A 140,729-nucleotide genomic window follows, 5' to 3' on the forward strand; every position below is an offset into this window, starting at 1 on the left:
ATACAAAAAGAACCTATCGTAGAACGGCCCGGATACTAGAACATTCACAATGAGGCAAATGTCAAACTTATAAATTAAATTAGACATTTATTATCCAAAACATAAATGATCCAGACGATCAATGATCTATACAAACAGGAGATCACTACACGCTATGCAAGTATCACAAACCCGTACAAGTCATATCTATCCCCATAAGTTTTATTATGCCTCTGCTGTCTGCAGGTGAAGGTCACTTCCATTCACTGACAGTAAACAGGAATCAGATAGGCCTCTACTGTCCCTTTGTCAGAAGACACCATACTAATAAAGCTGGGAAGACAAGGAAGTGGACATGGACAAGGACCCAGTCACTATAAAATCAGTGGGGGTGAATAATGCTCATTGTTAGGTTTTTATTTTATTTATTTATTTTTACTCAGATGTGCCCCCACTTTAGAGGAAAAAAAAACATACCCACCAGACAACCCCTTTAAATGGTGTTTGTGACTTTTACATTGATGGCTTTTTCTTAATATTGTTTGAAGGGAGGTGTAACCCCCGGCCCGCCCCTGTACACTGCTCGCTGACTGATTGACTGACTACATACAGTCAGTTAATCCGTCATAATCCTTTGAAAGGGCGGCGAGCACCCCACACACGCTGGGCCGGCCCTACCATGGAACCCGGTGCACATATGAAGGGGCAACCAGTCTTGCCCCGTCACTAAACTGCTACTTACATCTGCCTGCGAGGACTTTCTGGCAGAGGCGCGTGCTATAAGTAACGTCATCGCAAGCACCGTGCCGGGACACCGACCTCCTGAGCGGCGCATGCGATGAGGTCACTTATAGCACGTGCCTCTGCCAGAAAGTCCTCGCAGGCAGATGTAAGTAGAGCAAGCCAGGTAAGAGTGTAAGAGTGCGAGTGAGTAAAAGTGTGAGTGTGTTGGGGGGTGCTACCTAATGTGGGGAATCTATGCTACGCTACCTAATGTGGGAAATTTATGCTACCTAATGTGGGGAATCTATGCTACGCTACCTAATGTGGGGAAACTATTCTACACTACCTAATGTGGGGAATCTATGCTACGCTACCTAATGTGGGGGAAACTATGCTACCTAATGTGGGGAATCTATGCTACGCTACCTAATGTGGGGAAACTATGCTACCTAATGTGGGGAAACTATTCTACGCTACCTAATGTGGGGAAACTATTCTACGCTACCTAATGTGGGGAATCTGTGCTACGCTACTTAATGTGGGGAAACTATGCTATGCCATGCTACCTAATGTGGGGAAGCTATGCTACGCTACCTAATGTGGGGAAACTATGCTATGCTACCTAATGTGGGGAACTATGCTATGCCATGCTACCTAATGTGGGGAAGCTATGCTACCTAATGTGGGGAAATTATTCTATGCTACCTAATGTGGGGAAACTGCTACGCTACCTAATGTGGGGAAACTATGCTACGCTACCTAATGTGGGGAAACTATGCTACGCTACCTAATGTGGGAAAACTATGCTACGCTACCTAATGTGGGGAAACTATGCTACGCTACCTAATGTGGGGAAACTATGCTACGCTACCTAATGTGGGGAAACTATGCTACGCTACCTAATGTGGGGAAACTATGCTACGCTACCTGATGTGGGGAAACTATGCTACCTAATGTGAGGAAACTATGCTACCTAATGTGGGAAAACTGTGCTATGCTACCTAATGTGGGGAAACTATGCTATGCTACCTAATGTGGGGGAACTGCTGTCTACCTAATGCAGATTAATGTGAGTTGCAGTGCAATTTTAGGCATAGTACTTTTTTTTGTGGGGGGGGGGGTTGTTTAGGCACATTCTTTGCACATGGGCCCTCTGCTGCCTGTGTCCGCCCTGGCATCAGGCCTCGGCTGCATCCCTCTATATGGGGGTGCAGCTCTGTCCCCTGAAAGAAGTCTGAGCAGCATAATATACAATGAGGACAAAATGAGAGGGATAATATACAATGGGGGTAAATTAAGGGGCATAAGATACAATAAAAGGGCAATGTAAGGGGCATAATATACTATTGGGGTAATGTAAGGGGCATAATATACTATGGGGGTAATGTGAGGGGCATAATATACTATGGGGGTAATGTAAGGGGCATAATATACTATGGGGGTAATGTAAGGGGCATAATATACTATGGGGGTAATGTAAGGGGCATAATATACTATGGGGGTAATGTGAGGGACAAAATATACTATGGGGGTAATGTTTCTGGCAAAATAACCTATTGGGGCAATGTTTGGGCCTGCTAATCTATAGAGACAATGTTGGGGCCTAATACTATACAGCTGCACAGAGGGATCTAATACTATCTGGGGCAGTGTAATACATACAGGGGGTTTGTACAGAGTTGAGGACTTTGCTGTAGCGGGAAGCCTAAAATGTTTATCTTGCAGATACGGTGAAGACGAGTTGTGATCAGGAGAAATCTCCATGATGACCCAGGACAGATGGAGAAGAAAGAGAAAAGTGAATGACTCTGATCAGAGAAGACTGTAACTATAATGACTTATATGGTCTACAACACCTGTGTACATCTCAAATCTACTCCTATATAGGGGTTATTGATCTTTTGTATAGTGGTTTTTATTCAATAACTATATAGCAGTGTTAGGCAGGTAATGGTAGTAGTCATGGTGTGGCAGAATTATATGTCCCTTGTATTGGTATTGTATTGTAGTGGTGTTATTAGTTAAACTGGTCTGTGTATAGTGGCTTTTATTTCCTTACAGTATGATGGTATTATTTAGTCACTCTAGAAATAATATGGAGTGGCAATATTATTTTATGTTTCTAAGCCCGATACTAAGATAAAATCCAGAGTGTGCCACAGTGAGGAGGGGTGGGGGCAGACTTCAAACCGTGTAAGGGGCCCCAAAATTTCTGATGGCAGCCCTGGCAGTGGTTGTTTCATTCTGCTGATCTGTGGCAGTGGGACCTCCAGCAATCGAACATTTATGGCTTATTGAAATGCCAGAATAAATCTACTATAATACTGCCTGCTATGTACAAGAATATGACTACTATAATACTGCCCCCTTTGTACAAAAGTATAAATATCATAATACTACTTCTATGTACAAAAATATAACTACTATAATACTGCTCCCTATATACAAGAATATAACTACTATAATACTGCTCCTATATACAAGAATATAACTACTATAATACTGCCTCCTATATACAAGAATATAACTTCTATAATACTGCTTCTAAATACAAGATTATAACTACTATAATACTGCCTCCTATGTACAAGAATATAACTACTATAATACTGTTCATATAAACAAGAATATAACTACTACAATACTGCCTCCTATATACAAGAATATAACTAGTATAATACTGCTCCTATATACAAGAATATAACTACTATAATACTGCTCCTATATACAAGAATATAACTAGTATAATACTGCTTCTATATACAAGAATATAACTACTATAATACTGCTCCTATATACAAGAATATAACTACTATAATACTGTCCCCTATTTACTAAAATATAAGTGCTATAATACTGCTCCTATATACAAGAATATAACTACTATAATACTGCTCCTATATAAAAGAATATAACTACTATAATACTGTCCCCTATTTACTAAAATATAAGTGCTATAATACTGCCCCTTACTTACAAAAATATGTAGGGGATGGGCTACAGCAAAAAAAAAAAAAAAGAAACAACAATGTTGATCTCGATGATCAGCGAATTCCAGAGCTTTCATAAGGCTCACATCATCGGTTTACCTGGGTGATGTGCACCTGATAACAATGATTTTATTGGCCGCACAGATGCCATCAGCTGACAAACCAGTGTGCGCCCATTCACATTTATCATTACTAGAAACACCCATTCGCCAGACAATCGGCCCATGTAAAAGGGCCGGAAGTCTTTACACGATGGAAGGGGTTATTTGTAAGATGACACGATACTCTAAGTCCGTCCGCGTACATCAGTATTTAAGTTCGTGTTTAGTTTTGTCTATTTCCTAATTTTCTGAGTGGCTTTGTGTTGGGGGTGTTTTACTGGGATCAGTTGTTGGTCTTGTTTCCATTTTGTTTGGACTTTTGATTTTGTCCTTTTCCCCATTTTTGTTTTTGACATTTGCTACAACTTGAGGCTTGTTTCTCGGAGAGGCAGCTGGTTTTGAGATTTTATCTGTTTTGGGTTTTTTTGTGGGCTTGACCTTCTTGGGGATCTTGGTCAGTAAAGGTTTTATGAAACCAGACAGCATAGTATGTTCTGAAGTATCCTGAGTGTGCGTAGGTTCAGTCACCAGTTCCTCAGGAGGCGTCATCATCCACCCAGTCGGCGATGGCTCGCTTGCATCAATTTTTTTATTAGTGTTTCTTTTATTTGCTTTCTTTCTCGGGGAAAATGCCAAGTTGCTTTCTTCTAAAGACGGGACGATAGGTTTAGTGGTTGGTTTCATTTTCTTTTTGTGTTGTTTTTTGGACTTGTCCTTCGAGAAGAATTCATCCTTTATCTTGTCAAGTTTAGATTTTTTGGGCTTCGACTTAGGTTGTTTAGATTTCTTATCGTGTATTTTACGCTTTGGAACTTTGGTAGGCTTGACTTTCTTGGAGCTCTTGGTGGGGGAAGGTTTTTTGGGCTGTTTAACAGTGTCGCTAGTGGACTGCTGGTGCTCAACAGATGGAGCTTGAGTCAACATGTCCTCAGTTGGTCTCATTGGTTGACTAGTTGGAGATGTTTCCTTGATCACATCCTTTGCAGTTTCATTATCCTCACCTGGAGATAATTCAACATTGGAAGCCTTTATGGTCTTGTCATTGGTGGACACAGGGTGTGAAGTGATCACAGATGAAATCTCTGTTTCTTGAGTCGGTTCCATCTTATTGACAGTCAGTTCTGTAGGCCCCTTTGTTACCTTGGTAGGTAAAGGAGGAGTTGTAATGGTTTTTATAGTAGTCGTAACCTTAACAGGAGCTTTAGTCATGATTTTCTGTATTTTCGGCATTACTTTTATAGGTTTCTTGACTAGTGGTTTAAGTTCTTCGCTGAGTAATTCAAGAACAGTTCCTGGGAAATAATAAAAGGTCGATATAAAATGGCGGATTGCAAAGTAATAATATTGTAGTATTTCTCATGCTGCACAGCTATTTCTCATGACAGTACTGCACAATATACTACTCTTTACTATTCCATGATATAGTGCTGGTGAAAGTGCACTGAACATGCTTGTACTCTGCTGGGCTGATAATTTACATAGTACATTACTTTAGATGGTATATGAAAGGAAAAGGGATTACTGATGCAGTGGGTTTTTGCAAGGTGCTATGTGAGCAGACATAAAACAAAACAGCAGGGCATCAAGGAAAGGGTTATCCTAAGCATTGATCAGCCTGGCATTGTACTGTCATTTACACAGTACACTACAACAGATGCTAAATGGAGGCAGGAGTTACTAATGCGCCACGTATTTGCAAGGTGCTCTGTGAGCAGACATGGAAGAAGCAGCAGGGACATGGAAAAAGGTTACCCTGGGCACTGAACAGACTGGCACTGTCCTGGAGGATAATTTACACAGTACACTACTATAGATGCTATAGAGAGAGAGAGAAAGGGTTATTAAGGCACTGGGTTTTACAAGGTGCTATGTGAACAGACATGAAAGTAACAGCAGGACAGCAATAAAATGTTAACCCTAAGCAATGAACAGTGGGGAATGATTTACACAGTGCACTACTATAGATGGCATATGAAGGGAGAATAGGGTTACTGATGCATGTGTTTTTACAAGATGCTATGTAAGCAGACATGAAAATACCAACGGGACAGCAATAAAAGGGTTACAGAAAGCATTGAACAGAGTAGCACTGTGCTGTGGGATGATATACACAGTACACTTCTACAGATGCTACATGGAGGAAGAAGGGGTTACTCATGCACTGTGGTTTTACAAGGTGTTATGTGAGCAGACCTGAAAGTAACAACAGGACAGCAAGGAAAGGATTATCCTTAGCACTAAACAGACTGTCACTTTGCTGGAGAATGATGTATACTACCAAAGACTGATCTGATGAAGGGGGTGGCTCCCCCGAAAAGCATCATCTCTGCATGTTTTATTATTTTCTTTTACTACAATAAACCACTACAGTGTTTTACAATACCCCTGGCTTGGAGCCACTCCTTATTTGAACCAGCAGCGCCGTCATAAGGGTCGTTTTTTTTCTACTCCAAACAGTGATTCTAATCAGGATCATTCCTTTTTCCTGTGACCTGGGCTCTGCAGCTGGCTCTCCACTCCCTGAGAAACCCCTGTGTGGGTTGATATGCCAATGTCCTATTCTCTTCGGGTAAGTGGCCACTACCTAAGGGCACTCCGTGCCTCCCGACACATAATTACTGATTGTTATTGTGGTAACGCTCAAGGTTGGTCTTTTTTTTTTTGTTTATTTTCAGGTACTACCATAGATGGCATGTGTGGAGAGAAGGGATTACTGATGAAGTAGGTTCGCAAAGTGCTATAAGCAAAAAGGAAATAAAAAGCAGCAGCAAAGCAAGGAATGGGTTACACTAAGCCATGTTTAACAGGGGGGGTTATGGCTTGAAATGCGGCAATGTGTTCCAAAATGTTGCCAACATTTCTGCACAAAATCAAACAAAATGGCGGAAGCACCAATGACTACAACCATCTCCCTTAAGAGTCGCTTACTTTCACGTGGTTCAAATGGAATGACTTTGCCCCTTGTCCGCACTGGCACAGGTTTGTATGTACATTTTCCAGGTGGCGCTCTCCTAGGAAAAAAAAAATAAAGCAATAGCTTTAGGATTTTGAGAAGCGTTTTCATAATAAATGAAAAACACAAGTACAATAAACAGAACCACTCTGAATATCCCAACCGTCCTCCTGTGACGTGGCCTCTCAGCTGTCCGGGCATGCTGGAAGTTGTAGTTTTGCAACAGCTGGAGGCACTCTGGTTGGAAAACACTGTCTTAACCCCTTAAGGACCAATACAAATAAACCTGTACGCCCCTGAAAGACGGGGCCTGTTTTTTCAAATCGGGGATGTCTGTCTTTATTAGAGAATAACTCTGGTAACGTTTTGCCAATCACGATAATTCTGACATTGTTTTTTTGTCACAAGTTGTCCTTCATGTACATAGTAAAAGTAAGCCGATATCATTTGTAGTTTTTTTTTAACAATGTAAAAAATCATGACATTTTTACAAAAAATTACGATTTTTTGCTATTTTAACACTAACAAGTTGCATATATTTATACATACTGACCAAATAGTTTATGAAACTTAGACTTTCAGATGTCTACTTTATTGTGGCGTTATTTTTTTGTTTTTAATTAACATTTTAAATTAGTTAGAAGCCTAACAATTTAACTTGAAATTTTGAAAATTTGAAAAGTACATCTTTTTTTGTGTGCTATGCAAGGTTTGCAGAAATTAAAAGGTAGTAGAACATAGGAACACCCCCCCCCCCCCCCCCAAATGACCCCATTTTAAAAACTAGACCCCTCAAGGTATTCGCTAGGGGGTACAGTGAGTATTTTAACACCATAGTTTTTTGGCAGGAATTATTACAAAGTCAGTGTTAAAAATTCAAAATTTGCAATTTTTCACAAATGCATCATTTGGGGGGCATATTTTTTGTACATCACTTCTGATATTGAAAGAAATGCACCCTTTATTTTATTTAGCTGCTTGTCCCATGTTCGGAAATACCCCCGCTTTGGCCATATATGGTTCCTTGGCCGCGTGATAGGACTCAGAAGGAGAGGAGCGCCATTTGGCTTTCAGGGCAGAACAGTACCCCCACCCCCACAAGTGACCCCATTTATATACCGCACCCCTACAAGTTATTGGCTGCACCAGGGACCACTCTGATTGGTTCTTGGTCGGCTGGCAGTATAACGCGTCTGTCTGTGACAGTTAAGGCTCCTGATGGATATATCCGCCATGTTGTGGGAATAAGCACCCGCTCATGGCGAATATATCCATCACTGCTGCGGCTGGGTAGCTCAGTGTGTCCGCTCATGACTGCTGGCGGGAAATCCGCCGCTATGAGTGGACACACAAAGCTACCCAGCCGCAGCAGGGAGCTCATTACCGTGACTGCTGCATAATGTGTAGGATCACATGGCGGACATCCGCAGCATATTACATGCTGGGGATGTCCGCCAATGCGATCCTACACATTATGCTTTTTATTTTTTATTAGATTCATTTAATAAATGTATTTTATTTTTTTTTTACACTTTTATTACATTTTTAATTATTTTTACACTTTTATTTTATTAATTTATTTATTTTGACACTTTTTAATGCTTTGGAATACTTAGTGAAAACTGGCAAGCAGCATATAACTGCAATGCTTTGGAATACTAGCAGGCAGCATATTAGGACGGGCCTTTGGCACGTCCTACAGGCAATACCCAGGGCAGACCTGGGGGTCTTTGTAGGACTCCCGGCTGCCCAGGTATGCAGCAGCACCCTGCGATGCTCCGGGGTGCTGCAGAGGAGACAGAGGGAGCCCCCTCCCTCTGTCAGAACTCCTTACAGTGTGCGGTCACTTCTGACCGCGGCTGTAAGAGTTAAACTGTCGGGAGTGAAGTGAACTTCACTCCCGGCAGTGCGGCAGGTCCCGGCCAGCCGCGGCCACACACAGCACCCCGCGATCGCGATGCGGGGTGCTGCAGAGGAGACAGAGGGAGCTCCCTCCCTCTGTCATAACGCTTACAGCCCGTAAGGGTTAAAACTGCCGGGACCGAAGTTTACTTCGGTCCTGGCAGTGCAGCAGGGTCCCGGCTGTGTGATACAGCCGTGTCCCTGCCACGATCTCGTGGGTGCACTGGGCAGCACCCACGAGAAGAATGGACGAGTATAGACGTCCAGGTGCGGGAACGGCCGCCAACCTGGACGTCTATACTCGTCCGTGGTCGTTATCGGGTTAAAGGGGTATTTCTGTTTTTTTTTTTTTTATATTCAGCCTTTGAGCCCATGATGCCAAGTTAGAATACTGTGAAATATGCTTCTATTACTTCCATATGGCGCTTTGTTCCATTTTTATAATGCACGGGACCCACACCCGGAAGTTTTATTTTACGGTTGTCTCTGACCTTTCCCAGCATTCCGTGCGACAATAACTGGGGGAGATTTATGATAACCTGTGTAGGGGAAGAGTGGTGCAGTTGCCCATAGCAACCAATCAGATCGCTTTTTTCATTTTTCAGAGGCCTTGTGGTGGCCTAGTATGGGAGGTGTTACTCCATACCCTTGCTGTCCTGTCAGGCAGCCTCCTGCAGTGTCCCCCGCCCCCACCCCTGCATCTGTTTATTGTAATTGTATATAATCCCTATGTTATATATGTAAGAGTGGTAGAGTGTTAACCATGTGAGTTGTCATGTGATTGTTACCCAGGAGGTATCAGTGACCAGGTGACTTAAGGGTGACCAATGGGACCCACCAGAGCCTCCCCCATATAAGCCCTGGGTGGAGCCTCTGCTCTCTTAGTCTTTGCTGAGGTCCAGTCAAGTCGAGCCTAAGTGTCCAGAGTCTTAGGAGCCTCAAGTCCAGTCTGCAGCCACAAGCTACAAACCTGCAAGTAAGGGCTCGTTCACACGGCCGCCGGCTCCCGTCAAAAATTGCCGGTTATGCAACCCGTTTGCTAATTTTGCAAACGGGTTGTAAAGGGCTGTAAACGTATCCCATTGATCTCAATGCGATTTTTTTACAGTCCTTTATCACCCGTTTGCACCCGTTATGTTTCTAACCCATTATTTTTGACGGCCAAAAGACGTTCCATGCACAATTTTTTTGCCCGTCAAAAATAATGGGTGAAAAACGGGTCTTTTAAATTTAACATTGAAGTCTATGGGAAACGGGTTACAAAGGGGTTACCCTTTAATGTACCCGTTTGTCCCCGTTCATTTCAATCCATTTTTCACCTCTATTTTCTTCTGAGCATGCTCAGAAGAGGTGGCCTGAACTAGGAATTAATGGATTAAAACAGGTTTAAAAACGGGTGCAATCGGATATAATATGGGAGTTTTCAACCCTAAAAAAAAAAAAAAACACAGGTTACTAGACCCGTTTGCACCCGTTGGTAATCCGTTTTTTTCATGTTCCGTTATTTTACGGGTGAATATCGGGACGAGAACCAACGGATGTGTGAATTTAGCCTAAGCCACAGTCACAGTCTTGTCGGTCACAAGTCAGTCAAGTCAAAGTCATCTGTCTAGTCAACGTGGCCTGCACTAAATTGTCCACCTCTACTACAAGTCCCAGCAAGCCCTTAAGGTCTTTGTAGTCATTGGTCACCTCCTTGGGCCCTGGCTGGACTGCTGCCACCTCTGTCCGTGTCAGGAACAGTCCAGAGCAGGAACAAATCCCCATAGCAAACATATCCTGCTCTGGACAGTTCCTGACATTGACAGAGGTGTCAGCAGAGAGCACTGTGGTCAAACTGGAAAGAACGATTTCTTTAAATATCCTGCGGGTTAAAGGGGTACTCCGATGGAAAACTTTTTATTTTTAAATCAACTGGTGCCAGAAAGTTAAACAGATTTGTAAATTACAATACAGAAATGTGGGTGCACTACTGTGGTAGATGTATACAATGACATTGGCTAATCCCTCAACACTGATGTTAAAATTGAGACATTCGCCAGTGTATCCTTATATTAAGGACACACCAGAGCCCGCACACCAACGCCAAGGTTTCTCAAATGGCGCGGGACCTAACGCTAACCTACCTGTGCGTAATAAGCAAAAACCAGGGGCCAGTGGGCAATTACAGCAGCACTAGGTCGACATGTAGCCTGCTCCCAGTTCCCTCCAGCGTGACTGAGCACACATACAATGGGAGGAGGGAGAGACAGGCTACAAGCCCCACCCAAGTTGGCTGATATAGGTGCATGGCCTCACAGGTGCTACCCTAATGCTGCCTGGAAAATGCTCAAGGCGCATTAACATATGGAGTTTACACACCTCCACGTATAAATTTACAAACAACAACAAAAAACGTGGTCTCAAATGGCAGGAGGTGCTCAACCCCAAATGCAGTTGTGCATATATACTGGGGGAGCAGATTTGTAAATTACTTCTATTAAAAATCTTAATCCTTCCAGTACTGATTAGCTGCTGAATACTACAGAGGAAATTCTTTTCTTTTTGGAACACAGAGCTCTCTGCTGACATCATGACCACAGTGCTCTCTGCTGACATCTCTGTCCATTTTAAGAATTGTCCAGAGTAGGAGAAAATCCCCATAGCAAACATATGCTGCTCTGGACAGTTCCTAAAATGGACAGCAGAGGTCAGCAGAGAGCACTGTGGTCATGATGTGGTCATGATCTTAATCCTTCCAGTACTTATTAGCTGCTGAATACTACATGGGAAATTATTTTCTTTTTGGAACACAGAGCTCTCTGCTGACATCATGACCACAGTGCTCTCTGCTGACATCTCTGTCCATTTTAAGAATTGTCCAGAGTAGGAGAAAATCCCCATAGCAAACATATGCTGCTCTGGACAGTTCCTAAAATGGACAGCAGAGGTCAGCAGAGAGCACTGTGGTCATGATGTCAGCAGAGAGCTCTGTGTTCCAAAAAGAAAAGAATATCCCATGTAGTATTCAGCAGCTAATAAGTACTGGAAGGATTAAGATTTTTAATAGAAGTAATTTACAAATCTGTTTAACTTTCTGGCACCAGTTGATTTAAAAAAATATATAATAATTTCCACCGGAGTACCCCTTTAACTTCTGTGTGGAAATTCTCCACTTGGTATAGATGAGATTTGTATAATCGCCACCCGCATGTATAGTACTGTATAGAGATGAGCGAACTTACAGTAAATTTGATTCGTCACGAACTTCTCGGCTCGGCAGTTGATGACTTATCCTGCATAAATTAGTTCAGCTTTCCGGTGCTCCGGTGGGCTGGAAAAGGTGGATACAGTCCTAGGAGACTCTGTCCTAGGACTGTATCCACCTTTTCCAGCCATCCGGAGCACCTGAAAGCTGAACTAATTTATGCAGAAAAAGTCATCAACTGCCGAGCCGAGAAGTTCGTGACGAATCGAATTTACTGTAAATTCGCTCATCTCTAGTACTGTAATCTGCTGCAGATTTTCTGTTTCAATTTTTCTACAGATTTTCCCGTAAGTGCTGTCCCATAGAAAATGCACACTACACTAATTTGCTGCAGATTTTCCATGCGGAAATTCAAAAAGAAAATGTCCACCGGATTACCCCTTTAAATCCACAGCAAGACACTTTCTGCTGCAGATTTCCCCCCCCCCCCCACAATGTGAAAGAAGAAATCTGCAAATAAATCCCATTGTTGCAGATTAATGGCAGCAAAGAGTGGAGGAAAGTTTAGAATTAAAAAATAAATAAATAAATAAAATGGAAGAGAAAAAAATATAATACAAAAATAAATGCTGGCGCACACACAAATCTGTACAAACCTAGACGGGTCCACGAGTCGATATAATGTTCCGTACGGAGATAAAGATGTCGGGTCCGATGTAGAGAGAAAATACAGTTCTCCTATTAAAAGTAGAGAAAATGTAATAATTCTATATGTATTTTTACATTGGAAGGTTTTAGGTTACAATTTGAATGGATTCTCCAGGATTTAAAGGGGTACTCCGGTGAAAAACTTTTTTTTTTTTTTTTTTTTTTTTTTTAAATCAACTGGTGCCAGAAAGTTAAACAGATTTGTAAATTATTTCTATTAAAAAATCTTAATCCTTCCTGTACTTATTAGCTGCTGAATACTACAGCCGAAATTATTTTATTTTACATTGGAAGGTTTTAGGTTACAATTTGAATGGATTCTCCAGGATTTAAAGGGGTACTCCGGTGAAAAACTTTTTTTTTTTTTTAAATCAACTGGTGCCAGAAAGTTAAACAGATTTGTAAATTATTTCTATTAAAAAATCTTAATCCTTCCTGTACTTATTAGCTGCTGAATACTACAGCCGAAATTATTTTCTTTTTGAAACACAGAGCTCTCTGCTGACATCACGAGCACAGTGCTCTCTGCTGACATCTCTGTCCATTTTAGGAACTGACAGCGTAAAAGGAAATCCCCATAGCAAACATATGCGGTTCTGGGCAGTTCCTAAAACGGACAGAGATGTCAGCAGAGAGCGCTGTGTTGGTGATGTCAGCAGAGAGCTCTGCGTTTCAAAAAGAAAATAATTTCCGCTGTAGTATTCAGCAGCTAATAAGTACAGGAAGGATTAAAAAAAAATTTAATAGAAGTCATTTACAAATCTGTTTAACTTTCTGGCACCAGTTGATTTAAAAAAAAAAAAAAGGTTTCCACCGGAGTACCCCTTTAAAGGGGTACTCCTCTGCTAGACATCTTATCCCCTAGCCAAAGGATAGGGGATAAGATGTCTGATCGAGGGGGTCCCACGCCTCCTAGTGATGTCACACCACGCCCCCACCATTCATGTCTATGGGAGGGGGCGTGTCTGCCGACACGCCCCCTCCCATAGACATGAATAGAGGGGCGTGGCGTGATGTCACGAGGGGGCGTGGCCGTGACATCAGGATTACAGCCTCCAGCTTCGAACGTTTTGAACAAAATATTCAGTATGCTGGAGCACCGGAGTACCCCTTTAAACGCTGACTGCCTATCCTTACCATAAATCAGTGTCTGATCCCACCGGACCGACCTCCATAATGAAGGGGTCCTGGCGCAGCTCGACCAAATCAACTTGAGGGGGGTACAGGACACATTACAACCTTTATGGACAGGCCACTGTTTGTGGGCAATGAGGGGCCCTTCATTGTGCCGATTGGAAGGGGCCCCACTCCTTGTATCCTAAGGACCATCCCTGTTTATACCTGGAAAAACACTTTCCATCTGCAAACAACCTGCATCTCAAATTAGTATTTTGTAGCTATATTTGAATAATAGAAGGTAAAATGTTTTGGTTTTTTTGGGCCTGGGCCCCCATATATCTGCAGCCATGTAATGAACACTGGCTGCATGAGGTGGCAAACTGGGCATCTGCCCACAGGCCTTAAATACCACATAGACTAGATACCCAGGAGCAGCCTAACACCTTCACTGCCCCCATACCACCAGGGACAATACTATTAACACCTTCACTGCCCCCATACCACCAGGGACAATACTATTAACACCTTCACTGCCCCCATACCACCAGGGACAATACTATTAACACCTTCACTGCCCCCATACCACCAGGGACTCTACTATTAACACCTTCACTGCCCCCATACCACCAGGGACTCTACTATTAACACCTTCACTGCCCCATACCACCAGGGACTCTACTATTAACACCTTCACTGCCCCATATGACCAGGGACTCTACTATTAACACCTTCACTGCCCCATACCACCAGGGACTCTACTATTAACACCTTCACTGCCCCATACCACCAGGGACTCTACTATTAACACCTTCACTGCCCCCATACCACCAGGGACTCTACTATTAACACCTTCACTGCCCCATACCACCAGGGACTCTACTATTAACACCTTCACTGCCCCATACCACCAGGGACTCTACTATTAACACCTTCACTGCCCCATACCACCAGGGACTCTACTATTAACACCTTCACTGCCCCATATCACCAGGGACTCTACTATTAACACCTTCACTGCCCCATACCACCAGGGACTCTACTATTAACACCTTCACTGCCCCATACCACCAGGGACTCTACTATTAACACCTTCACTGCCCCCATACCACCAGGGACAATACTATTAACACCTTAACTGCCCCATACCCCCAGGGACTCTACTATTAACACCTTCACTGCCCCATACCACCAGGGACTCTACTATTAACACCTTCACTGCCCCATACCACCAAGGACTCTACTATTAACACCTTCACTGCCCCATACCACCAGAGACTCTACTATTAACACCTTCACTGCCCCATACCACCAGGGACTCTACTATTAACACCTTCACTGCCCCTTATGACCAGGGACTCTACTATTAACACCTTCACTGCCCCCATACCACCAGGGACTCTACTATTAACACCTTCACTGCCCCCATACCACCAGGGACTCTACTATTAACACCTTCACTGCCCCCATACCACCAGGGACAATACTATTAACACCTTCACTTCCCCCATACCACCAGGGACTCTACTATCAACACCTTCACTGCCCCATACCACCAGGGACTCTACTATTAACACCTTCACTGCCCCATACCACCAGGGACTCTACTATTAACACATTCACTGCCCCATACCACCAGAGACTCTACTATTAACACCTTCACTGCCCCATACCACCAGGGACTCTACTATTAACACCTTCACTGCCCCATACCATCAGGGACTCTACTATTAACACCTTCACTGCCCCTTATGACCAGGGACTCTACTATTAACACCTTCACTGCCCCCATACCACCAGGGACTCTACTATTAACACCTTCACTGCCCCCATACCACCAGGGACTCTACTATTAACACCTTCACTGCCCCATATGACCAGGGACTCTACTATTAACACCTTCACTGCCCCATACCACCAGGGACTCTACTATTAACACCTTCACTGCCCTAGACCACCAGGGACTCTACTATTAACATCTTCACTGCCCCATATCACCAGGGAATCTACTATTAACACCTTCACTGCCCCATACCACCAGGGACTCTACTATTAACACCTTCACTGCCCCCATACCACCAGGGACTCTACTATTAACACCTTCACTGCCCCCATACCACCAGGGACTCTACTATTAACACCTTCACTGCCCCATACCACCAGGGACTCTACTATTAACACCTTCACTGCCCCAATACCACCAGGGACAATACTATTAACACCTTCACTGCCCCCATACCACCAGGGACTCTACTATTAACACCTTCACTGCCCCATACCACCAGGGACTCTACTATTAACACCTTCACTGCCCCATACCACCAGGGACTCTACTATTAACACCTTCACTGCCCCATACCACCAGGGACTCTACTATTAACACCTTCACTGCCCCATATGACCAGGGACTCTACTATTAACACCTTCACTGCCCCATACCACCAGGGACTCTACTATTAACACCTTCACTGCCCCATACCACCAGGGACTCTACTATTAACACCTTCACTGCCCTAGACCACCAGGGACTCTACTATTAACACCTTCACTGCCCCATATCACCAGGGAATCTACTATTAACACCTTCACTGCCCCCATACCACCAGGGACTCTACTATTAACACCTTCACTGCCCCATATGACCAGGGACTCTACTATTAACACCTTCACTGCCCCATACAACCAGGGACTCTACTATTAACACCTTCACTGCCCTAGACCACCAGGGACTCTACTATTAACATCTGCACTGCCCCATACCACCAGGGACTCTACTATTAACACCTTCACTACTGTCCTAGACCACCAGGGACTCCAACATAAACACATTCATTGCCCTAGACCACCAGGGACTCTACTATTAACTCCTTCACTGCCCTATACCACCAGGGACTCTACTATTAACTCCTTCACTGCCCTATATCACCAGGGACTCTGCTATTGATCCCTTTACTTTAGCTCCTACCCCATTACTATTTTGGCATTGAATGGCAGTAATGTGTGGAAAAGATATGGCAATGTTTTGTGGGTAATACGTGGTAGTATTATTTGAAAACAGTATTGGAGTACTATTTTGATAATGAATGGCAGTAATATCTGGCATTAGCCAAACAAACATGAAGATTAGCCAGTTCACCACCGGAGGATCTGCTGGAGCCGCTTAGACAGAGAACAGATAGTCATATATGAGATTCAGAAGAGGTCATGGATGATTCTCACATTATTTGACACTGTATGACTGTATTCCTCTAACATTTGTGTAGTAACTATATATATATATATATATATATATATATATATATATGTATCTGTGCTGTCTAAAAATGCAAATAAAGGGGCTCTACTTTACTTGTTGCCCAATTTTCTACACAATCAGCCATACATGGAATTACCAGCTTCATCCTCTGCAAAGGAAATGATGAATTTGCTGTATTTGTTGATCAGCTTAGGAAATGCGCAGAAGGATAAGTCTCCCATACAGATATCCTGCCTGGTCCATTGTTTGGTTGTTTCATCCTCATGCAGAGCCATAAGACGTCTACAGGAAGAATACAAGACTCCATGTAACAATACTGAGAAGAATATAACCCCTTCCCCAATGGTCAATGAACTCCTAGAACCATGGGATAGATGGGTCCCCTTTCATCTTATATCTACCTATCATCTACAGTATTTATCTATCTATCTCATATCTATCTATCTCATATCTATCTATCTATCTCATATCTATCTATCTCATATCTATCTATCTATCTCATATCTATCTATCTATCTCATATCTATCTATCTCATATCTATCTATCTATCTCATATCTATCTATCTCATATCTATCTATCTCATATCTATCTATCTATCTCATATCTATCTATCTCATATCTATCTATCTCATATCTATCTATCTCATATCTATCTATCTATCTATCTCATATCTATCTCATATCTATCTTTCATATCTACAGTAACCCCCCCGACCTGCGATGGCCCCGACATATGATAAAATCGACATACGATGCTTTTATATGTCGGGGCCATCACATTAACTGCTATCCGACAGCGCAAAATGCTTAAGCTGCTGTCGGATAGCAATTTAAGCATCCCGGACAGGTTCACTTACCTATCCCCGCTGCTCCGGGTCCACTTTGCGATCCTCCAGCGTCTTCTGCATCTTCTGCAGGGTCCGGGCCTCGCTTTCCGGCATCATTATTACGTCACTACGCACGCCGCGCCGGCGCAGCAGCGTAATAACGTCACCAGAAAGCGAGGCCCCGACACCGGAGAAGATGTGGAAGAAGCCGGAGGATCACGAAGAAGATACAGGAGCAGCGGGACAGCATCGGGAGCCCCTTGGACAGCATCGGGAGAGGTGAGGACCTTGTCCGGAGCGGCGGGGACAGGTGAGTACAGCTTCCTATACTTTACATTGCACGGATCCCTCAACATACGATGGATTCGATAAACGATGGGTCGTTTGGAACGAATTACCATTGTATGTTGAGGGATCACTGTATCTATCCCATATCTATCTATCTATCCATCTCATATCTATCTATCTATCCATCTCATATCTATCTATCTATCCATCTCATATCTATATCTATCCATCTCATATCTATCTATCTATCTCATATCTATCTCATATCTATCCATCTCATATCTATCTATCTATCTCATATCTATCTCATATCTATCTATCTCATATCTATCTATCTATCTCATATCTATCTCATATCTATCTGAAACTCCAGGAGAGCAGCACATCAAAGAAGGAATGCAGTATGCAGGCTGATGAAATCCAGCAGCAACATTTCAGTTGCCTCACGCAACGATGGCTTAAAGATGGTTGCGTAAGACAAACGTCACTGCTGTAAACTCATGTGCTGAATAAAACCACCATTTTTACCAATCCATGGAAGTGCTGCTTAATCCTTTCTATCTATTTCATATCTATCACATATCTATCTATCTATCTCATATCTATCTATCTATCTCATATCTATCACATATCTATCTATCTATCTATCTATCTATCTCATATCTATCTATCTCATATCTATCTATCTATCTATCTCATATCTATCTATCTATCTATCTCTCATATCTATCTATCTATCTCATATCTATCTATCTATCTCATATCTATCTATCTCATATCTATCTATCTCATATCTATCTATCTCATATCTATCTATCTCATGTCTATCTATCTCATATCTATCTATCTCATATCTATCTATCTATCTCATATCTATCTATCTATCTCATATCTATCTATCTATCTATCTCATATCTATCTATCTATCTCATATCTATCTATCTATCTCATATCTATCTCATATCTATCTATCTATCTCATATCTATCTCTCATATCAATCTATCTATCTATCTATCTCATATCTATCTATCTCATATATATCTATTTCATATCTATCTATCTCATATCTATCTATCTCATATCTATCTATCTCATATCTATCTATCTATCTATCTATCTCATATCTATCTATCTATCTATCTATCTCATATCTATATTTAAACTCACCCATTCATGAAATCCCCAAAGATGTACAGTCCATTTAAATTCGGAGAATCACAACCTCGATATACATAACCACCGGTGACCGATTTTCCAACGTTGTGCCCATAAGCAAAAATCGGTAGAATATCATCTGTTAAAGACAAATAATTAAAATATGATTTATTATTAATAATAATAATAAAAAAGCACAAGTTACACCAGATGACGCAGCCCCTAATATATTCTTGTTCTCTATCATTAGTGAGATGGTGCTTTGGCAGGTATAGTATCTATCTCATATCTATTTATTTATTTATCTCTCTCATGTCTATGTGTCAAACCACGGTAGAAGCAGCACAACAGTAAAAATCGTACGTACTTACCTTTGTCTAAACATTGTTTAGGTGGGACATACAGAGGATGACCTACGTTTTATGCTGTTGGATCACATCCTTCAAAACGTGGGGAGAATAGGTCAAATTTATTAAAAAAGAGAGAGTTATGGGGCCTTAAAAGGGTATTCCAGGCAAAACCTCTCTTTATATATATATATATATATATATATATATATATATATATACATATATATATATATATATATCAACTGGCTCCGGAAAGTTAAACAGATTTGTAAATTACTTCTATTAAAAAATCTTAATCCTTCCAATAGTTATTAGCTACTGAAGTTTTCTGTCTAACTGCTCAACGATGATGTCTCGTCCCGGGAGCTGTGCATGATGGGAGAATATCCCCATAAGAATTGCACAGCTCCCGGGACGTGAGTCATCAGAGAGCAGTTAGACAGAAAATAACAACTCAACTTCAGAAGCTAATAACTATTGGAAGGATTAAGATTTTTTAATAGAAGTAATTTACAAATCTGTTTAACTATCCGGAGCCAGTTGATATATAAAAAAAAGTTTTGGCCTGGAATACCCCTTTAATGTAGATTTTACTGTAACTCCTGCCATATATTGGGCCTGAGAAGAGCTATGATAAGCTCATAAAAATACATATATGATATAGATATTATGGTCTAGTCTTCTCTAAAGTATGTAAAAGGAAGGAAAGTGATCATTTTGATATACTTAAAATACTAAAAAGATTTTTGCTTATATATTTTTTTTTTTGTTACATATTCTGAAGCTTTTGGTGATTTGGGGCTAGGAATGGAGAACTGAGCTAGCGTTCATAGCTATTAATGTGTTAATATTAAAATACTCATTGTGAGTTTGATACAATAATAAAAATGTATGAATTCAATATACCTGAATACACTTGTTTAATTTTTATCACATATGACTTGACTACACAATAGAGATATTTACTTAGTTGACAAATTAATTCATATACTTTTTACAATTCATATACTTTTTAATTTCTTGATTTGAATTTTTTTATCAATTTTTTTAAACATCTTTTCATTGGTTCTTCAATCAACTTAAAGGGGTATCAACTGGCTCCGGAAAGTTAAACAGATTTGTAAATTACTTCTATTAAAAAATCTTAATCCTTCCAATAGTTATTAGCTTCTGAAGTTTTCTGTCTAACTGCTCAATGATGATGTGACGTCATGGGAGCTGTGCATGATGAGAAAATATCCCCATAGGAACTGCACAGCTCCCGGGACGTGAGTCATCAGAAAGCAGTTAGACAGAAAATAGCAACTCAACTTCAGAAGCTAATAACTATTGGAAGGATTAAGATTTTTTTAATAGAAGTCATTTACAACTATCCCTTTAGAAAGAAACCAACTCGGAGAAGCCGAAAGAAAAGATCTCAAAGACCCAAAGAAAAGAAAGACTTTAACAGAATAGAACCATCAGTCGATATACCCTGTGCCACTTCCAATGTAGTTAATCTCACTACAGAAGACAGCCTTCTTTCTAAAGGATTAAGTTTCGGCCTTATAGAACAGTTCAACCCAGTCACGTTCGAAATTGATCTGGCTCGATCATTAAGGGACATAAATTTATTTTAGTTTTTCATTAATAAAAATGTGTATGAGCAGAATCTATGTGAGGCTGATACCCCTGTTGAGGCTTCTAGTCTCGGTTTCTTTCATAAAGAGTGTACGCTATTGGAATCGGAGTGCATAGAAATGCTAGCCAACGATTTTGGTGACCCCTCTGACCAATTGTCCTCGAAAGAAGTACGGTTCTCCAAAGGAAAGAAATCGAGATTCAATCCTCCTATCTTCCCAGGGAGTAGTCTAGACTCATTCCAGAATGCAGTTCTTAATGATGTTAAATCTATATTGTATCATCAAACACCTTCTAATTTGTCTAAAAGTGAGTCAGAGGCTCTTAGCAATCTGAAGAAGAGAGAAGATATAATGATAGTTAGGGCTGACAAAGGAGGGAGTGTGGTATATATGTACAAAGAAATGTACTTGTCAGAAGCCGAAAGGCAGTTAGGAGACAGAACCACTTATTCCCCCCTTACAACAGACCCTACTAAAAAGATCCTATCTGGATTAACTACTTTTCTTCACACTTCTGTCAGTAAAGGAGTAATATATAAAAAGAATGCCGAACGACTCATCCCAGATGCCCCCCGTGCAGCTACATGGTATTATTTACCCAAGGTGCACAAGGGACAGATCCCACCCCCCGGACGACCGATCGTCTCGGGGGTGGGATCTGTCACTGAGCACCTGTCACATTATTTAGAATGGTTTTTGTCACCTATGTTACCTGCTATACCAGCGTACATTAAAGATACACTGCACCTACTTCAAATGATGAAAGAACTCAACTGGGAAGAAGATTGGAAATTATGTTCTATTGATGTTGTTAGCCTGTACACCCATATCCCACATGATACGGGTGTACAGGCTATTCGAGCGAGTTTAATCCGCTCGAATAAAAAGACTCAATTCATTGACTTCGTCACCGAGGCACTCAGCTTCGTGTTGACGAACAGCACATTTAAGTTTGGAGAACAGTGGTATAGGCAGGACACCGGGACCCCTATGGGGACCCCGGTGTCCTGTGCCTATGCTAATTTGTTCTTAGCAGAATTTGAGAGCCAATACATTTATTCATCAGCCAACCCCTTTATTGGTCAGTTAAAGTTTTATGCAAGATATGTTGACGACGTTCTAATAGCATGGGCACAGAAAATCAGTTTAGCGACCTAGTCACCTACCTGACCGATGTAAATAATATGAACTTATCTTTCACTTCCCAATTCGGAGGATCCTCAATAGAGTTTCTAGATGTGAGACTTATAGTAGAACAGAGTAGAGTTGTTAGTGAGGGATACAGAAAAGAGATGGCTAGGAACACCCTTCTTCACTATGGGAGCTCCCACCCCCAGTCAGTGAAGAGGGGTGTCCCTTATGGCCAGTTTATACGTCTTAGAAGAAACAATGTATCAAGTACGACTTTTGAAAGTCAGGCTGATGAACTTCAAAAGCGGTTGATGGATAGAAAGTATCCGTTGCAACTAATTAAAGAAGGAAGAGAAAAAGCGAGTAGCGTTGTAAGACATACTTTATTGAAAAACGAAAAGAAAAAAGGTATTTCAGGAGAGACCAAACGTTTTACTTTCACCTTTCAAATTTCTCCGAATAATCCAATGATAGAGAGAGCTATTAGGAAAAACTGGTTTTTATTAGAAAGCGACTCCGAATTAAAAGAAGTCGCGATGAGGAAACCTCTTATTTCTTATAGGAGAAATAAAACGTTAGGTGACACTCTAAAAAAGAAAGATGAAGACCCTAGAAAAACCACTTGGTTAGAAAGTAGTACCCCGAAAGGGAATTATTCTTGTAAGTCCTGTAATTTTTGCAAATTTAATGCTGAGCTCAAAACAATGCGTCTAGGTGCAGTTACACATACCGTCACTGATATTATTACGTGCCGGACTAAGTATGTAGTATACGTGATCTTCTGCCCCTGTGGGTTCTTCTACATAGGGAAAACTATCAGACAAATAAGTGCGCGAATAAGAGAACATTTTTATTCGTTTCATACTTTAAAAGGAGCGCCTCGCCTGATTTCCCATGTAGTTGAATTCCACGGGGGGCGGACTGATCACTTAACTTTTTCTGGTATAGAGAGAATTAGACCAAAATCTGGTAGAAATTTAGATACATTTTTATTACAACGAGAAACACATTGGATCATACGTGCTGCCGCAGCGGGCCCGTTAGGTCTGAACGAGAAAGTGGATTATGCTCCTTGTTTTTAAATACCTATTTATCATGTTGTATTTATATGTTTGTACTGGGTTCTTCTGATGGTGTGAACCAGTGAGTTCACACCTATCACATCAGAGCAGGTGGGCGGGTTGGATCAGTTCTGGTCCACCTCTCACCTGTATAAGAATCAGTTCAGTCTCCAGACTTGCATGGCCAGAAGAAGCTCGCCAGCCGAGTGAAACAGAGTCTGTCGCCTGTTTGTGTACCCCCCCTCGCTGATCCCTCTCCCCCATCTACGTTTTTACCTGTGAGTATATTGCAATAAAGAAAGAAAATTAAAGAGAAGAAGGGTGAGTGCCGGTTTTTCTTAATTATCCTTGGATTGAGAAGTTTGGATTATTTGCTGCATACTTTAAACCAGAGCACAACCCTGCACCTGTATTCAGTTCTCACACAAGTTGCCCATTGTATCCTGCATCCAAATATAGTACCCTAGCAGTGCCGGACATTGGCTCCTCTCCTTTTGCATAATTTACAAATCTGTTTAACTTTCCGGAGCCAGTTGATATATAAAAAAAAAAGGTTTTGCCTGGATAACCCCTTTAAACACCAGACAAATAAAAACCAGCAGACTCTCCCCCACCGCTCCCAACATTCTCATGCCCAAGGAACAGTTATACAAGAACTGGAACAAGGTGATCCATCAAGCGAGGGGAGGCCCACCCAAAACAACTATACATGAAGACCACACATAGACAATATCATTCACACACACACACACATCCAAACATACCCTAGGAGCTCCTAGATTCCTGTTCAATCAGTCTACTACTGAGAGGATTCCCAAACCGGAGGATTAGTAGAGACATCCGAAAACAACCATGGAACCCAGATTTTGATCCATTTTTTTTTATTTATTTTATTATCTAGATTAACCGTGTTCATTGGGGTATACCATGCACCGGCCTATAACACGCACCCTCATTTTACCAAGGATATTTGGGTAAAAAAAAGTTTTTCACCCAAATATCCTTGGTAAAATGAGGGTGCGTGTGTGTGCATGTGTATACCCCGATACACTGTTTCTGACCCCGCAGAAGCCCCCAGGAAAGGCAGGGGGAGAGAGGCCGTCGCTGCCCGCTTCTCTCCCCCTGCCTTTCCTGGGGTCTAGAGCCCTGCTGCCGCCACTTCTCTACCCCTGGTTATCGGTGCCGCTGCCCCATTGCCTCCCCCATCCCCGGTTTTATGATTTCCTTTGCCGGGGTCGGGTACGCGCTGCTTCTGGCTCAGGTCCGTGCTGCTTCTGGCTCCGGTGGGTCGTCTATGCGTCGTTGCTATGCGTTGCACAATGATGAGTGACGCTCATTGCACCTCGCACCGCATAGCAACGACGCATAGACGCCACACCGGAGCCAGAAGAACCGCGGACCGGAGCCAGAATCAGCGCCCCGGCAACAGGTAATCATAAAACCGGGGATGGGGGAGGCAATGGGACCTTCCGTCAGGTCCAGAGTTGGCAGACCTCAATGTCTTGGGAGAAAATTTCGGTACAGCACAGCAACAGGACCCGGCCCTATCTCGGGCCTGGGAAAATGTCTTAATTGTAGAAGGTGCACCACAACAACCGGGGCCAAGACTGTATACCCCCGCTTTGTGGTCCACCAGGGGATGCTGTACAGGGTAAATCAGGTATGGGGTGAGAGTGTGGAACAATTGATGGTGTCTAAAGCATATCGGAGGCTTGTGTTAGAGTTAGCCCATCAACATGTTCTAGGAGGGCACCTGGGCCAGCAAAAGACACAGGACCGAATTTTGCAGCGTTTTTACTGGCCCAGCGTGTATAAGGAGGTTGAAGGGCATTGTGAGTCCTGCCCAACATGCCAAATAACTAGCCCCGAGCCACATTACCGTAGTCCCCTGGTGCCCCTCCCGATTATCGAGGTCCCGTTTGAATGGATCGCTTTGGATCTTGTAGGCCCATTGCCGAAATCTGCTAGGGGGCACCAACACATCCTGGTAGTCCTGGACTATGCGACTCGGTATCCCGAGGCGCTACCCTGCGACATACAAAAGTGTGGTTAAGTATGTCACTCAGTTGCAGGAACGGATGGAAACAGTGTTGCCCTTAGTGAGGGAACATATGGAGGCAGCTCTGCGAGCTCAGAGTAGAGTTTATAATCGCCAGGCTCGGGTTCGGAATTTTAACCCGGGAGATCGGATTCTGGTACCAACGGTCGACAAAAAATTTCTGGCTAGGTGGTAGGGTCCCTACGAAGTGATCGAAAAGGTAGAGGAGGTAACATACAGGGTCCCGAGCAACGGAAGCCAGAGAAAGTGTACCATGTCAACTTGTTGAAACCTTGGAAAGATAGGGAGACTAGTGTGGATGACAGCCCCCGGCCAGGTTTGTTAGGGGTCGAGTTTCCCGTCCCTCAGTTTGGTGCAAGGGAAGCAGTTGCCACAGTGAAAATTGCTGACAGCCTTTCCTCTGCACAGACTCAGGAGGCCAGGGAATTCGTCAGTAGGAACACCGATGTGTTCTCAGACCTTCCTGGACGTACTTCTGTCATCCGCCATGACATTGTCACTGAACCCCAGGTAAAAATATTGTTGAAACCCTACCGGGTACCCGAGTCGCGGCGACAAGCCATCTCGGAAGAAGTACAACAGATGTTAAAATTGGATGTCATCGAGGAATTAAAGAGTGAGTGGGCCAGTCCAATAGTCTTAATACCCAAGCCAGACGGTACGTTGCGGTTCTGTTACGAATGAGGTTTCCAAGTTTGATGCCTATCCCATGCCCCAAGTTGATGAGCTTATTGAAAGGCTAGGACAGGCTCAATATTTTTCTGTTTTGGACCTCACAAAAGGGTACTGGCAGGTGCCCTTGACGGAGGCTACCAAAGAGAAAACAGCCTTTGTCACACCAGAAGGTTTATTTCAGTACAAGATGTTACCCATTGGTTTACATGGCGCTCCCGCTACGTTTCAAAGGCTAATGGATATTGTACTTCGGCCACATTAACGGTATGCCTCAGCCTATCTGGACGATATCATCATCCACAGTACAGACTGGGAAAGTCACCTTCCAAAAGTACAGGCAGTGGTAGACTCCCTTAGGAAGGCTGGGTTAACTGCTAACCCCAAAAAATGTGCCATAGGGTTGGAAGAGACCAAATACCTGGGGTATGTCATTGGGCGTGGAGTTGTCAAACCCCAGGTCAACAAAATAGAGGCCATCTGGAATTGGCCCCGACCTGTCACTACCCAACAGGTGAAGTCGTTTCTAGGAATGGTGGGTTACTATACGAGATTCATCCCCCATTTTGCTACGGTTGCTGCGCCCTTAAGAGGCAGAACAGGCCCTTAACGAACAGGAGGAGCAGGCATTTTACGCTTTGAAGTCGGCGCTATGTGGGTCTCCGGTGTTGGTGACACCCGACTTCAAAAGGGAATTTGTGGTACAGACCAATGCCTCTGAGGTAGGTCTCGGTGCTGTACTCTCCCAGGAAGTCAACGGGGAAAGAGAATCCCGTTGTCTTTCTCAGCCACAAACTGACCCCGGCCGAGACCAGGTATAGTATAGTGGAGAGAAAGTGCCTGGCCATTAAGTGGGCACTCGAATCTCTCCGTTATTATCTGTTGGGGAGGAAGTTTTCTCTCATTACGGATCATACCCCCCTTAAGTGGATGTGCCAAGCCAAGGACAAAAATGCCAGTGTCAACAGGTGGTTTTTGTCATTACAGAATTTCAAGTTTAGCGTTGAACACAGAGCGGGTTGTTTGCTAGGCAACGCCGATGCCCTATAACGAGTCCACTGTTGTACAAGTGTTCACCCCCTCAGGTTTGAACAAAGGGGGAGGGGGGTATGTGAGAAGGTGAAGGCCAATCTGCGACGGCTCTTACTGGGAATGTGTAGGTGTAGGGTGGGGGCCATTCCCCACAATCCAGGCCGTCTTTTGTTGGCCTTTGTTACTTTTTCTTTGAACTGCATCTAAGACTGTTGTTGCTGTTTGCCAAGTGTGAATAAAACACTGAACTTTCATTTGAAAAGTACTGTTTCCGTGCCTCTATATACGGCAACCGCACCTATCTGCAAGAGCGAGTCATCACACTATCTATCTATCTCATATCTATCTCATCTCATATCTATCTCATCTCATATCTATCTATTATCTATCTATTATCTATCTATCTCATATCTATCTCATATCTATCTCATATCTATCTCATATCTATCTGTCTATCTCTCTCATATCTATCTATCTCATATCCCTCTCATATCTATCTATCTCATATCTATCTCATATCTATCTATCTCTCATATCTATCTCATATCTCTCTCATATCTATCTATCTCATATCTATCTATCTCTCTCATATCTATCTCATATCTATCTATCTCTCTCATATCTATCTATCTATCTATCTATCGATTTTTTTTTCATTCAGTTTGAGGCTATGTTCACACGGCAGAATTTCCTTGCAGAATTCCACCGAAAAAATCTGCTCGGAAATTCTGCTAAATTTATGGCACATTGAACTAAATGGGGATTCCGCTGTCCTATTCACAGTAGATATTCTGTTTTCCGTATTCTGCAAAAAATATAAGACCTGTTTTCAAACTTAGCAGAATTCCGGGTGTTATCCCATTGAACTCAATGGTGCTGTGAATTTTGGCAGAATTTTGGCAGAATTCCACTGAAATTCTGCTCAAATTACTCAAAACTGCAAAAATTCCACAGCCAGCTTTTCAGAACAAAATTTGGGCGGAATAGCAGAATGTTCAGCCATGTGAACATGGCCTAAGGGTCTACAGATCAATAGGACTGGACTTTCTATTCGGGATATTTGCACTCCTGGAGGGTAGGAATTTTCGGGGAGATTTATCCAAACCTGTGTAGAGGAAACGTTGACCAGCTGCCCATAACAACCAATGAGGTCGATTCTTTCATTTTTGAGAGGACCGTTTTAAAAATGAAAGAAGCAATCTGATAGGTTGCTATGGGCAACTGGTCAATCTCCTCTGCACAGGTTTGGATAAATCTCCCCCATTAAATCCGGAATGTTTCACAGTCAACATATTTCTAATAATAATGTCTAATGGAGTCCTGTGGTTAGATGTTCTGAATACTAGGATTCATACAAATGTGATGTCCCAGTACAGGACATGGTCCTGTACTACCCTTAGGCCCTGTCAGGTTGAGTCCCTCAGTGATCTGGGGGTCTCCTGCAAGGTCTCCCCCCTGTTGGTTTTATAAAGGTGTGTATATCACTTTAATGCCTAGACAGGATCCCTATGTATAGATATATAGAGGACCTGTGGGAGGTCTCAAGGACCTGTGTAAGCTGTCACATGTTATGTTGTCACATGATTTGTTGTCACATGTTCTCCCAGAGAGCACCATCTTAACCTTTGACCCACAGCTTGACCAATGGGCTTTAGTCCAGCCCACCACTATATAAAGGGGCGGCCATTACAATTCACTCTCTTAGCTCTTACCACCTGCTACCTGACTGAGCACAGCCACCACCAGAGATCTCAGTGCAAGTGATCAGTATCTGGAAGACCCCAAAAGCTACCGGCATTACAGTAAGTCTCAAGTCTTTGTCTGCTGTCACTGAAACGAGTCAAGTCCTGCACATAGTCAAGTCAAGTCCAATCTCGAGTCAAGTTAATTACAAGTATATTGGTCCAGCAAGCTGCGAGGTCCTCTGGGTCCTGGCCACCTCTCTGGGAAATCTGACCTTAGCTGTGAAGATAATTCCATCTGTCTTATACTTTGTAAAGCCTCCGTTTGACCATAACTGGTTGTGGACTCTCATTTCACTTCTAGCAATTGGGATAGCGGAGAATCCGGGCGTGTGGTGTTCCGGAACGCGAAAACCACACTGGCGTCATGAACATTAGGGATTAATACCATCCAGCCCCCGGGGTTAATACCATCTGACCCCACCACTCACACCGCTACACCCGTGGTCCTGCCATTTCAACCAGTGGTCCACCACACAAATTTCTGGTGAAGGCAACTGTATACGTGGAAAATGATTAAAAGGAGTATTCCTACAAAAAATAACTTATCCCCTATCCACAGGGTAGTTGCTGATCGTGGGGGATCCCAGCTTTACTGAGGGTAGACAGGTGGCACAGTCTTTGCAGTACAGCCAATATCCCAAGGAAGTGACCGGTGACACAGGGGGACCTCGCAGGCTTGCTGGGACTTGCAGTAGGTAGACTGACTATAATGCAGGCCACGGTGACTAAACAGTAGACTTGACTGGACTGACTTGATGACTGACAATTAGACAGGTGGCTGCAGACTTTAGGCTTGAGGTCTCCAATGCTCCGGACACAGACACTGAGATGACTGCACTGGACCTCAGGAACTAAGAGAGAGATTGCAGCCCCTCCCCTGGTTATATAGGGGGGCTGTGCAAGGAACCCATAGGTCACTTGGGGGGTCACCTGGTCACTAGAGCCTCCTGGGTAACAATCACATGGTATAACAATTAAAGAAACAGTACATTATTAATATCACAACTTATATACACAGGGGATAATACATAAAGGGGGCCCTGGGGATATGGAGAGACTCTGCCTGACAGGGCAGGAGAAGAACGGGGAAACACCATGCTGTACTGGGCCACCACAAAAACACTTTTTTTTTTTTTTTTTTTTTAATAACTTGGTGCCAGAAAGTTAAACAGATTTGTAACTTTTATTTGAAAATCTTAATCCTTCCAGTACTTATGAGCTGCTGTATGCTCCACAGGAAGTTCTTTTCTTTTTGGATTTCCTTTCTGTCCGACCACAGTGCTCTCTGCTGACACCTCTGTTCATGTCAGGAACTTTCCAGTTTGCTATGGGGATTTTCTCCTACTCTGGACAGTTCCTGACATGGACAGAGGTGTCAGCAGAGAGCACTGTGGTCAGACCGGACGGAACTACGCAACTTCCTCTGGAGCACACAGCAGCTGATAAGTACTGGAAGGGTAAAAAATGTGAAACTTTCTGGGGCCAGTTGATTAAAAAGAAAAATAAATTCCACCGGAGTACCCCTTTAAGCTACTATGAATACAACAATGGTCACTTACGTAAAGAAGAGTTGAGGCAAAGCATTATGTCGAAGCATTCAAACCCCTCCTTGGCTCTCCAGCCATAGTTTCCACCTTTAGTAATGATGTCCACTTCTTCATATCGGCTTTGGCCAACATCGCCACAGAAGATTCTGCCTCTTCCTTTCCCGGTCACTCGGTCTCCTTGGTCTACAGAACATCTCCACATATTCCGAACTCCATAGGCGTAGACCTCCGGAGCAGCGGAACGCTCTGAGACGAATGGATTATCCGGTGGGATTCCATAGGCCTTTCCAGGAGCTCTCTCACCATCTACGTCTATCCGGAGAACTTTACCCAACAAGGCGCTTCTGGGAACACAAAGCAAGATGAACGTAGAATTGGGTTAGGTGCATACTAAGGTTGGGCCTAAATTATTTAGCTAAGGTGGTCATCTCTAGTGTTGAGCGGCATAGGCCGTATTCGAATTCGCGAATATTCGCGAATATATGGACGAATATTCGTCATATTCGCATATTCGAAATGTTCTCGTTTTATTTTCACATATGCAAATATTCACGTGCGCGAAAATTTGTATAAACAAAATTAACGCACGCGAAAATGCGCATATGCGAAAATTATCGTGTGCAAATTTTCGCATATGCGAAAAGTCGAGCACCAGTCTCACACAGTAGTATTAGAGCCTTCTTACACCACACAAGCTGGAAGCAGAGAGGGGTGATCACTGTGATGTGTACTGTGAAAAAAGAAATAAATAAAAAAAAACAAAAAACGAATATTCGTAATTACGAATATATAGCGCTATATTCGCGAATATTCGCGAATTCGCGAATATGCGATATTCGCGAATAAAATTCGAATTGCGAATATTCGCGAGCAACACTAGTCATCTCTTATCTGGGACCCAGATCTCTTCCCTTCTACATGTAGGGGTGATGGCCGTACATGCACATGGCTCTCTCTACTAAGGTCTACAGTAGTGGTCTCAAACTGTGGCCCTCCAGATGTTTTAAAACTTCAACTCCTAGCATGCCCTGACAGCCAACGGCTGTCAGGGCATGCTAGGAGTTGAAGTTTTAAAACATCTGGAGGGCCGCAGTTTGAGCCCACTAGTCTACAGGCTGAAAGGAGACAGCCAAGTCAACGTCTTCCTTAGACGTCCCAAATTGTCACCTTGTTCTTTGTAGTATTGAATTACAAAATGGTCAGGGAGAGGGCGGTGGTGGAAGTATCTTAGGTCCTGAAGGTTAAAGGTGTACTGTGCTGGAAAACATTTATTTTATTTATTTTTTTAAATCAACTGGTGCCAGAAAGTTAAACAGATTTGTAAATGACTTCTATTAAAAATCTTAATCCTTCCAGTACTTATCAGATGCTGTATGCTCCACAGGAAGTTCTTTTTGAATTTCCTTTCTGTCTGACTACAGTGCTCTCTGCTGACACCTCTGTCCATTTTAGCAACTGTCCAGAGAAGGAGCAAATCCCCATAGCAAACCTCTCCTGCTCCGGACAGTTCCTAAAATGGACAGAGGTGTCAGCAGAGAGCACTGTGGTCAGACAGAAAGGAAATACAAAAAGAAAAGAACTTCCTGTGGAGCATACAGCAGCTGATAAGTACGGGAAGGATTAAGATTTTTTTAATAGAAGTAATGTACTAATCTGTTTATCTTTCTGGCACCAGTTGATTTAAAAAAAAAATGTTTTCCAGGAGAGTACCCCTCTAAAAATCAACACTAACACTATTTTTAAAGAAGAACTCACATTGGAGCTTTTAATAAATAAACCCTGGCAGGAAATACTCCAGACTAGTCATGTTTTTGTACCGCCCTTTCAAAATTGAAGACAATTGGACTTTTGGGGGTCATAAGCCCCTAGAAGTGTTCTTAAAGGAGTAGTCCAGTGGTGAACCCAGTGGTGAACAACTTATCCCCTATCCTAAGGATAGGGGATAAGTTTGAGATCACGGGGGGGGTCGGACCGCTGGGGCCCCCTGCGATCTCTCTGTACGGAGCCCCAACAGCCCGCGGGAAGGGGGCGTGTCGACCTCCGCACGAAGCGGCGGCCGAAACGCCCCCTCAATACAACTCTATGGCAGAGCCGAAGTGCTGCCTTCGGCAATCTCCGGATCTGCCATAGAGATGTATTGAGGGGGCGTGTCGGCCGCCGCTTCGTGCGGGGGTCGACACCTGCTATCTGGCCGGAGAGCCTGGCCCCCGTATAGAGAGATCGCAGGGGGCCCCAGCGGTCGGACCCCCCGCGATCTCAAACTTATCCCCTATCCTTATGATAGGGGATATGTTTTTCACCACTGGACTACCCCTTTAAGCTTGACCTTCGCCAAAAGATTTAAAGGGGGTAATCGAGGAATAGAAAAACAGAGCCAATTTCTTTTTTTTCTTTTTTTAAACGCTCCCTGTCTGTCTCCAGGTTGGGTGTGGTTGTGTGGCTCACTTCCATTGAAGTGAAGTTTTCGTTTTTTCTATTCCTGGATAACCCCTCTAAAGCAGTTTTGGATGCCCCCTTACATTGATTATCCTAACCTAAAACTTCTCCTGCTGCTTTATTTGGGAATTCTAGGTTCACATTGACATTGGGATTTTTTGGGGGCATCACTAGACCAGCAGGACTCTGGACCATTGAGTGTTGCCCAAAGGAAACCATTTCACATCTTTATACTTCAGAAGAAAGAATCCATCTCTCTTACTTGTTCTGTCCATTTCCAAATTCTCCATGTGGATCTCCAAGCTCCCCTCCATCTCCTGTAAATATGTACAGGTATCCATCCACACCAAAAAGTATTTGCCCCCCATTGTGGTTCCGGTATGGTTCCACAACATCCAAAAGGACTCTGTTGGCAAAATGGGAATTCAGAAAGAAAATTTAATTGCAGAATATAACACGTCTCACACGTTTATTCAGAAATATTGTTGTATGAGCTAAAGATTATGATACATATTAAAGGGGCTGTACACTACAAAGTGGTGGTCATGACCCTTAAAGGGGTACTCCGGTGCTTCAGAGTTCTGAACACTTTTGTTCCGAATGCTCAGAGCCAGACGCTGTGATCATGATGTCATGGGCACGCTCCCTGTGACGTCACTCTACGCCCCTCCATTCATGTCTATGGGAGGGGGCGTGTCGGACGACACGCCCCCTCCCATAGACATGAATGGAGGGGGCGTGGCATGACACCATGAGGGGGCGTGGCTGTGACATCACGACCACTGCCACAGGAACCCAGCATTTGTTTAGAGTGCTGGATGCTGTGGGAGATCGCGGGAGTCGTTGGAAGACCATTTCAGGTGACTACCTCTTGAAGCTCATCAAGAGAATGAGTGTGCAAAGCAGTAATCAAAGCAAAAGGTGGCTAGAACCTAGAATATGACATATTTCCACACTTTTTTGTTATCTCTATAATTCCACATGTGTTAATTCATAGTTTTGATGCCTTCAATGTGAATCTACAATTTTCATAGTCATGAATATAAAGAAAACTCTGAATGAGGTGTGTCCAAACTTTTAAATAAATATAAAAAAAATAATATATATATATATATATATATATATACACACACAGTATATATATTTATCTATATTTATTTAAAAATATAGTTATTTAATAGATAGATACATTGCATCTCTCTTTACCTTTCAGATTGTCGATCCGCCTTATTAATGTCATAGCGTGACACTCGGAATTCACTAATCCGGATTTTCTCCACATAATCATCATCAAATATAGAATAGTAAATATAAAATTTTCCATTCCACCGGAACTTTGGATGTATTGCCATTCCAAGAAGTCCCCGCTCATCTCCATGCCATGGACTTGACACCACGCTGTCCTGCAGATACAGGAAAGGTTCTTCTAACCGTCCACCATTGGGTAAATATACCCAGACTATACCAACCTGCTCAGCCACAAACATTCTATGGGTACCATCATTGGCATGGACCATCAGGACTGGGTTCCTCAACCCATTGGCCACCTCCATTAAGCACATTTTGAGGCAGCCTTCTGGGTCTTCAACTGGGGCCCCAAGGTTGTTATTCAGGTCCATGTTTTGTATTACATCTGGGAAACAATAGTCCGGATCTGGTAATTCAAGGAGATTGCAAAACTGATCTCTGTCTTTTGCAGCTTCTAATAAGTCCTTGTCCTCCGTCATTAGAGAGATGGTGCTTTGACAGGTATAGTAGAAGTCTGAGCAATATGGAAAACAGAGGCCTGGAAGAGACATGACTGGTGTTCTGAAGTCTTCAGCATCGTATAAATGGGCAGCATATGGCGAACATTCCTGGAAGACAAACCAAATGTAATGTCATTCTAATCAACAACATATAGTATTAAAGGAAAGTCCACAGTCTGTGCCGTCTGGTCGTCTTCCAACCTTTCGTTGAAGTCTTACACTTTCAGGAGTCTTGATCATAGCTTAGACAGATCAGTTTTACAGTCCAATAACAGAGTGAAAAGACTCACGGCACTCGGTAGCTGATGATATCCAAACTTTACTCCCAGTCTTTAAGGGGTACTCCGGTGGAAACAATTTTTTTTTAATCAACTGGTGCCAGAAAGTTAAACAGATTTGTAAATTACTTCTATTAAAAAAATATTTATCCTTCCAGTACTTATTAGCAGCTATTTACAGGAGAAAGTGCTTTACTTTTTGGATTTCTTTTTTTTTCTGTCCACAGTGCTCTCTGCTGACACCTCTGTCCATGTCAGGAACTGTCCAGAACAGGAGCAAATCTCCATAGCAAACCTATGTTGCTCTGGACAGTTCCTGATACAGCAGAGAGCACTGTGGACAGAAATAAAAATCCAAAAACAAAATAACTTCCCCTGTAATATACAGCCGCTAATAAGTACTGGAATGATAAAGATTTTTTTAATAGAAGTAATTTACAAATCTGTTTAACTTTCTGGCACCAGTTGATTAAATAAAAAATGTTTCCCACCGGCATACCCCTTTAAGGCATAAAAACAGGGACTAATCGAAGCAGCAGGCGCTGCGAAACGGACGTTGTCCTGTCACTTTACCCCCTCCCGACGTTGTTTTTATGCCTTACGACTGGGAATAAAGTTTGGATATCATCAGCTACCGAGGGCCTTTAGTCTTTTCACTCTTTTATTGGACTGTATCCGATGGTGCTTTACACTATCAACCAGGGCCAGACAGGGCGTGAAAACCAGCCCTGGAAAAAATTACATACCAGCCTCATAGTGTTGCGTCATTATACCAGCGCGTCGTCATTTTCTTGTTCATAAAAGGTAAAATCTAGTGCACACTAGGTGCAGCATAGTTCCCCCACAATAGGTGCAGTATAGTCCCTCACATTAGGTGCAGTCACTGAGGACAAGCGGGGCTCTGTACACTGAGGACAAGCGGGGCTCCGTACACTGAGGACAAGCAGGGCTCCGTGCACTGAGGACAAGCAGGGCTCCGTGCACTGAGGACAAGCAGGGCTCCGTGCACTGAGGACAAGCAGGGCTTCGTACACTGAGGACAAGCAGGGCTCCGTACACTGAGGACAAGCAGGGCTCCGTACACTGAGGACAAGCAGGGCTCCGTACACTGAGGACAAGCAGGGCTCCGTACACGGAGGACAAGCAGGGCTCCGTACATGGAGGACAAGCAGGGCTCCGTACATGGAGGACAACAGGGCTCCGTATATGGAGGACAAGCAGGGCTCCGTACATGGAGGACAACCAGGGCTCTGTACATGGAGGACAACCAGGGCTCTGTACATGGAGGACAACCAGGGCTCTGTACATGGAGGACAACCAGGGCTCTGTACATGGAAGACAAGCAGGGCTCTTTACATGGATGACAAGCAGGGCTCTGTACACTGACGACAAGCAGGGCTCTTTACATGGAGGACAAGCAGGGCTCTGTACCTGAGGACAAGCAGGGCCTGTACGAGACAGAGCAGGGCGGCGGGAGCACTGCTCGGTGGCACAGTGAACTCCGACATGGTGGGCTGCTGCACTTAGACTTGAGGTCACGTCACCCCCACGGTGACGTGACCTCACGTCTGAACACAGCAGCGTGCCACGCCGGAGTTCACTGTGCCTCTCCCAGGCAGCCACACTGACAACCCAGGGCTGTAAGTAAGAAGCAGGGCCAACCTGGGACAGTGCAGGGTCGGCCCTCTTCTTCTGTTAAGATATGTATTGTGGGTGCCGGGCGGCCTATGCGGGCCGTCTGTGCAGGCCGCTGGGCCTATTATCATGTAGGGGCCTGCCTGGTGCCCGTACGTTAATCCCTGCAAAGCGGCCCCAGGGCCGGCGGCCCACCGGGAAAATTCCCGATATCCCGCTAGGCCAATCCGGGCCTGCCATCAACCACAGAGCACCGATGTGGCCTAGACCCATTTTACAAGGTTGGAGTTAAAGGGGTATTCCAGGAAAAAACTTTTTTTTATATCAACTGGCTCCGGAAAGTTAAACAGATTGGTAAATTACTTCTATCAAAAATCTTAATCCTTCCAGTAGTTATCAGCTGCTGAAGTTGAGTTGTTCTTTTCTTTCTGGCAACAGTGCTCTCTGCTGACACCTCTGCTTGTCTCAGGAACTGTCCAGAATAGGAGCAAATCCCCATAGCAAACCTCTAATGCTTCGGACAGTTCCTGAGACAAGCAGAGGTGTCAGCAGAGAGCACTGTTGTCAGAAAGAAAATAACTCAACTTCAGCAGCTGATTAGTACTGGTAGGATTAATATTTTTAAATAGAAGTAATTTACAAATCTGTTTAACTTTCTGGAGCCAGTTGATATAAAAAAGAAAAGAAAAAGTTTTTTCCTGGAATACCCCTTTAAGCTGGACGTGCCATTACCACACCAGGTATGTTCATTATAACCCCGGCAGTGCCGATTCAAACTCTACCTTTCACCTCAGTATTACAAGCACTAGGTTTTCTGAATATTCCCAGTATAATGCCTTTACTATGTTGACTTTATAATGAGCACAGAATAGAAGAAGGACATTGTCTGCAACTGAGTCCATATGCTATTAAAATTTACAGTTCTTATAAAGCCTGGACAACTCATTTAACCCTGACCACAACCCAAAATCTTTCCAGACTTCAAAATTCAGATCCCAAAATGCCATAATTTACCATAATTCAGACCCCAAACCAGTCCCCAATATCCAGACCTCCGATCATACCCTGACCAGACCCCAATATTCAGATCTCAGGTCACACCCAGACCCTGAAATTCAGACCTCAGACCATACACATCTACCTACCTGACTACCTTTATAGCTAGCTTTCTGGCTACATACTTGGCTATCAATCTGCCCACATAGCTAGCTGCCTGGATACCTACCTACCGAGCTACCCACCAGGCTACCAACCTACCTACACAGCTACCTAACTGACTACCATCCTACCTACACAGCTATCTACTTGACTACCAACCTACCTACATATCTACTAACCTACCGACATAGCAATCCTACCTGGCTACCTACCTACTCTATGTACCTATTCACCTAGCTACCTGGCTACCTACCTACTAAGCTAGCTACCTACCTTCTTACCTATATTGCTACTTACCTAGCTACCTACCTGAAGAGCTACCTACCTGACTTACCTACCTACCTACTAATTTACCTACCTACCTGCTAACCTACCTACTTACGTACCTGGCTACTTACCTATATAGCTACCTACTTATTTACCTAGCTACTTGACTACCTACCTACCTGCCTACCTAGCTATCTCCCTACCAACATATGTATCTACTTTGGGTGGGGGGGATCAATCTACCTACCTAAGGCTGTATGTTGCCTGTATACCTGCCTAAGGAGAGACTACCTAATAAGGGAAATAACTAGGGAACTAACAGCTCTAATTTATTAATTTTAAATCTGAAAAATGAAAGTTGCGTTTTCATTGGTTGCTATAGGCAACAAATACAGCTTTTTTTTTTTTTTTACAATATTCATAAACAGGTCACATTTATCAAAACTGCCTTTTTGATCAAAAAGTGCGCTGAGAGCCTCCATTTTCTGACCTAGAGTGCTGTTGCAACTTTCTTTTTTGTACATTGTGTATTTGCTACAGCAGCGGGCACCTGTGTATTAGGTTGTTGTGCTGGCTATTTTTCCTTTTGTTTTTGCCTTAAAGTTAAACTTTGTTGCCCATAGCAACCGATCAAAACGCAGCTTTCATTTGACCAATGAGGTTAAACCTCTTAAGGTTACGTTCACACGTACGCAGATTTGATGCGCAGGATTTTCTGCTGCAGATTTCAATGTAAACTAAATGACTGAGCGCAGCTTCTAATCTGCAGTTACAAATCCTGCGCATCAAATCTGCGCAGGATCCTGTATGTGTGAACGCACCCTAACAAAGAATGGCGTACATGTAAGTCCCAGTATGCAGTCCCTTAATGCATCACCACATACATGTAAAACAGTCTGTAAGGTTGGGTTCACACCACGATTTTGCTATACGGCTATACTGTATCAGGTTTTTGATGAAAAAACGGATCCCTCAAAACCGGACTAAACTGTATCAAAACGTGTGTAAAAATTTTATCTGTATACGGTTTGAAAAATGATGTCCGGTTGCATCAGTTTTTTAAGAAAAAAAAGTATACGTTTTGAACTTTTCACTCCATTATGAATAAAGTTTCACTTGTTTGATTGAAATTCCAAGGGAAAAAAAATGTGGAAAGTCAAAAACCGTATGGTGAAAACCGGATGGAACCGTACGCCCATACAGGTCTGTATGGTTCCCATTGACTCCCATGTTTAAAAAAAAACGTATACGGGTCAATACGCTTTTTCACCCGGACCAAAAACCGTTGTAGGCCACAGTTTTCTGTCCAGAAAAAGTAAAAAACCATGTGGTTTGAAAAACGTAGACAACCGCATACAATATGGTGCATACGGTTTTGAATGGAAAGTCTATGACCACGGTTTGCTGTACGGTTGCATACGGTTTAAAAAAACCAAAAAACGTATCCAAAAACTGTATAGAAAATCGTGGTGTGAACCCAGCCGAACACAGACACCGGCTCCTGTGCTGGTGTCACCTGCGGCGGGAGGCAGCTGCCATGTATTGCTGGGCTCCGGCCGCAACTCAGGAGTAGAACAAGGCTCAGATCATGGCAGTTAACCCTTTACGTGCTTTAGTCAGTGCGACCACAGCATCTACCGGGGAGGGAAGCTCCCTCTGTTCCTCATCGGCACCCTGCAAGAAAAAAAAAGCGATTGCGAGGGTGCCGATTGTTACTATTGCCCCCTCAGGGTCCCTGGTCCCTAAATATTTCTGAATTAGAAATTTTCTTGGAAATTTGGAAAAATTGCTGCTAAACTTATGAACCTTCTAACATCTCTTAAAAAGTAAATGAGCATCTAACAAATAATGGCAACATGAAGGAGACATATTGTAGACCTATTACAGATTTGAATCGAGAATATATGCGGCATCACTATTTCTTTTACCTGTAGAAAACGTATGCAACTTTGCTAAATTTTTATTGAAATTTTTGAGTTTTCCCACAAAAACAGCTGAACGTAACAACAAAAATTTACCACTAATATAAAAGTACAACATGTCCCAAAAAATTACTTGCATCACTTTAATTATCCCAAAATAATTACCACATACCGTATGGAACCGTATTGAAAATCGTATGCATTGACTCTCCATTGAAAACCGTATGACAAACAATGCATCAGGTTGTGTCCGTTTTGTATCCTGTACGGTTTTGTTTCTCGTACCCAAAACCGTAGCCTACCACAGTTTTTGGTCCGGGTGAAAAAACTTTTTTTTTTTTAACATGGGAGTCAACGGGAACCGTACAGAATCGTATGTGCGTACGGTTCCATCCGGTTTGCACCATACAGTTTTTGACTTTGCACCATTTTTTTTCTTGGAATTTCAATTAAACAAGTGAAACTTTATTCATAATAGAGTGAAAAGTTAAAAACGGATGCAACCGGACATTATTTTTCAAACCGTATACGGGTTAAAATTTGTACATACGTCTTGATACAGTTTAGTCCGGTTTTGAGGAATCCGTTTTTCATCCAAAAACCTGATACAGGAACTGTATTGCAAAAACGTGGTGTGAACCCAGCCTAAGGCAGGTGCTTTCTATGATATGGCTGGTGGGTGTAAGAACAACTAAAAGACACATAAATAACATAAACAACATGACAGACCATTTACCTGGCACAAAATATCCTTGACGTAATCCCCGCACAGCTCCTGCTCCTTGTAGTCATAGTGGTCCATGACAGACCAATACCTCTCGGCTATCATGTTGTCCTTCTCTTGGTCGCAGCATCCGAAATCTTGATACTGGGAGCAAAATTCCAAGTGCATGGAGGGCTTGAAAGGGGGTCCGAAGTCCAGGCATTGGGGGTGAGCAGCGACACCTGTCTGGAATATTAGGAAGACATGGATTGTGAGGAAAGTTCTGAGGAAAGCTTCTTCCTTCCAGTCCACAGGCATCAGCCTGGACCATTCTGAGACCGGGACCGACGTAGTCATCTCCACCCAGATGAGATGTCGTCTCCTGTCTAGTAGATTGTGTCGGTAGATATATCCCGGCTCCATACACTCCCACCCCTACATCTTTATTACCTTTATGTCCGTCCGTGCCCAGCCCCCTCCTACCTCCAAGTCAACCTTCACCACCTACTTCAGTGTTTCCCAACCAGGGTGCCTCCAGCCTTTCCCAACCAGGGTGCCTCCAGCCTTTCCCAACCAAGGTGCCTCCAGCCTTTCCCAACCAAGGTGCCTCCAGCCTTTCCCAACCAGGGTGCCTCCAGCCTTTCCCAACCAGGGTGCCTCCAGCCTTTCCCAACCAGGGTGCCTCCAGCCTTTCCCAACCCGGGTGCCTCCAGCCTTTCCCAACCCGGGTGCCTCCAGCCTTTCCCAACCAGGGTACCTCCAGCCTTTCCCAACCAGGGTGCCTCCAGCCTTCGGCAGTCCGGGCATGCTGAGAGTTGTAGTTTTGCAACAGCTGGAGGCACACTAGTTGAAAAACAGTGACCTACTTGGTCGAGTCACCGTACTCCTTGACGTTCCTTCTAATCTAACTCTATGAAAGATTCAAAGGGACAAATTCACAGAAGCCGTCGCCTCCAGGGAATGCAGAGAATTGTGAAATTAAGTGAGAACAGACACATTACGGTTCCCTATATTGGACAGTTCACAAACAGGCAGCTGGGGGGAGCTCTAGACTTATGCTTTTGTTTACTACTTTCATGTGACCCTGATAGTTTGTATAGACCAGTGGTCTCTAACCTGCGGTTAATCTCAGAGGGGGATATGAGACAAGTACATTTATTAGGCATAAGCACATTTTATTTTATATCTTTTGTAAGGTAATTCACTTTTTAACTTTCACTAACTTTTTATTTAATTTTTAATTTTTTGCAGTTTTGTTCCTGTTTTCATTCACTTTCTTTATTCTCTCTCTCTCTCTCTCTCTCTCTCTCTCTCTCTCTCTCTCTTTGTCCGTGCATGCTGGAAGTTGTAGTTTTGCAACAGCTTTAGGCACCCTGGTTAGGAAACACTGACCAATTACTTTACTATATAAAAATTACTATATAAAAAATCTTAATCCTTCCAGTACTTATCAGCTGCTGTATGCTCCAGAGGAAGTTGTGTAGTTCTTTTCAGTCTGACCACAGCTCTGGCCGGGTTCTTACATGACAGTGGGCTTAGCCTATCACCAGCCTTGGCGGGACATTGCTGCGGCCGGTGAAACGCTGACGGCTCTGCGGCGTCCCCATCCCCAGGAAGTTGAATGAGGTTCGCACCGCTGGACCGTGAGGCCTGTGCCGGACCAACGGGGGCACGTAGGAAGGTATGTTAAAGTTTATTTTGTTTATTTTTGCGGCCCGGGCACGGGAATATAGAAAAGTCTTGCACTACAGTCGTCCTTTAAGGACAATTTTCATTTTTGCATTAACATTTTTCCTCTTCCTTGCCCTCCAGGAGCCATAACTCGATTTATTTTTCCATCCACAGACCTATAGGAATGTTGCTTTTTAGGCATCCAATTGTACTATGCAATGGCACCTTTTTTTTTCCCATACAATGTACAGCAAAGCTAAAAAAAATCTTTATTTATTATTATTATTATTTTTTTTTTTTTTTTGGGGGGGGGGCAGCTTTTTCTGTAGACGGGGCTGTTTGAGTGCTCATTTTGCGCTGTGATCTGTGTTTTTTTTTTTTTTGTAACATTTTTGTTTTTGATGGAAGTTTTTAATCACTTTTATACCTTTACATTTCATTTTTTTAGTTTTATTTTTTATATATGGAGTCACCAAAAATCAGCAATTCTGGAGTTTGCGATTCACCATAGGGGATTTATCCTGTGGATGCTGCTGCGAGATGGGACGGTCCTGAGGCACACCTGGGGACTAGAGATGTTGCGAATTGTTCGCCGGCGTACAGTTCCCGGCGAACTTAGCATGTTCGCGTTTGCATCGCCGGGCGAACATATGTGAAGTTCGATTCGCCCCCTACACTTTAACATTGCGGTAAACTTTGACCCTGTGAGTCAGAGTCAGCAGACACATTACAGCCAATCAGCAGCAGTCCCTCCCTTCCAGACCCTCCTACGTCTTGCACGGACGCCATTTTACCTTCATTCGGCATGCTGCAGGCTTAGGAAGTGGAGGGACAGAGAAGCTGCTCCTGCTGTATAGGGAAAGCAATAGCTAGGTTGCTGCTAGGTGGTGTATTCAGGGTCCAGTTTACTCCTAAAACACTAGTCTAACATCTGCTTTAAAGGGTACCTCTCATCAAATAAACTTTTGATATATTTTAGATTAATGAATGTTGAATAACTTTCCAATAGCATGTTAATGAAAAATATGCTTCTTTCTATTGTATTTTTCCCGATCAGTCCTGTCAGCAAGCATTTCTTACTCATGCTGGAGTCCTAAACACTCAGAGCTGCCAGCCTGCTTTGTTCACAGCCAAACAGGCTGTGAACAAAGCAGGCTGGCAGCTCTGAGTGTTCTCCTTTGTGAACAAAGCAGACTGGCAGCTCGTAGTGTTTAGGACTCCAGCATGAGTCTGAAATGCTTGCTGCCAGGACTGGTAGGGAGACCCCTAGTGGTCATTTCTTCAAAGTGGAAAATTAAATAGAAAAAAGCATATTTTTTTTAATAACATGCAATTGTAAAGTTATTCTGCATACATTAATCTATAATATATCAAAAGTTTTTTTGATGAGAGGTAACCTTTAAGGACAGCACCCAAAAAAGCCCTTTTTTAGGGCTGAAATATATCAGTCCGTGTGTCTTGCAACAGCTGGAGGCACCCTGGTTGGGAGGGAACCACTGGTTAAAAGGGGTACTCCAGTGTAAAACTTAATTTCCTTCAAGCAACTTGCTACAGTATTAAAAGAGCTATAAGTTCAGTCCGTGTGTCTTGCAACTGCTGGAGGCACCCTGGTTGGGGACCTCTGCTTAAAAGGGGAACTCCGCTGGCAACCTTTTTTGCTCATTGTCACACTAGTGAAAATCACATTTGGTGTGACAGTTGTTGAAATAAAAAATTAAAAAAAACTTTTTGGGCTGTGAAATAAAACCAGTGCTGCCTAAAGGGGGGCTCTAACTATGTGCTGCCTAATATGGGGGAATCTATGGGCTGCCTAAAGGGGGGATCTAAATATGTGCTGCCTAAAGGGGGCTCTATGTGCTGCCTAAAGGGAGGCTCTAACTATGTGCTGCCTAATATGGGGGAATCTATGTGCTGCCTAAAGGGGGGCTCTATTTGCTGCCTAAAGGGGGGCTCTAACTATGTGCTGCCTAACATGGGGGAATCTATGTGCTGCCTAAAGGGGGGATCTAACTATGTGCTGCCTAAAGGGGGATCTAACTATGTGCTGCCTAAAGGGGGGCTCTAACTATGTGCTGCCTAAAGGGGGATCTAACTATGTGCTGCCTAAAGGGAGGCTCTAACTATGTGCTGCCTAATATGGGGGAATCTATGTGCTGCCTAAAGGGGGGGGATCTATGTGCTGCCTAAAGGGGGGCTCTAACTATGTGCTGCCTAACATGGGGGAATCTATATGCTGCCTAAAGGGGATCTAACTATGTGCTGCCTAAAGGGGGGCTCTAACTATGTGCTGCCTAACATGGGGGAATCTATGTGCTGCCTAAAGGGGGATCTAACTATGTGCTGCCTAGGGGGATCTAACTATGTGTTGCCTAAAGGGGGCCTCTAACTATGTGCTGCCTAATATGGGGGAAATCTATGTGCTGCCTAAAGGGGGGATCTAACTATGTGCTGCCTAAAGGGGGATCTAACTATGTGCTGCCTAAAGGGGGGCTCTAACTATGTGCTGCCTAATATGGGGGAAATCTATGTGCTGCCTAAAGGGGAGCTCTATGTGCTGCCTAAAGGAGGCTAAAGCACGTTATTCCAAAGAATTTAGGAATAATAGCCGATTTATGCCCTTTATGGATTAAAACCAGACTGTGCATCAACTATATAATTTCCCATGGGAGTTTTGCCATGGATCCCGCTCCGGCACGCCACAGTCCAGGTATTAGTCCCCTTGAAACAACTTTTAAATCACTATTGTGGCCAGAAAGAGTCCCTGTGGGTTTTAAAATTCGCCTGCCCATTGAAGTCAATGGCGGTTCGCGAACATAAAATTTTATGTTCGCGACATCACTACTGGGGACTGTCGCAGACACACTTATGCATTGCGGCACCCAGTTTGGAAAGCCCTGATCTAAACTCTTAATGGGGTACTCCGGCAGAAAACTTTTTTGTTTTTGTTTTTTTAAATCAACTGCTGCCAGAAAGTTATACAAATTTGTAAATAACTTCTATTTAAAAATCTTAATCCTTCCAGTATTTATCAGCTGCTGTATGCTACACAAGAAGTTGTGTAGTTCTTTTCTGTCTGACCACAGTGCTCTCTGCTGACACCTCTGTCCACGTCAGGAACTGTCCGTAGCAGGATAGGTTTGCTATGGGGATTTGCTCCTGCTCTGGACAGTTCCTGACATGGAAAGAGGCGTCAGCAGAGAGCACTGTGGTCAGACTGGAAAGAACTACACAACTTCCTCTGGAGCATACAGCAGCTGATAAGTACTGGAAGGATTAAGATTTTTAAATAGAAGTCATTTACAAACCAGTTGATTTAAAAAAAAAGTTGTTGTTTGAAAATAATACAGTTAGGCAATGTTCACACGGCGGAGTGTCCGTGCGGAATTCTGCGGGAATATTCCGCTCGAAAATTCTGCTGCAGCAGAGTCCCATTGATTTCAATAGGCTTCTTCTGCACTGTGCACACGGCGGAAATCCCGATTCCAGCGTCCGCAGAAAGAATAGACATGTTTACCAGACGGTGCATTTCCGAGCGGTCCTAGCACCCGCCGGAACATTCAAATGTGTGGTATGTCAGCCCGTGTTTTCCATGTGGACATTTGGCATGGAATCAAGACAAATAATGACTCCGGGGTCTGTTTTACCAAATTCTATCACAGTGGTAACCGGCAACTAATTTGTTACATACAAAAAGATCACAAGAACACTTTAAAGCGACAAAGTTCATTGAAAACCCCTGGGTTCTAATGTCACAGCTGTTCACCCCCCTCATCCATAACCGTAATGTATTCCGTATCCTAAAGGGAATGTATCACCTAGATTCTCTTTTCTACTGATTAGACCCAGATTCTAAAAAATTTCTAATCTGTCTGTATTTTTTATTGTTATATATATATATATATATATATATATGTGTAAAAAAAAAAATTGTCCATTATTATGGGGGCAGCCATCTTGCCTGAGCTGCTTTTTACAGCATTTAGAGATATGCTTTACAGCAATCCCCACAGACAAAAGACAACAATAGACAGAAGCTGTCCCATTGACATAGGTGTCTGGGCATGCTAAGAGGTCATTCTAGAAGGAGGGGGAGGCTGAGCTGTGAGCAACAGCTATCTTGTGTACCTCTATACACAGATGTCACCTTTCACTGTAATCCTATATGTGACGATAAGGAGGAGACTGCTGGGAAGTGATCTGTACAAAACAGAAAGTCTTAAATAGGTACTCAATCAAATCAACTGGTGCCAGAAAGTTAAACAGATTTGTAAATGACTTCTATTAAAAAATCTTAATCCTTCCTGTACTTATTAGCTGCTGAATACTACAGTGGAAATTCATTTCCGTTTGAAACACAGAGCTCTCTGCTGACATCACGAGCACAGCGCTCTCTGCTGACATCTCTGTCCATTTTAGGAACTGTCCAGAGTAAAAGGAAACCCCCATAGCAAACATATTCTGTTCTGGACAGTTCCTAAAATGGACAGAGATGTCAGCAGAGAGCACTGTGCTCATGATGTCAGCAGACAGCTCTGTGTTTCAAACGGAAATGAATTTCCACTGTAGTATTCAGCAGCTAATAAGTACAGGAAGGATTAAGATTTTTTTAATAGAAGTAATTTACAAATCTGTTTCACTTTCTGGCACCAGTTGATTTAAAAAATAATAAATAAATAAAAGTTTTTCACCGGAGTACCCCTTTAACTTAGTTTTGGCCCTAGTGGCCAGAATGTGAACTGCAAGAATTTCAGGATTATTTTACAATAATCCCAAGAAGCGTGCCTGCAGCTGGGGCAAAACTACAACTCCCAGCATGCCCGGACAGCCTGTGGCTGTCCGGGCATGCTGGGAGTTGTAGTTTTACAACAACTATAGGCACCCTGGTTGGGAGGTGCTGGTATCAATAGTAAATTGAAAATGAGAAAAACTCACCAATAATTCTAAAAAAAAAAAAAAAAAAAAAAATTTTAAATAAAAAACTTGATTTAAACAATAGGTCACTTTTCTGTCCATATTAAACTCCTTTTCTTTATTGTTCTTTTTCTTTACTTCCTCCTGATCCGTTTCCTTTTTTCGTTTTGTTTCTAATACATTTCAGACGTTGCCTTTATGTTGATTTGAACATATTTTACTCCTTTTGGAAGTTTTCCCTGACAGATGTTGTTCCTCAAAAGGAATTTTAATAACTAAATCCAGTTCTTGTTACAAGTTAAAGAGAATTTCACTGGGATTTTAAAAGGCACCTGTCATATCACAGGAAAAAAAAACCTCACTAGGTTAGATGCAGATACTTTACATGTCTTTAGTGTCTGTATTTGGCTCACAAATCCCTCTGTTCCGCTGCTTACTCATTCTGACATCCCCTACTCAGGAAGCGGCGTGTCCGAGGCAAGCACTGAGCCCTCCCTCACTCACCACGCATTCACTTCCTCCCTGAGTCTGCTGTGCTGGATCTCTTCATCCAACCATTGCAGGCTGCTCTGTAACCCCCTCCTCTCTGTTTTCCAGCTGCAGTCTGAGTGAGCACAGAGGAGTACTAGTCCCGCCCTCACTTCCTGGACTTTGTCCCTGCCTGTGCTTCAGCTGGGACAAGAATGATGCTACAGCCAGACAAGATTATGTTCTGGATGGTATGCGGACCCCTAGTGGTCTTATTTTTTTTATTTTTTTTTTATAAGCCATGATTTCTATAAAAACCTGAACCTCCGACCCCTTCCTCAGTAGAAATGTGTATATACACATTTCAACTGAGGAAGGGGTCGGAGGTTCATGTTTCCCAGCACCCCGAAACGCGTTTAGGACTCTTGCCACTGTTCACAGTCAGTACTAGTGTCCATCTGCAAACTTATATGTTTTGGCAACAGAGGAGTTAAATCAGCTTCATTCTGCCCTGCCTGGCCGCAACCACATATTTAACCGCTACTTCCCGCTACTCAAGCTTCCACGTGGGACGCCATCCCCTGACCATCTACCGCTCCCGTACGTACCATCACCGCCAGACCCATTGTCGCTCTCGAGCCGACTGACACTCTTGCCGGAGGGTCAGAACAGTGCCAGCTGCAGCAAGCCGGTCAGCGAGCGTGGTCTCCAGCGCTGAATACTGCTGCACGCTCCTCCAACATCGGAGCCAACGGGACTTAACATCTGTTTGCGTCCCCCTGCCATCGGGGCTGCTAGGGAGACGTCAGAACCAGTGCCCCCCCCCCCCCATCTCCATATTGGGGCATGCGAGGAACACTAGGCTGCGATTCATTGTAAAAAATCCATCAAGCCAGAAGCAGTGGTGAGAGATACTTTGCATCATTCATTTTTTTGATTATTGACTTTATGTTACAAGCATATTCCGCCACAAAACCGAATATTCATTCATCTTATTTTTTTGCGGATTCCATTTTTATTTTTTGCAGATTTATGGACTTATTGGAATACTAACACATCATTTTTATATTTTATATTTTGGATATCCCACTAGGGCCCAGTGGGATTTTTCACTAGACAGTGCCAGTTTAATGTGTCACTTTGTCATTGTTTTATATATTTATATTTTATAATCTGAATTCAAAATAATTTTTGACTAACGCTGCCATAATTTATTATTACCCACACCATTATGCACCATTGGTGAGGTCCTAGAGCTATATAAGCTATATCTTCTATTTGAGATTTGTAAATTACTTCTATTAAAAAATCTTAATCCTTCCAGTACTTATTAGCTGCTGAATACTACAGAGGAAATTATTTTCTTTTTGAAACACAGTGCTCTCTGCTGACATCACAAGCACAGTGCTCTCTGCTGACATCTCTGTCTATTTTAGGAACTGTCCAGAGCAGCATATGTTTGCTATGGGGATTTTCTCCTACCCTGGACAGTTCCTAAAATGGAGAGAGATGTCAGCAGAGAGCACTGTGCTCGTGATTACTCTGTGTTCCAAAAAGAAAATAATTTCCTCTGTAGTATTCAGCAGCTAATAAGTACTGGAAGGATTAAGATTTTTTAATAGAAGTAATTTACAAATCTCTTTAACTTTCTGGCACCAGTTGATTTAAAAAAAAAAAAAGTTTTCCACAGGAGTATCCCTTTAAGTCATTTGAGGTGGTGCTGGTAGAGTACATTTAGGCAGACTGGTTTAGGTTTTTCCCATTTTAAAGACAACACACCAAGCTTGTGAGGACATCTCCATGTTGGATTGTGGTGAGTCCAGATGGATGAAGTAGTGGATGGTTGATGGCGGCCACCCTGTTCCAACAAGGCTGCGATATCAGCAAGGCGGTGGTGGAGTCATGTTTTTGTCCGGAATCATGGGAAGAGAGCTGGCCAGCCCCTTAAGGGTCCCACGAAGGTGTAAAGATGACCTCTGCAAAGTATGTGGAGTTTCTGACTGACCACTTTCTTCCCTGATACAGAAGGAATCTTCATGTATGACAATGCACCATCTCATGCTGCAAAGAATACCTCTGCATCAATGGCTGCTATGGGGCTAAAAGGAGAGAAAGTCATGGTGTGGCCTCCATCCTCTCCTGACCTTAATCTTACTGAGAACCTTTGGGGCATCCTCAAGCAAAAGATCTATGAGAATGGGAGGCAGTTTACATCCAAACAGCAGCTCTGGGTGGCTATTCTGACATCTTGCAAACAAATTCAAGCAGTAACTGTCCAAAAACTCACACGTTCAATGGATGCAAGACTAGTGAAGCTGCTATCAAATGAGGGGTCCTATGTTAAAATGTAACATGACCTGTTAAAATGTTTAACCCCTTAACGACGCAGGACATATATTTACATCCTGCGCCGGCCCCCGCGATATGAAGCGGGGTCGCGCTGCGACCCCGCATCACATCGCATCAGTCCCAGCGCTCATCAACGGCCGGAACCCGCGGCTAATACCACACATCGCCGATCGCGGCAATGTGCGGTATTAACCCATTAGAAGCGGCGGTCAAAGCTGACCGCCGCTTCTAAAGTGAAAGTGAAACTATCACGGCTAGTCAGTCGGGCTGTTCGGTGAAATTGCGGCGTCCCGAACAGCTTACAGGACACCGGGAGGGACCTTACCTGCCTCCTCGGTGTCCGATCGACGAATGACTGCTCCGCGCCTGAGATCCAGGCAGGAGCAGTCAAGCGCCGATAACACTGATCACAGGCGTGTTAATACACGCCAGTGATCAGCATGAGAGATCAGTGTGTGCAGTGTTATAGGTCCCTATGGGAGCTATAACACTGCAAAAAAAAAAAAGTAAAAAAAAAGTGTTAATAAAGGTCACTTAACCCCTTCCCCAATAAAAGTTTGAATCAACCCCCTTGTCCCATAAAAAAAATAAAACAGTGTAAATAAAAATAAACATATGTGGTATCGCCGCGTGCGTAAATGTCCGAACTATAAAAATATATCATTAATTAAACCGCACGGTCAATGGCGTACACGTAAAAAAATTCCAAAGTCCAAAAAACCTTATTTTGGTCACTTTTTATACCATTAAAAAATGAATAAAAAGTGATCAAAAAGTTCGATCAAAACAAAAATTGTACCGATAAAAACTTCAGATCACGGCGCAAAAAATGAGTCCTCATTCCGCCCTGTACGTTATAGGGCGGGGTCAGAAGAAGATGACATTTTTAAACGTATACATTTTCCTGCACGTAGTAATGATTTTTTCCAGAAGTGAGACAAAATCAAACCTATATAAGTAGGGGATCATTTTAACCGTATGGACCTACAGAATAATGATAAGGTGTCATTTTTACCGAAATATGCACTGCGTAGAAACGGAAGCCCCCAAAAGTTACAAAATTGTGTTTTTTCTTCGATTTTGTCGCACAATGATTTTTTTTTCCGTTTCGCCGTGAATTTTTGGGTAAAATGACTAAGGTCACTGCAAATTAGAATTGGTGACGCAAAAAATAAGCCATAATATGGATTTTTAGGTGGAAAAATGAAAGGGTTATTGTCACGATTCGGCTGGCTGGAGGTGGATCCTCTGTGCCAGAGAGGGATTGGCGTGGACCGTGTCGGTGGACCGGTTCTAAGTTGCTACTGGTTTTCACCAGAGCCCGCCGCAAAGCGGGATGGTCTTGCAGCGGCGGTAGCAACCAGGTCGTATCCACCGGCAACGGCTCAACCTCTCTGACTGCTGAGATAGGCGCGGTACAAGGGAGTAGACAAGAGCAAGGTCAGACGAAGCAGAAGGTCGGGACAGGCGGCAAGGTTCGTAGTCAAGGTGGGATAGCAGGAGGTCTGGAACACAGTATAGGTAACACAGTAAAGCTTTCACAAGGCACAAGGCAACAAGATCCGGCAAGGGAGTGCAGGGGAAGTGAGCATAAGTAGGGCAAGGAACAGGTGCAGCTAATCAGGGTGATTGGACCAGGCACCATCGTTGGTGCACTGGCCCTTTAAATCTCAGAGCGCTGGCGCGCGCGCGCCCTAGAGAGCGGAGCCGCGCGCGCCAGAGCATGACAGCCGGGGACCGGGACAGGTAAGTGACCTGGGGTGCGATTCGCGGGCGGGCGCGACCCGCTATGCGAATCGCATCCCCGCCGGCCATGTTAGTGCAGCGCTCCCGGTCAGCAGGTCTGACCGGGGCGCTGCAGGGAGAGAAACACCGCGAGCGCTTCGGGGAGGAGCAGGGACCCGAAGCGCTCGGCGTAACAGTACCCCCCCCTTAGGTCTCCCCCTCTTTTTGTCGGGATGTCGCTCCACAGAGGACGAGGACATCGGGAGTGATTGTAGAGTCTCCTTCTGGGGGACAGTGAAGTCCTGGGTTTTAACAAGAATGGCAGACCGGTCAGAAGGAGTGGTAATGGGGAGGGGGGGCAGAGGGTGAGGCTTGGCACGGGGCAGAGTGTCACCAGGACGGGGACTATGAGGGGGCACGGCACAGTCCTGACAGGCCTTGGGGAGACCAGGCACAGGAGGAGACACTGAGGACCGACAGACGGGGCTGGGAGCAGACGTGAGGCACTCTTTGCGGCAAGCAGGACCCCAATTCTTGATCTCCCCGGTGGTCCAGTCAAGGGTGGGAGAATGGTGCTGGAGCCATGGCAGACCGAGGAGGATTTCAGAGGTACAGCCGGGCAAACCCAAAAATTCAATTTCCTCGAGATGCGGTCCAATGTTCATAAGCAGGGGCACTGTGCAATAACGCACAGTGCAGTGCAGCTTGACTCCGTTGACCGAAGAAATATAGAGCGGCTTGATGAGACAGGTCACCGGGATGCAGTACGTATCAAGCAAAGAGGCCAGAATAAAATTTCCAGAAGAACCAGAGTCCAAGACGGCCACAGCAGAGAAGGAGGAGTTGACAGAAGGAGAAATCCGTACGGGCACAGAGAGACATGGAGAAGCAGACTCCGTACCCAGAGACACCAGGCCCACATGAGCAGGTTGCGTGCGTGCATTTTCCAGACGTGGAGGACGAATAGGGCAATTCACCAAGAAATGTTCGGTACTAGCGCAGTACAGACATAGATTTTTATCCCTACGGCGAGACCTCTCTTCAATAGTCAGGCGAGACCGATCTACTTGCATAGGCTCCTCGGCGGGAGGCACAGGGGTAGATTGCAAGGGATACCGAGAGAGAGGTGCCCAGGGATTAAGGTCTTTTTCCTGGCGGAGTTCCTGGTGTCTTTCCGAAAAACGCATGTCAATGCGGGTGGCCAAATGGATAAGTTCATGCAGGTTGGCAGGAATCTCTCGTGCGGCCAGCACATCTTTGATGTTACTGGATAGGCCTTTTTTAAAGGTCGCGCAGAGAGCCTCGTTGTTCCAAGATAATTCGGAAGCGAGAGTACGAAATCGGATGGCGTACTCGCCTACTGAAGAATTACCCTTTACCAGGTTCAGCAGGGCAGTCTCGGCAGAAGAAGCTCGGGCTGGTTCCTCGAAGACACTGCGAACCTCAGAGAAGAAGGAGTGTACAGAGGCGGTGACAGGGTCATCGCAGTCCCAGAGCGGTGTGGCCCAAGACAAAGCCTTCCCAGACAGGAGACTGACCACGAAAGCCACCTTCGACCGTTCTGTAGGAAATTGGTCCGACAACATCTCCAAATGAAGGGAACATTGTGACAGAAAACCACGGCAGAGTCTAGAGTCCCCATCAAATTTGTCCGGCAGGGACAAGCGGAGGTTAGGAGCGGCCACTCGCTGCGGAGGAGGTGCAGGAGCAGGTGGAGGAGATGGTAGCTGCTGTTGCAGATGCTGTAGCTGCGACTGAAGTTGCTGTACCATGGTGGACACTTCCGACAGCTGGTGACTTAGATGGGCGATCTGTCGGGATTGCTGGGCGACCACCGTGGTGAGGTCAGAGACAGCTGGCAGGGGAACCTCAGCGGGATCCATGGCCGGATCTACTGTCACGATTCGGCTGGCTGGAGGTGGATCCTCTGTGCCAGAGAGGGATTGGCGTGGACCGTGTCGGTGGACCGGTTCTAAGTTGCTACTGGTATTCACCAGAGCCCGCCGCAAAGAGGGATGGTCTTGCAGCGGCGGTAGCAACCAGGTCGTATCCACCGGCAACGGCTCAACCTCTCTGACTGCTGAGATAGGCGCGGTACAAGGGAGTAGACAAGAGCAAGGTCAGACGAAGCAGAAGGTCGGGACAGGCGGCAAGGTTCGTAGTCAAGGTGGGATAGCAGGAGGTCTGGAACACAGTATAGGTAACACAGTAAAGCTTTCACAAGGCACAAGGCAACAAGATCCGGCAAGGGAGTGCAGGGGAAGTGAGCATAAGTAGGGCAAGGAACAGGTGCAGCTAATCAGGGTGATTGGACCAGGCACCATCATTGGTGCACTGGCCCGTTAAGTCTCAGAGCGCTGGCGCGCGCGTGCCCTAGAGAGCGGAGCCGCGCGCGCCAGAGCATGACAGCCGGGGACCGGGACAGGTAAGTGACCTGGGGTGCGATTCGCGGGCGGGCGCGACCCGCTATGCGAATCGCATCCCCGCCGGCCATGTTAGTGCAGCGCTCCCGGTCAGCGGGTCTGACCGGGGCGCTGCAGGGAGAGAAACACCGCGAGCGCTTCGGGGAGGAGCAGGGACCCGAAGCGCTCGGCGTAACAGTTATGATTTTTAAAAGGTAAGGAGGAAAAAACGAAAGTGCAAAAACTGAAAAACCCTGAGTCCTTAAGGGGTTAAAGAGTTAAAATGTTGTTAAAAGTTTGATTGAAATAATAGCTTTTGATTTCAGTAAATATGCTGCAAACACAACAAATGACAATTTTCAGTTCTTTACAACCTATAAAGTGTTTTGAAACTTACTGTGCGTAATAATTTGGAACAACGCATTGTAAGTTTTTTATGTTTAAAAATCCTGTTGTCATTAGGAGGTTTGTTCAATAAAATTTGAAATTGTTCGATAACAGGAGAATTATGCTGACTGTTATTTACATCAATTATTTAGGTAAATGAGAAAACATGTAATTTCCATAATAATTTGGAACAGGGTGTATACGTATTTATCCCCGTTTATGACTAGAATGGTGAAGACTGATGCATAGACTGGCAAAGGTGGAGAATGAAGGGAACAGATGGAGCATTTATGTGTAATTCAGCATTGATAGTATGTCTAGTGCCCTATGAGTGATGTAACAGCTTCCTATAGAGGGTGTCACTCATCACATACCATGTAAAGGACCAAAATAACTCACAAGGTCCAAATTTAAGATTAAAGGGGTACTCTGCCCCTAGACATCTTATCCCCTTGCTCTGTGCAGTGATGACAACGGGTGCTGCAGCCGAGATCACGGGGGTCCCCAGTGGTGGGACCCCTGCGATCAGACATCTTATCCCCTATTCTTTGGATAGGGGATAAGTTGTCTAGGGGCGGATTACCCCTTTAAAAGCCTTGAATCAAGTGCCCTGACACATACGTGGTCCTCATCCAACATATACATTTTAGGACACATAAGAAAATGAAAGATTAATCCATTATAATCCACGCATCTATCATCATACCGAATACCTAAACACAGAGCACTTAGTCCTGGCTTCTTACCAAAAATGATGGATGTTTTTAGAGGCTTAAAGCATCGCCCACCGGTGAGGGCCCATATCCCACACGGAGGTCCCCACCCTAGACAAAGAACACCCAAAGTTGAAATATCTTCATCATATAAACTATAAACATAGTTGGAATTGTTGTGTCCAGAAAATGCAAAATGAGGTATAAGGGGTATTCGTGTTTTGGCAAGTTATTGCCTGTCCACTGGATAGGGGACACTTAAAGGTGGTCCAACCGCTGGCAACCAAGCCGATGCCGAGAATTTCCTTAAAGGGGTACTCCACTGGCCAGGGTTCCGGCTGCGTTCGGAACGTTTAGTTTGAATGTTGTGCATTCGCTGCTGGGGTCGGCAACACCCCTCATGCTATCAGGTCACGCCCCTCAATGCAAATGAAATGAATGGAATCGGCCGCACATGTTTGGAAGTCCCATAGACAGTGAATGGAGCAGAGGGTGAAGGATAATTGACCTCTGTTCTGGTAGTCAAACCCGCACCAATCAGCTAGTTATTACCTATATTAGGGGTATATATATTTGAATGCAAATTTAAAGAAGTCCAGTTAGAGAAGATATCCTCAAGAAAAGGTCCAGAAAACCAAATTGACTAACTTATCATTCAGTGCCATGGCCTACACCTCCAGGGAACCCCCCCCCCCTGTAGGTACATTGTCCTTTGTATGTAAGACCCTCTGTAGGTTGCTTGCTCACTGTATGTAGGACCCCAAGAAAGTGAGGCACTTATTTATACCCTGCACCCCGTATGTGGCCCCATTCTCTGTAAAAATGTTGCTCCGCCCCCTTTCACCCTTGCTCATGAGGTGGCTAGATGTAATAGGGAGGAGCATGTGACGACATCACTCTGCCTCCTCCACTGAGCACTTCTTGCTTAAAGAGTACCTGTCCAGATCTCCCCTCCCCCTAAAAAAAACAACAACAACAAAAAAGTGTTATATGTTGCTCAACACCTCATCCTGATTATGTACATGTAATTTTTATGTGTCTACGACCTATATTTCTCTCAAAATCACCTTTATTTACTTGCCCTCATTTGCTCAGTGAAGTTTCTGTCCATGCAGAGGCACGCCCCGTGTTCCTCTCTTCTCCTCACTGTGATGACTCCTCCCCTCCTTCACTCTGCTCTGATTCAGAGGGCCCTGGAACTGCCCGCAGCCCTGTCAATTGCACATGGTGTCCATGATGTGTCGATGACCACTGGACACTGCAGGACTGATCTGTATCCCAGTAGGCAGGAGAAGCCCTGGTGGCCACTTTTTTGACTGGCTTTTTCAGCATGAAATACTGAAAATGTTCTGATGACAGCAATTGCAAAACATATTGTTTGTGCATGCTTTATAACATATCAAAAGTAATTGTATCTGACAGTGCCCATTTAAGTGCGGTGTAACGCTATGGAGGAAGCAAAGTATGTCACATGATCCTTTATAAACAGGGCCGAAGTTAAATTTTTTACATTATAGATGCAGGTCTGGAGAGCATAGCGGCTTGGTTTAGACCCAAATGGCAGTCCACCTGTTAGTTGCTTCAACCCTATATTGTGTATAGGCAATAACTGGTTATTTTGGGATATATCATTTTTAAAGGGGGGGGGAAGTATCAACTAGTATTATCATCGATCTAATTGATAAGAATCATTATCTGGATTTTTGGTCATTTTGACAAATATAAATTGCTCAAAAAATTTCATAAAATGTCTCTATGGTAAAATGTAATAACTATTGAAGATGCAATAAGATCTAAAATCTCTACGATAGAAACAACAGAAATCATTCATAAGGGAGAGGTGGTTTACATTAACCCCGTCCCTAACGAAAACCTCATGTGGCCTCAAGTTTTGTGTGCTAAAGGAGGTTAAACAACTGGTAAGCAAACAACAAAAATACTTGGTTAAAAAAAGTACTTGGTGATCAAAAGGCAGAGACATGATGTTAATGGACTGTACATATGCACAGAGTTAGGAGATTATAAAGGCAGGGACGAGACTTGGGCAAAATATCAGAAATGGAAATACATTTGTTGATTTAAAAAAATATATATTTATTTTGCCCACTCACTTCCCTCATGATGGGAGGAGAAAGGAACCATTGGATAAAGTCGGGCAACACACCGGCTCATGTAGAGACAGCCTGAGTTACTTCTGAGCTCCGTAGTAAAATTCAAAGCTGATTTCTTAAAGGGGTATTCGAGGTAAACTAACTTTTAACTATCAAAATGAAGCAAAAAATCAGGGAGAGCACTCAGGGAGCAATATCACCTCCTACAAACAACGAAGAGATCCTTGGTGATCTGTTTCAGTGTCTCCTGCGGGGTGCACATACACAAGTATAAAGCATCCAAAATAGACAAAACCAAGAGCATGTACGTGCACTCACCGTTGGGCAGAGACAGTTAGGTCTAGAAGTCCGGTAATGGGGTGCCGGGTCACGGATTAGGCGCTGGTGTGCGACGTGCGAAACTGCTGGCATAGCCTCCGAGCGCCACACACCAGCGCCTATGCCGTGACCCGGCACCCCCCGTTACCGGACTTCTAGACCCAACTGTCTCTGCCCAGCGGTGAGTGCACGTACGTGCTCTTTGTTTTGTCATAACTTTTAACTATCCTTCCCATTATGAAAAGATATGTTATTTCTACATTTACTTGCTGTACAGTCAGGTCTTGAGAGGTCAGGGTATGTACTTAGAATAGATCCCCTAAATAAATACAGACCTCAGATCAGACCTCTAAGGTCTGGATTTAGTTAGGCGTCTTGGTCTGTAGTCATGTTGCAATGTGATGAAAGGGGCCATATGTACTACCTGCAACTAACTTGTCAGTTCTCTACGGGGGCAAGGATGACTATGAGTGACATGTTATAGGTGGGAGAGGGACTAGTACTGATTGTCCCAGGGGCTTCAAGATTGAGAAATTAAAGGGGTATTCCGGAGTAAACTAACTTAACTATCCTGCCCTTTATGAAAAGTTATGTTATTACTTAATTCACTTGCTGTACGGCTCTGCCACGGATCGTCCACTTTTTGTTCTTTATATGGTCCCCCTAGGTTCAGCGTTCTGTTTAGGAATTGATGACGTCAGTCTTGAGCTTATTCTGCAATCCTTTGCGGCTCGAGACAGCAACTGGTGTCAGCGGGCTTGGTTTCTTCTTGTCTTTCCGAACAAGTCAGCCCCTTGATGACATTTGCAGTCCATCTGTACGTCCCGACATGCATCACGTGATTTCGGCCATCTGCAGAATGCAGGGATGCAGTGAACGCTCCGGCACGTCGGGACGTACAGGTGGACCGCAAACGTCATCAGGGGACTGACTTGTTCGGAAAGACAAGAAGAAGCCAAGCTCCCTGACACCAGCTGCTGTCTCGAGCCGCAAAGGATCGCGGAATAAGCTCGAGAAAGACGTCATCAATACCTGAATGGAACGCTGAACCTGGGGGGGGACAATATAAAGAAGAAAAAGTGGACCATCCGCGGCAGAGCCATACAGCAAGTGAATGTAGAATTAACTTTTCATAATGGGCAGGATAGTTGAAAGTTTGTTTACTCCGGGATACCCCGTTATTTCTCAATCCTGAAGCCCCTGTGCACAACCAGTAATATGTGGTAGCCCTTGGGGGGTGTATAGTAGTGGGGATGTTGTATCGGTATATGAGGGGTTAATGTTAACCCTATGGTTCGTGACACCAGGCTGAGGGCTAGTATGCTGAGGTAATTCTCCGGCCTATCGCCGCCCTTCCCAGTAACGATCGGTGCATGAAATGACTGAAGGTACACAAGGAGATTTAACTTGAACAACTTTACTTAAGTGCTTACGGTACATCCAAGGCACAGTAACAGTCCTTATATTGCTCAGTGACTGACAGTTGTTGCGGACTTTGAGGTATTTAGAAAGTCTCTGAATTTAGGGTAGATATTGCAGATTTGTCCGGATTTAGGGGTTAGATTAGGTCCGGTGATGCTGCAGAGTGTCTGGGGATTGATACACTCTCGATTTAGCATTGATCAGCCGTCACCGCAAGGCTCAGGCCTAACTCACTGCAAGTCCTGGTACCTTATGGGTAGTTTGCCCTGTGTAGTCCTTTGAGACCGCCGCAACACCACCTCCGAGTCATCAGGAGTTCCTTCACTTGAGGATTCTTCAAGAACTTCAGTCCCCGAGGGACCAGCTGGAGGGCTGGAAACGGAAGCAACATCTTCGGTTGAACTGAGGGGTTCTCTTAAGACAGATGGAGTAGTGGCATCAATATCTGGAGCAGTCACTGCAGCAGGAATGAGGTTGGGTGTAGCAACCAATGGTGGTTGACAGGGGGCAACAGTTACTGGCAACTGACTGGGTGGTGCAACCAGTGGCGGCTGACTGGATGGAGCTGGGAACGGTATGCCCCAATACATGGTAGGCTGCTGAGATGGGAACAAAGGAACGTCCATAGTGGGCTGAATTCCTTCTCCCGGCACATATTCTCTCATTGGCCTTGGTGGAGGTGGAGTAGAAGTAGCAGGGGGATCTGAAGGAGTAGGAGGAGATGGGCCAAGCATATCTTCTTTCAGGCACACTTACCCTATTCCGGTGAACCACCTGTGGCTCGAACCCGTTATTTTGTATCTCGTACACGTCTGTTTCAGGATAAGGAACCTCAGTAATGGTGTATGGCTCAGTTTCCCACAGGGAGTCCAATTTATGGGTTCTAGGAAATTTTCTGAGCCACACTTTATCTCCAAGCTGCAAGGGCTGAGCCGAAGCGTGTCGATTATAATCTTTCTGCTGGCGTTCATGAATTCACCCATTTTCTTCTCAAGGATGTCCTTGGCTTCCTCAATTTTTCGTTGATGCTCCGACACCCAACCTTGGGAAGCCTGGGGAGAATTGTTGAAAGGTGCTGTTACGCCGAGCGCTCCGGGTTCCCGCTCCTCCCCGGAGCGCTCGCTTCACCTCCTCCGCTGCAGCGCCCCGGTCACGTCCTCTGACCCGGGGCGCTGCGATCCTGCTGCTAGCCGGGATGCGATTCGCGATGCGGGTAGCGCCCGCTCGCGATGCGCACCCCGGCTCTCCTACCTGACTCGCTCCCCGTCTGTTCTGTCCCGGCGCGCGCGGCCCCGCTCCCTAGGGCGCGCGCGCGCCGGGTCTCTGCGATTTAAAGGGCCACTGCGCCGCTGATTGGCGCAGTGGTTCCAATTAGAGTTATCACCTGTGCACTCCCTATATTACCTCACTTCCCTTGCACTCCCTTGCCGGATCTTGTTGCCTTAGTGCCAGTGAAAGCGTTCCTTGTGTGTCCCTTGCCAGTGTTTCCAGACCTTCTGCCGTTGCCCCTGACTACGATCCTTGCTGCCTGCCCCGACCTTCTGCTACGTCCGACCTTGCTTCTGCCTACTCCCTTGTACCGCGCCTATCTTCAGCAGCCAGAGAGGTGAGCCGTTGCTAGTGGATACGACCTGGTCACTACCGCCGCAGCAAGACCATCCCGCTTTGCGGCGGGCTCTGGTGAAAACCAGTAGTGGCTTAGAACCGGTCCACTAGCACGGTCCACGCCAATCCCTCTCTGGCACAGAGGGTCCACTACCTGCCAGCCGGCATCGTGACAGTAGATCCGGCCATGGATCCCGCTGAAGTTCCTCTGCCAGTTGTCGCTGACCTCACCACGGTGGTCGCCCAGCAGTCACAACAGATTGCGCAACAAGGCCAACAGCTGTCTCAACTGACCGTTATGCTACAACAGTTGCTACCACAGCTTCAGCAGTCATCTCCTCCGCCAGCTCCTGCACCTCCTCCGCAGCGAGTGGCCGCTCCTGGGATACGCTTATCCTTGCCGGATAAGTTTGATGGGGACTCTAAGTTTTGCCGTGGCTTCCTTTCCCAATGTTCCCTGCATCTGGAGATGATGTCGGACCTGTTTCCCACTGAAAGGTCTAAGGTGGCGTTCGTAGTCAGTCTTCTGTCCGGAAAAGCCCTGTCATGGGCCACACCGCTCTGGGACCGCAATGACCCCGTCACTGCCTCAGTACACTCCTTCTTCTCGGAAATCCGAAGTGTCTTTGAGGAACCTGCCCGAGCCTCTTCTGCTGAGACTGCCCTGTTGAACCTGGTCCAGGGTAATTCTTCCGTTGGCGAGTATGCCGTACAATTCCGTACACTTGCTTCAGAATTGTCCTGGAATAATGAGGCCCTCTGCGCGACCTTCAAAAAAGGCCTATCCAGCAACATTAAAGATGTTCTGGCCGCACGAGAAATTCCTGCTAATCTACATGAACTTATTCACCTAGCCACTCGCATTGACATGCGTTTTTCTGAAAGGCGTCAGGAACTCCGCCAAGATATGGACTCTGTTCGCACGAGGCGTTTCGTCTCCTCGGCTCCTCTCTCCTCTGGTCCCCTGCAATCTGTTCCTGTGCCTCCCGCCGTGGAGGCTATGCAGGTCGACCGGTCTCGCCTGACACCTCAAGAGAGGACACGACGCCGTATGGAGAACCTCTGCCTGTACTGTGCTAGTACCGAACACTTCCTGAGGGATTGTCCTATCCGTCCTCCCCGCCTGGAAAGACGTACGCTGACTCCGCACAAAGCTGAGACAGTCCTTGATGTCTACTCTGCTTCTCCACGTCTTACTGTGCCTGTGCGGATGTCTGCTTCTGCCTTCTCCTTCTCTACAGTGGCCTTCTTGGACTCTGGTTCTGCAGGAAATTTTATTTTGGCCTCTCTCGTCAACAGGTTCAACATCCCAGTGACCAGTCTCGCCAGACCCCTCTACATCAATTGTGTAAATAATGAAAGATTGGACTGTACCATACGTTTCCGCACGGAGCCCCTTCTTATGAGCATCGGATCTCATCATGAGAGGATTGAACTTTTGGTCCTCCCCAATTGCACCTCGGAGATTCTCCTTGGACTTCCCTGGCTTCAACTTCATTCCCCAACCCTGGATTGGTCCACTGGGGAGATCAAGAGTTGGGGGTCCTCTTGTTCCAAGAACTGTCTAAAACCGGTTCCCAGTAACCCTTGCCGTAACTCTGTGGTTCCTCCAGTAACCGGTCTCCCCAAGGCCTATATGGACTTCGCGGATGTTTTCTGCAAAAAACAAGCTGAGACTCTACCTCCTCACAGGCCTTATGATTGCCCTATCGACCTCCTCCCGGGTACTACTCCACCCCGGGGCAGAATTTATCCTCTCTCTGCCCCAGAGACTCTTGCCATGTCCGAATACGTCCAGGAGAATCTAAAAAGGGGCTTTATCCGTAAATCCTCCTCTCCTGCCGGAGCCGGATTTTTCTTTGTCTCCAAAAAAGATGGCTCCCTACGTCCTTGCATTGACTACCGCGGTCTTAATAAAATCACGGTTAAGAACCGCTACCCCTTACCCCTCATCTCTGAACTCTTTGATCGCCTCCAAGGTGCCCACATCTTCACTAAATTGGACTTAAGAGGCGCCTATAACCTCATCCGCATCAGAGAGGGGGACGAGTGGAAAACGGCATTTAACACCAGAGATGGACACTTTGAGTATCTGGTCATGCCCTTTGGACTGTGCAATGCCCCTGCCGTCTTCCAAGACTTTGTCAATGAAATTTTTCGTGATCTATTATACTCCTGTGTTGTGGTATATCTGGACGATATCCTAATTTTTTCTGCCAATCTAGAGGAACACCGCCGGCATGTCCGTATGGTTCTTCAGAGACTTCGTGACAACCAACTCTATGCCAAAATTGAGAAATGTCTGTTTGAATGCCAATCTCTTCCTTTTCTAGGATATTTGGTCTCTGGCCAGGGACTACAGATGGATCCAGACAAACTCTCTGCCGTCTTAAATTGGCCACGCCCCTCCGGACTCCGTGCTATCCAACGCTTTTTGGGGTTCGCCAATTATTACAGGCAATTTATTCCACATTTTTCTACCATTGTGGCTCCTATCGTGGCTTTAACCAAGAAAAATGCTGATCCCAAGTCCTGGCCTCCTCAAGCAGAAGACTCCTTTAAACAACTCAAGTCTGCCTTTTCTTCGGCTCCCGTGCTCTCCAGACCTGACCCTTCCAAACCCTTCCTATTGGAGGTTGATGCCTCCTCAGTAGGAGCTGGAGCTGTTCTTCTACAAAAAAATCCTTCCGGGCATGCTGTCACTTGTGGTTTTTTCTCTAGGACCTTCTCTCCAGCGGAGAGGAACTACTCCATCGGGGATCGAGAACTTCTAGCCATTAAATTAGCACTTGAGGAATGGAGGCATCTGCTGGAGGGATCAAGATTTCCTGTTATTATCTACACCGACCACAAGAACCTCTCCTACCTCCAGTCGGCCCAACGGCTGAATCCTCGCCAGGCCCGGTGGTCTCTGTTCTTTGCCCGATTTAATTTTGAGATCCACTTTCGTCCTGCCGATAAGAACATTAGAGCCGATGCTCTCTCTCGTTCCTCGGATGCCTCAGAAGTTGATCTCCCTCCGCAACACATCATTCCACCTGACTGCCTGATCTCCACTTCTCCTGCCTCCATCAGACAGACTCCTCCAGGAAAGACCTTTGTTTCTCCACGCCAACGCCTCGGAATCCTCAAATGGGGTCACTCCTCCCATCTCGCAGGTCATGCGGGCATCAAGAAATCTGTGCAACTCATCTCCCGCTTCTATTGGTGGCCAACTCTGGAGACGGATGTTGGGGACTTTGTGCGAGCCTGCACTATCTGTGCCCGGGATAAGACTCCTCGCCAGAAGCCCGCTGGTTTTCTTCATCCTCTGCCTGTCCCCGAACAGCCTTGGTCTCTGATTGGTATGGATTTTATTACTGATTTACCCCCTTCCCGTGGCAACACCGTTATTTGGGTGGTCGTTGATCGATTCTCCAAAATGGCACATTTCATTCCTCTTCCTGGTCTTCCTTCTGCGCCTCAGTTGGCTAAACAATTTTTTGTACACATTTTTCGTCTTCACGGGTTGCCTACGCAGATTGTCTCGGATAGAGGGGTCCAATTCGTGTCTAAATTCTGGAGAGCTCTCTGTAAACAACTCAAGATTAAATTAAATTTTTCCTCTGCATATCATCCCCAGTCCAATGGACAAGTAGAAAGAATTAACCAGATCCTGGGTGATTATTTGCGACATTTTGTTTCCTCCCGCCAGGATGACTGGGCAGATCTCCTTCCATGGGCCGAATTCTCGTATAACTTCAGGGTCTCTGAATCTTCCTCCAAATCCCCATTTTTCGTGGTGTACGGCCGTCACCCTCTTCCCCCCCTCCCTACCCCCTTGCCCTCTGGTCTGCCCGCTGTGGATGAAATTTCTCGTGACCTTTCCATTATATGGAGAGAGACCCAAAATTCTCTCTTACAGGCTTCTTCACGCATGAAGAGGTTCGCGGATAAGAAAAGAAGAGCTCCCCCCGTTTTTTCCCCTGGAGACAAGGTATGGCTCTCCGCTAAATATGTCCGCTTCCGTGTCCCTAGCTACAAGTTGGGACCACGCTATCTTGGTCCTTTCAAAATTCTGTGTCAAATTAATCCTGTCTCTTATAAACTTCTTCTTCCTCCTTCTCTTCGTATCCCTAATGCCTTTCACGTCTCTCTTCTCAAACCACTCATCCTCAACCGTTTTTCTCCCAAATCTGTTCCTCCCACTCCTGTTTCCGGCTCCTCGGACGTCTTCTCGGTCAAGGAGATTTTGGCTGCCAAAAAGGTCAGAGGAAAAAATTTTTTTTTAGTAGACTGGGAGGGTTGTGGTCCTGAAGAGAGATCCTGGGAACCTGAGGACAACATCCTTGACAAAAGTCTGCTCCTCAGGTTCTCAGGCTCCAAGAAGAGGGGGAGACCCAAGGGGGGGGGTACTGTTACGCCGAGCGCTCCGGGTTCCCGCTCCTCCCCGGAGCGCTCGCTTCACCTCCTCCGCTGCAGCGCCCCGGTCACGTCCTCTGACCCGGGGCGCTGCGATCCTGCTGCTAGCCGGGATGCGATTCGCGATGCGGGTAGCGCCCGCTCGCGATGCGCACCCCGGCTCTCCTACCTGACTCGCTCCCCGTCTGTTCTGTCCCGGCGCGCGCGGCCCCGCTCCCTAGGGCGCGCGCGCGCCGGGTCTCTGCGATTTAAAGGGCCACTGCGCCGCTGATTGGCGCAGTGGTTCCAATTAGAGTTATCACCTGTGCACTCCCTATATTACCTCACTTCCCTTGCACTCCCTTGCCGGATCTTGTTGCCTTAGTGCCAGTGAAAGCGTTCCTTGTGTGTCCCTTGCCAGTGTTTCCAGACCTTCTGCCGTTGCCCCTGACTACGATCCTTGCTGCCTGCCCCGACCTTCTGCTACGTCCGACCTTGCTTCTGCCTACTCCCTTGTACCGCGCCTATCTTCAGCAGCCAGAGAGGTGAGCCGTTGCTAGTGGATACGACCTGGTCACTACCGCCGCAGCAAGACCATCCCGCTTTGCGGCGGGCTCTGGTGAAAACCAGTAGTGGCTTAGAACCGGTCCACTAGCACGGTCCACGCCAATCCCTCTCTGGCACAGAGGGTCCACTACCTGCCAGCCGGCATCGTGACAGGTGCCTGTAGTCCGAAGGTGCGATCCTTTGGCAATTGGCCGTGTCGGCCCATCATCAGGAAAAAGGGGGTATACCCCGTAGAGCAGTGAACAGTGTTGTAAATTTCCAGGAGTTCAGGCAACAGCTGAGGCCACTCTTCGTGCTTTGAGACAGAGGCTGCTCTGAGCATCTGGATGAACACTTGATTGATCCTCTGGCAGAGCCCATTCCCTTAGGGATGGTAGGCCGTTGTCCGGAGCTTCTTGCAATCATGCAACCGGCAGAGTTCCTGGAACAACTGGGCTTCAAAAGGCGGTTCCCCGATCTGTGAGGACCGATTCGGGACACCCCAGAGGTTGGATCCAATGTCGATAGAAGAGTTGAGCAGCAGTCTTGGCAGTAAGATCCTTGACGGGGACCACGACCACCCACTTGGAATAATGATCCACCATAGTTAGAGCATGACAATAGCCAGATCAAGTGGGGGCCAACTTCACATGGTCCAAGGCAAGTGTCCGGATTGATCATGATAGGCATTCATAACCATGGCTGCATCCCTCCTGGGAACCACAATCTGGTGTATGCGGTCTCCTGAGACTGGGCCCAGGGAATTTCGGTAGACCAACCCCTTGTGCAGGAGCAGGCGATTCCTCTGCCGCCACAGCCGCTTCAATTCAAAGTCTCCGTGGGCCTTGCACACCCGAGTAGGCACTTTCTTGTGGAGGCAATAATCGAGGAGGTCCCCGATAACCCTGCTTTCATCCTGAAGTGTCTTCCAGGTGGACAGATCTTCAGAGACTTTGAGAGATTCAGGTCCGTCACCCGCCTGGGCAGTTAGAGCATTCTGGCTCACGAACCTTCGGTAGAAGGGAGGCATTTCTACATCTTCCCACACATCTTCAGTAGAAGGTGCTTCTCCCGGGGCTATGTGGGAAAGTACATCCGCATTAACATTGGTTTTTCCGCTGCGGTACTTAATGTTGAAATCATAGTTGGCCAACCGAGAGCCCAACGCTGTTCAAGAGCTCCCAACTTAGCAGTGTTCAAATGGACCAAGGGGTTGTTATCTGTGTAGACCGTGGAGGGAGTAGCAGCCAGATAGTCCTTAAACTTCTCAGTAATAGCCCAAACCAGGGCTAGGAGCTCCAGCTTGAAGGAGCTATAGTTAGCATCATTCTTCTCAGCACCTCGAAGATGCCAGCAGGCATAGGCAATCACCCTCTCCTTGCCATCTTGCACTTGAGATAAGACCGCCCCCAGACCTTCAAAGCTAGCGTCTGTGTATAAACGGAACGGCAGGCTGTAGTCAGGATATGCCAATATGGGGGGTTCCGTGAGGAGATACTTCAGGGCTCAAAAGGCATCTTCTTGTTCTTCGGCCCACTGGATGGGAAGCCTTCCATTATAATTATCCTGGGCAGTCCCTCTCAGTAAATCGGTCAAGGGGCCAGCAATTTGAGCAAAATGGGGGATGAAGCGCCGGTAATATCCAGAAAACCCCAGGAAACTTCGGACGTCTCGCACCGTCCTGGGTGTAGGCCACTCTTTCACAGCACTCACTTTGTCTAGCTCAGTCTGTACTCCTTGAGCACTGACTACATGTCCCAGGTAGTGCACTTGTGGCTTTAGCAAGTGACATTTGGAAGGTTTAACCTTGAATCCATGTCGGATAAGGACTTGGAAAACTTCTTTCAGGTGATCCAGGTGTTCCTGATATGTTCGAGAATAGACAATAACGTCATCTAAATATAACAGAACACTCTGGAAGTTAAAATGCCCCAAGCATCGCTCCATTAGGCGTTGGAAAGTAGCTGGTGCATTGCACAGTCCAAAGGGCATACTTTTGAACTCGAAGAGACCCATAGGGGTCACAAATGCGGTCTTCTCTCTATCCTCTTCTGCCATTGGTACCTGCCAGTAGCCGCTCGTCAGATCCAGTGTGGAAAAGTAGGCGGCAGACCCCAACGCAGTCAAAGATTCTTCAATGCGTGGGAGAGGATAGGCATCCTTATGAGTTATGTTGTTAAATTTCCGGTAATCCACGCAAAAACGGATAGTTCCATCTTTTTTCTTCACCAGGACCAAAGGTGCAGCCCACTGACTCTGGCTTTCCTGGATGACGTTGGCCTTTCATCTCCACGAGCATTTTCTTTATGGTCTGATACATCCCAGGAGCCACAGGACGATGTCTCTTTTTAATGGGTGGATTGTTTCCGGTGAGAATCCTATGTTTGATCATGGTGGTCCTGCCAAAGTCGGTGGGGAACTTGCTGAAAGCTTCTTGATGTTTCTTAGCCACTTGGATGACTCCTTCCACCTGTTCCTTGGGGGTATCTTCAACTAGCATTGATCAGCCGTCGCCGCAAGGCTCAGGCCTAACTCACTGCGAGAATAGCTGCGCAGGTCCTTCTCGGTTGACAGCCCAGGAACAAGAGAGGTGCTTACTGCTTGGCTGCACAGGAACAAGAGAGAGCATAATGGCCGCTGCTCCCTTATATGGGCAGGGGCGGGGTGAATCTGATTGGTCCGAATACCTGTCATTCACTCATACACAGAATGATGGGATTGCATACATCATAGGGACCTCCACAGGTCCTCAAGCAGAAATACCATAGAGTTCACCTAGTCACGTGACCCGCAGGTACTGGTACGCTACGCGCAGGTAATTAACTATTCATTTACATTTATATAACTATATTTACATAAACCTTGCATAAGTTACTGGTTTACTAAATGGAATAGAGGTGACAAGGGGTAGACTATACAACATGGACCCCTATGTCCTAGGGACTCTGGCTATGGGGACCCATACACACAAAGGGACCGCATAGGATGCGGTACCGGGACACCACAAATAGCTCCTCCCCCACCTATAACATGTCACTCATAGTCATCCTTGCCCCCATTGAGAACTGATTAGTTAGTTGAAAATAGTACATATGACTCCTTTCATCACATTGCAACATGAATACAGACCAAGACACCTAATTAAATCCAGACCTTAGAATAGATCCCCTAAATAAATACAGACCTCAGATCAGACCTCTAAGTACATACCCTGACCTCCCAAGACCCTGTGAGTAGATATACACCTTTTCATTGTGTTCACTATATAAAAAGTATGCACTTAGGTCCTAAACTTCCTTTAATAGTGAACAGAACAAAAGCTGAAGGGAGCAAAGTAAAGAGATGTTCTTACTAAAAACATGGGCCCAGATTTATCAAACTGTGTGAGAGAAAAAGTGGAGTGATTTTCCCACAGCCAATCACAGCTCAGCTTTCACTTTACCAGAGATTGTTAGCTGTGATTGGCTGATGTGGGAAAATCACTCTATTTTTTCTCTCACACAGTTTGATGAATCTGGGCCATGATCCATTGCGCTCTGGTCCTCAGACAGGACCAAAGATTCACCTTCCAATAAGACAATGGGGGAGATTTATCAAAACCTGTCCAGAGGAAGAGTTGCTGTGTTGCCCATAGCAACCAATCAGATTGCTTCTTTTATTTTGCAGAGGCCTTATTAAAAATGAAAGAAGCAATCTGATTGGTTGCTATGGGTCACTCAGCAACTTTTCCTCTGGACAGATTTTGATAAATCTCCCCCAATGACCCTAAGCACACAGCCGAGACAACACAGGAATGGCACAACTCTGAATGTTTTGAGTGGCCCAGTCAGAGGCCTGACTTAAACCCAATGGAACATCTCTAAAGAGACCACAAAATGGCTTCCACTGATGGTCACCATAAAGCCCAGATTGGTGGAAGCTGCAGTGATAGTTCTGGACCTTCTGGAAATTTCTCCCATCTGCACAGTGGATCTTTGGGGCTTAGCCAGACCATTGCGTTCTTGGTCTCCTCTCCTACCAGGGTCCTTCTCCCCGATTCTCCCCGGCAGCTCCTGGTTGTTCCAAAATTTTTCCATTAGCTTTTATTCTGATACACATTGTCAGCTGTGAGACCTTATATAGCCAGGGCTGCATCTTCCCAAATCCTGTCCAGTCAGCTGGATTTACCATAGGTGACTCCAACCAAGGTGGAGAAACATCTCAGAGATGATCAAGACACATGGAAGCCCCCCCCCCCCCCTTCCCAGAGCTAAATGTCAAGAGTCACAGCAAAGGGTCTGAATACTTATGTCCATTACAAATTCTAGTTTTCACTTATGGGCTATGGAGTGCAGATGAATGGCGGGAAAGACTTGAATGTTGTCGCAATATAACAAAACGTGAAAAAGGTGAAAGCCTGGCACAATGCGTTAGATATTACAATTACAGTGACCCCCCCCCCCCCCCCCCGATCTACGATGGCCCCGACATACGATCATTTCAAGATACGATCACTCTCAGAGGCCATCGCATGTTGAAGGCAGCATCAACATACGATGCTTTTGTATGTCGGAGCCATCGCATAAACGGCTATCCGGCAGCGCAGACTGCTTCAGCTGCCACCGGATAGCCGTTTACGGTGCCCCGTGTGGTCCGCTGACGATCACTTACCTGTCCTCGGGGTTCCGGAGCGTCCTCTTTGGGATCCCCTGCATAGTCGGCGCTCTCCATCGTTGTCATCACGTCGCTGCGCACGCCGTCCAGTCATCCAATAGGAGCGGCGTGCGTAACGATGTGATGGCGGCGACGGAGAGCGAGGATGCCGGGGAAGCAGAGGCCTTGCCATAGCGTCGGGGACACCTCGGGGACACGGCAACAGCGATGGACGGCGACATCCAGGGCAGCGGTGACGGTCCGGAGTGGCGGGGACAGGCGAGTACAACTTTCTCTAACAGTGGTCTACAACCTTCGGACCTACAGATGTTGCAAAACTACAACTCCCAGCATGCCCGGACAGCCGTCGGCTGTCCGGGCATGCTGGGTGTTGTAGTTTTGCAACATCTGGTGGTCCGCAGGTTGTAGACCACTGTCCTATACTTTACATTGCACGGATCCCTCAACATACGATGGTTTCAACAAACGATGGTCCATTTGGAACGGATTACCATCGTATGTTGAGGGACCACTGTATATCAATATCGACCCTTCCCCAGGCAATGAATGACAATTAAATTCCATTAATTTATGGCAGTAAATAGTCATTTATATGGAGCCGTACCGTGTGCATCCATTAGCTGATACAGGTTATGGATAATATCTAGCAGCTGACTTACTGTAAAGCATATGGAAGATCTTTCATCTGACGGAACAGACTTCCTGCAATCAGAGCTGATTATTATTACCATGACTGTAGAAGTGATTGAACCAAGAACCCCTTGTATAGAGAAGAGTTCTCCAACCAGGGTGCCTCCAGCTGTTGCAAAACCACAACTCCCAGCATGCAGGACAAATAAAAAATTTTTACAAAGTCTATTAGAAAGGTTAATGTTTTGTCAAGATGTACAACATATAAAAAGTTTTTGATTCTTACAGTGGCTTTTTACTACTCAAATACATCTGCTGGTCCTAAGTGGAGTTAGAGGCTGGGTGAGGCTGGGCTGCATGCGCCCCTCACATATATAATGCCCCCATCATGCGCCCCTCACATATATAATGCGCCCATCATGCGCCCCTCACATATATAATGCGCCCATCATGCGCCCCTCACATATATAATGCGCCCATCATGCGCCCCTCACATATATAATGCCCCCATCATGCACCCCTCACATATATAATGCCCCCATCATGCGCCCCTCACATATATAATGCGCCCCTCACATATATAATGCGCCCATCATGCGCCCCTCACATATATAATGCGCCCATCATGCGCCCCTCACATATATAATGCGCCAATCATGCGCCCCTCACATATATAATGCGCCCATCATGCGCCCCTCACATATATAATGCCCCCATAATGCGCCCCTCACATATAATGGCCCCATCATGCGCCCCTCATATATAATGGCCCCGTCATGCGCCCCTCATATATAATGGCCCCATCATGCGCCCCTCATATATAATGGCCCCGTCATGCGCCCCTCATATATAATGGCCCCATCATGCGCCCCTCATATATAATGGCCCTATCATGCGCCCCTCACATATATAATGCCCCCATCATGCGCCCCTCACATATATAATGCCCCCATTATCCGCCCCTCATATATAATGGCCCCATCATGCGCCCCTCATATATAATGGCCCCATCATGCGCCCCTCATATATAATGCCCCCATCATGCGCCCCTCATATATAATGCCCCCATCATGCGCCCCTCACATATATAATGCGCCCATCATGCGCCCCTCACATATATAATGCGCCCATCATGCGCCCCTCATATATATAATGCGCCCCTCATATATAATGCCCCCATCATGCGCCCCTCATATATAATGCCCCCATCATGCGCCCCTCACATATAATGCCCCCATCATGTGCCCCTCACATATATTGCCCCCATCATGCACCCCTCACGTATAATGCCCCCATCATGTGCCCCTCACACATAATGCCCCCATCATGTGCCCCTCACATATAATGTCCCCATCATGCGCCCCTCACATATAATGCCCCCATCATGTGCCCCTCACATATATTGCCCCCATCATGCACCCCTCACGTATAATGCCCCCATCATGTGCCCCTCACACATAATGCCCCCATCATGTGCCCCTCACATATAATGTCCCCATCATATGCCCCTCACATATAATGCCCCCTAACGTCCCTAGCATAAAATGGTGTAGCACTGGGGGGGTGCCCCTCATATATAATGCCCCCATCATGCGCCCCTCATATATAATGCCCCCATCATGCGCCCCTCACATATAATGCCCCCATCATGTGCCCCTCACATATATTGCCCCCATCATGCACCCCTCACGTATAATGCCCCCATCATGTGCCCCTCACACATAATGCCCCCATCATGTGCCCCTCACATATAATGTCCCCATCATATGCCCCTCACATATAATGCCCCCTAACGTCCCTAGCATAAAATGGTGTAGCACTGGGGGGGTGCCCACCACCGCCACGACACCAGTGCCCACAGGGGGAACGACCCACTGGCAGAGCGGCCCCAGTGCCACCCAAACCAGTCTCCGGGCCGCACCCCCACAGACACGGCGCCGCGGCAGCAACGGACACCGCACAGCACCACACCAGTGAGAACAAGGTGTAACAGCACAATTACCATGTTTTTTTTTTTTTTTTTTATCTAAAGCCGAGGAACGTGCTCTCGATTCACCCAAAGTGCAAGAAAAAGTGCAAACGTGTTACACTAAAAAAACGTGCACAAAGGATGCGGTCTATCGCAAGCCCTTCTCCGATAGGAGAGAGGCCCCCCAACACACCTTACCCTTCGCCTCCGGACCAAAAGGTACCTGCGAGGTTCCAGGTTCGATGTCCCTTTTCGCCGAAGCTACTAGGGGACCACAAATGCTCCCGGCAGCCCCCTTGGCGTTAGCCAAGGTATCTGCCCGCAGAGCCGATAACGGTAGGTACCCTGCCAAAGCAGGAGTACCCGGGGTGTTTGCAGGGCGGTGCGGAACCTAATGGCCACACACACCTCCCCTAGACTGCCAGGAGGGACACCCAGAAGGGCTACCGCATCCTGACAAATCCTGTGAACACACAACACGCAAAAAGTGACACAGTGAGACAAAAAGAAATAAATAAGTGAATGTGTGCAGATATACTGCCCGGACATCCGGCCGGATCTATAAAAATTTCTCTGATCCTAGCCAGAAGGCCGGGAATCAAGAGGTGAGTGCCACAAGGTGAAGAGATTATGGTGCCCGTGCTTCAACTCAGTGAGCCAGTATTCCCAGTGAGTTTTGGCACCTCAGGGTCATCACTCCCCGAGGCACAAAAGTACCTCGGCTCTAGACCCTCTCAGCCTCATGGCGAGACCCGGAGGAAACAGGTCACATCGGGGCAGCCGTCGAGCTGATTCCTCAGAACCAGCCCCGGAAAGCCCTGGTACACTTGCACCCTCCATGCAGCACCCATCCCCACCAGCCCCATACCGGCGTTACTGCCCACCGGCATGAAAAACTGATAAGAACAGATACTACACTTGATCTTAGCCAAAAGGCCGAGAAGCGACTGGGAGACTGCTAGAAAATGAAAGGGCCCAGGTGTAGCTACCTGCTACTTATATAGGGTTGGGCTGAGGGGGTAGGGAGGAGTGCAGGCCAAGTGGGAAAAAAAAAAAAAAAAAGGGGGATAGAATACACAATGTGAATCCTGGTAGAAAAAACAGACATGGCCGCACAACCACAATTATTAGAGATGAGCGAATTTTTGATATATTTGATTCGGCTGATTCGACAATTAAAAAAAAAAAATCAATTCGATCCAAATAAATTGTCGGCAAATTTTTGTATACTTTGTATTTGCCACAGCAGCGTGCACCCGTGTATTAGGTAGTTGTGCGGGCTATTTTTGTTTTTGCTGTGCAATTTAGAGGGAATGGCCCCCTCTGTAGCCGTGCACCCCTCCCTTGTTTCACAGGAGGTGTTTTAAATTGATAGTGGATCAAGCATGTCATCCAGTCAGAGGCCATATGCCCAGCAGAGTGAGTGAAATGAGTGTTAGGGTCCTATCCGAAATGAGTCCACCTCCGCGTGGTGGATGGGGGACACATTTTGATCAAAAAGTGCGCTAAGAGCCTCCATTTTTTGATCGAGTGCTGCTGCAACCTTCTTTTTTGTATACAATGTATTTTAATAATGTGTTTAATAAAGTGTGTGTGTTTCACTTTTTTTTTTAGGTAGTACTACTACTCCCAGCATGGAACAGACTGTTCCATGATGGGAGTAGTAGTACCTGTGAAAAAACGCCCCAGGTGTCACTCCTGACACCCACTGCTATCGATCTGTATAATGTATAGATGCGGGCAGCTTTCTCGCATCTAGATTGGACGATCGCATCAGGTGTCACAAGTGATACCTGCTGTGATCTGTCCTTAACTGCAGGTACTACTGCTCCCATCATGGAACAGTCTGTTCCGTGCTGGGAGTAGTAGTACTACCTAAAAAAAAAAGCACACTCTGCTCCATGCTGGGAGCTGTAGTACCTGCATTAATACACAGATCGCAGCGAGTGTCACTTCTGCGATCGTCCTGTATAATGTATAGATGCGGGCCCACTGTAGTATGAGTATATGCCGTATATATTCCTATTATTCATATTTCCTGCAGAGAGCTGTGAGTGACTGGAACCATCTATTCACATCACTGCCCGGCTGGAGTATAGTGCAGAGATGTGAGCGCAGGAGAAAGCCGCTCCATCTCTGCAATAGAAAGGACAATCACATCGGGTATCAGGAGTGAAACCTGCTGTGATCTGTCTATTAGTACAGGTACTACAGCTCCCATCATGGAACAGTCTGTTCCATGCTGGGAGTAATGGTACTACCTAAAAAAATTAAAAAATTGAGAAAAAAAAGTGAAACACACACAAACTTTATTAAACACAATATTAAAATACTTTTCTAATAAAAAATTTTTTTAAAAATTCATTATAAAAAATATATTATTTTTACATTTAAATGGCCCCTTTCAACATTTTTATTATTGTCGGCTACATTTTTTAGGTCCCTGCCCACCCACATAAATTGATCCCTGTTTAAATATTAACATGGTTTTTTTTTTGTCTTTCAATTTTCGGGAGCGGGTAGGGACCAGAAAATTATGATTTAGAAGGAAAACTGGAAAAATATTATGAAATGCACTCCTCATACATTTGTATTATTGAGCGCTGAATTTTCTGGTCCCTGCCCGCTCCCGAAAATTGAAAGACAAAAAAAAAAATGTTAATGTTAATTTTTAAACAGGGATCAATTTATGTGGGAGAGCAGGGACCTAAAAATGTAGCCAACAATAATAAAAATGTAGAAAGGGGCCATTTAAATGTAAAAATAATATATTTTTTATAATTAATTTTTAACATTTTTTTTTATTAGTAATGTATTTTAATGTTGTTTTATTTTTATTTTTTAGGTAGTACTACTACTCCCAGCATGGAACAGACTGTTCCATGATGGGAGCTGTAGTACCTGTACTAATACGGGGCACTTGTCATGCGCTGCGCTCCGGCCGCTAGCTCCGGCCGTGAGCGCAATGTCCCGGGGTCCCCGTCTGTCGGACGGGCTGCGATTCGCATCGTGGGACCCGCCTGCATGCGAATCCCAGCCCGTCACTTACCCCGCTCTGCTGCCTCTGGAACTCAGCTCCACCGCGCTCGTCCATGTCTCCTAGGGCGCGCGCGCGCGGCGGAGCTCTGTAATTTAAAGGGTCAGTGCGCTCTTAATTAGTATGTGTACCTGAATACACCACCCTGCACCTTCCACACCACCCTGCCGGATCTTCAGTGCCATTTGCCTGAGAGAAAGCATACCCAATCGCTTTTGCCATAGGTTTGCCATACCTGTGTACCCAGACCTTCCCGCTACTTTTTTTTACTACAAACCTTTGCCACTTGCCTTGACCTTCTGCTACGTTGACTATGCCTCTGTCTCATCCTCCTGTACCTCACCTTGCCCAGTTACCTGTGTGGTCGAGCCGTATTGGGGGTAGCGACCTGGGTGTCGCCTGCCACAGCAAATCCATCCTGCTTTGCTGTGGGCTCTGGTGAAGACCAGCGGCACCTTAGACTCCGCTCCCCGATACGATACGAGTCATCAACCACACAGGTGGATCCACATCCTGTTCCAGACCGCCCGCATCCAGGTGCGTGACAGCAAGATCCGGCCATGGATCCAACTGGGGTTCCTCTGCCTGATTCGGATCTTGCACCTGTCGTGGCGTTTCAGTCCCAGCAGTTGGCCCAGCAGGCACAGCAGCTCAACCAGCTATCCGCCATGATGCAGCAGTTGCTATCTGCCCAGCAGAATCCTCCTCAGCCACAGCCTCCTCCAGCTCCAGTACAGCCTCCCACTGCTGCGGTTGCCACCGGTTCGAAACTCCATCTGTCGCTTTCTGAGAAGTTTGCGGGGGATCCCAAGTCTTGTCGGGGTTTCGTAACGCAGTGCTCCATGCACATAGAACTCATGGCGGACCAGTTCTCCACAGAACGAGCAAAGGTTGCCTTCATCATCAGTCTCCTGTCTGGTAGGGCCTTGGCCTGGGCAACTCCACTATGGGATCGCAGTGATGCTATCACTACAGTTTTTGAAGAACCTGCCCGAGCTTCCTCCGCTGAGACTGTTTTGCTGAGTCTTTCCCAGGGCAACTCCACTGTGGGCGAATATGCCATCGGGTTCCTGACCCTGGCGTCGGAGTTGTCTTGGAATAATGAAGGTCTCTGCACTACTTTCAAGAGGGGATTATCTAGCCAAATAAAGAATGTCCTCCCTGCCCGGGAATTGCCGTCTAATTTGAATGAACTGATACAATTGTCATCCCGGATTGATATCCGTTTCTCTGAGAGACGTGAGGAACAATGCCAAGAAATGGAATCAGCACAACCTCTGTGCTTTCCTCGCTTGGCACCTGTCTTCCAGCAACCACCGCAAACTTCTACTTTGCCTCCCGCAGTGGAGGCTATGCAGGTGGATCGGTCTCGCCTGACTCTGCAAGAAAGAACTCGTTGCCGAGCTGAGAATCTGTGTCTGTACTGCGCCAGTGCCGATCATTTCCTCAAAGATTGTCCTGTACGTACACAGCCACAGGGAAACGCTCGCACCTAGGGTTTGTTGGAGAGGCCTCCCTAGGTGTGAATTCCTCCTCTCCACGTTTAAATATGACAGTTCAGCTTCATCTTCCTTCTAAAGTGAACCTCTCACTCTTGGCCTTCCTGGACTTTGGCTCCGCTCTGAACTTCATTGATGCCTCTCTAGTGCACAAGTATCTAATGCCAGTTCTACGCCTCCCGAAACCCCTGTTCATCTCCACGGCCAATAGAGAAAAACTGGACTGTACCGTGCTATACCGCACTGAACCCCTGTTAATGCAGGTCGGAGTCTCACACAGAGAGTACTTGTGCTTCCACGCTGTACGTCTCCTCTCTTACTGGGTCTACCTTGGTTGCAGCTCCATGCCCCACAGCTGGATTGGAAGACCGGAGAAGTACTTCGCTTGGGCCCGCACTCCAACAATCATTGCATTCACGTATGGGTGACCAAGTTGGAACCATCTTCTCATCCACTGCCCCGTTTGCCTTCCTTTCTACTGAATTTCAGTGAAAAGCAAGCCGAAGTGTTACCTCCACATCGCCCCTACGATTGTCCCATTGACCTGTTGCCCGGCACCACACCTCCCAGGGGCAGAATCTACCCCTTATCTCTTCCCGAAACTCAGGCCCTGTCTAAGTATATACAGGAAAACCTACAGAAGGGATTCATCAGGAAGTCCTCCTCCCCTGCTGGAGCCGGTTTCTTCTTCGTAGAAAAGATCGTAGAAAAGATCTCGCATAGACCTTGCATAGACTACCGTGGCCTGAATAAGATCACTGTTAAGAACCGCTACCCGCTTCCTTTGATCACTGAGTTGTTTGATCATCTGCGAGTGGCCAAAATCTTTTCCAAGTTGGATCTTCGTGGAGCCTATAATTTAATCCGTATACAAAAATGGGACGAATGGAAGACTGCATTTAATACTCGTGAAGGTCATTTTGAATATCTGGTGATGCCTTTTGGACTCTGTAATGCTCTGGCGTTCTTCCAGGAGTTTGTCAATGACATTTTTCATGATCTTCTATACTCCTGTGTTGTTGTCTACTTAGATGACATCCTCTTCTACTCGCCTGATCTCCATACTCATCGTTCTTACCTCCGCCAAGTTTTACAGCGCCTCCGAGACAATCATCTCTATGCTAAACTTGAAAAATGTACTTTTGAGAAGACCAGTCTTCCATTCCTGGGGTATATTGTCTCAAGTCAAGGCCTGCATATGGATCCTAACAAGTTGTCCGCAGAACTGGATTGGCCTCGACCTTCTGGCTTGAAAGCGATTCAGCGCTTCCTTGGCTTTGCCAATTACTATCGGCAATTTATTCCACCTTGGTTGCCCCCATCGTGTCTCTTACTAAGAAAGAGGCTAATCCGAAGGTCTGGACTCCAGAGGCCGAAGAAGCCTTTAAACAGTTAAAATCTGCCTTCGCTTCTGCTCCTGTGTTGTCGAGACCAGACTCAGCCAAGCCATTTATTTTGGAAGTGGACGCTTCTTCAGTCGGTGCAGGCTCTATATTGACACAAAAATCTTCCAAAGGAGAAGCTGTAACCTGCGGTTTCTTCTCTAAAACCTTCTCACCTGCAGAGAGAAACTATACAATAGGAGATCGTGAGCTTTTGGCTATTAAGTTGGCCTTGGAAGAATGGCACCATCTCTTGGAGGGTTCAGTACATCCACTTACCATTCATACTGACCACAAGAACTTGCTATATCTACAGTCTGCTCATCGCCTCAATCCTCGTCAGGCCTGTTGATCTCTGTTTTTCTCCAGATTAGATTTTTTTATAAATTTTCGGCCAGCAGAGAAGAATCGTCATGCTGACTCGCTATCTAGATCCTCTGAGGTTCAAGACCAAGAATCACATCCTCAGCATATTATACCTCCTGATCGTCTAATTTCTGCTGCACCAGCAACTCTTCAACACCTGCCTCCTTGGAAGACCTACATTTCTCCCTGCCTGAGACTCCGAATCTTGAAATGGGGTCATTCCTCTCTTTTGGCCGGCCATGCAACTCATCTTCCGACAGTACTGGTGGCCAACTCTGAGAAAAGATGTCGTTGACTTCGTCCGCTCTTGTTCCGTCTGTGCCCGGGACAAGACCCCTCATGCCAAGCCTGCTGGTCTTCTACAACCTCTGCCAGTTCCTAAGCTGCCCTAGACCAACATAGCAATGGACTTTATCACCAGTGGCAACACGGTCATCTGGGTTGTGGTTGACCGCTTTTCTAAAATGGCTCATTTTGTGCCCTTGCCAGGGTTGCCATCAGCACTGCAGCTAGCTAAGCTATTGTTCGCTCACATCTTCCGTCTCCATGGACTACCTACCCATATTGTCTCCGATCGGGGGGTCCAGTTCATCTCCAAGTTCTGGAGAGCCCTCTGTTCCCGCCTCCAAGTTAAATTGGACTTCTCCTAGGCTTACCACCCTCAATCCAATGGCCAAGGGTGAATCAAATCCTGTGGGGACTATGTTCGTCACTTTGTCTCCACTCGTCAAGATGACTGGACCGATTTACTACCCTGGGCCAAATTTTCTTATAACCATAGGAATTCTGAGTCCACTGGAACTTCCCCCTTCTTTGTGGTCTTCGGCTTTCGCCCTCGTCCACCTCTTCCCTTGTCTTCTTCTTCTGGAGTACCTATGGCTGACGAACTGGTTCGAAATTTCGCCTCCATCTGGCAGAAAACTCGCCATTCCCTTCTTCTTGCTACGGACCGTATGAAGTTACAAGCGGACAGGAAAAGACACCCTCCTCCCGAGTTCTTTCCTGGGGACAAGGTGTGGTTGTCCTCCAAGTACATCCGCTTTAAAGTACCCTCTTGCAAATTAGGTCCACGTTTCTTGGGTCCCTATAAAATAAAAAAACTACTTAATCCCGTGGCTTATTCTCTCCATCTGCCCTCCTCTCTCCGGATCCCGAATTCCTTTCATGTCTCCCTCTTGAAGCCTGTCATCTACAACCGTTTTTCTCGAGAAGACACCATGCCCTCCTCCATCTCTGGTACCTCTGATGTTTTTGCTGTGAAAGACATTCTTGCCTCCATGTTGGTCAGTGGAAAACACTACTTCCTTGTGGATTGGGAAGGATTCGGTCCTTAGTGTCACGATGCCGGCTGGCGGGTAGTGGATCCTCTGTGCCAGAGAGGGATTGGCGTGGACCGTGCTAGTGGATCGGTTCTAAGTCACTACTGGTTTTCACCAGAGCCCGCCGCAAAGCGGGATGGTCTTGCTGCGGCGGTAGTGACCAGGTCGTATCCACTAGCAACGGCTCAACCTCTCTGGCTGCTGAAGATAGGCGCGGTACAAGGGAGTAGACAGAAGCAAGGTCGGACGTAGCAGAAGGTCGGGGCAGGCAGCAAGGATCGTAGTCAGGGGCAACGGCAGGAGGTCTGGAACACAGGCTAGGAACATACAAGGAACGCTTTCACTGGCACAATGGCAACAAGATCCGGCAGGGAAGTGCAGGGGAAGTGAGGTGATATAGGGAAGTGCACAGGTGAAGACACTAATTGGAATCACTGCGCCAATCAGCGGCGCAGTGGCCCTTTAAATCGCAAAGACCCGGCGCGCGCGCGCCCTATGGAGCGGGGCCGCGCGCGCCGGGACAGGACCGAGGGAGAGCGAGTCAGGTACGGGAGCCGGGGTGCGCATCGCGAGCGGGCGCTACCCGCATCGCGAATCGCATCCCGGCTGGAAGCAGAATCGCAGCGCCCCGGGTCAGTGGATCTGACCGGAGCGCTGCAGCGGAGAGAGTGTAGCGAGCGCTCCGGGGAGGAGCGGGGACCCGGAGCGCTCGGCGTAACAGTACCCCCCCCCTTGGGTCTCCCCCTCTTTTTAGGGCCTGAGAACCTGAGGAGCAGACTTTTATCTAGGATGTTGTCCTCAGGTTCCCAGGATCTCTCTTCAGGACCACAACCCTCCCAGTCCACTAGAAAAAAAGTTTTCCCTCTGACCTTTTTAGAGGCTAAGATCTCTTTGACAGAGAAGATGTCCGAGGAGCCGGAAACAGGAGTGGGAGGAACAGATTTGGGAGAAAAACGGTTGAGGATGAGTGGTTTAAGAAGAGAGACGTGAAAGGCATTAGGGATACGAAGAGAAGGAGGAAGAAGAAGTTTGTAAGAGACAGGATTAATTTGACACAAAATTTTGAAAGGACCAAGATAGCGTGGTCCCAACTTGTAGCTAGGGACACGGAAGCGGACATATTTAGCGGAGAGCCATACCTTGTCTCCAGGGGAAAAAACGGGAGGAGCTCTTCTTTTCTTATCCGCGAACCTCTTCATGCGTGATGAAGCCTGTAGGAGAGAATTTTGGGTCTCTCTCCATATAATGGAAAGGTCACGAGAAATTTCATCCACAGCGGGCAGACCAGAGGGCAAGGGGGTAGGGAGGGGGGGAAGAGGGTGACGGCCGTACACCACGAAAAATGGGGATTTGGAGGAAGATTCAGAGACTCTGAAGTTATACGAGAATTCGGCCCATGGAAGGAGATCTGCCCAGTCATCCTGGCGGGAGGAAACAAAATGTCGCAAATAATCACCCAAGACTTGGTTAATTCTTTCTACTTGTCCGTTGGACTGGGGATGATATGCAGAAGAAAAATTTAATTTAATCTTGAGTTGTTTACAGAGAGCCCTCCAGAATTTAGACACGAATTGGACGCCTCTATCCGAGACGATCTGCGTAGGCAATCCGTGAAGACGAAAAATGTGTACAAAAAATTGTTTAGCCAACTGAGGCGCTGAAGGAAGACCAGGAAGAGGGATGAAATGTGCCATTTTGGAGAATCGATCAACGACCACCCAAATAACAGTGTTGCCACGGGAAGGGGGTAAATCAGTAATAAAATCCATACCAATCAGAGACCAAGGCTGTTCGGGGACAGGCAGGGGATGAAGAAAACCAGCGGGCTTCTGGCGAGGAGTCTTATCCCGGGCACAGATAGTGCAGGCTCGCACAAAGTCCACAACATCCGTCTCCAGAGTCGGCCACCAATAGAAGCGGGAGATGAGTTGCACAGATTTCTTGATGCCCACATGACCAGCGAGATGGGAGGAGTGACCCCATTTGAGGATTCCGAGGCGTTGGCGTGGAGAAACAAAGGTCTTTCCTGGAGGAGTTTGCCTGATGGAGGCTGGAGAAGTGGAGATCAGGCAGTCAGGTGGAATGATGTGTTGCGGAGAGAGTTCAACTTCTGAGGCATCCGAGGAACGAGAGAGAGCATCGGCCCTAATGTTCTTATCGGCAGGACGGAAGTGAATCTCAAAATTAAATCGGGCAAAGAACAGAGACCACCGGGCCTGGCGAGGATTCAGCCGTTGGGCAGACTGGAGGTAGGAGAGGTTCTTGTGGTCGGTGTAAATAATAACTGGAAATCTTGATCCCTCCAGCAGATGCCTCCATTCCTCAAGTGCTAATTTAATGGCTAGAAGCTCTCGATCCCCGATGGAGTAGTTCCTCTCCGCCGGAGAGAAGGTCCTAGAAAAAAAACCACAAGTGACAGCATGCCCGGAAGAATTTTTTTGTAAAAGAACAGCTCCAGCTCCCACTGAGGAGGCATCAACCTCCAATAGGAAGGGTTTGGAAGGGTCAGGTCTGGAGAGCACGGGAGCCGAAGAAAAGGCAGACTTGAGTCGTTTAAAGGCGTCTTCCGCTTGAGGAGGCCACGACTTGGGATCGGCATTTTTTTTGGTTAAAGCCACGATAGGAGCCACAACGGTAGAAAAATGTGGAATAAATTGCCTGTAATAATTGGCGAACCCCAAAAAGCGTTGGATAGCACGGAGTCCGGAGGGGCGTGGCCAATCTAAGACGGCAGAGAGTTTGTCTGGATCCATTTGTAGTCCCTGGCCAGAGACCAAATATCCTAGAAAAGGAAGAGATTGGCATTCAAACAGACATTTCTCAATTTTGGCATAGAGTTGATTGTCACGAAGTCTCTGAAGAACCATACGGACATGCTGGCGGTGTTCTTCTAGATTGGCAGAGAAAATTAGGATATCGTCCAGATATACAACAACACAGGAGTATAGCAGATCACGAAAAATTTCATTGACAAAGTCTTGGAAGACAGCAGGGGCGTTGCACAGGCCAAAGGGCATGACCAGATACTCAAAGTGTCCATCTCTGGTGTTAAACGCCGTTTTCCACTCATCCCCCTCTCTGATGCGGATGAGGTTATAGGCGCCTCTTAAGTCCAATTTAGTAAAGATGTGGGCACCTTGGAGGCGATCAAAGAGTTCAGAGATGAGGGGTAGGGGGTAGCGGTTCTTAACCGTGATTTTATTAAGACCGCGGTAGTCAATGCAAGGACGTAGGGAGCCATCTTTTTTGGACACAAAGAAAAATCCAGCTCCGGCAGGAGAGGAGGATTTACGGATAAAGCCCTTTTTTAAATTTTCCTGGACATACTCAGACATGGCAAGAGTCTCTGGGGCAGAGAGAGGATAAATTCTGCCCCGGGGTGGAGTAGTACCCGGGAGGAGGTCGATAGGGCAATCATAAGGCCTGTGAGGAGGTAGAGTCTCAGCTTGTTTTTTGCAGAAAACATCCGCGAAGTCCATATAGGCCTTAGGGAGACCGGTTACTGAGGGAACCACAGAGTCACGGCAAGGGTTACTGGGAACCGGTCTTAGACAGTCCTTGGAACAAGAGGGCCCCCAACTCTTGATCTCCCCAGTGGACCAATCCAGGGTTGGGGAATGAAGTTGAAGCCAGGGAAGTCCAAGGAGAATTTCCGAGGTGCAATTGGGGAGGACCAAAAGTTCAATCCTCTCGTGATGAGATCCGATGCTCATTAGAAGGGGCTCCGTGCGGAAGCGTATGGTACAGTCCAATCTTTCATTGTTTACACAATTGATGTAAAGGGGTCTGGCGAGACTGGTCACTGGGATGTTGAACCTGTTGACGAGAGAGGCCAAAATAAAATTTCCTGCAGATCCAGAGTCCAAGAAGGCCACGGTAGAGAAGGAGAAGGCAGAGGCAGACATCCGCACAGGCACAGTAAGACGTGGAGAAGCAGAGTAGACATCAAGGACTGTCTCACCTTTGTGCGGAGTCAGCGTACGTCTTTCCAGGCGGGGAGGACGGATAGGACAATCCCTCAGGAAGTGTTCGGTACTAGCACAGTACAGGCAGAGGTTCTCCATGCGGCGTCGTGTCCTCTCTTGAGGTGTCAGGCGAGACCGGTCGACCTGCATAGCCTCCACGGCGGGAGGCACAGGAACAGATTGCAGGGGACCAGAGGAGAGAGGAGCCGAGGAGAAGAAACGCCTCGTGCGAACAGAGTCCATATCTTGGCGGAGCTCCTGACGCCTTTCGGAAAAACGCATGTCAATGCGAGTGGCTAGGTGAATAAGTTCATGTAGATTAGCAGGAATTTCTCGTGCGGCCAGAACATCTTTAATGTTGCTGGATAGGCCTTTTTTAAAGGTCGCGCAGAGGGCCTCATTATTCCAGGACAATTCTGAAGCAAGAGTACGGAATTGTACGGCATACTCGCCAACGGAAGAATTACCCTGGACCAGGTTCAACAGGGCAGTCTCAGCAGAAGAGGCTCGGGCAGGTTCCTCAAAGACACTTCGGATTTCCGAGAAGAAGGAGTGTACAGAGGCAGTGACGGGGTCATTGCGGTCCCAGAGCGGTGTGGCCCATGACAGGGCTTTTCCGGACAGAAGGCTGACTACGAAAGCCACCTTAGACCTTTCAGTGGGAAACAGGTCCGACATCATCTCCAGATGCAGGGAACATTGGGAAAGAAAGCCACGGCAAAACTTAGAGTCCCCATCAAATTTATCCGGCAAGGATAGGCGTAGCCCAGGAGCGGCCACTCGCTGCGGAGGAGGTGCAGGAGCTGGCGGAGGAGATGATTGCTGAAGCTGTGGTAGTAACTGTTGTAGCATAACGGTCAGTTGAGACAGCTGTTGGCCTTGTTGCGCTATCTGTTGTGACTGCTGGGCGACCACCGTGGTGAGGTCAGCGACAACTGGCAGAGGAACTTCAGCGGGATCCATGGCCGGATCTACTGTCACGATGCCGGCTGGCGGGTAGTGGATCCTCTGTGCCAGAGAGGGATTGGCGTGGACCGTGCTAGTGGATCGGTTCTAAGTCACTACTGGTTTTCACCAGAGCCCGCCGCAAAGCGGGATGGTCTTGCTGCGGCGGTAGTGACCAGGTCGTATCCACTAGCAACGGCTCAACCTCTCTGGCTGCTGAAGATAGGCGCGGTACAAGGGAGTAGACAGAAGCAAGGTCGGACGTAGCAGAAGGTCGGGGCAGGCAGCAAGGATCGTAGTCAGGGGCAACGGCAGGAGGTCTGGAACACAGGCTAGGAACATACAAGGAACGCTTTCACTGGCACAATGGCAACAAGATCCGGCAGGGAAGTGCAGGGGAAGTGAGGTGATATAGGGAAGTGCACAGGTGAAGACACTAATTGGAATCACTGCGCCAATCAGCGGCGCAGTGGCCCTTTAAATCGCAAAGACCCGGCGCGCGCGCGCCCTATGGAGCGGGGCCGCGCGCGCCGGGACAGGACCGAGGGAGAGCGAGTCAGGTACGGGAGCCGGGGTGCGCATCGCGAGCGGGCGCTACCCGCATCGCGAATCGCATCCCGGCTGGAAGCAGAATCGCAGCGCCCCGGGTCAGTGGATCTGACCGGAGCGCTGCAGCGGAGAGAGTGTAGCGAGCGCTCCGGGGAGGAGCGGGGACCCGGAGCGCTCGGCGTAACACTTAGGAGAGGTCTTGGGAGCCACAGGACAATATTCTGGACCAATATCTTCTTAAAAGGTTTCTGAGCCGTAAGAAGAGAGGGAGACCAAAGGTCCGAGTCATCAACCACACAGGTGGAGGATTCACATCCTGTTCCCGACCGCCCGCATCCAGGTGCGTGACAGCACTGATATTACTGGATAGGTAGATTAGGTCTCCCAGAAAAAGTAATAGAAAAATAGTGACTGTACAGGGAACCTTAAAACGTAGCTTTTATTATGCTAGTATAAAAATAGCAAAAAACATTTAAAAATATTCAGATTAGGTTATCTGAAGTATTCTGGGGTTATAGAAGTATTCACTTTCACTGTTGGTGAATATTAAATACTGTAAGTATTTAAAATTCACCAACAGTGATTGTGAATATATACAGGAGGTATATATACAGGAGAAAGCCGCTCACATCTATACATTATACAGGACGATCGCAGATGACCAGTCCGAAACAAAATTTTTATGAAATTCGGAACGAATTCGACTTTGTCCGATTCACTTCGCTCATCTCTAGTATTTATACCATGTTTTGTTATATAATACAGGGGCTTTTTGGCCCAAAGAGGTAACAGGGCCCAGGTGCGACTGTTATCCCTTGATCCCTGTAGCTATGACCCTGCCAAGGTATACTACCATTAAAGGGTTAATCATGTTTTAGGCATTTAGGGCACTGGTATATGTCCCTTGCCTATTAGGATTTCCCTTGAAACTTTTAACCCCTTTACCCCTCTATAACACCAGGATTATTACCTTGTACCCCATCGCCCATAAAGACCTTCAGGATCAAATGCATTAACTACAATACATCTCTAGACCACCAGGGATTATACAGTTATTATTAATAAATCCTAAACCATGACATTGTGTTCACCTTTATGGCACCCAACTACTAGAAAAGAAAACGCATTAAACTTTAAGACAGGGGTCCTCAAACTATGGCCCGCGGGCCACATGCGGCCCGCGGAGCGCATTTACCCGGCCCGCCGGGTGATTTTGCCTTAGGACATCCCTGTGTTCCGAAAGATGCTTTTGGAACACAAGGATGCCTCTGTGAAGTCCCTGCGGCCCGTGTTTACTTTAAAAACGCGGGGACCGTCGGGAGCAGGCGCACGCAGCGACGTCACTGACGTCCCATGCGTGCGCCCATGGCAACCAAGCACAGAGCAGCGGAGAAGAAGCGAAGACGCAAGGACGCGCGTGCTGGTAGTAGGTAAGTGTTTACCAGCGGCGCGTCCCTTTGGTGTTCTGACCACCGATCCTCCGGTCCTGCTGTGGCCGGAGCGGTGGTGGGAACACTGAAATGGGGCAGTACACAGGCATACAGCCTCCAGCCATACTGTATCGCTGGAGGCTGTATGCCTGTGGGGGAACATACTGCCAACATAATTTGGGGGACTATACTGCCAGCCTAATGTGGGGGAACTATACTGCCAACGTAATTTGGGGGACTATACTGCCAGCCTAATGTGGGGGAACATACTGCACCTAATGTGGGGGAACGTACTGCACCTAATGTGGGGGAACATACTGCCAGCCTAATGTGGGGGACTATACTGCACCTAATGTGGGGGAACATACTGCCCTAATGTGGGGGAACTATACTGCTAACGTAATTTGGGGGCCTATACTGCCAGCCTAATGTGGGGGAACTATACTGCACCTAATGTGGGGGAACATACTGCACCTAATGTGGGGGAACTATACTGCTAACGTAATTTGGGGGACTATACTGCCAGCCTAATGTGGGGGGAACTATACTGCACCTAATGTGGGGGAACATACTGCACCTAATGTGGGGGAACTGTGCTGTGTGCTTAAAGTGGTAGTCCACTAATAAGATATATAAGTGTGCATAGGAATTTATTTATGTTTTGTTATCTGTAGTCCGGCCCTCCAACGGTCTGAGGGACCGTAAACTAATCCCCATCCCCCTCCCCCCGTTTAAAAAGTTTGAGGACCCCTGCTTTAAGAGGTGGAAGTACTTACGTGGCATAGCACAAGATTCCTGTCACGATGCCGGCTGGCAGGTGGTGGATCCTCTGTGCCAGAGAGGGATTGGCGTGGACCGTGCTAGTGGACCGGTTCTAAGTCACTACTGGTTTTCACCAGAGCCCGCCGCAAAGCGGGATGGTCTTGCTGCGGCGGTAGTGACCAGGTCGTATCCACTAGCAACGGCTCAACCTCTCTGGCTGCTGAAGATAGGCGCGGTACAAGGGAGTAGACAGAAGCAAGGTCGGACGTAGCAGAAGGTCGGGGCAGGCAGCAAGGATCGTAGTCAGGGGCAACGGCAGGAGGTCTGGAACACAGGCTAGGAACACACAAGGAAACGCTTTCACTGGCACAATGGCAACAAGATCCGGCGAGGGAGTGCAGGGGAAGTGAGGTATAAATAGGGAGTGCACAGGTGAACACACTGATTAGAACCACTGCGCCAATCAGCGGCGCAGTGGCCCTTTAAATCGCAGAGACCCGGCGCGCGCGCGCCCTAGGGAGCGGGGCCGCGCGCGCCGGGACAGGACCGACGGAGAGCGAGTCAGGTACGGGAGCCGGGGTGCGCATCGCGAGCGGGCGCCACCCGCATCGCGAATCGCATCCCGGCTGGAGGCGGTATCGCAGCGCACCCGGTCAGTGGATCTGACCGGGGCGCTGCAGAAACGAGAGTGTAGCGAGCGCTCCGGGGAGGAGCGGGGACCCGGAGCGCTCGGCGTAACAGTACCCCCCCCCCCCTTGGGTCTCCCCCTCTTCTTAGAGCCTGGGAACCTGAGGAGCAGACTTTTGTCTAGGATGTTGTCCTCAGGTTCCCAGGATCTCTCTTCAGGTCCACAGCCCTCCCAATCCACCAAAAAGAACCTTTTTCCTCTGACCGTCTTGGAAGCCAGTATGTCTTTCACTGAGAAGACGTCAGAAGAACCGGAGACAGGAGTGGGAGAAACTAACTTGGGAGAGAAACGGTTGATGATGAGTGGTTTAAGAAGAGAGACATGAAAGGCATTAGGAATACGAAGAGAAGGAGGAAGAAGAAGTTTGTAAGAGACAGGATTAATTTGGCACAAGACTTTGAAAGGACCAAGATAGCGTGGTCCTAGTTTGTAACTGGGGACACGAAAGCGGACATATTTAGCGGAGAGCCATACCTTGTCTCCGGGAGCAAAAATGGGGGGAGCTCTTCTTTTCTTATCGGCAAACTTTTTCATGCGAGATGAAGCCTGTAAAAGAGAATTTTGGGTCTATTTCCATATGGTGGAAAGATCACGAGTCACTTCATCTACAGCGGGCAAACCAGAGGGCAAGGGAGTAGGGAGGGGGGGAAGAGGGTGACGGCCGTACACCACGAAAAATGGGGATTTGGAGGAAGATTCAGAGACTCTGAAGTTATACGAGAATTCGGCCCATGGTAGAAGATCTGCCCAGTCATCCTGGCGGGAGGAAACAAAATGGCGTAAATAATCACCCAGGACCTGGTTAATTCTTTCCACTTGCCCATTGGATTGAGGGTGATATGCAGAGGAAAAGTTTAATTTAATCTTGAGTTGTTTACAGAGAGCCCTCCAGAATTTTGACACGAATTGGACGCCTCTATCCGAGACGATCTGCGTGGGCAAGCCGTGAAGACGAAAAATGTGTACAAAAAATTGTTTTGCCAACTGAGGCGCTGAAGGAAGACCAGGAAGAGGAATGAAATGTGCCATCTTGGAGAATCGATCAACGACCACCCAAACAACAGTGTTGCCACGGGATGGAGGTAAGTCTGTAATAAAGTCCATACCAATCAGAGACCAAGGCTGTTCGGGGACAGGCAAAGGATGAAGAAGGCCAGCGGGCTTCTGGCGAGGAGTCTTATCCCGGGCACAGACAGTGCAGGCTCGCACAAAATCCACAACATCCGTCTCCAGAGTCGGCCACCAATAGAAACGAGAGATGAGTTGCACGGATTTCTTGATACCCGCATGACCTGCGAGATGGGAGGAGTGACCCCATTTGAGGATTCCGAGGCGTTGGCGTGAAGAAACGAAGGTCTTCCCTGGAGGAGTTTGCCTGATGGAGGCTGGAGAAGTGGAGATCAGGCAGTCAGGGGGAATGATGTGTTGAGGAGAGAGCTCTACTTCCGAGGCATCCGAGGAACGAGAGAGAGCATCGGCCCTAATGTTCTTATCGGCAGGCCGAAAGTGAATTTCAAAATTAAATCGGGCAAAGAACAGAGACCACCTGGCCTGGCGAGGATTCAGCCGTTGGGCAGACTGGAGATAGGAGAGGTTCTTGTGATCGGTGTAAATAATAACGGGAAATCTTGATCCCTCCAACAGATGCCTCCATTCCTCAAGTGCTAATTTAATGGCTAGAAGCTCTCGGTCCCCGATGGAGTAGTTCCTCTCAGCCGGAGAGAAGGTCCTAGAAAAAAACCCACAAGTAACAGCATGCCCGGAAGAATTTTTTTGTAGAAGGACCGCTCCAGCTCCTACAGAGGAGGCATCAACCTCCAATAGGAAGGGTTTAGATGGGTCAGGTCTGGAGAGCACGGGAGCCGAAGAAAAGGCAGACTTGAGCTGTTTAAAGGCGTCTTCCGCTTGAGGAGGCCATGACTTAGGATTGGCATTCTTTTTGGTTAAAGCCACAATAGGAGCCACAATGGTGGAAAAATGTGGAATAAATTGTCTGTAATAATTGGCGAACCCCAAAAAACGTTGGATAGCACGGAGTCCGGAGGGGCGTGGCCAATCTAGGACGGCAGAGAGTTTGTCTGGATCCATTTGTAGTCCCTGGCCAGAGACCAAGTATCCTAGGAAAGGAAGAGATTGACATTCAAACAGACATTTCTCCATTTTGGCATAAAGTTGATTGTCACGAAGTCTCTGAAGAACCATGCGGACATGCTGGCGGTGTTCTTCTAAGTTGGCAGAAAAAATCAGGATATCGTCCAGATATACAACAACACAGGAATATAAGAGATCACGAAAAATTTCATTAACAAAGTCTTGGAAGACGGCAGGGGCGTTGCACAGGCCAAAGGGCATGACCAGATACTCAAAGTGTCCATCTCTAGTGTTAAATGCCGTTTTCCATTCATCCCCCTCTCTGATGCGGATGAGATTATAGGCACCTCTTAAGTCCAGTTTGGTAAAGATGTGGGCACCTTGGAGGCGATCAAAGAGTTCAGAGATGAGAGGTAGGGGGTAGCGGTTTTTTACAGTGATTTTATTAAGACCGCGGTAGTCAATGCAAGGACGTAGGGAGCCATCTTTTTTGGACACAAAGAAAAATCCGGCTCCGGCAGGAGAGGAGGATTTGCGGATAAAGCCCTTCTTTAAATTTTCCTGGATATACTCAGACATAGCAAGAGTCTCAGGGACAGAGAGAGGATAAATTCTGCCCCGGGGTGGAGTAGTGCCCGGGAGGAGGTCAATAGGACAGTCATAAGGCCTGTGAGGAGGTAAAGTCTCAGCTTGTTTTTTGCAAAAAACATCCGCAAAGTCCATATAGGCCTTAGGGAGACCGGTTACAGGGGGAACCACAGGGTCACGGCAAGGAGTACTGGGAACCGGTTTAAGGCAGTCCTTGGAACAAGAGGGGCCCCAACTCTTGATCTCCCCAGTGGACCAATCCAGGGTTGGGGAATGGTGTTGAAGCCAGGGTAGTCCAAGGAGAATTTCGGAAGTGCAATTGGAGAGGACCAAAAACTCAATTTTTTCGTGGTGAGGTCCAATGCACATTAGGAGGGGTTCCGTGCGGTAACGCACGGCACAGTCCAATCTTTCATTGTTAACGCAATTGATGTAGAGAGGTCTGGCGAGACTGGTCACTGGGATGTTGAACCTGTTGATGAGAGAGGCCAAAATAAAGTTTCCTGCAGATCCGGAGTCCAAGAAGGCCTTAGTGGAGAAGGAGAAGGTAGAGGCAGATATCCGCACAGGCACAGTAAGACGTGGAGAAGCGGAGTTGACTTCAAGGACTGTTTCACCTTTGTGCGGAGTCAGCGTACGTCTTTCCAGGCGGGGAGGACGGATAGGACAATCCTTCAGGAAGTGTTCGGTACTGGCACAGTACAGGCAGAGATTCTCCATGCGGCGTCGTGTCCTCTCTTGAGGTGTCAGGCGAGACCGGTCAACTTGCATAGCCTCCACGGCGGGAGGCCCAGGAACGGATTGCAGAGGACCAGGGGAGAGAGGAGCCGGGGAGAAAAAACGCCTCGTGCGAACAAAGTCCATATCCTGGCGGAGCTCCTGACGCCTTTCGGAAAAACGCATGTCAATGCGAGTGGCAAGATGAATGAGTTCATGTAGATTAGCAGGGATTTCTCGTGCGGCCAGAACATCTTTAACCCCTTAAGGACACATGACGTACTGGAACGTCATGTGTCCACTCCCGATCTATAGCGGGTCGGGCCCGGCCTCTAACAACGGCCGGGACCCGTGGCTAATAGCGCGCGGCATTGATCGCTGTGCCGCGCGCTATTAACCCTTTAGACGCGGCGTTCAAAGTTGAACGCCGCGTCTAAAGTGAAACCGAAAGCATGCCGGCTAGCTCAGTGGGCTGTTCGGGATAGCCGCGGTGAAATCGCGGCATCCCGAACAGCTGACAGGACAGCGGGAGGGCCCCTACCTGCCTCCTCGCTGTCCGATCGCCGAATGACTGCTCAGTGCCTGAGATCCAGGCATGAGCAGTCATGCGGCAGAATCATCGATCACTGGTTTCTTATGAGAAACCAGTGATCAATGTAAAAGATCAGTGTGTGCAGTGTTATAGGTCCCTATGGGACCTATAACACTGCAAAAAAAAGTGCAAAAAAAAAGTGAATAAACATCATTTAACCCCTTCCCTATTAAAAGTTTGAATCACCCCCCTTTTCCCATAAAAGAAAAAACACAGTGTAAATAAAAATAAAAATAAACATAAATGGTATCGCCGCGTGCGGAAATGTCCGAATTATAAAAATATATCGTTAATTAAACCGCACGGTCAATGGCGTGCGCGCAAAAAAATTCCAAAGTCCAAAATAGTGCATTTTTGGTCACTTTTTATATCATGAAAAAATGAATAAAAAGCGATCAATAAGTCCTATCAATGCAAAAATGGTACCGTTAAAAACTTCAGATCACGGCACAAAAAATGAGCCCTCATACCGCCCCATACACGGAAAAATAAAAAAGTTATAGGAGTCAGAAGATGACAATTTTAAACGTATTAATTTTCCTGCATGTAGTTATGATTTTTTCCAGAAGTCCGACAAAATCAAACCTATATAAGTAGGGTATCATTTTAATCATATGGACCTACAGAATACATATCAGGTGTCATTTTTACCGAAAAATGTACTACGTAGAAACGGAAGCCCCCAAAAGTTACAAAACAGCGTTTTTTTTAAAATTTTGTCGCACAATGATTTTTTTTCCCGCTTCACCATAGATTTTTGGGCAAAATGACTGACGTCATTACAAAGTAGAATTGGTGGCGCAAAAAATAAGCCATCATATGGATTTTTAGGTGTAAATTTGAAAGAGTTATGATTTTTTAAAGGCAAGGAGCAAAAAACGAAAATGCAAAAACGGAAAAACCTCCGGTCCTTAAGGGGTTAATGTTGCTGGATAGGCCTTTTTTAAAGGTCGCGCAGAGGGCCTCATTATTCCAGGATAGTTCTGAAGCAAGAGTACGGAATTGTACGGCGTACTCGCCAACGGAAGAATTACCCTGGACCAGGTTCAACAGGGCAGTCTCAGCAGAAGAGGCTCGGGCAGGTTCCTCAAAGACACTACGAAATTCCGAGAAGAAGGAGTGTACAGAGGCAGTGACAGGGTCATTGCGGTCCCAGAGCGGTGTGGCCCATGACAGAGCTTTTCCAGACAGAAGGCTGACTACGAAAGCCACCTTAGACCTTTCAGTAGGAAACTGGTCCGACATCATCTCCAAGTGCAGGGAACATTGTGAAAGAAAGCCACGGCAAAACTTAGAGTCCCCATCAAATTTATCCGGCAAGGATAGTCGTAGGCCTGAGGCGGCCACTCGCTGCGGAGGAGGTGCAGGAGCTGGCGGAGGAGATGATTGCTGAAGCTGTGGTAGTAGCTGCTGTAGCATCACGGTCAGTTGAGACAGCTCGTGGCCTTGTTGCGCTATCTGTTGTGAGTGCTGGGCGACCACCGTAGTGAGGTCAGCGACATCTGGCAGAGGTACTTCAGCGGGATCCATGGCCGGATCTACTGTCACGATGCCGGCTGGCAGGTGGTGGATCCTCTGTGCCAGAGAGGGATTGGCGTGGACCGTGCTAGTGGACCGGTTCTAAGTCACTACTGGTTTTCACCAGAGCCCGCCGCAAAGCGGGATGGTCTTGCTGCGGCGGTAGTGACCAGGTCGTATCCACTAGCAACGGCTCAACCTCTCTGGCTGCTGAAGATAGGCGCGGTACAAGGGAGTAGACAGAAGCAAGGTCGGACGTAGCAGAAGGTCGGGGCAGGCAGCAAGGATCGTAGTCAGGGGCAACGGCAGGAGGTCTGGAACACAGGCTAGGAACACACAAGGAAACGCTTTCACTGGCACAATGGCAACAAGATCCGGCGAGGGAGTGCAGGGGAAGTGAGGTATAAATAGGGAGTGCACAGGTGAACACACTGATTAGAACCACTGCGCCAATCAGCGGCGCAGTGGCCCTTTAAATCGCAGAGACCCGGCACGCGCGCGCCCTAGGGAGCGGGGCTGCGCGCGCCGGGACAGGACCGACGGAGAGCGAGTCAGGTACGGGAGCCGGGGTGCGCATCGCGAGCGGGCGCCACCCGCATCGCGAATCGCATCCCGGCTGGAGGCGGTATCGCAGCGCACCCGGTCAGTGGATCTGACCGGGGCGCTGCAGAAACGAGAGTGTAGCGAGCGCTCCGGGGAGGAGCGGGGACCCGGAGCGCTCGGCGTAACAATTCCTCTGTTATTACAGCCCAACTAGTAATGTTTATGGGTTTTCTGATTTGGGATTTCACCTTGTATATGAAATCTTGGCAAAATAGAATTTTAATGTAATAAATAGCACAATGTGAAGTACCAGGGACTTAATAGCTGGATCTAGGTATGGTATCCAGATTCAGAAAACATATAACATTTTCAGCCATTCTTTATCCTGTGCCATAGCCTAAAGTTAACAAGTCTTTTATTGTACTGAGGTTATTGCACTTATCTCACTATTTACTATTAATAACAGTTAATTAGCCTAGAAAACCTCATAAAGATTCCAAGGGTATTAACAATAATCAGAGACAGACACAAAGTAAAGCATAGTAAAGCTTTAAAGGGGTACCCCGCCCCTAGACATCTTATCCCCTATCGAAAGGATAGGGGACAAGATGTCAGATCGTGGGGGTCCCGCCGCTGGGGACCCCCAGGATCTCGGCTGCAGGACCCACCTGTTGCGGCTTCCAGCAGCGCTGGAGGCTCTCATCCTAACGCCTCACGACCACGTTGAAGTGAGATCGTGACGTCACGACTCCGCCCCCCGTGTGACGTCATGCCCCGCCCCCTCAATGCTAGTCTATGGGAGGGGGCGTGACGGCTGTCACGCCCCCTCCCATAGATTTGCATTGAGGGGTGGGGTGTCACACGGGGGCGGAGTCGTGACGTCACGATCTCACATCACCGTGATCGGGAGCCGAAGTCTCCAGCGTTTCCGGAAGCCGCAACAGGTGGGTCCTGCAGCCGAGATCCTGGGGGTCCCCAGCGATCTGACATCTTATCCCCTATCCTTTCGATAGGGGATAAGATGTCTACGGGCGGAGTAGACATCTTATCCCTGCCCTGACCTCTGCTACGTCCGACTACGCTTCTGCCTGCTCCTCCTGTACCGTGCCATTCTCAGCTACCAGAGGGGTCGAGTCGCTATCGGGTGGAACGACCTGGGGGCTACATGCCGCAGCAAGACCATCCCGCTTTGCGGCGGGCCCTGGTGAAGACCAGTAGTCCCTTAGATTCCGTTCCCCTGGTACGGCCCACGTCATCGCCCCTCTGGTTCAGTGGATCCACCTCCTGTCTCCTGACCGGTACGTTACAACATATATACAGCAACAGTAGAATGCAGCAGCACACTGCCAGCACAAGGATATAGGTGAAACATGAACATGCAGATAAAACAGGGAGAGCTATACAGCTATGGTGTAATAGATGCAAAAGTGAAACTATGAGATAGTGAGGCACTTAGCTCGCAAATTTGTCTGTATCGCTGGAGGCTGTATGCCTGTGGGGGAACATACTGCCAACATAATTTGGGGGACTATACTGCCAGCCTAATGTGGGGGAACATACTGCACCTAATGTGGGGGAACGTACTGCACCTAATGTGGGGGAACATACTGCCAGCCTAATGTGGGGGACTATACTGCACCTAATGTGGGGGAACATACTGCCCTAATGTGGGGGAACTATACTGCTAACGTAATTTGGGGGACTATACTGCCAGCCTAATGTGGGGGAACTATACTGCACCTAATGTGGGGGAACATACTGCACCTAATGTGGGGGAACTATACTGCTAACGTAATTTGGGGGACTATATTGCCAGCCTAATGTGGGGGGAACTATACTGCACCTAATGTGGGGGAACATATTGCACCTAATGTGGGGGAACTATACTGCTAACGTAATTTGGGGGACTATACTGCCAGCCTAATGTGGGGGAACATACTGCCAGCCTAATGTGGGGGACTATACTGCACCTAATGTGGGGGAACATACTGCACCTAATGTGGGGGGACTATACTGCCAACGTAATTTGGGGGACTATACTGCCAGCCTAATGTGGGGGACTATATTGCACCTAATGTGGGGGAACATATTGCAAGCCTAATGTGGGGGACTATATTGCACCTAATGTGGGGGAACTATACTGCACCTAATGTGGGGGAACTACAACCTAATGTGGGTGAACTATACTGCACCTAATGTGGGGGGGAACTACAACCTAATGTAGGGGAACTACTACCTAATGTGGGGGAACAATACTGCCAACCTAATATGGGGGAAGTATATTGCACCTAATGTGGGGGAATTGTACTGCCAACCCTAATGTGGGGGAACTACAACCTAATGTGGGGGATCTATACTGCCAACCTAATGTGGGGGGAACTGTGCTGTGTGCTTAAAGTGGTAGTCCACTAAGTCTTTTATTGTACTGAGGTTATTGCACTTATCTCACTATTTACTATTAATAACAGTTAATTAGCCTAGAAAACCTCATAAAGAGTCCAAGGGTATTAACAATAATCAGAGACAGACACAAAGTAAAGCATAGTAAAGCTTTAAAGGGGTACCCTGCCCCTAGACATCTTATCCCCTATCGAAAGGATAGGGGACAAGATGTCAGATCGCGGGGGTCCCGCCTCTGGGGACCCCCAGGATCTCGGCTGCAGGACCCACCTGTTGCGGCTTCCAGCAGCGCTGAAGGCTCTCATCCTAACGCCTCACGACCACCTTGAAGTGAGATCATGACGTCACGACTCCACCCCCCGTGTGACGTCATGCCCCGCCCCCTCAATGCTAGTCTATGGGAGGGGGCTTGACGGCCGTCGCGCCCCCTTCTCATAGACTTTCATTGATGGGGCAGGCCGTGACATCACAAGGGGGCAGGCCTGAACACGGAAGCCCGCACACAGCATCCAGGAACTCAATGTTGCTGTGTGAGGTGGAATTTTGCAGATGCGGGGGAGCGGAGTAACCCTTTAAGACATCAGATCTTTATAAAACACCTAAACTGTGATTAAACTGTGATCATATCACCTTGCAATGATCAAACTCCATACCCTCAGCCAAGGGATTCATGGGAAAAGTAAGCAGCGTTCCAGAAACATTTCAGTGATGGATTTACATCCAAAATAGGGCCTAACTCACTCCTGCCACATCAGGTACAACAGGTAAGCACAAGATAAACACACAAACCTCTATAGTATTCTCTAATAACAGCCTGTGCTGCACTATATAAGCAAAACAAAATAATAATCAGAGTGCTTCTTTAAAGTGCTTGTCTGGACCCTATTAGTTAATAGAGGGGCGTAGTGTCAGGTAATTCCAAAGGATTCACTCACTGTTCTTGGAATTTTATGTAGGAGACCGAGATTACTCAGAACTGGCTGAATGTAAAATTAAAGGAACCCGACTTCCCAGTGGTTTATGGTTTTGGGTGAATTCTTATATTTTGCTATAGATTACACCATTTTTTTTCTCTCTGTAACTCTTTTTATATTTCAAGGAAAAATCTGAGCAGGTGATCTGCCAATGTGGTAACGGAGTGTGATGAGGGCAGATGTTGTTACCCTAGGGGCAGATGGCATTAACCCCTTGTATTCGTGACCCCAGGGCGCGGTTTTTCCGCGATACCACCCGAAGGTATACCGCTAGATCCTGGGCTAGGCACGGGGGGAATAATGACTCTGACGGCAAGTTACGGACAGGGCTGCCATCAGAAATTTCGGGGCCCCTTACACAGATCAAGGCCTGCCCCGTGGCCTGCCCCCAATTTTATTTTATCTTCTATATATATATATATTTCTAATTAGATTAGAGCATACATGGAGGGGGGGTGCCGGCCGCGGCTTCCAGCGGGGTATAGACATCAGCTTCTAGCAAACTGCCGGGGCCGCGTGCAGGAGATCACAAAGGGCCCAATGCTCTGACCCCCCGCGATCTATAGCTTATTTTTAGTTATTTTTAGTTATTTTTCAACTGACTACTCCTTTAACAGAGGGGCCCCTGTGCTAGAAACCACAGGGTCCTGATGCAAAAAATTACCTCGGCTCCCCCCCAAGGCCCGGGCATTTTAGAATAAGAAGCTTATTCTAAAATGCCTTTGGTGGGGGTCCGACTGACTGTCCCTGTGTCTAAAGTCCCCTCAGCCAGAGTCCCTCCACTAACCCCTAGTTGCCTCATATAAATGGTATTTAATGTATAAAAAAAAAAAATATATATATATATATATATATATATATATATAACATGTTATATAGGAATACCTCTGTAAAGGACCTTAGAGGTCACGTGCCTTTAATTAAATTGTACTATAGTTTAACCTCTTAAGGACTGAGGGTTTTTCGGTTTTTGCACTTTCGTTTTTTCCTCCTCACCTTTTAAAAATCATGACCCTTTAAATTTCTCGTAAAAATTGGTATATAAAGAATTGGGTCTCAAAGTTCAAAGATAGTGGATCCAAATGGTAGGTATGAATAACAGTGATTTATTAAAGATCTAATAAAAATATACAAGATGGTGTAATAAACAGTGGTACCAGTGATTCCCAGGGCTCTTGTGATATCACGATATTCACTAATAGATGATAATAATAAAGATAAAATTAATATATATATGTGACCATCACAATAAAAATGCGCATAATGAAAGCAATAAACAATATATATATAAAATATAATAAAAAATTGCAATATAAATCAGTCCACCAGGGTAGTATTAACTAAAAAGTCCATAACAATATAGCAGCAGTAGTAGAAAAAAATTGATGTTGGTGGATTTGCAGCTGCAGTAACCCGTAGCAACAGTCTTTTTTTAGTTCTTTATCTGCAATTGAATTTAAAGCCTGATACTCAACAGGTCAGACAGTGTAGGAAAAGGATGAATTGCCGGCATAGATTAAGTTAATGAGTGATTACACTGTTTCAATTGGACTGAACAGTAGCGCTTAGATAATAAGAAATAGATACTTTGCAGTCTCACCGCTCCTGGGCTGTTGCGATGTGTAAAGCAGCGGATCGCTTCCGGATGTCTGCGATCTCCCAGATAGACTCTCCGTGCTTGGGAAAACACTGCCGGAGAATCGGCCTTCTCCTAAGGGGCAGTGTCGGTCAGCGGTGGTCTCGCAGTAGCGGTCCTGCAGCGCTTCTATTCCTGGTTAGCTGCTGCGTCCTCGTGGCAGCGAGGCGCGCGTATCACAAGCCGGGTGGCTGATAATAGTCCCTCCTTCAGGCAGAGAGGTAGGTAGACAGCAAGGGTTGAGTGGATAATAATTATGGTGGTCACAATGTCTTTCTAAAAATGCTGGACACGTTTCAAAACTATCTCAGTTTTTTCTTCAGCAGCAATTAGACGTATATGAACGTCTTTAATTAATAATATATTTTTATAGTTCGGACATTTCCGCACGCGGCGATACCACATATGCTTATATTTATTTTTATTTACATGGTATTTTTTTTTATGGGAAAAGGGGGGTGATTCAAACTTTTATTAAGGAAAGGGTTAAATTACATTTATTAACTTTTTTTTTACACTTTATTTTTGCAGTGTTATAGCTCCCATAGGGACCTATAACACTGCACACACTGATCTTATACCCTGTTCACTGAAAAGCCATAGCTTTGCAATGATCAGCGTTATCGGCGGTCGATTGCTCAAGCCTGCATCTCAGGCTTGGAGCAATCAATCGCGCCAAGGGGACACGTCAGAGGCAGGTAAGAGGACCTCCGCTCGTGTCCCAGCTGATCAGGACACCGCATTTTCACTGCGGTGGTCCCGATCAGCCCCACTGAGCAGCCGGGCAGCTTTCACTTTCGTTTTAGACGCGGCGTTCATTAAGGGGTTAAGGACCTTTGGGTCATGTGATACCCAGAGTTCACTGGGTCAGGACTGACAGGTTCTGCTGACCAATTAGCTTTGTCCCACCCCCTTAATATATAAGGGGCTTCTGCCACTAAATTCTCTTTCTTGAGACCTGTACATGAAAGCAAGAAAATCTCAGCACAAATCTCAACTCAAGCTAGGCCTCAAGCCTAAAGTCCAGCAGCCACAAAACGTGAGTTACTTAAAGCTCAAACTACTAAATTCTATGTGACTACTAGAAACTCAAATCTCCTAAAAATAGTAGCACAGTGGCTAGCAATCAAAGCTCATTGATCCCGGAATCCCAGCAAACCTGTGAGGAACCTGTACCACGGTTCTCTCTCTCTCAAAGACTATTATGTTCCATGCCGTTGCATAAAATATACAGTAAAGTTACTTCAAGTTTACTTCATAAAATCTGCTGTGGATATTCCGTTATTTCTCCCTGCCTTTGTGGGACGGTTGGTGGTAGGACCATTACATTGAGGAAACCGCATCCTGGCGTCACAACATTTAAGGGTTAACACCAATAGACCCTATACTATGATCGCAACACCCCAGTCACCATTGTTCTTCCTCCTGCTCACCACATAGCTTTCGGCATCTTACGAACAGGATACGGGTGTGTGCCTTAAAGAACTTTGCTACCCTGACAAAAGCCATAGTCCTCCCCCTAATAAGAACTGTGCTATATGAACTGTCCGGAATTATCGCATGTAGTGATTATAATTAAGCCCAGAAGTGTACGGGACTTTGCTGTTGAGATTGAGCTTAACTGGGGCAAACAAAAGAGTAAGGGGGGAGGTGAAGATTGTCTTTCTGTGGCCATGTGTAAAATTCGCAGCGAAGCCATGCTGCACTATGCACTGCAACAAGTACCTCAAAGAGTTAAAGATTAACCAGAGAAGCAAACTGTAATCTTTTGCTTGTGTTTGCCGGTGGACAGGAAGTCAGAGCTGCACCGATGACATCCTTCCGGCTGGCGGCCATCTTGTGGGAGCCCCATATAAAAGAAGCCACGCAGCCAGGCCTCTACAGTCTGGAGATGGCAGTGAGGAGTACAGACATGGCGGAACCAAGTGCTACACGCGAAGTGAGTCCTAAGATGGCGCCGACTCAGAGAAAAGTTGCCGCGGCAGCAGCGCAACTTTTTCAAGATCTTGCCGACCGCTTGCAGCAGTTGTCCCTTGGGGCCGAGGAGGCCTACAACCTACGGAAGAGGGATCACCAAGGAAATCGGAGGCGGCATCACCGGTGAGACTGTGTCTTCCTCATCCAGCTCAGAGCCAGAGATCCCCTTGTCCCGATTCACCCTGCCTAGTGCACACCCGCGCTCACCCCCTCTCCAGAAATGGCTGTTCAGCGACGAGCCTGAGCTGATTCAGTACATGTGGGACCATGTTCTTCCCCCGCCAGGAAAGTCCCATCCACCGGTCCCCACAACTCAGATAGAAAGGGCCCGCAGGGAGGCGGAAATCAACAGCATAATTGAGCAGCTGAAGGCTGAACACAGAGAGCGATTTGGGCCAAAACACCTCTCATATGAAGAAAGGGTGAAGCAGCAGAGTGATACCAGGAAGTTGGAAGCTCTGTATATAAGAATGTTGGACTACCCACAAGAGGGTGAAGCACCCCTTGAGCGCCAACGTGCCACCATGGTGAAATTTCATAAGGCCAGGGGTTTTGGTACCCTCCTAGATTGCAGGCATGGGGGGACCATCCTGGTGAACAGAAGGGCCGTTCAACAGGGCTATCTGCCCAAAAGTTACCACTCCCTGGAGCGAGATCGTTGAGTACACCCCTGTCCAAAGTCTGCAGGGTGAATGGGCTGCAGTAGTCACAATGCCCAAGGATCCTACTCAGCTTCCTTTTACTTATATCTCATCGGACGACTGGGAGGCAGACCCACATGGTATCCGGCCAATGAGGCTGTCCAACACAGCTGATGAAGAGGAAGGATTCAGAGCACCTGTTATGCATCCTAAGTATCTGCCAAAGACCTATCTTTCTGCAGCAGCTCCAGCAGAGGATGTGCCCAGGCCTACTCCCCCTGAGGAGGTTTGGCCTAAACAGCGGGCACCAACCAAAGAAGTGCCTAGGCCTACTCCATTCCCAGAGGTTTGGTCTAACCAATAGGCACCAACGGAAGTGCTGCGGCCTACTCCACTTAAGGAGGTGAGGCCGGATCAACCGGCACCAGCGGTGTTACCAGTGGCCTCAGCAGCGGCCATTCCTTCGGTTTCACAATCAAGGCTTACTAATGTTTCATGCCATGAGGGAGTCCCCACCTCACACTCCTCTCTATATGTCTGAGAGGAAAAAAAAAATCCTGATAGGCAAGGTTTGGAATCCAGAAGATACCCTGTGTAGAGCTATTAATTTTCTTTTTGCCTACCATTAACTGTTTGGTACCCAGTACCTTTATTTTTCAACAGACTGTCCTGTTCCAGTTGTAACCTGTACAAGAAGAAAAGTGCCTGGCAGGACTATGCCATGAGAGTTCCTGGTTTAGCAACGTAACCACTTAAGCTTTTGCCTGGCCTCTGGCCGAGAGACTCCTTATCCGAGGAGATCCGCGTAAGTGTGCGCCCGGCCTTGGTACAGCCTTGTTCTAATAAGGACTCAGGTGGACTGTTGATCCTTGTGTGTCTGTTTAATGTACATATCTCCATAGTAATATATTTTTGTGTGCTACAGATTGCACATATACAGCAGGTGAATGTGCCTGGATATTTCTTGTGTTGCTAATAAAATGTCTGTTATTATAAAATCAAACCAAAGTCCATGGTTATTGTACAGAAGTCTAAATTCCTGTACACAAAATACTTATGCTCTTTCAGGTGTTATAGTGTTTACTTTAAGGTGCCCTCTCAGCTCCCCTGGGAGTAACATTAATGCCACCTCTCACTAATGCCTATAGGAAACATTCCTCTCAGATACCAAGAAGGACTGCACTAAAATATAGTGTACACATAGTGCATTTCTTAACTATCACTACTTTCTAATAAAATTCAGTACACATAGTTCAGAAAAATATCTCACAAAAAAACAAAAATATTTCTTAGGGACTGTAACATGCTATATTTCAGTTCCATACCACTGTTTATGCACTAATGTGTTCTTTTGTCTCCTACGTGTTCAGGATGCTCTTCCTGGCCAGAAGTTGCTCCTGTAGCTAAATAAAATGCACATATCCAGAAAAGTAACTGTATGTAAGTGTTATCTAGTCAAAGTTCTAGGGGTAAGTGTGTGATACATATAGACCCTAGAAGCTAAAGCATTGGGCAGAAAGCCTCAGGCAAACCAATACGCAACCAGTGTATAACTCTAGGAAAAGTGAGTGGTATAATAGATAGTTGGTATATTTCAACAAAAAGAAAAAATAGTGAGATCTGTTAAAGTATGTAGCAGCATCACTGTCATTATACATGCTTCTAGTCGTGTATTAGTAGCTAAATCCATACTATCCTGTTTGTGATCCAATCCCCAACCATCCTGGTTGTATATCAATTTTAGAGCTTGTATGGACATTTCACAATGCACAAAAACTCTATACTGTTATTCATTTACAGCCTGATCAAGGACATTTGCAATTATGCCCAGAACTGTGTCTGGCCTTATGGTAATTTCGTCCCTCTGTCTTTGGGGACCTACGTCGAAGAGGACTTGTTTTAAGTAAGGGGGTTTGTGGTGTCCCGGTACAGGACCTGGTCCCACCATGTCCATAGGGCTCTCCTGTAGCACTAACTCCTAGTCGCCTCATATAAATGGTATTTAATGTATAAATATTTATATATATATATATATATATATATATATATATATATATTTAATATGTTATATAGGAATACCTCTGTATAGGACCTTAAAGGTCACGTGCCTTAATTAATGTTACGCCTAGCGCTCCGGGTCCCCGCTCCTCCCCGGAGCGCTCACGGCGTCTTTCTCCCTGCAGCGCCCCGGTCAGTCCCGCTGACCGGGAGCGCTGCACTGTCATGGCCGTCGGGGATGCGATTCGCACAGCGGGACGCGCCCGCTCGCGAATCGCATCCCAGGTCACTTACCCGTCCCGGTCCCCTGCTGTCATGTGCTGGCGCGCGCGGCTCCGCTCTCTAGGGCGCGCGCGCGCCAGCTCTCTGAGACTTAAAGGGCCAGTGCACCAATGATTGGTGCCTGGCCCAATTAGCTTAATTGGCTTCCACCTGCTCCCTGACTATATCTGATCTCCTCCCTTACACTCCCTTGCCGGATCTTGTTGCCTTGTGCCAGTGAAAGCGTTTAGTGTGTCCAAAGCCTGTGTTACCTGAACTTCTGCTATCCATCCTGACTACGAACCTTGCCGCCTGCCCCCGACCTTCTGCTACGTCTGACCTTGCCTCTGCCTAGTCCTTCTGTCCCACGCCTTCTCAGCAGTCAGCGAGGTTGAGCCGTTGCTAGTGGATACGACCTGGTTGCTACTGCCGCAGCAAGACCATCCCGCTTTGCGGCGGGCTCTGGTGAAAACCAGTAGCCTCTTAGAACCGGTCCACTAGCACGGTCCACGCCAATCCCTCGCTGACACAGAGGATCCACTACCTGTGAGCCGAATCGTGACAATTAAATTGTACTATAGTTTAAGGACCTTTGGGTCATGTGATACCCAGAGTTCACTGGGTCAGGACTGACAGGTTCTGCTGACCAATGAGCTTTGTCCCACCTCCTTAATATATAAGGGACTGCTGCCCCTAAATTCTCTCTCTTGAGACCTGTATATGAAAGCAAGCACATCTCAGCACAAATCTCAAATCAAGCTAGGCCTCAAGCCTAAAGTCCAGCAGCCACAAAACTTGAGTTACTTTAAGCTCAAACTACTAAATTCTATGTGACTACTAGAAACTCAAATCTCCTAAAAATAGTAGCACAGTGGCTAGCAATCAAAGCTCATTGATCCCGGAATCCCAGCAAACCTGTGAGGAACCTGTACCACGGTTCTCTCTCTCAAAGACTGTTATGTTCCATGCCGTTGCACAAAATATACAGTAAAGTTACTTCAAGTTTACTTCATAAAATCTGCTGTGGACATTCCGTTATTTCGCCCTGCCGTTTGTGGGACGATTGGCGGTAGGATTATTACATTGAGGAAACCTCACCCTGGCATCATGACATTTAAGGGTTAACACCAATAGACCCTATACTATCATCGCAACACCCCAGTCACCATTGCTCTTCCTCCTGCTCACCACACTATGACTGTAGATTACTTGCAATTGACTTTGGCTGCAGACTTGACTTGAAGCCTCCAATGACTCTGGACACACAAACTAGGACTAAACTTGACTGGACCTCAGCTTAGCAGAAAGAGCAGAGCTCAAAAAGAGCGAGCTAGCTCCTCCCTGGGCTTATATGGGGAAGATAAGCAGGGAACCCATAGGTCACCCCTGGGATCACCTGGTCACTGGTACCTTCTGGGTAACAATCACATGGTACATTTCTTAACCTCTTCAGGACATAGGGCGTATGGATACGCCCTGAATCCCGAGTCCTTAAGGACCGAGGGCGTATCCATACGCCCGTGGGAATTCCGGCCCCCACCGCTAGCCGGTTGGGGACCGGAGCCGGATGCCTGCTGAAATCGCCCAGGGGGGGTCATTATGCCCCCCCATGTCGGCGATCGCCGCAGATCGCTGGACAATTCAGTCCAGCGATCTGCGGCGATTCCGGGTCAATCGGGTCTCCGGTGACCCGGTGACCCGGAATTACTGGCTGTTCGGGGCCGTCTCTGACGGCCCCGAACAGCCAGAGCCTGCAGGGGTGAGGTGGCACTGGTGCCACCTCACGATCGCCCTGATTCGTCGGCCGGCTTACCGGCCGACCAATCAGGGCGCCTGCTGCGGGTGTCACTCCCGCACCCGCTCCGCCCCTCTTCTGGAGGATGTGAGCGGGTGCGGGAAGACGACCCGCGGTGCTGGGGACCCCGATCCCCGGCGCCCCTGTTGGGATCGGGGCCCCAGGAGCAGCTGCGGCGGCGGGACTGACCTGCAGCGTCTGGATCGTTGGAGGTGAGTGACAGCCTCCTGCTGTTGCTTAGCAACAGCTCCCAGCATGCAAAAAGGGCATGCTGGGAGCTGTAGTTATGCAACAGCAGGAGGCAGACCACCACAACTCCCAGCATTCCCTTATGGGCATGCTGGGACTTATGGTTTTGCAACAGCTGGAGGCACATTCTTTCTATGGAAAAGTGTACCTTCAGCTGTTGTCTAACTACAACTCCCAGCTTGCACAAACAGCTAAAGTGCATGCTGGGAGTTGTAGTGGTGCATCTGCTGGTTGCATAACTACAACTCCCAGCATGCCCGTTGGCTGTCGGTGACTGCTGAGAGTTGTAGTTTTGCAACAGCTGAAGGCACACTGGTTGTGAAACTCAGAGTTTTTTTTTACCTAACTCATTGTTTCACGACCGGTGTGCCTCCAGCTGTTGCAAACTACAACTCTCAGCAGTCACCGTACACCATGCACCGTACATGCTGGGAGTTGTAGTTTTGCAACAGCTGGAGGCACACTGGTTGTGAAACACTGAGTTAGGTCACAAACTCAGTGATACATAACCAGTGTGCCTACAGTTGTTGCAAAACTGCAACTCTCAGCAGTCACCGACAGCCAACGGGCATGCTGGGAGTTGTAGTTATGCAACAGCTGGATGTCCCCCCCCCCCCAATGTGAACGTACAGGGTACACTCACATGGGCGGAGGATTACAGTAAGTATCTGACTGCAAATTTGAGCTGCCACAAACTTTCTGCTGCAGCTCAAATTGCCAGCGAGAAACTACTGTGAACCCCCGCCCGTGCGACTGTACCCTAAAAACACTACACTACACTACCACAAAAAAAAAAAAAAAAAGTAAAAAGCACTACATATACACATACCCCTACACAGCCCCCCTCCCCTCCCCAATAAAAATGAAAAACGTCTGGTACGCCACTGTTTCCAGAACGGAGCCTCCAGCTGTTGCAAAACAACTCCCAGTATTGTCGGACAGCCGTTGACTGTCCAGGCATGCTGGGAGTTTTGCAACAGCTGGAGGCACCCTGTTTGGGAATCACTGGCGTAGAATACCCCTATGTCCACCCCTATGCAATCCCTAATTTAGGCCTCAAATGCGCATGGCGCTCTCACTTTGGAGCCCTGTCGTATTTCAAGGCAACAGTTTAGGGTCACATATGGGGTATCGCCGTACTCGGGAGAATTTGTGTTACAAATTTTGGGGGGTATTTTCTGCTTTTACCATTTTTAAAAATGTAAAATTTTTGGGAAAACAAGCATTTTAGGTAAAAAAAAAATTTTTTTTTTACATATGCAAAAGTCGTGAAACACCTGTGGGGTATAAAGGTTCACTTAACCCCTTGTTACGTTCCCCGAGGGGTCTAGTTTCCAAAATGGTATGCCATGTGTTTTTTTTTTGCTATCCTGGCACCATGGGGGCTTCCTAAATGCGGCATGCCCCCAGAGCAAAATTTGCGTTCAAAAAGCCAAATGTGACTCCTTCTCTGAGACCTGTAGTGCGCCACCAGAGCACTTTTCACCCCCATATGGGGTGTTTTCTGAATCGGGAGAAATTGGGCTTCAAGCAAGCAACAATGCAATGCAACAAGCATTTTAGGTAAAAATTATTTTTTTTTTTTTTACATTTGCAAAAGTCGTGAAACACCTGTGGGGTATTAAGGTTCACTTTATCCCATGTTACATTCCCGAGGGGTCTAGTTTGCAAAATGGTATGCCATGTGGTTTTTTTTTGCTGTTCTGGCACCATAAGGGCTTCCTAAAGGTAACATGCCCCCCAAAAACCATTTCAGAAAAACGTACTCTCCAAAATCCCCTTGTCGCTCCTTCCCTTCTGAGCCCTCTACTGCGCCCGCCGAACACTTTACATAGACATATGAGGTATGTGCTTACTCGAAAGAAATTGGGCTACAAATACAAGTAAAAATTTTGTCCTTTTACCCCTTGTAAAAATTCAAAAATTGGGTCTACAAGAACATGTGAGTGTAAAAAATGAAGATTGTGAATTTTCTCCTTCACTTTGCTGCTATTCGTGTGAAACACCTAAAGGGTTAAAACGCTGACTGAATGTCATTTTGAATACTTTGGGGGGTGTAGTTTTTATAATGGGGTCATTTATGGGGTATTTCTAATATGAAGACCCTTCAAATCCACTTCAAACCTGAACTGGTCCCTGAAAAATACTGAGTTTGAAAATTTTGTGAAAAATCGGAAAATTGCTGCTGACCGTTGAAGCCCTCTGGTGTCTTCCAAAAGTAAAAACACGTAAATTTTATGATGCAAACATAAAGTAGACATATTGTATATGTGAACCAAAAAAAAAATTATTCGTAATATCCATTTTCCTTACAAGCAGAGAGCTTCAAAGTTAGAAAAATGCTAAATTTTCAAATTTTTCATCAAATTTACGGATTTTTCACCAAGAAAGGATGCAAGTATCGACAAAAATTTACCACTATGTTAAAGTAGAATATGTCACGAAAAAACAATCTCGGAATCAGAATGATAACTAAAAGCATTCCAGAGTTATTAATGTTTAAAGTGACAGTGGTCAGATGTGCAAAAAACGCTCCGGTCCTTAAGGCCAAAATGGGCTCTGTCCTGAAGGGGTTAAAGCAACAACACATTATACATTATAACACATAGCAAAACATATATACAGAGGGGGGGAAACAAGTACAAGGGGCCCAGGGGACACTGAAGGGAGGCTGTTGGACAGGTCAGCAAGGGTACGGGGTAACACCTCCCGTACTGGGCCACCACACCAACATATACACAGGCTGGAAAAAAGGATAATCCTGATCAGCCGCAGGGCACACGGTTACTTCCCAGTAAACTATGAGAGTGCAAACTCATATTCCAAGAAGCTTTTTTAAGGAGGAATTCTAGGAAGAGACTAGAATTCTAGGAAGACACCATTCTGCCATTCCTAAAAGGAGAGAGTATATGTATTGGGTCCCAGCGGGAGAAAAAATCTGGATGCTTGGCCCAAACCCTAGTATTTTCAAGACTTATTTTGCCACTATATCCTTTATTGAATGGCTATCACCATAACACTTTTCTAGGCCAATCGTAGCCTCTTCCTCAGACGTGCAATAGCAATATTGTCCTTCTGGTTCACTATACCATGTATAAACTCCTAAGTTCAGTAGTGTTCACCTTTGTGTCCTATATTATACCTGTGCCTGTCTTTCTGCCTCTGCTTGACCCCTGTGTATCATATGGATTCTCCTATGTATCACCCAGATTGCTCATCCTACGACACCTGCCATGACTCACTTGCCTGCACCCAACTCCACTGCTGTGCCACCTGCTTCAGCTCTCATGTCTGTACCAAAGACCACAGGTAGAAGAAAGATGATACCCAGCAGTCACCAGTAATGAACAGTGAAGATTTATTATGCCATAGTGTAGTACAAGGACGCGTTTCGGTGTGGGAGCCTTCCTCAGCTGTTTGCCTATAGGCAGACAGCTGAGGAAGGCTCCCACACCGAAACGGGTCCTTGTACTATACATGGCATAATAAATCTTCACTGTGCATTACTGGTGAGTGCTGGGTATTATCTTTCTTCTACCTGTGGGTTTACCCTTCCTCATGCACTACCACAGATTCCACGGAAATACCAACATATCCATATATACACCCAAGACCATGACCTACCCCTTGACCAAAACCTGCCTTAGCCTGATACCTTGATGCCTTGCACTGGAGCCATCTAGTCCATTAGATCAGCCGCTACCTACACCAGGACCACTCTTGGGAACCTCTACAGCTAAGTCTAGCTCTCATATTTTAGAGTGGGATAAAGAGTAAACGTCTAGAGGATATAGAGATTCATGGGAGTGCATGGCTCCATATTCCCCCCACCATAACTAATAATAATAAACACAACAACTATTTGTGGAAACAAATTGGCCATGGGCCTTTTATTGAGGGTGAACAATAACATAAAAATTTAATAACAAATCAAGTATTACAAGACATGTGTCACGGTTCGGCTGGCAGGTGGTGGATCCTCTGTGCCAGAGAGGGATTGGCGTGGACCGTGCTGGTGGACCGGTTCTAAGTTGCTACTGGTATTCACCAGAGCCCGCCGCAAAGCGGGATGGTCTTGCAGCGGCGGTAGCAACCAGGTCGTATCCACCAGCAACGGCTCAACCTCTCTGACTGCTGAAGATAGGCGCGGTACAAGGGAGTAGACAAGAGCAAGGTCGGACGTAGCAGAAGGTCGGGGCAGGCAGCAAGGATCGTAGTCAGGGGCAACGGCAGGAGGTCTGGAACACAGGCTAGGAACACACAGGGAAACGCTTTCACTAGGCACTAAGGCAACAAGATCCGGCGAGGGAGTGCACAGGTGAACACACTAATTAAGCCAACTGGGCCAATCAGCGGCGCAGTGGCCCTTTAAATCGCAGAGACCCGGCGCGCGCGCGCCCTAAGGAGCGGGGCCGCGCGCGCCGGGACAGGACCGACGGAGAGCGAGTCAGGTACGGGAGCCGGGGCACGCATCGCGAGCGGGCGCCACCCGCATCACGAATCGCATCCCGGCTGGGAGAGGTATCGCAGCGCACCCGGTCAGCAGGTCTGACCGGGGCGCTGCAATTGCGAGGATGTTGCGAGCGCTCCGGGGAGGAGCGGGGACCCGGAGCGCTCGGCGTAACAGTACCCCCCCCCCCCTTGGGTCTCCCCCTCTTCTTGGAGCCTGAGAACCTGAGGACCAGACTTTTGTCTAGGATGTTGTCCTCAGGTTCCCAGGATCTCTCTTCTGGACCACAGCCCTCCCAATCTACCAAAAAAAATTTTTTTCCTCTGACAGTCTTGGAGGCCAGTATCTCCTTCACGGAGAAGATGTCAGAAGAACCGGAAACAGGAGTGGGAGAAACAAGTTTGGGAGAGAAACGGTTGATGATGAGTGGTTTAAGGAGAGAGACATGGAAGGCATTGGGAATACGAAGAGAAGGAGGAAGAAGGAGTTTGTAAGAGACAGGATTAATCTGGCACAAGACTTTGAAAGGACCAAGATAGCGTGGTCCCAGTTTGTAACTGGGGACACGAAAGCGAACATATTTAGCGGAGAGCCATACCTTGTCTCCGGGGGCAAAAATGGGGGGAGTTCTTCTTTTCTTATCGGCAAACCTTTTCATGCGGGATGAAGCCTGTAAAAGAGAATTTTGGGTCTCTTTCCATATGGTGGAAAGATCACGAGTCACTTCATCCACAGCGGGCAAACCAGAGGGCAAGGGAGTAGGGAGGGGGGGAAGAGGGTGACGGCCGTACACCACGAAAAATGGGGACTTAGCAGAAGATTCAGAGACTCTGAAGTTGTATGAGAATTCGGCCCATGGTAGAAGATCTGCCCAGTCATCCTGGCGGGAGGAAACAAAATGCCGTAAATAGTCACCCAGGATCTGGTTAATTCTTTCTACTTGCCCATTGGATTGGGGATGATAAGAAGAAGAGAAGTTTAATTTAATCTTGAGCTGTTTACAGAGGGCCCTCCAGAATTTAGACACGAATTGGACGCCTCTATCCGAGACGATCTGCGTGGGCAAACCGTGAAGACGAAAAATGTGTACAAAAAATTGTTTTGCCAACTGAGGCGCTGAAGGAAGACCAGGAAGAGGAATAAAATGTGCCATCTTGGAAAATCGATCAACGACCACCCAAACAACAGTGTTGCCACGGGATGGGGGTAAGTCTGTAATAAAGTCCATACCAATCAGTGACCAAGGCTGTTCGGGGACAGGCAGAGGATGAAGGAGACCAGCAGGCTTCTGGCGAGGAGTCTTATCCCGGGCACAGACAGTACAGGCCCGCACAAAATCAACAACATCCGTCTCCAGAGTCGGCCACCAATAGAAACGAGAGATGAGTTGCAAGGACTTTTTGATGCCCGCATGGCCTGCGAGGTGGGAGGAGTGACCCCATTTGAGAATCCCGAGACGTTGGCGTGGAGAAACGAAGGTCTTCCCTGGAGGAGTTTGCCTGATGGAGGCTGGAGAAGAGGAGATCAGACAGTCAGGAGGAATGATGTGTTGCGGAGAGGCCTCTACTTCCGAGGCATCAGAAGAACGAGAGAGGGCATCGGCCCTAATGTTCTTGTCAGCAGGGCGAAAATGAATTTCAAAGTTAAAACGGGCAAAGAACAAGGACCACCTGGCCTGGCGAGGGTTCAGCCGTTGGGCAGACTGGAGATAGGAGAGATTCTTGTGATCGGTGTAAATGATGACTGGAAATTTTGATCCCTCCAGCAGATGCCTCCATTCCTCAAGTGCCAATTTAATGGCCAGTAGTTCTCGATCCCCGATGGAGTAGTTTCTCTCCGCCGGAGAGAAGGTCCTAGAAAAAAAAAACACAAGTCACAGCATGCCCGGAAGAATTTTTTTGTAGAAGGACCGCTCCAGCTCCCACTGAGGAGGCATCTACCTCCAATAGGAAGGGTTTAGATGGGTCAGGTCTGGAGAGCACGGGAGCAGAAGAAAAGGCAGACTTGAGCCGTTTAAATGCGTCTTCCGCTTGAGGAGACCAGGACTTAGGATTGGCATTTTTCTTGGTTAAAGCCACGATAGGAGCCACAATAGTGGAAAAGTGTGGAATAAATTGTCTGTAATAATTGGCGAACCCCAAAAAACGTTGGATAGCACGGAGTCCGGAGGGGCGTGGCCAATCTAAGACGGCAGAGAGTTTGTCTGGATCCATTTGTAGTCCCTGGCCAGAGACCAAGTATCCTAGGAAAGGAAGAGATTGGCATTCAAACAGACATTTCTCTATCTTGGCATAAAGTTGATTGTCACGAAGTCTCTGAAGAACCATACGGACATGCTGGCGGTGTTCTTCTAGATTGGCAGAAAAAATCAGGATATCGTCCAGATATACAACAACACAGGAGTATAAGAGATCACGAAAAATTTCATTAACAAAGTCTTGGAAGACGGCAGGGGCGTTGCACAGGCCAAAGGGCATGACCAGATACTCAAAGTGTCCATCTCTGGTATTAAATGCAGTCTTCCATTCGTCCCCCTCCCTGATGCGGATGAGATTATAAGCACCTCTTAAGTCCAGTTTGGTAAAGATGTGGGCACCTTGAAGGCGATCAAAGAGTTCTGAGATAAGAGGTAGGGGGTAGCGGTTCTTTACCGTGATTTTATTAAGTCCGCGGTAATCAATGCAAGGACGTAGGGAGCCATCTTTTTTGGACACAAAAAAAAATACAGCTCCGGCAGGAGAGGAGGATTTGCGGATAAACCCCTTTTTTAAATTTTCCTGGATGTATTCAGACATAGCAAGAGTCTCTGGAGCGGACAGAGGATAAATTCTGCCCCGGGGTGGAGTAGTGCCCGGGAGGAGGTCAATAGGACAGTCATAAGGCCTGTGAGGAGGTAAAGTCTCAGCTTGCTTTTTGCAAAACACGTCAGCATAGTCCATATAAGCCTTAGGGAGACCGGTTACAGGAGGAACCACAGGGTCACGGCAGGGAGTACTGGGAACCGGTTTAAGACAGTCCTTGAAACAAGAAGTACCCCAGCTCTTGATTTCTCCAGTGGACCAATCAAGGGTTGGGGAATGGCGTTGAAGCCACGGTAATCCAAGGAGAATTTCGGAAGTGCAATTGGTGAGGACCAAAAACTCAATTTTTTCGTGATGAGGTCCGATGCACATTAGGAGGGGTTCCGTGCGGTAACGCACGGTACAGTCCAATCTTTCATTGTTAACACAATTGATGTAGAGGGGTCTGGTGAGACTGGTCACCGGGATGTTGAACCTGTTGATGAGAGAGGCCAAAATAAAATTTCCTGTAGATCCGGAATCCAAGAAGGCCATGGTAGAGAAGGAGAAGGTAGAGGAAGATATCCGCACAGGCACAGTAAGGCGTGGAGAAGCAGAGTAGACATCAAGAACTGTCTCATCTTTGTGCGGAGTCAGCATACATCTTTCCAGGCGGGGAGGACGGATAGGACAATCTTTCAAGAAGTGTTCGGTACCGGCACAGTACAGGCACAGATTCTCCATGCGGCGTCGTGTCCTCTCTTGAGGTGTCAAGCGAGACCGGTCAACTTGCATAGCCTCCACGACGGGAGGCACAGGAACGGATTGCAGAGGGCCAGAGGAGAGAGGAGCCGGGGAGAAAAAACGCCTCGTGCGAACAAAGTCCATATCCTGGCGGAGCTCCTGACGCCTTTCGGAAAAACGCATGTCAATGCGAGTGGCTAGATGAATAAGTTCATGCAGGTTAGCAGGAATTTCTCGTGCGGCCAGAACATCTTTAATGTTGCTGGATAGGCCTTTTTTAAAGGTCGCGCAGAGGGCCTCATTATTCCAGGATAATTCGGAGGCAAGAGTACGGAATTGGATGGCGTACTCGACAACGGAAGAATTACCCTGGACCAGGTTCAGCAGGGCAGTCTCAGCAGAAGAGGCTCGGGCAGGTTCCTCAAAGACACTTCGAATCTCCGTGAAGAAGGAGTGTGCAGAGGCAGTGACGGGGTCATTGCGGTCCCAGAGCGGTGTGGCCCATGACAGAGCTTTCCCAGACAGAAGGCTGACTACGAAAGCCACCTTAGACCTTTCAGTAGGAAACTGGTCCGACATCATCTCCAAGTGCAGGGAACATTGTGAAAGAAAGCCTCGGCAAAACTTAGAGTCCCCATCAAATTTATCCGGCAAGGATAGTCGTAAGCCGGAAGCGGCCACTCGCTGCGGAGGAGGTGCAGGAGCTGGCGGAGGAGATGATTGCTGAAGCTGTGGTAGTAGCTGCTGTAGCATCACGGTCAGTTGAGACAGCTGTTGGCCTTGTTGCGCTATCTGTTGCGACTGCTGGGCGACCACCGTGGTGAGGTCGGCGACAACTGGCAGAGGAACTTCAGCGGGATCCATGGCCGGATCTACTGTCACGGTTCGGCTGGCAGGTGGTGGATCCTCTGTGCCAGAGAGGGATTGGCGTGGACCGTGCTGGTGGACCGGTTCTAAGTTGCTACTGGTATTCACCAGAGCCCGCCGCAAAGCGGGATGGTCTTGCAGCGGCGGTAGCAACCAGGTCGTATCCACCAGCAACGGCTCAACCTCTCTGACTGCTGAAGATAGGCGCGGTACAAGGGAGTAGACAAGAGCAAGGTCGGACGTAGCAGAAGGTCGGGGCAGGCAGCAAGGATCGTAGTCAGGGGCAACGGCAGGAGGTCTGGAACACAGGCTAGGAACACACAGGGAAACGCTTTCACTAGGCACTAAGGCAACAAGATCCGGCGAGGGAGTGCAGGGGAAGTGAGGTATAAATAGGGAGTGCACAGGTGAACACACTAATTAAGCCAACTGGGCCAATCAGCGGCGCAGTGGCCCTTTAAATCGCAGAGACCCGGCGCGCGCGCGCGCCCTAAGGAGCGGGGCCGCGCGCGCCGGGACAGGACCGACGGAGAGCGAGTCAGGTACGGGAGCCGGGGTGCGCATCGCGAGCGGGCGCCACCCGCATCACGAATCGCATCCCGGCTGGGAGAGGTATCGCAGCGCACCCGGTCAGCAGGTCTGACCGGGGCGCTGCAATTGCGAGGATGTTGCGAGCGCTCCGGGGAGGAGCGGGGACCCGGAGCGCTCGGCGTAACAACATGCCAATAAAACCCAATTTCTTACCTGAGAACACAGAAATGTCCGCCCAGCAAATATGGGTGACAACCCCTCTAACAAAAGGCCCATGTCAAGAGAAAAAAGGGAAGGGGGTGGGGAAAAAATTCTTCAGGCTTGACACGAAGATTCTGAACACCAGAAAAACAGCCTCCCATATATACACCCATATTCCCGCTCCAGAGCAAGCACCAATAGGAAAAATAAACAAACAAGACACATCTGCCCAGAGACAACAGCCTCCGGCCACATCTGCCCAGATACCAAGGATAAAATTTGAAATTCTGCTCAACAACCAAAATTAAGACCTAAGGAGGGAGTTAACCAGGGGTTAACCAGAGGGCAAATAAAGCAGAGATAAAGAACATAATGACAGGAAAAATGGAGGCGCATCCCATTGGGGCCCTTAGGGCATCTCCTGAGTTTGGACCAAAGTCAAACCAGTTGGTTGGCACAGTGGGTCCGCACTCACTGCTACATGATAATCTTATTGGCAGATGGCATAACTCTATCTCAGTATTGTTTGGCCAGGGGGATTCGAACAGGAAGGCCAGATCAAACTACGGCCCCCAATGTCTGTGGTTAAAATTAAAGGGGTCACAATTCAAATGAGAGACATTTGTGTCAATATACAGGGATCCCCTGTTAAAGACCCTGATCTATTAACCAGAATGGTGGGGGGCAATTAAAAAGAGCATATGTGGTAGTCTGGGGTGAAGGATGCAATGTGGTGTTGCGAGTGGTAGTGATGTAGGATGCTGGTATTGACCCTTTGTTGTCGTGACACCAGGGTGCGGTTTCCCAATGGTTAATGTTCCTACTGCCAACCGTCCCACAAACGGCAGGGAGGAATAATTGATATTTGATGAAAACAGGAATAAACTTTACTGCATATTTTATGCAACTATAGGTAACAGAACAGTCGTTGTATAGAGGACCGTAGTTCAGGTTCCTCACAGGTTTGCTGGGACTTCTGAGAACAATGAGTTTTGGTTTGCTAGCCATTGAGTTTCAGTAGTCACACAGGATTTTAGTAGTTTTGAGCTGGATGACTCCCGTTTTAGTGGCTGCGGAAGACAAGGCTTCAGGCCTAGCTTGAATTGATGATTGTGCTGAGATGTTTCTGCTTTTGAGTTCAGCAGGAAGAGAGAGAATTTAGTGGCAGCAGCCCCTTATATATTAAGGGGGCAGGTACAAAGCTCATTGGTTCTGACCTAAGGAACTATGGGTATATCACATGACCCAAAGGTCCTTGAACCATAGCATAACATAATGTATTTCAAGGCACATGACCTCTAAGGTCTTATACAGAGGTATACTACTATTAACCCCTTAACGACGCAGGACGTATATTTACGTCCTGCGCCGGCTCCCGCGATATGAAGCGGGATCGCGCCGCGATCCTGCATCATATCGCGGCGGTCCCGGCGCTCATCAACGGCCGGGACCCGCGGCTAATACCACACATCGCCGATCGCGGCGATGTGCGGTATTAACCCTTTAGAAGCGGCGGTCAAAGCTGACCGCCGCTTCTAAAGTGAAACTGAAAGTGACCCGGCTGCTCAGTCGGGCTGTTCGGGACCGCCGCGGTGAAATCGCGGCGTCCCGAACAGCTGATCGGACACCGGGAGGGCCCTTACCTGCCTCCTCGGTGTCCGATCGACGAATGACTGCTCCGTGCCTGAGATCCAGGCAGGAGCAGTCAAGCGCCGATAATGCTGATCACAGGCGTGTTAATACACGCCTGTGATCAGGATGAGAGATCAGTGTGTGCAGTGTTATAGGTCCCTATGGGAGCTATAACACTGCAAAAAAAAAGTTAAAAAAAAGTGTTAATAAAGGTCATTTAACCCCTTCCCTAATAAAAGTTTGAATCACCCCCCTTTTCCCATAAAAAAAATAAAACAGTGTAAAAAAAATAAAATAAATAAACATATGTGGTATCGCCGCGTGCGTAAATGTCCGAACTATAAAAATATATAATTAATTAATCCGCACGGTCAATGGCGTACGCGCAAAAAAATTCCAAAGTCCAAAAAAGCGTATTTTGGTCACTTTTTATACCATTAAAAAAATGAATAAAAAGTGATCAAAAAGTCCGATCAAAACAAAAATCCTACATATATACATGTGGAAGGGATAATAGATCAAAAGCTTCCTCCTTTGTTGCTTTTCATCCCCAACAAGGATTTGGAAGGGAAAAACGGGCAACGCCGGGTACTCAGCTAGTAATATATATTTTTATTGTATATGTCAAAGTACAACTTGAGCAACCCATGAGGCCCATATCAACCACCTCTGACTGCGAGCATCTGGATTGAGGACACAGACGAAACCTTCAAAGCCAAAGGAAATGCAATAATTGTCCTAGTTACTCATTTTCCAGTTATGAAGATATTTCAAAATATCCCCATGCAATAAGTAGAGGAACTCGGGTGTAGATTGGGCAATGCCACGTTGAATTTCTTAATCTTATATTTTATACACTGATAATAAAACACAATTCCTTACATTCAGCAGATTCTTCTTTGGCCTCCATAGCCTAAACATGGATGTGTGTAGCTTTGGATTTACAGTCCCATAAACCAGTCTTCCCTTGATCCTATAATCAGTACAACCAATGGGATCTTAGTCCCGCTAAGCACATAAGGAATATATTCAGCGGACCTCTACCATCCCACATGAAGCCTACGGACCTAATGGGGAACCTTCCAGCACTGACATCAAGTAAAATAAAACAGAGAGGGATGGAGGGGGCAACTTTTAGAGGGAATCTGTCACCATTTTAAACCCTCAAGCCCCATTCCCCCCCCCCCCCCCCCAAAAAAAAAAAAAAAAACTGCTGACACAGCTGGATAGGTGTTGAGAATACAAGTTTAAAGGGAATCTGTCAGCTGTAATTCACGTTCCAATCTGCTGACCATGTAAGATGATGTGAGGACAAGGAGACACATTGTACAGTTCACATATCTGTCTGTGCTTCCATATTGTAGTAAAGTGCCTCTGAAGTGTTGGGGGCTGAAACATTTCTTTGCTCCCACTTGATTGACAGTCAGCTGGAAGCCGAGCCCTGTTTCCAAATCCCGTTCCTGCCCTGTGCATACAAATTGTGCGCAGGTGTGAGATTCTGAAACAGGGCTCGGATTCCAGCTGACTTGATGAGTGTGGGCGAGCATTGTCGTGCTGAAAAAAACCCTGTCATGAGAGACAACATATGTGTCCACAGAATGTCCTGCTCATATAGTTGAGCTGTTAGTGTCCCTCTTATCCCTACTAGGGGTGACAGACTGTTATATGTGATTGCTCCGCAGATCATCACACCATCAGTTGGGGCAGGGTGTCACTCCAGAGCAAAGGCTGGATTGAAGAACTCACCACAAAGCCTCCAGACTCGAATCTGACTGTTATGAAATCCCAAGCAGAACCTGGATTAATCGATACAGTTCTAGTCAGTAGCAGTCCAGAGTCCAGGGTTGGCCTTCCTCTGGATCAACATCAACAGAGTAGGGTTTTAGGTTGAACTTGATGGACTATTGTCTTTTTTTCAACCTTACAAACTATGTTACTATGTATCGTGTAGAGAAAGTAGATCGCACTCACCATTCTTCTTAAACATGCGGTGTCTCTATTACAACTTCAGTGAGAAGGAACAGTGAACACGGCCATGCCGAGAGAGGAGTCGGACGCCGGTGTGTATCAAGGTGTGACAGTTGTTTCATGGGGACCATGGTCTGACAAAGTGGGCGTGACCTATGAAACAGCTGTCACACCTTGATATACACTGGCGTCCGACGCCTCTCTCGGCATGGCCGTGTTCACTGTTCCTTCTCACTGAAGTTGTAATAAAGACACCGCATGTTTAAGAAGAATGGTGAGTGCGAACGACTTTCTCTACATGATATATCTGCCAGCGTTTTGTGCTCTCCATAGATCCTGCACCTCCACTTTACTTCGGCGATAGTGTGTTTGCTGCTACATGCTGTTACGCCGAGCGCTCCGGGTCCCCGCTCCTCCCCGGAGCGCTCGCTTCTCTCTCGCTACCGCAGCGCTCCGGGCAGCTCCACTGACCCGGTGCGCTGCGATACCGTCTCCAGCCGGGATGCGATTCGCGATGCGGGTAGCGCCCGCTCGCGATGCGCATCCCGGCTCCCGTACCTGACTCGCTCTCCGTCTGTCCTGTCCCGGCGCGCGCGGCCCCGCTCCCTAGGGCGCGCGCGCGCCGGGTCTCTGCGATTTAAAGGGCCACTGCGCCGCTGATTGGCGCAGTGGTTCCAATTAGTGTGTTCACCTGTGCACTCCCTATTTATACCTCACTTCCCCTTCACTCCCTCGCCGGATCTTGTTGCCATTGTGCCAGTGAAAGCGTTTCCTTGTGTGTTCCTAGCCTGTGTTCCAGACCTCCTGCCGTTGCCCCCGACTACGATCCTTGCTGCCTGCCCCGACCTTCTGCTACGTCCGACCTTGCTTCTGTCTACTCCCTTGTACCGCGCCTATCTTCAGCAGTCAGAGAGGTTGAGCCGTTGCTAGTGGATACGACCTGGTCACTACCGCCGCAGCAAGACCATCCCGCTTTGCGGCGGGCTCTGGTGAAAACCAGTAGTGACTTAGAACCGATCCACTAGCACGGTCCACGCCAATCCCTCTCTGGCACAGAGGATCCACTACCTGCCAGCCGGCATCGTGACAGTAGATCCGGCCATGGATCCCGCTGAAGTTCCTCTGCCAGTTGTCGCCGACCTCACCACGGTGGTCGCCCAGCAGTCACAACAGATAGCGCAACAAGGCCAACAGCTGTCTCAACTGACCGTGATGCTACAGCAGCTACTACCACAGCTTCAGCAATCATCTCCTCCGCCAGCTCCTGCACCTCCTCCGCAGCGAGTGGCCGCTTCTGGTCTACGACTATCCTTGCCGGATAAATTTGATGGGGACTCTAAATTCTGCCGTGGCTTTCTTTCCCAATGTTCCCTGCACTTGGAGATGATGTCGGACCAGTTTCCTACTGAAAGGTCTAAGGTGGCTTTCGTAGTCAGCCTTCTGTCTGGAAAAGCTCTGTCATGGGCCACACCGCTCTGGGACCGCAATGACCCCGTCACTGCCTCTATACACTCCTTCTTCTCGGAAATTCGAAGTGTCTTTGAGGAACCTGCCTGAGCCTCTTCTGCTGAGACTGCCCTGTTGAACCTGGTCCAGGGTAATTCCTCCGTTGGCGAGTACGCCGTACAATTCCGTACTCTTGCTTCAGAATTATCCTGGAATAATGAGGCCCTCTGCGCGACCTTTAAAAAAGGCCTATCCAGCAACATTAAAGATGTTCTGGCCGCACGAGAAATCCCTGCTAACCTACATGAACTCATCCATCTTGCCACTCGCATTGACATGCGTTTTTCCGAAAGGCGTCAGGAGCTCCGCCAGGATATGGACTTTGTTCGCACAAGGCGTTTTTTCTCCCCGGCTCCTCTCTCCTCTGGTCCCCTGCAATCCGTTCCTGTGCCTCCCGCCGTGGAGGCTATGCAGGTCGACCGGTCTCGCCTGACACCTCAAGAGAGGACACGACGCCGCATGGAGAATCTCTGCCTGTACTGTGCCAGTACCGAACACTTCCTGAAGGATTGTCCTATCCGTCCTCCCCGCCTGGAAAGACGTACGCTGACTCCGCACAAAGGTGAGACAGTCCTTGATGTCTACGCTGCTTCTCCACGTCTTACTGTGCCTGTGCGGATATCTGCCTCTGCCTTCTCCTTCTCTACTATGGCCTTCTTGGATTCCGGATCTGCAGGAAATTTTATTTTGGCCTCTCTCGTCAACAGGTTCAACATCCCAGTGACCAGTCTCGCCAGACCCCTCTACATCAATTGTGTAAACAATGAAAGATTGGACTGTACCATACGTTTCCGCACGGAGCCCCTTCTAATGTGCATCGGACCTCATCACGAGAAGATTGAATTTTTGGTCCTCCCCAATTGCACTTCCGAAATCCTCCTTGGACTACCCTGGCTTCAACTCCATTCCCCAACCCTGGATTGGTCCACTGGGGAGATCAAGAGTTGGGGGCCCTCTTGTTTCAAGGACTGCCTAAAACCGGTTCCCAGTACCCCTTGCCGTGACTCTGTGGTTCCCCCTGTAACCGGTCTCCCTAAGGCCTATATGGACTTTGCGGATGTTTTTTGCAAAAAACAAGCTGAGACTCTACCTCCTCACAGGCCTTATGATTGTCCTATTGACCTCCTCCCGGGCACTACTCCACCCCGGGGCAGAATCTATCCTCTGTCCGCCCCAGAGACTCTTGCTATGTCGGAGTACATCCAGGAAAATTTAAAAAAAGGCTTTATCCGTAAATCCTCCTCTCCTGCCGGAGCCGGATTTTTCTTTGTGTCCAAAAAAGATGGCTCTCTACGTCCTTGCATTGACTACCGCGGTCTTAATAAAATCACGGTAAAGAACCGCTACCCCCTACCCCTCATCTCTGAACTCTTTGATCGCCTCCAAGGTGCCCACATCTTTACCAAACTGGACTTAAGAGGTGCTTATAATCTCATCCGCATCAGAGAGGGGGATGAATGGAAAACAGCATTTAACACTAGAGATGGACACTTTGAGTATCTGGTCATGCCCTTTGGCCTGTGCAACGCCCCTGCCGTCTTCCAAGACTTTGTTAATGAAATTTTTCGTGATCTCTTATACTCCTGTGTTGTTGTATATCTGGACGATATCCTGATTTTTTCTGCCAATCTAGAAGAACACCGCCAGCATGTCCGTATGGTTCTTCAGAGACTTCGTGACAATCAACTTTATGCCAAGATAGAGAAATGTCTGTTTGAATGCCAATCTCTTCCTTTCCTAGGATACTTGGTCTCTGGCCAGGGACTACAAATGGATCCAGACAAACTCTCTGCCGTCTTAGATTGGCCACGCCCCTCCGGACTCCGTGCTATCCAACGTTTTTTGGGGTTCGCCAATTATTACAGGCAATTTATTCCACATTTTTCTACCGTTGTGGCCCCTATCGTGGCTTTAACCAAAAAAAATGCCAATCCCAAGTCTTGGCCTCCTCAAGCGGAAGACGCCTTTAAACGGCTCAAGTCTGCCTTTTCTTCGGCTCCCGTGCTCTCCAGACCTGACCCATCTAAACCCTTCCTATTGGAGGTTGATGCCTCCTCTGTAGGAGCTGGAGCGGTCCTTCTACAAAAAAATTCTTCCGGGCATGCTGTTACTTGTGGTTTTTTTTCTAGGACCTTCTCTCCGGCGGAGAGGAACTACTCCATCGGGGATCGAGAGCTTCTAGCCATTAAATTAGCACTTGAGGAATGGAGGCATCTGCTGGAGGGATCAAGATTTCCAGTTATTATTTACACCGATCACAAGAACCTCTCCTATCTCCAGTCTGCCCAACGGCTGAATCCTCGCCAGGCCAGGTGGTCTCTGTTCTTTGCCCGATTTAATTTTGAAATTCACTTTCGGCCTGCCGATAAGAACATTAGGGCCGATGCTCTCTCTCGTTCCTCGGATGCCTCGGAAGTTGAACTCTCTCCGCAACACATCATTCCTCCTGACTGCCTGATTTCCACTTCTCCAGCCTCCATCAGGCAAACTCCTCCAGGAAAGACCTTCGTCTCTCCACGCCAACGCCTCGGAATCCTCAAATGGGGTCACTCCTCCCATCTCGCAGGTCATGCAGGCATCAAGAAATCTGTGCAACTCATCTCTCGCTTCTATTGGTGGCCGACTCTGGAGACGGATGTCGTGGACTTTGTGCGAGCCTGCACTGTCTGTGCCCGGGATAAGACTCCTCGCCAGAAGCCCGCTGGTTTTCTTCATCCTCTGCCTGTCCCCGAACAGCCTTGGTCTCTGATTGGTATGGATTTTATTACAGACCTACCCCCATCCCGTGGCAACACTGTTGTTTGGGTGGTCGTTGATCGATTCTCCAAGATGGCACATTTCATCCCTCTTCCTGGTCTTCCTTCAGCGCCTCAGTTGGCTAAACAATTTTTTGTACACATTTTTCGTCTTCACGGGTTGCCCACACAGATAGTCTCAGATAGAGGCGTCCAATTTGTGTCAAAATTCTGGAGGGCTCTCTGTAAACAACTCAAGATTAAATTAAACTTTTCTTCTGCATATCATCCTCAATCCAATGGACAAGTAGAAAGAATTAACCAGGTCTTGGGTGATTATTTACGACATTTTGTTTCCTCCCGCCAGGATGATTGGGCAGATCTTCTACCATGGGCCGAATTCTCGTATAACTTTAGAGTCTCTGAATCTTCCTCCAAATCCCCATTTTTCGTGGTGTACGGCCGTCACCCTCTTCCCCCCCTCCCTACTCCCTTGCCCTCTGGTTTGCCCGCTGTAGATGAAGTGACTCGTGATCTTTCCACCATATGGAAAGAGACCCAAGATTCTCTTTTACAGGCTTCATCTCGCATGAAAAAGTTTGCCGATAAGAAAAGAAGAGCTCCCCCCATTTTTGCTCCCGGAGACAAGGTATGGCTCTCCGCTAAATATGTCCGCTTTCGTGTCCCCAGTTACAAACTGGGTCCACGCTATCTTGGTCCTTTCAAAGTCTTGTGCCAAATTAATCCTGTCTCTTACAAACTTCTTCTTCCTCCTTCTCTCCGTATTCCTAATGTCTTTCATGTCTCTCTTCTTAAACCACTCATCATCAACCGTTTCTCTCCCAAATTAGTTTCTCCCACTCCTGTCTCCGGTTCTTCTGACGTCTTCTCAGTGAAAGAGATACTGGCCTCCAAGACGGTCAGAGGAAAAAGGTTCTTTTTGGTGGATTGGGAGGGCTGTGGACCTGAAGAGAGATCCTGGGAACCTGAGGACAACATCCTAGACAAAAGTCTGCTCCTCAGGTTCTCAGGCTCTAAGAAGAGGGGGAGACCCAAGGGGGGGGGTACTGTTACGCCGAGCGCTCCGGGTCCCCGCTCCTCCCCGGAGCGCTCGCTTCTCTCTCGCTACCGCAGCGCTCCGGGCAGCTCCACTGACCCGGTGCGCTGCGATACCGTCTCCAGCCGGGATGCGATTCGCGATGCGGGTAGCGCCCGCTCGCGATGCGCATCCCGGCTCCCGTACCTGACTCGCTCTCCGTCTGTCCTGTCCCGGCGCGCGCGGCCCCGCTCCCTAGGGCGCGCGCGCGCCGGGTCTCTGCGATTTAAAGGGCCACTGCGCCGCTGATTGGCGCAGTGGTTCCAATTAGTGTGTTCACCTGTGCACTCCCTATTTATACCTCACTTCCCCTTCACTCCCTCGCCGGATCTTGTTGCCATTGTGCCAGTGAAAGCGTTTCCTTGTGTGTTCCTAGCCTGTGTTCCAGACCTCCTGCCGTTGCCCCCGACTACGATCCTTGCTGCCTGCCCCGACCTTCTGCTACGTCCGACCTTGCTTCTGTCTACTCCCTTGTACCGCGCCTATCTTCAGCAGTCAGAGAGGTTGAGCCGTTGCTAGTGGATACGACCTGGTCACTACCGCCGCAGCAAGACCATCCCGCTTTGCGGCGGGCTCTGGTGAAAACCAGTAGTGACTTAGAACCGATCCACTAGCACGGTCCACGCCAATCCCTCTCTGGCACAGAGGATCCACTACCTGCCAGCCGGCATCGTGACACATGCTTCTGCAAATAAGGGGATCACTTTATGTGCTATTGCTGTGCCGAAGCGCTATTTCTCTTTTATAGACTATGTTACAATGTAATTCGTCCCAAACAAAACATGCCCTCATATGACCCTATAGGTGGAAAATTAAAAACGTTTAAATTGGTGAGGAGGGAAAAATGAAAATTGGCCACGTCATGATGATATATCTCGAGGCTTTATTGTTAATGCCATGTTTTATGGGTGGTGGGGATGTGGCCTTCTGTGCCCGCAGATCAGGACAATGACTGTGTCTCGGCACACCTGCAGCATTGTGTTCCCTTGTTTGTAAAGGCCACAGGCACAATGACTTGTACGTACACGGCCCCTCCACTTTACAGATTGGCAGGAGTCCTGGACATTCATTAGTAAAGATGATTTATTAAAGGCATTCGGGCCAACATCTCATTTCATGTCCTACTGATCCAGTTTCCATCTTCTGAGGTCTCCCTGTTGAATCAGGTTGTGGCTTTCCTGTTCTTCTCCTTGCGCTGAACCTTGGCTTCATTCCTAAGCCCCATCTCATCCTCTTTGCCTGCCTCAACCTGACCGCTCTTCAGGTGACGACCTCAAGTTGTATTTCTGACCTCACCATTACCACTGCCGCCAATCTTTGACTGTTATGGAGACCAAGACCTAGGGAATTTCCACCATCAAGGTCCACATCTGCTTTTCAGTGTTCAGCCAGAGAACCAAGGGACCACTTTGACTCCGCATCCCGGTCTAGTAGGGATCAAACAGATTACAGCTTGGAAAATCCATCTCTCTGGTACGTGACGGTAACAAAAGGCCATCAACTATATCCACCAGATGGGGGATCTTGGGTACTTCGGATGAGAACATGTGCAGCAGAGCATGAGGAGCAGTGTTAGACAAAACATAGATATCCAAACTTATTCTGTGAGAATTTGTCCTTATATTAGGGACACATGAGCTTTGGGATCAAACTGCACTCATTGACAAAAATAATGCACCCAGATGGAAATGTCAGGTTGCTGTAAGACTCGGCATGGAGTTATGGCAGATATGTAAATGATTACAGGTGTGGTCTGGTAAGACACCATAAAATGGCTTTGAGAGGCAACTTTTGGGTAGTGTTGATTGCTAGACAAGACTGTACGACTCGATGGAAGACATTTTGTCCAGTTGACAGACTATGAGACTGAGAGAAGCAGGATGGTCATTTTGACAAACTATCTACCATCTAGGCCAGTCTGACCAAGATGTTAGGAGGTGTTGAGAGCAGTGATCACGAGGGCACACACAGGTTCCACATTTTCCTTGTCCACTATCCAGACACTGGTGGCCCATTCATTACACATCTGTCTCTTGTACTATTCTGCATTGTATGGCAGTATTTAAAATGTTATTCTATAACACATACACATATGACATCACTAAGAAAGCCATCTATCTGAAACTAATCTGAAACAAAATCTTTCTAAAACAGAACTTCTTGTATTTCCTCCATCGACTGATACTGTACCTAACCCTGACATTTCCATCTCGGTATGTGGTACTACCATAACTCCCGGGCAGCAGGCTCGCTGTCTTGGAGTTATACTAGACTCTGATCTATCTTTCACTCCCCATATTCAGTCCCTTTCACGTTCTTGTCACCTGCACCTCAAAAACATCTCCAGAACCCACGGTTCCTCACTATTGAAACAGCTAAAACTCTCATTATTGCTTTGATTCACTCCCGCCTCGACTACTGTAACTTTTTACTAATAGGCCTTTCTTGCTCTAAACTCTCTCCTCTCCAGTCCATCCTCAATACCACAGCCAGACTCATCTTCCTCTCCAGCCGCTACACCGACGCCTCCTCCCTGTATCACTCATTACAGCGATGCCTCCTCCCCGTATTACTCATTACGCCGATGCCTCCTCCCCGTATCACTCATTACGCCGATGCCTCCTCCCCGTATCACTCATTACACCGATGCCTCCTCCCTGTATACCTCATTACACTGATGCCTCCTCCCTGTATCAGTCATTACACAGATGCCTCCTCCCAGTATCCCTCATTACACCGATGCCTCCTCCCTGTATCCCTCATTACACCGATGCCTCCTCCCTGTATCCCTCATTACACTGATGCCTCCTCCCTGTATCAGTCATTACACAGATGCCTCCTCCCAGTATCCCTCATTACACCGATGCCTCCTCCCTGTATCCCTCATTACACCGATGCCTCCTCCCTGTATCCCTCATTACACTGATGCCTCCTCCCTGTATCACTCATTACACTGATACCTCCTCCCTGTATGAGTCACTGCACTGGTTACCCATTCAGTCCAGAATACAGTACAAACTCCTCACTCTCACACACAAAGTTCTCCCCAGTGCTGCACCTCCCTACATCTCCTCTCTCCTCTTGGTCTACCATTATACACTTTCTCTCCGCTCTGCTAATGATCTCACATTAATGTGTTGGCCCAGTATGGGAGGTGCTCCAGGAACTGTCATTGGGCCCCAGTGGCCACTTTGGTCATCCGTCCTCCAGGACTGGGCGTCGAGGATGCCTGTATTTAAGAGGGGGAGTTTGTGGTGGCCCAGTACGGGAGGTGTTACCCCCATATCATTGCTTCCCTGTGCGGCAGCCCCCTTCAGTGTCCTCTGGGCTCCCTTGTACTTGTTTCCCCCTGTACATATGTCCAACATTGTAATGTATTATAAAATGTCTTGTTGCTTTAAGAGTTGTACCATGTGATTTGTCATGTGATTGTTACCCAGGAGGTATCAGTGACCAGGTGACCCCAAGAGTGACCTATGGGCTCCCTGCTAGTCTCCACCATATAAGCCCTGGGTGGAGCTAGCTCACTCTCTTTTGGAGATAAGTCTTTGCTGAGGTCAGTCATGCCTAGTGTGTCAAGTCTTGCAGCCACCATCAATTCAAGTAAACTACAGTCATAGCTTTGTCAGTCTTCAGTCAAGTCAGTCTCTGTCATCTGTCAAGTCAGCATGACCTGCATTACATTGTCCAGTCCTACTACAAGTTCCAGCAAGCCCTTAAGGTCTCTGAGTCACTGGTCACCTTATTGGGCCCTGGCTGAACTGTATAGACTTTACCATCTGTCTACCCTCAGTAAAGCTACCGTTGTCCACAACTTGGCGTTGGAGTCTTTATTGCCCCCGTGCCTAGCCCAGGATCCAGCGGTATACCTTCAGTTGGTATCAAGGAGAAACCATGCCCTGGCGTCACGACTACAAGGGTTTTTTTGCCATCTGCCCCTAAGGTAACAACATCTGCCCTCATCACAACCCTCTACCACACTAACATCTTCTATAATCCGAACCTCTCACTCCTGTCTCCAAGACTTAACTTGTGAGGCATCAGTTCTCCGGGATGCGATACCTCGATCCCTCAGACTTAACCCCACATCCACAGTTTTATATGTGCCCTAAAGACACATCTCATCATACAGGCCTATAACATTCCCTAATTGGCTTCCACTACTACCAATTTGCCTCTTTTGAGACCTCTAGGTCTTGGAGATATCAAAAGCTCCATATTCGTCAGTCTCCCCTTACTCTCTATGCACTTTAGACATTCAGCGATTAGCTGGTGACTGGTTCACCCTCCTGTATGTAACCTTTCCTATATACAAAATATGGCCGGACCATTGTATCAGCCCCATTCCTCGTAGTCTGTAAGCTCTCGTGAGCAGGGCCCTCACTCCTCCTGTTTGAATATTTACTGTGTAATATCTGATATTTGTTCTTATTTGTATCCTCACAGTTGTAATGCGGATCTGTTGACGCTATATAAATAACATTATTATTATTATTAGTGTTGAGCACGAATATTAATAATGCCAATTTTTTTCGCGAATATCGGCAATTCGCGATTTCGCAAATATTTAGAATATAGTGCTATATACAGTATTTGTAATGACGAATATTTGTATTTTTTTTGTTTTTCTTCACATGCAAATTTTTATGCAAATTTTTTGCGAATTTTCCATGTGAAATTTTTTTGCATACAAAAAAAAAAGTGAATGAACATGGCCAATATGCGAATTTCGCCAACATAGTCAATATATTCGTGAAATATCGCAAATTTTAATATGGCCCCTGCTGCTCATCACAAATTATTACTACCATTGGTGAGAAATAAGTACAGTTTTATGAAAATGGCATGGCAGGTAAGGAAGATAAAAAAACGTAAGTGCTAGAAGAGTCAGGATGACATATATAACAATCCATTAGTCATTATTAAAACAATAATTCACAAATCTGTTCTTTACCACTTAAAAGGGTATTCCAGCTTTATACATCTTATCCCTTATCCAAAGGATAGGAGATAAGATGTATAATCACAGGGGTCCCGCCGCTGGGGACCCCCGCGATCCCGTGCAGCCCTGGCATCCTGAGCCGGACGCTGCCTCCAAGATGGGGAACCCCTAGTGACATCACGCCCCCGACATTCATGTCTATGGGAGGGGACGTGCCGGCCAAGTCCCAACGGGGGGACCCCTGCAATCATATATCTTATCCTCTATCCTTTGGATAGGGGATAAGATGTAAGAAGCCGAAATACCCCTTTAAGATAGTGACCCCTTTTCCCTGACCTCCCATTACGGGATGATTCACATATGACTTCATACATCAAAGTAGTTTTCCTTGTATTTTGTTTGTAATATTCCAGTGAATCCCACAACAGATGTGATAAATTGGTTTGATAAATACACACAATGCCGGGCGCCTTATTTGTCTTTTGAAGTTTACGACTATGGTTTCTGCTCCTTTGCAGAATTCTAGAATTCCAGGTTCCAGTTCCAAGAACAAGGTTCTCTACTTATCTCCTTCTCCATCGGCCTAGATTATACATGAGAAGAAGAAGTATGCAGAGGAGAGCCATAAAGTCAAAACTTGCACATGTCAGGACACTAAACCTGTCACATGTGACTAGGGTTGCCAATTTACCGGGACAGACGGTATTTTAGTCACCCTGACGGTATTTTTAAATTAAAAATACCGGCAATGCAATGGCCAGTATTTATCCAACCAATACTTCCACTCCCGGAATGTTGCACCATAACCTATACAAGTGTTTCCCAACCATAGCACCTCCAGCTGTTGTAAAACTACAACTCTCAGCATGCCTGGAAAGTCGTTGGCTGTCCGGGCATGCTGGGAGTTGTAGTTTTGCAACAGCTGGAGGCACCCATGGTTGGGAAACACTGACCTATACTATATCATACTATATAGTCCAACATGCGGGGAGTTGTAGTTTTGCAACAGCTGGAGGCACCCATGGTTGGGAAACACTGACCTATACTATATAATACTTTATAGTCCAACATGGTGGGAGTTGTAGTTTTGCAACAGCTGGAGGCATCCCTGGTTGGGAAACACTGACCTATACTATATAATACTATATAGTCCAACATGCTGGGAGTTGTAGTTTTGCAACAGCTGGAGGCCCCCCTGGTTGGGAAACACTGACCTATACTGTATAATACTATATAGTCCGACATGGTGGGAGTTGTAGTTTTGCAACAGCTGGAGTCCCCCCTTGTTGGGAAACACTGACTTATCCTATATAATACTATATAGTCCAACATGCAGGGAGTTGTAGTTTTGCAACAGCTGGAGGCACCCATGGTTGGGAAACACTGACCTATACTATATACTACTATATAGTCCAACATGCTGGGAGTTGTAGTTTTGCAACAGCTGGAGGCACCCATGGTTGGGAAACACTGACTTATCCTATATAATACTATATAGTCCAACATGCTGGGAGTTGTAGTTTTGCAACAGCTGGAGGCACCCCTGGTTGGGAAACACTGACCTATACTATATAATACTATATAGTCCAACATGCTGGGAGTTGTAGTTTTGCAACAGCTGGAGGCACCCCTGGTTGGGAAACACTGACCTATACTATATAATACTATATAGTCCAACATGCTGGGAGTTGTAGTTTTGCAACAGCTGGAGGCCCCCCTGGTTGGGAAACACTGACTTATCCTATATAATACTATATAGTCCAACATGCGGGAAGTTGTAGTTTTGCAACAGCTGGAGGCACCCCTGGTTGGGAAACACTGACCTATACTATATAATACTATATAGTCCAACATGCGGGGAGTTGTAGTTTTGTAACAGCTGGAGGCACCCCTGGTTGGGAAACACTGACCTATGCTATATAATACTATATAGTCCAACATGCGGGGAGTTGTAGTTTTGAAACAGCTGGAGGCACCCCTGGTTTGGAAACACTGACCCATACTATATAATACTATATAGTCCAACATGTGGGGAGTAGTAGTTTTGCAACAGCTGGAGGCACCCATGGTTGGGAAACACTGACCCATACTATATAATACTATATAGTCCAACATGTGGGGAGTAGTAGTTTTGCAACAGCTGGAGGCACCCATGGTTGGGAAACACTGACCTATATTATACACTACTATATAGTCCAACATACTGGGAATTGTAGTTTTCGTTTGGGGCAGCTGCTGAGCCACGGGCTGTATCAGGGCATGCTGGGTGTAACTAACTGAAAGTCCCGAATTTCCATTAAAAAAAAAAGTCACATCAAAACAAAAATGGTGCTGTTAAAAACTACAGATCGGGGCGCAAAAAATGAGCCTCATACAGGCCCCGTATAAGGAGAAATAAAAAAAATGTATAGGGGTCAGAATAATCTATTCTTACCCCTAAAAGTTGTAGTTTTTGCAACAGCTGGAGGCACCCCTGGTTGGGAAACACTGACCTAAACTATATAATACTATATAGTCCAACACGCTGGGATTTTTTTTTTATTTGGGGCAGTTGCTGAGCCAAAGGCTGTATCAGGGCATGTTGGGAGTTGTAGTTAGTAACAGACATAATTTCCCCTGCATATGTGTATACTGTGATGTCACGCATATATAATTAATTATGTGTGGTAGCTTGGGGGTGTAGGGTAGGTAAGGTGTAGCTGTGCAGTGATGAAAGGGTGTTGGATTAACCCTTAACTGTCGTGACGCCAGGGTGCAGGTTCCTCTCAGCATATATATCCTACCGCCACCCGTTCCAGGAACGATAGGGAGGAATAAAGGATTGTCCACAACTGGAGTTTAGTAAACTGAAGATAACTTTACCGCAGATTTTATGCAGGTTAAACGTAGTAACAGTCTTTATAGAGGACCGGACTTTAGGCTCCTCACAGGTTTGGTTGGGATCTTGTAGGGAATAAGCTTGAAGTAATTGTTTTACGCTGTTCCACTGGATTTAGGGGAATTGTTTAGGTCCAGCAGTCACGTAGGATTAGGATTGAGTTAGATTGAACTCACGGTTTTGTATTCGGCTGAAGTTAGCGGCTTCAGGCCTAGATTTGTCTTGCAGGTATACACGGAACTCCTCTCTCTGCTAGTCCGGAACGCAAGAGAGCGATGATTGGGTAACAGCGCTCTTATATCTAAAGGGGCGGGCTTCAAGCTTATTAGTCCCCCAGACCTGTCAGTCCTAATACAAAGCATTGTGGTACAACATGTGACATGAGCACATGACCTGGAAGGTCCTTAACCTTAGCAAACAATATAATTATTAATCATGTGACCTAAGGTCCTGGAAGCAATATTTACACTATACATTATATATATTACAAACAAATAAAATTAAAGAAGGAAGAGGTGACTAGGGGTTATCCCACTAAGAGCATCCTATCAGTGCGGAGGAACTCTGACTTTAGGGACCGGGACATCACATATGCAAATTAGCATGGCCGGTATGTTTTTTGCAAGAAAGGTGGCAACCCTACATGTAACATCCAACCAAGAAAGGAAAAGTCACTGCCTCGGGGGACATCACTCTGTTTATAAACCCCTTCAGTGCTGCTTGGAGGTCTCCAACGCAATATTCACAAAGAAAGCCCTGCAATGGAGAAAATCGTAATGGAGGGGCACATGACAGGGGGAGACGAGCAGGCCATGGGGTCAAGTACAGGTCAGGGAGGGAAACTAGGGGGAGGAGTCAGGAGGGCATAAAAAGGGGAGGGACAGCGTGGTCAGTTGGCACGTAGCCAGTGAAGAAGTCCCGCCCGCCCGCCCTACAGATTTTATTTCGTCTTTGTCGCAGCAGAGGTTGCAGGGGAGGGATTTGGAGGCACAAGGGCACATTTCTAACTTCGAGAAGGTGTTGGTGAAGTAGGCTGGGGATGGTACCCAGCCAGGTGGTGAATACCCTGTGGGCATGGGGGCCCTAAGAGGGGATGGGGCTCTCCGAAATTGGTGCCCCTTGGCTTGGAGACAGACGGCTAGGGGTAAAATAGGAGGCCTCGGTAGTTTCGTGCCTTCAAGTCCTTCTCCTGCCAGGTTTAAAATGTTAAAGCAATGTGAAGTTATATTATATTATTTTGTATTGGTTACTGGGGGGTGTATGGTGTTCATACTAAAAGGGGGTTTATTGTGACAATGTTTCAATTGTTATTGTTAAATAAAAGTGGTCTGCTGTGGCCTTGTACCAGCAACGGTGTTGGCTTCGTTATTGGGTATGGGTATGGTTGTTGGTAGATAAAGGGCATAGCAGTAGGATATCCCCTAGTCATGGAACTCCAAGTATTTCTTCTCAAACAAACAATAAGGAATTATCCAGTAAGGGAAAAAAAAAAGTTCCATAAACTTTGTTCTCCTTCGAATGGCAACACTTAAAAATCACATGAATGCAACGTGTTTCGAGCACACACTCACTTTTTCCCAGCTTATTACTGTGTTTTTAGAAGTTAGCGCAACTTGAACTTTGTTTTTTCTTACAGGGATTTTCGTGGGTCTTTATAACTGATGGGCTAACTTTAGGAGAGACCATCAATATCAGGTCACTGGGCATCCGACTCCTGGCGCTATGGCATTTTCTTTACCTGGCAGCGCTCCATACATTTTATAGTGGCTGTGCCTGGAGTGAAGCTTATTGAAGCTCAGTCCTATACACGTGAATAGAATACATATATACTAGTTTGAAGCCTCTGAATGGTGTTGCCTGCAGTGTATTGATTTAATATTGCAAACTCCTTAGGCAGAGAGCTCCATAGTCTCACTGCTCTAACAGGAGGGGGACTCAATTATTAGGGGGACAGACAGGGCAATCTGTCACAAAGACCGGGATTGCCGAACAGTGTGTTGTCTGCCTGGCGCACGAGTTCGGCACATTGCGGATCGGGTTGACAGGTTGCTGGGTGGGGCTGGAGAGGACCCAGCAGTCATGGTACATATTGGCACCAATGACAAAGTAAGAGGTAGGTGGCGTGTCCTTAAAAATGATTTCAGGGACTTAGGCCGCAAGCTTATGGCAAGGACCTCCAAGGTAGTATTTTCTGAAATACTACCAGTACCACGAGCCGCACCAGAGAGGCAGCGGGAGATCAGGGAGGTAAACAAGTGGCTCAGAAGCTGGTGTAGGAAGGAAGGGTTTGGGTTCATGGAGAACTGGGCCGACTTCGCTGTCGGTTACCGGCTCTACCGTAGGGACGGGCTGCACCTCAATGGGGAGGGTGCAGCTTTGCTTGGGGAGAAGATGGCTAGAAGGGTGGAGGAGTGTTTAAACTAGGGACTTGGGGGGAGGGAACCTACAGCAAAGAGGGGGAAGATAGTGTAGATAGAGAGGTGGGAATTATAAATGTACCTGGGGGTGGAGCGGAGGGAGGGGTTAGAATAGTTAATAGGAATAAGCTTCATAGGAAAATAAAACTTACACCCTTGAATCCCATTAACCCCAATAACATAAAGGATGGAAATGTAAAGTGTATGTTCACAAATGCCAGAAGCCTAGCAAATAAAATGGGGGAGCTTGAGGCCTTGATACTGGAGGAACATATTGATATAGTTGGGGTCACTGAGACATGGCTGGACTCCTCGATGACTGGGCTGTCAATCTGCAGGGGTTTACATTTTTTACCCAAATATAGAATGAACAGAAAAGGTGGTGGAGTCTGTCTGTATGTAAGAAGTGGTATGAAAGTCAGTGTGAACGATGCCATAGTGTGTGATGATTCTGAGGATGTGGAATCATTGTGGGTAGAATTACAAAAGGAGGGAAATACTGAAAAAATAGTATTTGGGGTAATCTACAGACCCCCTAATATCACTGAAGAGATAGAAGTTCGGCTTCATAAACAAATAGAGAGGGCCGCCCGGGCAGGTACAGTGGTAATAATGGGAGATTTTAACTATCCAGATATAGATTGGGGTCCGGGGTTGGCTAAAACTACAAAGGGGCGACAATTCCTAAATTTATTGCAGGATAATTTTATGGGCCAGTTTGTGGAGGACCCAACAAGAAGTGATGCCTTGTTGGATCTGATCATTTCCAACAACGCAGAGCTGGTTGGTAATGTAACTGTGCGGGAAAACCTTGGTAATAGCGACCACAATATAGTTACTTTTGACTTAAAATGTAGAAAACAAAGACAGACGGGGAAAGCAAAAACATATAACTTTAAAAAGGCAAACTTCCCTGGGTTGAGGGCTGCACTACAGGACATAGACTGGGGGGAGGTGTTGTCAAATACTGATACAGAAGGTAAATGGGACATCTTTAAATCAACTCTAAATAACTATACATCTAAATATATACCAAAGGGGAACAAATATAAACGAGTAAAACTAAATCCTACATGGCTGACACATGATGTTAAAAGAGCAATAAACAACAAAAAAATAGCCTTCAAAAAATACAAATCTGATGGGTCAGCGATAACATTTAAACAGTACAAAGAGCTTAATAAAATCTGTAAAAATGTAATAAAAACAGCAAAAATTCTAAACGAGAGACAGGTGGCCAAAGAAAGCAAAACTAATCCTAAATATTTTTTTAGATATATAAATGCAAAAAAACCAAGGACAGAGCATGTAGGACCCCTTAATAATGATAATGGGGAGGTTGTCACAGGCGATCAAGAGAAGGCGGAGCTACTGAATGGGTTCTTTAGTTCTGTATACACTATGGAAGAAGGAGGAGCTGACATTGGCCAGGTCAGTGCTGGTAACACATCATGTACAGGTCAGTGCTGGTAACACATCATGTAATGTACTGAACTGGCTTAATGTAGAGATGGTACAAGGTAAGTTAAGTAATATAAATGTAAGCAAATCCCCAGGGCCGGATGGACTACACCCAAGAGTTCTTAGAGAGGTAAGTTCAGTAATATCTGTACCCCTGTTCATGATATTTAGAGATTCTCTGGTGTCTGGTATTGTGCCAAGGGACTGGCGCAAGGCGAATGTGGTGCCAATCTTCAAAAAGGGCTCTAGGTCTTCCCCAGGAAACTATAGACTGGTAAGTCTAACGTGCATTGTGGGTAAATTGTTTGAAGGACTTATAAGGGATTACATACAGGAATACATAGGGGATAATTGTATTATAAGTGATAGCCAGCATGGGTTTACTAAGGATAGAAGTTGTCAAACCAATCTAATTTGCTTTTATGAAGAGGTGAGTAGAAGCCTTGACAGAGGAATGGCTGTGGATATAGTGTTTCTGGATTTTGCCAAAGCATTTGATACTGTCCCTCACAGACGTCTGAAAGGTAAGTTAAGGTCTTTGGGTTTGGAAATTTTAGTTTGTAACTGGATTGAACACTGGCTCATGGATCGTACCCAGAGAGTGGTGGTCAATGATTCGTACTCTGATTGGTCCCCAGTTGTTAGTGGTGTACCCCAAGGTTCAGTACTGGGCCCGCTGCTGTTTAATTTATTTATCAATGATATAGAGGATGGTATTAACAGCTCTGTTTCTATCTTTGCAGATGACACCAAGCTTTGTAGCACGGTACAGTCTATAGAGGATGTGTATATAGAGGGGGGCTGTGTATATAGAGGGGGGGCTGTGTATATAGAGGGGGGCTGTGTATATAGAGGGGGGCTGTGTATATAGAGGGGGGGCTGTGTATATAGAGGGGGGCTGTGTATATAGAGGGGGGCTGTGTATATAGAGGGGGGCTGTGTATATAGAGGGGGGGCTGTGTATATAGAGAATGTGTATAAGTTACAAGATGACTTGGATAGACTAAGTGTCTGGGCATCCACTTGGCAAATGAGGTTCAATGTGGATAAATGTAAAGTTATGCATCTGGGTACTAATAACCTGCATGCGTCGTATGTCTTAGGGGGGATTAAACTGGCAGAGTCACTGGTAGAGAAGGATCTGGGTGACTTGTAGATCACAGACTACAGAATAGCATGCAATGTCAGGCTGCTGCTTCCAAAGCCGGCAGGATATTGTCATGTATCAAAAGAGGAATGGACTCAAGGGACAGGGACATAATACTCCCCCTTTATAAAGCATTGGTACGGCCTCACCTGGAATATGCTGTTCAGTTTTGGGCACCTGTCCATAAAAGGGACACTGCAGAGCTGGAAAGGGTGCAGAGACGCGCGACTAAACTAATATGGGGCATGGAACATCTTAGCTATGAGGAGCGATTAAAGGAGTTACAATTGTTTAGTCTTGAGAAGAGACGTTTAAGGGGGGATATGATAAACGTATATAAGTATATTAATGGCCCATACAAAAAATATGGAGAAAAACTGTTCCAGGTTAAACCCCCCCAAAGGACGAGGGGGCACTCCCTCCGTCTGGAGAAGAAAAAGTTTAGTCTCAAGGGGCGACACGCCTTCTTTACTGTGAGGACTGTGAATTTATGGAACGGTCTACCTCAGGAACTGGTCACAGCAGGAACAATTAACAGCTTTAAAACAGGATTAGATACATTCATGGAACAAAATAACATTAATGCTTATGAAGAAATATAAAATCCCATCCCTTCCCCAATATCGCACCACACCCCTACCCCTTAATTCCCTGGTTGAACTTGATGGACATATGTCTTTTTTCGACCGTACTATGTAACTATGTAACTATGTAACAGTAAAGAATCCCGTCTGTCATAACTGCCTTGTTATGATTACAAGCCCAGGTTTAAAAACAGTATTTTACTAACAGATCTCTAAGCTGACTTTTTATATACACTGTTCAGCCACTTTATTAAAGACACCTATTTACTAGTATACTTTCTTTTTCCTTTAGGAGCACAGCTATTTGTCGTGGCATAGATTCCACTAGTTCATGAAATCACGTGGCGAACTACTTACCCAGGCAGGATCACTTCTTGTACTTGCTGTACATTAGATGAAGGTACCTGATCAGCCCATATTATCCACAGGATCACGGGGAGGGGTGGGGAGGTTGGGGCCCATCTCTAACCACTGAGCGCTCCACCCCCCACCTTCCAAGAGAAACTGGTCTTGGCAGTTATGGCCTGCTCAACCAATCACCGGGCGACCTATCACAGCCAAGACTAGTATGTCTCAGAAGGTGGGGTCTGGAGCGCTAATTCTGGAGTGTGTCAGAGTCAGTGTTTGCCAAGAATACCAGCCTGAATTGTTCACACCTAATAGATAGAATCCAAATTCAAACCTTCTCACTGGCATAGTACCAAAGAGATATAAATCCATCTGACCAGGCCATGTTTCTCCACAGAGATCTGGATCCATCTGACCAGGCCATGTTTCTCTTGAGATCTGGATCCATCTGACCAGGCCATGTTTCTCCACAGAGATCTGGATCCATCTGACCAGGCCATGTTTCTCCACAGAGATCTGGATCCATCTGACCTGAACATGTTTCTCCACAGATATCTGGATCCATCTGACCAGGTCATGTTTCTCCACAGAGATCTGGATCCATCTGACCAGGCCATGTTTCTCTTGAGATCTGGATCCATCTGACCAGGCCATGTTTCTCCACAGAGATCTGGATCCATCTGACCAGGCCATGTTTCTCCACAGAGATCTGGATCCATCTGACCAGGCCATGTTTCTCCACAGAGATCTGGATCCATCTGACCAGGCCATGTTTCTCCACAGAGATCTGGATCCATCTGACCTGAACATGTTTCTCCACAGATATCTGGATCCATCTGACCAGGTCATGTTTCTCCACAGAGATCTGGATCCATCTGACCTGAACATGTTTCTCCACAGATATCTGGATCCATCTGATCAGGCCATGTTTCTCTATAGAGATCTGGATCCATCTGACCAGGCCATGTTTCTCCACAGAGATCTGGATCCATCTGACCAGGCCATGTTTCTCCACAGAGATCTGGATCCATCTGACCAGGCCATGTTTCTCCACAGAGATCTGGATCCATCTGACGTGAACATGTTTCTCCACAGATATCTGGATCCATCTGACCAGGTCATGTTTCTCCACAGAGATCTGGATCCATCTGACCTGAACATGTTTCTCCACAGATATCTGGATCCATCTGATCAGGCCATGTTTCTCCACAGAGATCTGGATCCATCTGACCAGGCCATGTTTCCTTACAGAGATCTGGATCCATCTGACCAGGCCATGTTTCTCCACAGAAATCTGGATCTATTTGACCAGGCCATGTTTCTCCACTGCTCTTTTAACCCCCGAAGTCTTGCATTTCTGTTTCCCTTAGATACAATGGCGCTGGAGCTGGTCGTCTACTGTTATTGCCCATCCATACCAAGGAACCTTAGAGTTGGGCATTTGGACATATTAGTTAGGCACCGGAATTGTATTTGGCTGCAGTTTCCTGACAGAGCTCCACATGTTCCTCAGACAATTCCCATCATCCTCCTCTAACACATTTTGGTGATGGGTTGTATATATACATTCAGGTAACTGTTCATTTGTCCCTTCTTTGCCAACCTCCTTTGCCAAACTTCTCCTAATCCTTCTGTGATCTATTATTATCTACTTCTGTGTTCATTCATCTGTTTAGTGTTACGTTACATTGGAGAAACTTAATTTC

At 46.7% G+C, this 140,729-nt stretch overlaps 1 protein-coding gene and 1 non-coding gene across 2 annotated transcripts; both read right to left on the reverse strand.

Moving 5' to 3' along the window:
- Positions 1-2,153: 2,153 nt before the first annotated feature.
- On the reverse strand, positions 2,154-55,290 carry HHIPL2 (HHIP like 2). Its single transcript, XM_056568390.1, has 10 exons — positions 55,214-55,290; positions 40,588-40,800; positions 34,050-34,699; positions 33,106-33,249; positions 30,420-30,751; positions 19,201-19,327; positions 17,052-17,197; positions 12,492-12,573; positions 6,722-6,804; positions 2,154-5,085 (listed from the first exon to the last, which is right to left on the reverse strand). Exons 2-10 carry the CDS (start codon positions 40,741-40,743, stop codon positions 4,034-4,036), a joined length of 2,772 nt encoding a protein of 923 aa, XP_056424365.1. The 5' UTR covers positions 40,744-40,800; positions 55,214-55,290; the 3' UTR covers positions 2,154-4,033.
- Positions 55,291-73,574: 18,284 nt separating this feature from the next.
- LOC130363283 (U2 spliceosomal RNA) lies at positions 73,575-73,762 on the reverse strand. The gene has a single exon (XR_008891781.1). It is a non-coding gene; the product is annotated as a U2 spliceosomal RNA (small nuclear RNA).
- Between the last annotated feature and the right edge of the window lie 66,967 nt (positions 73,763-140,729).

The sequence above is a fragment of the Hyla sarda genome, chromosome 3 (genome assembly GCF_029499605.1).
Source record: "Hyla sarda isolate aHylSar1 chromosome 3, aHylSar1.hap1, whole genome shotgun sequence".
Lineage (NCBI taxonomy): Eukaryota > Metazoa > Chordata > Amphibia > Anura > Hylidae > Hyla > Hyla sarda.

Coding starts and splice junctions, on each gene's coding strand:
- HHIPL2 (XM_056568390.1), bottom strand. CDS start 40,743: ATGCACTTGGAATTTTGCTCCCAGTATCAAGATTTCGGATGCTGCGAC. Junction 17,198..19,200: donor TTTGGGGATTTCATGAATGG/GTGAGTTTAAAT, acceptor TTCTTCCTGTAG/ACGTCTTATGGCTCTGCATG. Junction 12,574..17,051: donor CTTTGCAGAGGATGAAGCTG/GTAATTCCATGT, acceptor TACTTTTAATAG/GAGAACTGTATTTTCTCTCT.